At 38.5% G+C, this 104,870-nt stretch overlaps 3 protein-coding genes across 7 annotated transcripts; 1 reads left to right on the top strand and 2 right to left on the bottom strand.

Moving 5' to 3' along the window:
* Nucleotides 1-12,847: 12,847 nt before the first annotated feature.
* On the bottom strand, nt 12,848-30,065 carry LOC104593859 (RNA-binding protein 208-like). Its single transcript, XM_010253894.3, has 12 exons — nt 29,520-30,065; nt 28,358-28,419; nt 27,924-28,026; nt 24,695-24,771; nt 23,991-24,052; nt 23,794-23,881; nt 23,570-23,645; nt 21,899-21,929; nt 21,691-21,810; nt 15,208-15,293; nt 14,430-14,603; nt 12,848-13,411 (listed from the first exon to the last, which is right to left on the bottom strand). Exons 1-12 carry the CDS (start codon nt 29,628-29,630, stop codon nt 13,094-13,096), a joined length of 1,308 nt encoding a protein of 435 aa, XP_010252196.1. The 5' UTR covers nt 29,631-30,065; the 3' UTR covers nt 12,848-13,093.
* Nucleotides 30,066-45,974: 15,909 nt separating this feature from the next.
* SDG40 (SET domain group 40) lies at nt 45,975-80,729 on the bottom strand. Of its 3 annotated transcripts, XM_010253895.3 has the most exons (8): nt 80,466-80,729; nt 80,167-80,314; nt 79,884-80,015; nt 79,652-79,792; nt 62,915-63,028; nt 62,753-62,833; nt 47,890-48,039; nt 45,975-46,781 (listed from the first exon to the last, which is right to left on the bottom strand). In XM_010253895.3, exons 1-8 carry the CDS (start codon nt 80,609-80,611, stop codon nt 46,116-46,118), a joined length of 1,578 nt encoding a protein of 525 aa, XP_010252197.1. In that variant the 5' UTR covers nt 80,612-80,729; the 3' UTR covers nt 45,975-46,115. The 3 variants fall into 3 exon arrangements, with proteins under 3 accessions (XP_010252197.1, XP_019052700.1, XP_010252199.1); XM_019197155.2 differs by lacking the exon at nt 47,890-48,039 and having other exon boundaries at nt 80,466-80,728; XM_010253897.3 differs by lacking the exon at nt 47,890-48,039 and having other exon boundaries at nt 62,753-63,028.
* A 5,739-nt stretch (nt 80,730-86,468) lies between these two features.
* LOC104593861 (Pentatricopeptide repeat (PPR) superfamily protein) lies at nt 86,469-92,241 on the top strand. 3 transcript variants are annotated; one of them, XM_010253898.3, is made up of 2 exons: nt 86,469-87,871; nt 90,279-92,241. In XM_010253898.3, the coding sequence occupies exons 1-2, from the start codon at nt 87,749-87,751 to the stop codon at nt 91,434-91,436; spliced, it is 1,281 nt and encodes a 426-aa protein (XP_010252200.1). In that variant the 5' UTR covers nt 86,469-87,748; the 3' UTR covers nt 91,437-92,241. The 3 variants fall into 3 exon arrangements, with proteins under 3 accessions (XP_010252200.1, XP_010252201.1, XP_088743789.1); XM_010253899.2 differs by having other exon boundaries at nt 87,731-87,871; nt 90,276-92,241; XM_088887663.1 differs by having other exon boundaries at nt 87,733-87,871; nt 90,112-92,241.
* Nucleotides 92,242-104,870: the final 12,629 nt, after the last annotated feature.

The following is a 104,870-nucleotide window of genomic DNA, read 5'->3' as shown; positions in this document are numbered from 1 at the left end:
CTCAGATAATAAAATAGAAATAAAACCCTAAGACTCTCAAATAAACATCGTTTAATATCCTCTCCTAAAACCTTAGGCTCTCTACCTAGACACCTTATAGGTACCAACCCATATAGTCTAGGCATTGTTTGCATCATCTTCACATTACATGCACACACATTATAACACAAACTTTACATTCATAAAATGCATGATTGCATTCCATCTAAAGTTTAATTCTCTTAATAGGAAAGATGACCACACATACTAGAGATCAACTCAAAATCCAATAAGAGATTGAGGAACTCCGAAAAACAATGAACCTTCAAAGTTGATTGGATAATCTCTCATATAGGAGAAACACCACCAGATTTTATACCACCCTTTGTTTCAATGCTCACATCATCAATTCAGCCATCCTAGATGGCAATATAAAAGTTTACCTTGTTACCTTATTAGCCATCCCAACGTGAGACTAATGAATGCTGGCAATTGTAATATGTTATCCAACACCTCATTGATGATGGCCAGTACAACCTTGGGCTCGAACTTATAGACATGTTGTTGCCTAAAACACCTTTACACTAACTTTTTTTTAAAAATCATTGTACTTAGTTTTTTTACTTAATGAAAGTTTGTTTTTTTCGTGTCTTTTGTTAATCTATGTTTGTGTCCCATTGCTTACTCTCGAAAAAACAGTAAATTCAATTGAGTCCCATTTTTCCTTCTAATATATCAAGATTTAATGATCGAAACTGAACTTAACTAAGGACTTGCATCAAATCCCATGAATATGTTCTTGAGAAAAGTTAACTATTAATTGGAAATTCAAAGAAGGGGACAACCCAGGTAGCATAGACATTGAAGATACGTTCCAAGGGCAAAACCTATCAACTAAACAAAGGACTAGAAGCCATTTTTGGCTAATCGTTTCCCCTTGGTCCCTCATCATTCATTTAGACAATAGTTAATCCATTTAAGCATTTTGTCAAAGCCTTCCTTTGACAAAACCCACAAGTTTCAAATAATGTAAAGATCAAAGAGCAAAAAAACATGAAAAATAGAGAAAAAAGCAGAGAGAAACTACGTGCAAACTCACTAAAGGGCTCTAGCATTGTTATGAACCATAATTTTCCTTAAGTAACCAATAAAGACAAATCTTGACATGTATTTTCTTTCATGAATCATGCATACAATCAAGAGATGAAGGAAGGCCATATGTCAGTCATTTAATCCACTAACTAGCCTTTGAGCCTTTATGCTAACCACTTTCTTCGATCAAGCCTATAAAGGGACGGATGTCAAATGTTCAAATGCCCTTACACCAAAACACAAAAAATATGAATCAGAAGGAGAAAACTAGGGCAATAGTGTGATTTAAAAAAAGGGGGAAGAAAGAAAAAACAAGGGTAATTAAGCTAGTAAGGCTTTTTTGAGATGACACTTATTCTCTAATTTCATCTTGACCCTACTCATTCACACTCCATCATAAAGTCCTCCTAGATTAAGAAAAATGTATGACTTATGGCATTGAAAAACATGAAAATCATTTCTCAATCCCTACAACCAGAAGGAAGTAAAAAAAAGAGAAAAAATGAAGAAGGGACAAGAATATGCTAAAAGCCTTATATGTCAACTCAAGCATCTGAAACCCATATCAAAAAAGTATTTGAGCCCCACATCTTTTGATTCTAAGCCTTACCCTAAGCTGTGTTTCATCATATCTAATAAAACCTCCTCGATCGTTGAAAGATTAGAAAGATGGCCTTAGATAGACCTTATTTCATTGATAATGACAAAACCAAGTACAATGGTCAAAACCCGCATGGACACCCCTAAAGGTTAAAAGAAAAGGAAGAAAATAAAAGGCAATCCAAATATGGAAGTGCTAAACCAAGGGCAAAAGTGAAGCAAAAAGGCACATTCAAAACCAATGTTTAGAGAACTGGACCGGGCATAGAACCAAAGAAGGGAGAGGTTTATGGGTCAGAGGTTTGACTGGGTTCGAACTGTGATGATGTGGCATATACATATATATACTATGGCTCATATAAATACTATATATAATATATTTTACAACTTTTAATGTACTTAAATATGGTGGATGGATGGTAAGTTTCTTAATTTTTAAAACAAATTACTAGGGTTCAAGCCTTTTAACTTACATTTTCTTTAAAATACATGCATAATAATGTAATATGTATACAAGTAAAGAGGTGGATTAGTGGTAATTAAGTAATCTGTGAAAATAAGAGGTCTTGGTTCAATCTTGTTAACAACATTTTAAAATTTCACTTATGGACCCAAGCAATTTCATGAAACTGGGACCAATTCATCGGTTTTTTAGTTCAATTGGCCAGTCAACCAGTTTTTAGTGGATTTTAAGCAAGTCTGATTATTGGGGTATGATCGAATCAGCTAGAGTCCTGGGTCCAAATTCAACCAGCCGGTCCGATTTTCTAAACACTGCTCAAAACTTGGAACATGCATGACATTCAAGTCGTTTGCCTCATTGCAAGGAAAAGCAATACTTTCTTCTTAGCAACTCATTAGTATTCAATATTTCCTTAAATGAATTTACAGTTACCATCTAACATTTCAAGACAAATATCTCTAAAATCACTAGTGTTTCAATTGTCAACTCTCACACTCCATTAAGGATAAGCAGACCCCTTTTGAATGCAATTGTTTTGTTGGGAGTCAACCTTGGCCAATCAACTAATTCTTTCATCCAAATAAAAAACTATCCACAAGTCTTTCATCCAAATCATCTAAAATGTTTTCATATAAGTTTATTTCATCCAAATTCAAACTTATCCAAAAGTCTTTCATCCAAATCATCTAAAATGTTTTCATCAAAATTTCTTTCATCTAAAATTTCGGCATACACCTCAACCAAAGTTCTTTACATCATACATCCAAAATTCTTTCATCCAAATCCAAAATTATCAAAAAAAAAAATCGTTTTGGCAAACACCTCATCTAAAGTTCTTTGCATCACCCATCCAAAATTCTTTCATCCAAATCCAAAATTATTCAAAAATCAAATTTTCTTTCATCCAAAATTTTGACATACACCTCATCCAATGTTCCTTGCACATCCATCCAAAATTCTTTCATCAAAATCCAAAATTATGTAAAATTTTTGTATCAAGTCTTCTTTCAACCAAAATTCTCTTATATAAATTCATCAATTACTTTTATATAATTTATCTAAATCCAAAATTTTTTAATCATCCAAATTTCTTTCATCTAAAACATCCAAAAACTATACAAGTAATCAAAATACAAAAATCATTTAAATACAAAAGAATCCATTGAAATCTCTCACTTCGTGCGACTTGCCTTTAGGCACAATACAAAGTCTATCAAAATCTCTCACTATGTGCGACCCGCCTTCAAGCATAATGCAAAATCTATCAAATTCATCTGCCTTGAGCAACTCACCTTCGAGCATAATCCTAAAATCAATAAAAAAAATCAATCACTTCACATCCTAATCCAAAAAAATGCAAAAAAAAAAATCTTTCAAAAGTTTTCCATTCATGCATAATCATAAAATTCAAAAGACATCTCTAGGCATTAAATTCGATATTATTGCGTGGCATCATGTCTATAAGTGTAAAAAGCTTGATAATTTGTGACCAATCCACCTTATTTTCACACCACAACAATTTTCACTACACAATTTTCATTGTTTGATTTATCAAGGTTTCAATGCACAAGCTGCTCCCATTTAAAGGACTCTTGTTACCTATCAAAATGACAACATGTGCTATAACAATCATAGGACCTCATCAGATTTCAAAATGGTTTTCAAAAAGGTTTTGAAATCAAACACCCATGAGATTTCTTTCAACATCAACATCTATCAAAAATCAAAATCTATAAAAACCTAACAAACTTCATCAAATAACCAACCCCATCAAAGTATTTAGCCCTTCAAATCGATACATCAACCACTAATTGCAAGCATTAATCAAAAGGCAAAGTCGAACATCAATTAATGCTAGCTATGTCTCGGATGACACCACTTTGTTTTTTCGCATGATTGCTTAATAGTTGCATTTGCCTTCATAAACTTGGGATCATACTACACCTTCCAAGCAAAGGCATTGCACTATATCAAATTTGACCTTAACTAAAATTTCAGTAGTAAAATTTCCTCCTCTAACCTCTTATCCCTCATAAAAATCTTTAGGTGTTTCTAAACCCCAAAACTTGAAAACCCAATCAAACCAACCTAAAACATGCCAAAACCCAAAATTCCCTCTTTTGATGCAATTTATACAACAAATGAGAACATTGAAATCAATATCATTTTATTAGACACAACTCCTAGACTTTGGAAATTAAATCTTAGTTGCACTTCATCATGCTAATCTCCCCTTTAATGGTCATGATCTATGCAATATTCATTGTCCCAAGGATACTAAATACGCTTATCCCCTAAGTCCCACCTTGAATTCACGACGATCAACCTTGAAAATACCAAGATTCCTTTTCGATAACCCTGAATGACTAGAGCTAGAAAACCAAGATCAACCATTTCATTCTCAGATCAGAACCATCCCCCTAACTCCTTACCTTAATCCATGCCCACACACCAAATCTCAACTCAAAATTCCCTTGTTTAACTATCTGATCATCAAAGCTTTCGATTTAACATTTATGATTAAACCACCTAAAAAGTCATATCCCAAGTTTAAAATTCTAAAAATAAACCACCCATCAAATTTAGCCTTAAATTCCTTCATTTCCTTCCAAAATAAGCAACATTACATTTAGGACATTCTCATTAGTTAGTGACCCATAAGCCCAAACCTTGATTCGAACCAAATCCTTTAATCCACATTTCTAATCACAGATCCATCATTTCCATTTGATTTAGGATATTTAAAAATGCCTACCCACCAAATTTCATTCCAAAATTCCCTTGTTTGACCCTCCATTAAGCCTAGATTCAGTTTCAATAAATCTCATTGATTAAAGCTTACCAGCCATAGATATCCATCATCCAAGCATTATTTGACCGATTAGACCCTGCCGCCTTGTTTAAAGACCCAGAAAACCCTTTTATGTCAAATATCACTGTCTAATTCACTTGTTAGAACATTAAACTAGAATCATTCTATTTTGAAGCACCTGATTAAATTGTCACATCAACTATCCCAACCTGAGACCTCAAGAGGGTGGTGGATGATGTCAAACCCATGCTTGACTTGTTCAAACACTTAGACCAATAAGCTTGATAGACTTAAAAATCCCAAAATCCCAAAATACCCCCACTTAAAATCAAGAAAAGATAAAAACAACATTTATAAGTGAGTCTAATTTATATTCCATGCAACTAACAGTCCCAAATATGAGATTGCAATGACAAGTACATCCCAAACTCGCATTGGACGCACAAAACCTGCAAAAGTTAACCTCAAATCGAGAAAAATCTTTTACTGAATAAGAAAGCTTGACTGAGCACCCTTTTCCTTGAAAATCTTTGCCTTTTTCCTTAAAAAAACTTTCTTAAAGCCCAAGTTCTCTTATTAGGCGAATTTCAAATATGTCCCCCTCCCTTTCTTTAAAAATACAGACCCAAGGAAAAACAAAAGATAGAAAGCCAAAAAGCATTCCTAATCCCATAAGTGCCCATTCGTCAGAAAACCCCAAGCCTTTAAACCTGAAACTCTCAAATCCACCCCTTTGTTCTCAAATTGAATTGTTGCAACTAGAAATACTCTCCATCTCAATAGCCCATTCAAGTTTCATTCTAACTCATTACAATTGTTGAAAAATCTTTGTCAATGACACACACATGAGAGGTAAGCCTCCCACTCCCTTATTTACTTAAATCGAAATCTCTATTGTTGTTAGTTCAGTTATGGGTTGCTTGAAGTTCTGAGATCTTGGAGAGCTTGCATTCTCAACTTCTTCTTAACTGAGAAAAGAGGAAAGAATGTGAGAGTCTTAGATAAATTAATACCTAAGGCCTAATAGCATCACCTCGAAATCAATTTCAAGAGGACTTGGGAGCATTTTTCTCCAGGTTTTAGAAATTCTAGCACTCGTCTTACTAGTTTTTTGTCAGAAATTAAGCCTAAAAAACTCTCGTATTGGGTTTCGAGAGAGGGGTGCCTAACACATTCCCTCTCCCAATCCTTGTAATCCAAAATCTCTTGATTGTGTGCATTTTCCCATGGAGAATGAAGTCACTATCAAGGAAATAAGATTAAACTTTCAAAGTTGAAATGAGGGCCTATTTTCTCTAAAAAATAAGTGAAAACTCCATCGTTTTAAACCAGCCATGAGCTTCTTAGATCTTACAATAGCATACTAGCCACTAAAGTTTGGAACCATTTTGCCACAGTACTTAATGTACCTTTTATCCAATATCACTCAGCTTGGTCAAGGATGAAAGATTGGTTTCAATTCAGCTTAACTTCAAGTTCACAAGTAGCCTAGTTAATTGAAGTTACAGTTATGTTGATTATAATGGAAGTGTGGAAGGAAAGATGTAGGAAAGGAATGGAGGAAAGTGTTCGTCCTACTTCTTCTATAATACTCACTATTAATACCTGGTTAAAGGAAATTCAGTGGAAATTGCCAACCAACAACCCTTTACATTTCGATAGCTATACCCTAGAAAACTTGAATATCCCAATCATGAAGCCTAAAAGGAGAAAATGTCATTAGGTATTATGGTTACCTCTAGCAAGAGAGACAGTGAAAGTTAATGTAGATGAAGATTTAAGAGGTAATCCAGGTGAAATTGCAGGTAGTGGTGTTTCCATAAACTATATGAGAAGTTTCCTCTTTGGTTTTACACATTGTTATGGTATTTCTCAAATATGAAAGAACTTCAGCCCATTTGGCAAGCATTAAATTATGCTAAAACTCTCAATTTTAGAATTATAACGATTAAAAGTAAATTAAAGGTGGGTATAAACATACTCAATGGCAAATTTTGGGATTCATGACTCCATACATAAGGTTTCCTTTAACCCACTTTCACTCATATTCTTATGAGAAGAAAAATAGTGGCTGGCTCTTACAAATTTCAAATGCGATGAAAAAGAGAATTTTGTTTTTCAATTGAAATATGAACTTCCAAGAGTTATAAGGCTTGCAATTTTTGATGATTTACTTCAACTCCCTAGGATTAGATTGGCTTAACACGGTTTCATTTGAGTGCATGAAGTAGATAAATTTATAAGCTACATTCATGCATATAGATTTTCATAGGGGTAAGGTTTTTATGCCCCCCCCCCCCCCCAGGTTTATTTTTTGAATTTAATAAAATCCATAGTGCCCCCTTCCATCGAGAGTACAATTTGGGGTTACAAAAATAAATAAATAAATAAACAAGAAACAAGTACAAATATATGAAGTAATCTTATTAACGCTTGGGCCTAGCAACTAATGGATGGTAACACCCATCTGATAATATAGATAACCCAAAACCATAAAAAGAACTAAGATTGCATACCCTACTAAAGATAATATCATCATTGGTAACAAACTATCTTGCACTTCAAAATCCAAACTCCCAAGAAATAGATATCATGACAAGAAGTATAAAATAATGGAGGTGAGATGTTTTTTGGCTATCTCCCTTCCACGTCACAATGCCCTCATCGCCCTTTGTAAACCAAAAATCCAACCACTTATGGAGGAGTAACTTCCCCCTATGCCAGTCCTAAACAACCTCTCCTTGAAAGCCTAGAGGCTTGCCTTCATCGCATTGTACAAAGGCATCATTTCTTCTAAATGCACTTCGCATTACCCTATTATGCTAGTCCTATCATGCCACTAATGCACAAAGACAATAAAGAGGATACATCATCCACAAAAATCCCAAATTCCCCATAAGAGCCCAAGAACGTATGGGTCCTACAACACCTATGAGTCAACAAGGGCTCCATGTGTTTGAAGGGTTAGAAATTAGATTATGGATGGCTGAACCATGCTTGATGGCTAGAAGATTTCCCAAAAATTTTCTAACACAAATCGAGAATCGCTTTTTCGGTGATTTTGAAATCTAAAATTTTTGAATCAATCTTGCATTGAATCGGATCAGATTTGAAATGAAAATAAAAATTGATCATGCTTAATACAGAGTCCAAAAATCACAGATCTTAGAGTGGAAGTTAACGCCCAATATTAATCCCAAAACTGTTCTCCAACTAAAGATGGCATAGTGTGTATGAGAAGCCAATTCAGCAACATCGTTTCAACAAAACTGCTATCCAACTTGCTTGGATTGAATGGTATTTGTGAGTCTGATTTCCCTAATGTTTTTCTAGAAAAAAAAAGTGAAAAACTGATAAAGTTCAGTTCTTGCAATGGCTAGGTCATGGTAGGGTTTCTAGGAGGCAAGGGAAAAGATGAGAGAATAAGAGAGTAGAGAATTAACTAATTTAAGCTCTCCCATCTTTCTCCTTTATATAGAGCACTCTTCTAACCTAACTAAGAGTTGATCCAAATATTTGGATCAAAACTCTATCATTAATTGATAAGAATTATCCTCTTAAGAGGATAGGTGCTCCATGCCCAGTTTTGACCCAATAAGTTGTCATGTGATATCTTAACTAATCACATTAGGCCCATTATCTCTAATGGCTCACGTCCCTAAGTGTTGCATGGCCACTTTGGGCCTAAATATTGTATGGCATGGGACTCCACAAAGGTCTAACACAAGTCCATAAAGGTTTGGCCCTATCTTGAAAGAGGTTAGGCTCAATTCATTGCTTAGAACAATGAACCACTGACTCAGTCAACTCGGGTTCAGTTTGGACTCAACATTTACAACTAAATGATCATTGGATTCAACCACCCTATGAAGACCCAAGGATAATGGACTTATGTAAGATACAGTCCATTAGGTAAACAACCCTGAAATGGTTTCTTACACTTTAACCTCTCATCTCATAATCATCAAAACTCTGCCCACAGGGAAGGACCTCTCCCCTAACTACAAAATGTAGTGTCACACTCTCTGCTCGAATGGGTCCTGGGATTAAAACCTTTTGCAAACATTTTTCATAAAATAACATAATATAATAATACAAATATATTTTGCAAATCAGATTTCAAATATAGTTAAAATCCACTACCAGCAATTTAGGATTCCATCAGAGTCTAAAGTCTGATATTCACTTTCTCTAACAAAGGGGTCAATCCTATCACTATGATCACCTACCCAAGTAATTTCCCAAACTACCTCAACTTGCCCATGTATTTAACCCTTGATGGATCTCACTGGTTAGCACATCAAAGGCAGTTCAATCCAATTCCTAGTGTAGTATCATAATCAAGTCTACGATTAAGTGCAATTTTTCAATTTTGCCTATCTATCTCCAATGTCTAGGGCATAACTAGAAATTGGTCTAGGTTCAGTGCTTCTTATAAACACCCTCTAGGCTCTATCTGTGCTTGGGATCTAACCTAAGCGGCTAAGAAAAGTTACTCCAATTATTTGGTAGCACACTAGTGTCAATCTTATCAGGATAGACTCCCCAAATCTATCCAATGGCTAAGAACATTCTAAAATAACACGAGTCTCTTAAGTATCTAGTTTAAGGAATAATTCACAAAAAACATACCAATATGAACATGAAACAATAATTTACTTTATTCATTTACTAATAAATATTTATATACATCAATATTAGAGCTAAGGGCATACACTATCTAAGACCATGTACTCAACCTCTCATTTCTTAGTCATTCTCTTAAAACAATCCATAGCCAAAAGGAAACTAGCAAACCGAAGGCACTTACAAAACATACCAAGCATCACCCATCACATTGAGAGGCTCATATCGACCCACATTTTTTTACCAAGTACATAGAACCATTAATCACATTAGGAACCTCCCATCGCATGACTGATCTCACTAATTATAGGTCCTGCTCACAAAATTTCATGTTTCACATTCAACCAATGCATCACACCTTTGCTTACTAATACAATTACTTCTACGAGTAAGCACGTGGTTTAAAATAAGGAAGGTAAACCTTGAAATGACTAAACTCATTGTCAAAAACTCTTGTGTATCAATACAAATACTTCTATCAATAAACAAGGGGCTAATATAAATGTACAAATTTAGATATCACACTAACTGTGATTACTGACATGCCACAAGGCCATGTAGTCAACCATCACATAACAATAGCTACACAATGAGATAATAGCACAGTAGTTAGACCTGTTCATGGGCCGGGTAGCCCGATGGCCCAACCCGGCCTGGCCTCGGACGGGCATGTACATATTATTAGACCTGCAGACCCAAGCTCGGGCCCAATGTTCTAAGCTTGACCTAATTTTGGGCTGGGCTCAAGATTTTATATGAAAGCCCAGTCCAACAATATATAATATTAATATTTTTATTTTGTAAATCTAACCCTAATTCCAAATTTCCAATCGATACTCCCTCCCCCCAACCTTTCGATAGCTCCCTTGAGTCCCCTCATTCCTCTACCCTTCTACGCAGTCGGCGAACATCTACTGAAGCAAACCCTAGCAGCGACAACCGAAGCAAACACCTGAGTCCCCTCCTCATCTCAAACCTTCTACACAGCTGGTGGGAATGAAAACAGGGCGGGTTTGGGGCGGGGATCATATTCCCTGTCCCCAACCCCGATTATAAAAGTAACCCCTGTCCCCATCCTCGATCCCCGCCAGGGATAAAATTTATCCTCCATCCCTGATCCCCGACGGGGATGGGTTCCCCGCGGGGACCCAAATCCCCGAAATTTTTTTTAGATAATAGTATTTATTTGAAAAATAAATAAAAAATTAAATTATAAATAATTTTTAAATATGTTTTGATATATATATATATATATATATACATATACAATTGGGGTCGAGGTGGGGCAGGGACCTCAATCCCCATCCCCGACCCCAACCCCGATCAGGGTTCCTATTAATCCCCGTCCCCGCCTTACCAAAACAATCCCCATCCCCAACCCCATCGGGTCGGGGAAATCGGGTCCCCGCAGGAGATGGGGAAAATTGCCATCCTTAGCAGCTAGTGAGTATCTAATGGAGCAAACCCCAGCAACGGCGACCAGAGCAAACCCCAACAGCGGCGACCAAAGTAAACCCCTAAGTCCCCTCCTCATTCCCTCATTCCTTAACAGCGACGACTGGAGCAAACCCCAGCTCTCACATCCTCCATTACCGATATTGAGCAACTAGGATCGACGATGAGTGACTGCACCCCAAACTGATGGTAAAGCCTTTTTTGAATAGGCTTTGTTTCTGTTCTCTCCCACTACTTCCTGTAGAAGATGAAAATTAGTGGGTTTCAATCTACATCAGTCTATCAGATCAGTATCGAAGCAACAAAAACCAATATAGCCAGAGGTTTCTAGTTTGGGTTGTTAATCACTTTGCTTGCTCAATTTATTTTATTTTCGTACTTTTTCTTTGTACATGTTACAGCTAGAGTGTGATGTATCGAAGTCATTTTGATTGTTTATTCATTTTATATCTGAACTTTTTGGTTTCTTTGTACATGTTCATTTCTTTGTGAAGACTTATGAAGATTTATTTTCTGTGGTTTTACCAGTGAATAAACACGTCTTTGAGTGTGATGTACTGAAGTCATTTTGTTTATCCAAAATTACAGTTGCTGCTCATTTTATTTGATTTTAGTTAGCTTGAAATCATTTTATTTGCTGCTCATTTCGGGCTTCGGGGTTGAGCTCGGGCCTCGGGCTTTTTTGAGAGCTGGGCTCAGGCCTAAAGATTTTACATTGACACCATGTGAAAGCTCGGCCAGAGCTCGGCCTGACCCAGCCCATGAACGGGTCTAATAGTAGTGCAGTCTATAATAATTGTTTATTATCCCTATCACAGGGAAATCTCATGATAATACACAGCACTGCAAATCCTTATCGCAATCTTCATCTACCTAGTAATTAGCTACTCATCGCATAGATCATCATAACCCTAACATATCCGTTGCACATACATAATCTCCCCATCACAATCCCCTTGGCAGATCCCACATTATGGTAGCAACTCTATGGTGTCTGTATCCATATTGTAGCACGAATGTCATAGTCCCACATCGTGACTTCACCATAATTCTACATTGTTCATCGCAAATGCTATTCAACACAAGCATTCTTAGGGCCATGCTTCTCCAACGCACCCACCTAAGAATACAAAAAGGAGTAATTGCACCCATGCCCACGTGCGAACATCCAAAAAGAATGGGATCTCAAGTACCGTTCTGATCACATCAACTTTCCCTAAGCAGGAAAATTTCTCCTAGAAAATCTATAAATAGGGGATCTATGAGAGGAGAGGTCCCCTCACACGTTCATAACCAAGCCTTAAATTAGCTTTGCATCTCTTAAGGCCAATACCTCTCTATACTCCCAACCTTCTCCCTGTTCTCATATTTCCGCATTGAAAAACCCTTCTCTTACAACTTCTCAACTTACCAAAATCTCCTTCAAGACCATCTACGATCACCATTGTGCCTTTACCTGACTTAGGCTGCATTTGGCATTCCTTATTTTAAGGACTAATCTCCTTTTTTATGAAAGTTTTTAACTGCAAAAAGGAGATGAATCCTGAATGTCAAATGCAGCCCTAGTATGCCTACCCCATGAAACTCTATTTGAAATTTTAAATCACCACATTCTGGATGCTTTGGATAAATATATATAAGAATCCACCCTCGGGCTCATTTTCATTTTTTCAAGCCCAATTCCGCATATAGCGATCTAAGAAAAATAACATCCGTGATAATGTTTTAAACTTTTACTTAACCCAATGTAGTCTATCAATTGTGACACTGTCGTCCATTGGATTGGATAGAATTGGATGGTAAAGCAAACAAGAAATGGCTCAGGTAATTTTCAAGGAATCTATTTAACATTATCCGATAGAAGAAGAAATTACAAAGCGAAGAGAACCAACAAAAAGAAACAGAACCGTATACTTCTAGTATAGGTAAATCAACATCTCGTCGCATATATCCACATGTCAAAAGCAGAAATCAAATAAATATGAAAAATCTAGACACCAGTGCAACCAAACAGAAAATCCCAAAAATAACAAAAAAAAAGAGTTAACAGCATATCACCCAAAATGTCAATGGTAGTACATCAGCTGCTGACTGGATGAATTGTTAGCATAACCATCATACATGGTTTGGGATCCAACAGAGCTCAATCCCATTGAAGCCGCTGCAGCAAGGCCCTGCTGACCTGCCATTTGCATAAGAGCCTGTCCCGAGAGTCCAGATCCAGCAGTCTGGCTCATGGCAAGCTGGCGCTGGTAGGCCAACAACTCGGCTGCAGAATAGCCCTGATTCATCCCAGGAGTCGGGAGTATCTGAAAGGGAGGGACTGGAGGGGGCAGTGGATTTGAAACAGTTCCTGGAGGGGTGGGCTTACTACCCCACGAACACTGTAAACAAACAAATCCAAAAGCACGTCTTAGGCATGAACAATGCTACAGTCTACAGAAAGTATGTTTTATGATTTTACACAAGGGTCTCAATTAAAGCTGTTCCACCAATCATCATCATATTGATGCAGGTATTTGTCGAGCGAAACCTCAATAAAATACTTATATAGAATCCCAGCTATTACAAGGGCTATTTCTTGGGCAGTAGGCAGTTTGGCAATCCCTTGAGATAAAATCAATGGCCAGGAATATTAGCCAGACCTGATAGGATAACTGCACTGCAACCATCACATCTAGGCGCAAGGTTGAAATTAAATTTAAGCTTCGCAATATACTTTACCTTTGAAAAAAAAAAAAAAAACTTCGACCTAGAGGATTCCTTCCCCACTCCCACTCAAAATACGAAATAAAAAATGTCATACTGGCTCCAAATTCAATCGCATGGCAGGTACCCAAACTCCAAAGAGATTTATAAAAGGGCATGACGGAAACTTCGTAGTTAACATGACAAGGCAGTGGTTCTGTTGTTTCAGCCTTCCTCCGGGATGCACCGAGTAGTCAGTGCCAAGTTTTGAGTCAACTGATCAACTTGTTGATGCTCTAATATAAAAACGGTTTACAGCAAGGATGCTAAAATTATTGCATTGTTATGCAACTGCTGGAATAACCATATTCTTTTCATTTGTACTGATAGAACAGACGTATCCTCCCTACAAATATTTACAGTTCCAGCAGTGTGTCTTTGCTGTAGAACATTGTGGTATATTTCAATAAAGCCCACCAAAAAAGATGCCAAACTACAGTTAGGATCAACGACATTTCGTGGTAGAACAGACTTTTTTTTATTCCTGTAATCCCACACAAAAAGATCCTAATTTCATGGCACCTATGGTTAGTTTATACCATCTGACCATCATGCCCTAACCTATTGTCGTGCTTTGTATTAAATGAGGGCAACCAATGCGGTCCATGAAAGGAAAGAGGGAAAGCAAGAGTTTATCTGGTAATGATATCTTACCTTCATGGATTTTCCACATACAATCCTCCCATTAGCCATTTGAATGGCCAAAGCTGCTTCTTCATGAGTGTGGTACCTGACAAAACCAAACCCCTTTTCCCTCTGGATGCGCACCTCTTCAATAACCCCAGCTCCAAGGGCATGGAACTGACGATGAAGTTCCGCTTGTGTCACCTGGCAAGGAATGTGATTATAAGGTTCATGTGTCTTGTGATATGAGGAATTGGCGTGAAGTGCAAATAGTTGTTCAAAAAAGAAACCAGACCCTCTTGTTGGTCACCTCCTAATGAAGATGTTATCAAACTAAATATTGATGCAAGCAGCTAGAGGAATCAGAGTCCTTTTGAAGTAGGCAGTGTTTCTAGAAATAAAGGTCATGTTGCTTTTTCTTCAGGACCAGTGGGTATGGGGGACTCGATCAGGGCTGAATTTCTTATGGTCATTCAAGGGGTGCAAATAGCAAAAGATTTAAACACAGACAGTTGATTGTTGGACACTCCAAGCTAGTAGTGGGATGGCTTAGGAAGCTGAAATCTGTATTTTGGGTGACTGGATTTACAGGGATGAAATAAAAAGCTTAAATGGTTAACCAGCAGCATGACTTTTGAGGATACAAGGGGTAAGAAGTTCGGCTAATGGGATGGCTGATACTTTAGCCAAGCAAGAGGTTAATATGGATATGGGAGAAGAGAACCTATAGTGATGTTATTATCATTGAAAAATAATGCTAACATAGACATATGGGAGAAGACTAGATATTTGGTATCAGACTAAATACCTCGTGAGCAAGATTGCCAACATAGACAGTAGTATATGCTGGATTATTTTCTGGTGCCTCCTCATTGGTATTCTCTGGACCTCCATCTGCATTGTTTTTGGGGGGTGGGGGGAGATAAAAAGTAGCTCAGCACACCAAACTCGCATGAAGGTCATATTCATTCTGTTATTTGCATTGTAAGAAGTCTTAAGACACTGCTCAAGAAGATGCTCCAATCATTGTACTAAATGTTTTAAAATGTAACCGGCATATGAGTGCCACTTCTACAAGAGAAGCCTAGAGCCAGATGCCTAAGACTATTTTGAGCCCACAAATACATGCAATTGTGTCATTGATTATTGTATATAGTTGATACTTTAATTTAATCAGTGTTTTAAAAGCAGGAGGCACAATAAAAGTACAAGGGCCTTCCGGTGCCTGAGGCACAAGGCAAGGTGTGTGCCCAGATGAAGCAAGGTGCAACTTTTTGAAAAAAAATATAATAATATATGAAAAATACGGAAACCTGAACAAAAAAAAAATGTTTTAAAAATCTTATTAGCTCAAACCAAAATACGTAAGCATATAAATATAAAACAAATTCAAAGTGAAAGTGAAAGAAAAAAGATGTGGATCATGTTGAAAGTGCTTCAACCACTCAACAATTCAAGAATGTGAAATTCTTAATATATCTCCTAGTGCACAAGCACCAATGAAAAGGTAAATAAGAAGTTTTGGTCTATATAAGGGAGTTGGTTTGTGATTTTGATCGCAATTCATTCTATTTTAGAGTTTGCTATCTGATATCTTGACGGCATCAAAAAGGCTTCATGCATTCAAAAGGTCTTTGTTTTCTGCTTAGTTCATAGACGATAAGAGTGCAACAAGCAGTGCAAGGCAACACAGGCACACACCTTTTACCTATTGAATGGGGCATCACTTAGGTTCAACCACGGTGCATGCCTTGAAACATGCCTTACTTGTGCACTAAACACTGGTGCTAGTCAACCATTTGAAACTAGTTATCATCACCATGGTGAAGTAATGACTAGATTTGGCATCTCTAGTCAATTGCCAGGCACTTACTAGTTGACCAGAAAAATAAAAAAATAAAAAATAAAAGATGATGATCATCATTATCATCATTTAAGCCTCAGCTTAGCTATATGGGGTCACCTACATGAATCCTGTTTCACCATTCCATTCCATTAAGACCAGAAAAAAAAAGGTATTTCTGAACTTAAGATATTGATGCCATTGCATAAAAAGGTTTATGTTGCAAATATGCAATAGAAGAATGATATTGTACATTTAGTTTGCATTGTTTGGTTAACATAAAAAGTTAGACCACACAGGCAAGGATAGGGAGTTATGCCTTTGTTTATTCAAGAAAAGAGTGAAACCTTTGACCATTTGATGTACCGCCCCTTATTTGTGGCAATTCCATATCAATACATCACCAATCGGAGAAATTAAAAGAACCTATATACTTTTATCTTTATGTTTTTTTCTATTTAATAAATTATCAGGAATTGTATTCCAATAATCCCATCACAAGTACTTGAACAAAGTTTGAAGTATTGATACTCTTGACAATTTTTTTTTTTTTTGATCAATGATACTCTTGACAAATTGCATGTTTCATTTTTTTTATTTGACAATTTGTCAGGGGTTATCATGTGACCTCTGTTATAGGTTAAGGCCAATGAAATAGCCTAACTCCAAGGAAATAGTGTATTGATGAGGTCAAAATTTTATATGAATTGTATATATAAACGAGTTGGGATCACCAGCCAACAAAATACATTCCAACAACCTACCAACTGATCTCACAACACACATCTCATACATGGTGGGTCCAAGTATCATGATGAGATGTGTGGTGTTAGATCAAGTTGGCAGAGGGTTGGAATGTGTTTTGTTGGCAGAAGATCTCAACTCTGTATAAACAATAAAAATACATATCATGTTATTTTAAATAATTAAAGATAAAGACAAACAAAATACTTGAAGTTACAGCAGGGGGTGATAAGTCATCTGGTGTCCTCTTTGTTCTTTTCTTTTCTTTTTTTTTTTTGATAAGTAAAAATAAAAATTTTATTAAAGGGAAAAAGAAGTTACAGCAAGGGGTGATAAGTCATCACCCGAATACAAAGATCAAAATTCAGATTAGAGAGCATTCTCCACAATACATACCTGAAAATCCAGGATTACTCTGGAAGAATCAGCAACCAGTCTTTTTTTTGGTAAGTAAAAACATAAAATTTTATTAATAAGAAAAACAGATACAAGCTGTTCAGGTGTCAAGATGACACCTAACTCAAAGCAAAACATACATCAAGAGCTTCAGTTCAGACTGAACTGATTCATATTACAACTTTGAATTTCCAAGGAATTCCAAAAATTATCTGCAAAGTCTGAGGGACTAGATTGCTCAAATTCTGGAAGACACATAACCCAGCTGGTGATGAGTTTGCTAACCGAAGCCACAATCTCTTCAGTATTCCTTTCCTTCAAATAGCCTCCTATTTCTCCCCCCCCCCAACCCAACAGAACCCAGTGCAAAAAGAATGTATCTTCACCAGTCTATCACTGATCTGCCCACAACAGCAACCATCTCGTCCATGTTGCAGGCTTTATCTTCGAAGATCCTTCTGTTCCTCTCCTTCCAAATGTTCCAGCAGATTGCAAATGGGATACAACAACATAGCAACTTTACCTTCACACTCCCCCTCAGCCTGGGCCAAGTGGAGAAAATCTCTGCTGTTGAAGTTGGGTGGAAGCCTGAGACCCCAAACATAGATGTGAACACTTCCATAAGAAACTTGAGAACTTACAAGATATGAATAAGTGAGTAGCATCCTCTTCCTGCCCCTCACATAGACAGCATCTGTTAGCCATGCTAAAACCTCTAGATTTCAGATGATCAACTGTCAATACACTGTCCAAGGCTACCAGCCATGGCTACCCAAATCCTACAATACCACCATACCCCTTGACATACCCAGTGCATCCAGTTCAGACCACTCTCCTCTGTCTGACCCCCAAATCTCATTCATCATCCTTAAATCAAAATGCTCCAGCTTAGTTTCCTGTATCAGAACCACATCAGGACTATGCTTCCTTAACAGAATCCTAAACAACCATGGCTACTCGAATCCCACAATACCACCATACCCCCTGACAGACCCAGTGTCCAGCTCAAGGTTCAAAATATCGTTACGTATCGGCCAATATGTGTCATATCGGGGCCTTCCTGATATGCCCCTACAGGGGGTGTATCGGGTCAGGCCATGGTTCAGAGGGTAGTTGGGACTTAAACTGACCCCTCTGAACTGGTTTTGTAAAAATAAATAAATAAATAAATAAATAAAACATAAAAAAAGCACCAATACAGCTATCGATATTTAGAACCTTGATCCAGCTCAGACCACTCTCCTCTGTCTGACCCCCAAATCTCGTTCATCATCCTTAAATCAAAATGCTCCAGCTTAGTTTCCTGTATCAGAACCACATCAGGACTATGTTTCCTTGACAGATTCCTAACCACTTCTCTCCTCTTCCCATCTTTCAACCCCCTTACATTCCAGGATAACAGCTTCATTCCCCAGAACTCCCCCCCCCCCCCGCCCCTTGAACTAACCTTTTATTCCTCTTCCGTCAACCCCGCTTCATCCCACCCCCTCTTCCCCTGTTTCTTCAGAGTTCCCCCCAATCGCACTCTTTTCTTGTTCCTCCCTTCTAGACCTTTTGTACAGATCAATGGCCTTTCTCACCACCTCTTCTCCCATGAAAAACATACCCAATGATTTGCCTACCTCAATCTGTCTTTCTGCCAACTCTTCTATGCCCACCTTCCTCCTCCCCACTTCTGTAACCTGTCTTCCTTCCACCTCTCCGTTTTCTTCCTGAGTGTGAACTGCCTTACCCCTTGAGACCTTCAACCCTAATTCTCCCTTTCTCGCCTTGTCCTCCACATTATCTTTGGTTTTTTTCTTTCTATTATATACCTTTTCTTTCTCCTTTGCCCCTCTTTCTTTTTGTGTCAGACTTCCCATCCCCTTCGAAAGATCCCAACTTCCTTCCCCCTTCGAAATCAACCCCAGAGACACCTCTAATTGAAGGACAATTAGGGACGGAAAGTATCCCAGGGGGAGAAGAAATCTCAGCCAAAAATCTAGGAGTTATCCTTACCTCATCAGACTCCCTCGCCTCTTCCTGACTGGAACCTCCTTCAGCCCTGTTTGGAAGTCTCTCAACCCCAGCCATAGTGGATCCTTTGTCCCCAAAGGTCGTACCCCGTCCACGACTGCCATCCTGTCTCCAATTGTCTTCTCCGTTCTAACTTCTCCCACCCTGTTTGGAAGTCCCTCAACCCCGTCCACGACTGCCGTCCTGTCTCCAATTGTCTTCTCCATTCTAACTTCTTCCACCCTGTCTTCTTCAATGATTGCTTTCTCTACTGTGGTTGTTTTCTCCATTCTAGCTTTCGACAACTAACTGTCAGTTGCCACTAACTTGTCTCTGTCCACTGATTTCGAATTTGCTCCCTTCTCCACCCCGTCTAAATCTGCCCAAAGGAACTTCACCTTCCCTCCCTCCCAAACCCCAATCTTCTCATTCCCTGCATATCTTGAGATCACCCAAATCTAATCTCCCCTGTTAGTCGATTTCCTCTTCTTGGTCAAAGAAGAAGACTCAAAATTACCTTTCTTCGCAGACATAGGAGAAATTTCCAAAGATCCCCTTGAGCTTTTTACCTTCCTGCACCTTCTTTTCTTTTTAAGCTCAACCGCCAACTTGCTGAACGGTGGTCTTCGTTTCTTTTTAATTGAGAGAAGCAACCAGCTATTGCCTGTTCCTCCCTCCCTTTCTTCCCCAGTCCCTCACAAGAGCCCCCTCTATCCTTCAGGTCCACTTCCATCCCATCCACCTGTCCCTCCTCTTTCTCATCCCTAGCCACCTCGTCATCCACGTGTATCCTCTCACATAAACCTTGATATGACTCAACGTCTTCTTCCTCCCCCTCCCAACTCTTCAACTTCCTCCCTTCCTCCTGGCCTTCCTTTGCTCTCTCCCCTGAGATTCAAAGCAGTCGGTACCTTCACCAGACCATACCTCCCTTTTTCCCTGTGATTTGATTGTTGTTTCTCCACACTGTGATAAGTTTCATCAGCTCCTTCTACCATTAATCTAAGTTCGTACTACTCCCCTGCAAACTCCATCGCTAACCTCCCAGGTACATCTGCTGGGTTTTCTACTTCAACCAAAATCCTAGCAACATCTAGCTTCTCCCATATTCTACTGTGATCATCATATTTTAGGAATTTCCCGGATGTTCTAGCCACTTCTACAAAGGTAAGAACACTCCACACATGAAGTGGGATCCCCACGACACCAATCCATGTTGTGTAGCTCGCCCTTCCCCCATTAAGCTCCCCTGCTGTTGCGAACCAATTCAACCTTAAGTCCATTTCCCTTTCTTTTACTTGTTCCCTCTTTAAGACCTCTGTGAACTACCTTGAATGAAACATGAACAGCCACAGTTCCACATGCATCTTCCTCACCCCTAGCACCTTCTCTCTTCCCCACTCCAGAATCACCCAAGCTTCTAACTCCCTTTCATCCAAATCCTTTCCAATGAAATTGATTTCCTGAGTTATTGATCCAAAAAAAAAAAAAACTAGTTGACCTAACCAATGCTTTGTCATACTAGACAACTACATCATGAGAAGCAACCAACCAATTAGTGATGAAGTTAGTTTCACCCTCAATTGACCAGTCGGTTGATTAGTTGATAACTAGTCAATGCTTTGATAGCATTATTTGAAACTAAATTGGTTTATATTTTCCTTTGTAAGAACTAAGAAGATATATTGAGCAACTTCACTCAATATTATCAGACTTGGATTAGAACTAGAATAGTTTTGGTCACTGATCCACAGACCATACAGTTCAACTGTTTAGTTGAACCATCACAATTCACCCAAATGAAAATGCAAAAGATAAATAAATAAATAAACAGAAAATAGAAAATGACTCCATATTATCCTTTAAAGCCATTTCACATAAAAATAAGCATAAACAATAAATATTAGAGGTTACAACACCTATCAAAACAACAACATTTCTAAGAACCAGGCAACTTAAAAAAAAATAAAAAAAATAAAAAAATAAAAGAAGAAGAAAAAGAAAAACCATTTTGGTTGTAGGTTCTCATTTCTGGCAGTCCCAACTCTCCAGTCCAGTCTGACTCTGACAACACTTACTTCACTAACTGAGAAGACTTACATTCTTGGAGGTTGTCATGCCAACCTCTTCACAAGTATAGACTCCTGTGGCCCATGCCACAAACCTAGGTAAGACAATACATGAGACTGGAAGCCTAGAATGATGAAATAACACAAATATGGATGACTTGTAACCAATCCCAATTTATCTTAAAGTCCAAGTTATCCAGAAAATGCATGTAGTCCAGTTATAAGTAGAAGAGTTACAAAATACCTGAAGATCCATTTGTAAGTATGACCGTTGTTTGGTTATCACTGTTTTGTTTGTCTTCATCAAAGCCAGCTCCTTTAGTTGCCCAATTACATCTTATTTGCCTATTCCCAAGCCATTTCCCTGAAAGTCGGGAAATTTGACAAAACTGTCATGTGAGTTCTTTTATTTCTGAACCTTAAATGAAGTAAACAGTCATTAGATGCCTCACCAGTCAAGTCATTTATAGCACTCTGCGCATCCTGCAAAACAATCATATTGGAGAGGGTAATTAATGGCTAACATTGTCTATGTGCAAGTTTCATGTTTTCAATCATCTACAGAATAATGACGCTGATGCTAATAGACATTCTCTCTCTGTTTTCGAAGCAATTATGGTCATTTCATGGTGGTTAAATCCTTCTATTATGCTCTTATGATAGAACCAAGTTGAGCAATCAGGTATTAGAAAAGTGTGGTGTAATATGATCCCACCAAGGGTGGAAGCATTTGCTTGGTTGCTCTCTTTGAAAAACACATTGACCATGGATCATTCAAAACCTAGATGTTGTCATTTGACCAGCTTCTGTTTATGCCTAAAAGCTGGGAAGACAACACACGCCATTTGTTCATAGTGCTGTCAATGGATCGTGTTGGGTCCATTTAGGCTACACAACCAGTCCAAAGAAGACCCTGTAGGGTCTATAATGGGGACTTGGATCTTTTGACAATAAACCTATTTATTTGTTAAATTGACACATTTGGACTTAATAATATGATAATACTACAAGTATATAATAAGAAAAATAGTTCTTTCTTATGGTGAAAGAGAAAAATAAGCTGCAATCGGGACACATAAAGCAGACAGGATGCTATATAATTGAGTCAGTTCAGTTCGGGTAGTGTTCATTAGGACCTAATTTCTTGTGTTGTTTACAAGATCAAAATCCTGGATATCTAGGTCTTGAAGGGGTGGACTACAGACCTAACCTTTGGCATGTTTTGTACAAAAAGGTGGCTCTCAGACTCAAACTTCTTCCAGCCACATGAAACTTTTCTTCAAGGGCATCCGTTGGTCAAGGAAAAAAGGCAAAAATATTTTGGAGCGTAATTGCATTTTGTTGTTCTTTGAGACATTTGGAAGGAAGAGAAACAAAAAATATGGTTTTTATGGAAAGTATCAGTCTTCTAGAAGAATTATGGTTGACATTAGTTCTATGATAATGGAGTGGTTGCCGGTGCATCTTGAGTTTGAGGACACAGATACTAGATAGAAAAGCATTGGAATCCAGCTTTTGGTCTACTTTGGATATTCTTTTTTATAATAAAAGAAAATTCATTAAAAGGAAAACTAAAAATAGCTTTATTTCTATGATAGATTTTTTATTGGTAACTGGTACCATAATTTATCTGACAAAAGAATAGTCATTTTTTTGCCCATCAAAAAAAAAAAAAAGAAAAAAGCTTTCCTTGAAAAGTGATATACTTTGGATATCAATTATTAATTTTTCAGAAAGAATGAAGACAGTGTAGACTTAATATGTTTTACATTACTTGAGATTTTATTTTAGGGCAGCCCTTGCTGCCCAAGATAATGTAATATGAAATGTTTTGTAATGAGGGTTGTAATTTGTCATTTTTATGTTTTGTTGTCTTCCATGATCATGTATTAATGTCTCCACAATTTTTTTATCAATAATGTCTCCCTATCACTTACCAAGTTTTAAGAATTTTCTTTTTACGAAATTACATTTTGCTAGAAACACATAAAATGAAGAGAGAAGTTTCCTAGACCAATTTGAATCTATCTCCTTTCACCAAGCCAGGACAGGAATTTGGAGGCTTCTTCCTTAGGAGTCAGTTCTAGCTTGGGGGAAAATACTCGTATTTAAAAGAACAATACCTGTTGGTTACGAAAAGAAACAAAGCCAAACCCCCTTGATCGCCCAGTTTTGTTATCCCACATAACCCTTGCATCCCTGCAAAACAGTTTGAACAATAATCAATCAGATATGCACTCAATTGAAGAAGATCCAAAACAACGCTTAAATTGTAAAGTATCACTGCAGTAGATATTGGAGCTCAATATAATAAAACAAGGTATCTTAAAAGAAACGTGGAACTTACGAACAACTTGGATATACTGAAAAGCATGCAAATAGAGTTGCATCAGTGACCTCGGGACTTAGATCACCAACAAAAATATTGAAATGCCCTACCAACAAGGTCAGGTCAATTAAGACATAGAAGAACAAATGGACAATCCACATGAACGAAAACTGGGGGAAGAGGGAGGGAGAAAGATGTATGAAAGAACAGCAAACCTGAAGTATCCTCTCTCTGGCCACTAGCATATGCCCAGTTTACTTTAATTGCCTGGCCATAGCTGCAAATGTATTAAATAGCAAAAAGTCAAAAGAGAAATTATAAGACCAGCATTACACAAGGAGTTAAAATACGAGGTGCTAGTTTGAATCAGAAAGATGAAAGAATATAACCAATATTTTAAAAGGTGTTTTGAGGCATACTCCAGGCAAGGTGCACTCAAAACACCCTGAGGTGTATGCTTGGAAGCATGGATGCCTCTGAGATGCACACTTCAAATACTTTTTTCATGAGGTGCATGCAGTACGCTTCATTAAAGAAGAAGAAGATGAGGAGGAGGAGGAAGCTTATGCTTCCTTGCACTTCAGAGGCATATGGATCTTGTATTCTAAACTATGCATGCCTCTGCACTAAAAAACTCTGAATATAACATCCATACCTCAAATCAAAATAACCAAATTGGCAATTGAAGCATTCCAAAGACAAACATTCAATTTTTAATTTGGATTTCCATCTAGCATTGCAATGCTCAAAATAACAATTAGATAAGCATTGCTGAAAACCTAATCTCCTTAAAACCAGGTTTTAGCAGCAATCAACTGTTGTGTAGTCCTCATGAAAATTAAGAAGTGTTAGTTAGATAAACAAGTTCCAAATAGATCCCCAAGCCCATTGTGTATGATTTAAGAGAGTGCAATCTTACAGTTGTCGTCCATGCAACGTCATTATAGCAAGTGCTGCAGACCTTCGATCATGATAGTCCACAAACCCAAAAGAAGACTGAAAATAAAGAATGAAAGAATCTAAGCATCACAGGAGGTTAAAGCAAAGCAGGATCAAGTTTCAAGTCACAGACAATCGGCATTTATAGGTGAACAATTTTTTCTGTCTGCATAAAAACTAGTAAAGACAAATGCCAGATCCCAATACATCTCTAAGTTATTTTTGCAGACAACTAAAATGGAAGAAGTGGATAAAATTGAAAATTTGAAACCAAATTTTCTTATTAGAAAAACAATCTACAAAGCAATATTGTCAGACTCAACCTGACTAGACATGTTGACTGGTTAACTGGTGACAAGAGAGCTTTCCAGTTCCCAGTTGCATACAATTCCAGACACCAGAAGTATCTTTACCCTATTAAATCCCTTCTTTCCTTTTCTCTTAAATCTCCATTGGCCCGGACCTTTAGACTCCCAATAAAACAGGGGTATAACTTGGATGGGTTTCGAAATTTGGATCAGCTGCAATTAACTCAGCTTTTATTGAGTCCCCAACACCAATTGAACTCCAAGTATAATGCCACTATATTACCCTCCTCATTTTTGAAAATGCTCCCAAAACCAAAGGACCCCAGATTACCAACACTACTACCATCAAAATTCAGCTTTAAAAATCCTCTGTTTGGTTTCATCCATTTACATGCCTTGTCACCTCCCTCCTTTTCATCGAAGATGAGCCCGCTACTGCAGCCCAATTTCTCAAGATGTCATCCATAGAAAGGGTGACAAAACTCCAATGTTTTTAATCACAAAGCTGCCTTGTAGATGACACAATCAAAGATTTGCTCACGAACCTCAATTCTTTCCTGATCTTCAAAAGTTCTAGCATTCCTTCTCTCCCATAAAGTCCATATTATTCCTCCCTTGCACACCTCCATGTGATTCATCCCCTCCTTTCTGGTCAACTCAAAGTTACTGGTGAGAACAAGTTAACCACACAATTGGGAGTATTCCACCTGCACCCAACAATAGAGAAGATCCTTACCCAAATACTAAGAGAAAATGAACAAGAGATTAGTAAGTGATAGAAAGACTCACCATTAAACTTACAAGGTATAAGGTATACACCAATGGGGGAGAGATGACCCAATATGGTCTCCCTCTTTGCAGTAAATTGCAAGTGTTGATTCTTTAATGGTAAACTTCCCGATAGAGAGCTCCACCTTAGGTGGATAGGCTTACACCAAAACTCTTCAACAGGAAAAGGTTCCTGGGAAGGGGTAACCAAAGTTTTGAAAAACACATTTATCAAAAAAAGGTTTGAAAAACAAGGCACACATGAAAAGGAGAGAAGCAAAAGTGACCCAAATCCTACTATCTTCTTTCCCAAGGTCAAGGTAAATCCCATCCAATATACCCAACAAATTAGAAACTGAAGAAATTTCTGACTCTCTACCCCAAATTCCAATCAAACACTTCAGAAGAATTTAAAGGTACAACAAAATTAGCAATAGGTTAACACTTAAAAGAAGAAAGCGAGAACAAGGGAATAGATCCTAGGGGTGACTCCCCCACACACATGTCCTCCCAAAATTTAAGCTTACGCCCAGAAAATACATCATATCTTATAAGATTAGACAAACAAGGGGGGATATTGTGATTAGATTTCCAAGGAGAGGCAAGAGAAACTCTAACTAATAATCCAACATCACATTGATTTTCATTGGGCCCATGAATACTAACCACCACTTTGTGCCACAACTTTTCTTTTTCAATTGGCAACCTCCATAGTCATTTACCTAACAAAGCCACATACTTCTTGTCCACATTCCCAATCTCCAAATCGCCTTGATCTTTCCTTCTATGCACTCTTACCCACTTAATCAGATGATATCTCTTACAGCCCCCGGAGTCCCAAAGGAAATCCCTCACTAATTTTTCCACTGTCTTCAACACCGTCTATAGTATTTTAAACACCAACATGTGATAAATTGGAAGATTTGCTAACGTTATTTTAATGAGAATTACCCTTCCACCCAATGAAATATAGTTCCTCTTACATAACGCCAACCTCTTGGCAATCCTTAGCAACACTAGCTCCCAAAAACTATTAGACCAAGGATTTGCTCCTAAAGGGAGACCTAAGTAATTAATTGAACACTCGTTTGTTGGACACCCCAAGAACTGAAAATTTTTTTGATCATTCAGTATTCAGCTATGCATTAAACAGTCCTCTTACTACATTGCTCCTCCCTACTATCCAACCCTTGATCAGCTCCATTCTATTTCTATCAGCTCTAGACTCTAGAGACTAATCTACCCAATACACCAGCAATGTGGGTGAAAAGGTAATAGAAACAGTGGATCCCCTTGCCTTAAGACTCCTACAATCTCCAAACAAAATCATGAACCACGTGTTTACAATTATTGAAAAATGAAAAAACTTTTTTATGAGTAACAATAAATTTCATTAATGGATTAGAAAATTACAAGCATTACAAACAAATAAGGGAAAATATTTTTTCGTAATAAATATTTATTTATACTAATAAATAAAGTGGTGTTTAATGTACTATTTCTTAAAGGCAAAAATATATTTCTGGTACAAAAAAAGGGAAAAAGCACTGACACATCCTCGGGGTAGTGCAACCCCATAGTTCTTCTAGTCTAACTCTTTCATGCCTCTGAATGAAGTCCTTCTGGTCAAGCATTTTGTGGCCTTGATTAGCAATAAGATCATTGCCTCTCTGTACACATGCTTAACCTTCATTCTCTCCCCTTGTCTTCCAGCATCTTTTTGATGTCTTATGATATCCTTCGCATGCAATGGGAGGGGACCTTGCCTAACAGGCTGTTCTAGGTACAACTAAAATATTTTTTATCAATAACATGCAACTTCATTAAAATTATGGGAAAATATGGTAAATTACAAGCAGAGGGAGGTACAACTAAAATATTGAGAACTAATTGTACTACTAAATTCAATAACCAATAATACTGAGAACCAATAGTTGTACTATTAAATTTGAGGGGCAAATTTGTTCTCTGAGAAACCAGGATACAACTAATTGTCTTTTTTTTTTTGATCAATTACAACTAACTACTACTAATCGTCTTTTGCTTCATGCTGAAAGGTAATCAGAATATCAGAAATGTTATAAGCAAGCTAAAAATATAATCATAAAAACCTGGCAATGGTTATAAACAAACCTTTTCTTTTCTGATAAGTTTGCATCCCTCAAGTGGACCAGTACTCTGGAAAACCTCTGCAAGAAGACTCTCGGTCACATTAGGATGGATATTACCCACATACCTGAAGAATCATGACCTATCAGGATTAAAAGGTGATGACATGGAGAAGGACAACCAAATAATGAATAAAATTGAAAGTATGCCAGATTAAAATTTAGCACTCTCAATCATGCATTAATGGTAATCATGGATCGAGCTATGTGGCAGAAAAAGATTGAAACAGCTGTCCCAAAAAAATAAGCCCATTCCGCTCATAAAATCTAAAAAAGTAAACATCCCAAAAGTTCTCTAGTTAAAGTACCTAGAATAGGCTGTTAAGGGCATGAACCACCATGAAGGGAAAGTAAAAGAAAAGAAAGGAAAAGAAAAGAAAACTGTTGCATAGGACTCACACACTGCGGCATGAAGATGAATCAAATCCAGGAGGCAGATTTCCACTTGGAACCGGCTCCATCTGCAAAATGTAAAAGTAAAAAAGAAGAAAATGAAGAAGATAACCTAGAAAACCTAAGAGGATGCCCTTAAAAAGAATGAAAAGAAGGACCCACAAATATCTAATAAAAAACCCTAGCCAAGAACTCACACTCTAAAGCCAACAAATAGGAGCAACGGGAAAAAAAACTGCAGTTGGTCCATGCTAGAACAGATAAACCATACTAAAGTCATGAATGAGCAAGGATGACACAAGACAACAAATGAAAAATGAAAAGAAAGTAGGAAAATGACAAAAAATTGTAATAAATTCTTTCTACCTAATGTAAATTTGCAGTTACCAGTTAGAAAAAAGATAAGACTAAAATGTACAGAATTTGCAAACCCAGTGAGTCAAGAGAATTATGTGGTTTTAAGTTGTAACAAAGCGCACAAATACAACATATTAAAACTTCCTAATCCTTACCAATCAGTGTACCTAAAAATCAAAGTCTGGGCCCAAATTTATTGGAATTTGAGGAATTCTTTGAGATTTCAAGAGAAACTAAGGCTCGGTTTGGAAAGAATTCAAATACAAATATGTACTGTACAAATACATACAAAATATAAGATTTTGTCGTTTATACTCCTTCCAAACTGAGCCTAAGTGTCAATAATTTATATCTTTCTATTCTTCCCACTACTTTCCCATTATTATTGGTTGTCCTTACCTCCTTTCCTCCCCCAATTTTGCATTATTTTTTCCTCCATAGCTACCAAAACAAAACGTCAAATTTTGAAATTTAATAAAAGTTAACCTTTTCATTGGTTTGAATTTAGCCAAATTCCGTAAAACACAAGGGCTAACTTCAGTGTTAAATTTACACTAAGTCACGTTTTAACTAAAATAAGCTGAAGTGTGAACAAAATAAATCTTGTGAGGAAAACAAGAAGACATTTCAAGCGAAGTCACTCGGTACAAAATCATCCAAAAAGAAAAGAAGATCTAATTAGATCAAACCCCAATGAGATGGAAGTAAGAACGTGTTAACGTTCAATTAAAATGAAAACAGGTTCGCACACATAATTCAAGCAAATTAAACGAAATAAGCTCTGAGAGATAGAGAGAGAGAGAGATTAAACCTGAGACATCGCGGCGGCAGCGAGCACGGGATGGTAGAGCTGCTGCTGCTGTTGCTGCTGTTGAAGCAACGCCTGCTGCATTAGGGCTTGTTGCTTCAACCTCTGCTGCATCTTCCAAAGCCCTAAAACGCCTCCGACAGAAAAATAGAAGACAAGAAACCCTAGAAATCGTCAGCGAGACGATTTTCACGCTCCGTCTCCAGGATTTGGACAAGAATTGAGCGAAATAATGCGACGATCTAAGAAATCAAAGTGAAATGTCTCTGTCGATAATGATGAGGAGGAGGAGGAAAGATCTAAAATCGAGGTTTGGAGGTGTAACCTTGCAAACAAGTTGTTTCCTCTCTCTGACGTGATTTTCTTGGGAGAGCACAGTCGGAGAATAAAATAAACTAGATTCGTTTTTGGTTTTGTAGATATTTATAGCATGGGTCATGGGAAAATCTATGATACCGAAAACACATGGTATCGGAACAGTTTTGTCGAATCAAACACCACGCGAAATTTTGATGAAAACCACCTCATTGGCTAAGTTTTTCAGGCATATGTCTTTCAGATATCATACTCGAATTATTTTATGATTGATAATAGATAGATCCGAATATGAGACAACGAAATATTATTTGGGATGTATTTCGTATCAATACCGTTTATCCGAAAAGTAGTGCCACGTTGGAGTCATGTTGGCGTTTCCACTTTTCAGCATGGTTCAGGCGTTTTTTGAAAAAAATTGTGAAAAATGGGCATGCCTCGTAAGTTGCATTCATCCATAAGTGAGTCATTGCTCCCGATGGTTATGTGATGTAGCGCTGATGTGTGTCCTAATTGTCATCAGAACCATTATTGAAAATAATGTTGATGTACTTGTATGAAAACAGCACCACTTGGGAGCGTTTAAACTGGATTCTCTCTAACGATTTATGGAGAAGGGAATTCCGAGCCCTTTCTTATTTCTGATCACTCCCCTTTTTTGCTAGACACAACAGGTCCAAATCTTACTGGTCCTAGGCCCTTCCTTTTTGAAGCCATGTGGTGCAGCGACCCAAGCCTAGAAAATGTGTAAACAATGCGCGTGGAATATTGAAGCTAGTGGTGCTATGCTTTCATAAAAAAAAAAAAAAAAAAAAAAGAAAAGAAAAAAGAAACAAGATGGTAAAAGAGCTTAGAACTTGGAATAAAAATCATTTCGGTAACATTCTTAAAAAGAAAGAAGACTTGCTTCGTAGAATTGGGGAAGTTCAAAAGATCGCAAACAACCCTCAAGATATTCCCACGATGAATATGGAAAGAGCGTTACAGATCCAGCTTGAGAATATCCTCAAAAAGGATGAGATTTTTTGGGCCCAAAAAGCCAGAATTGATTGGATAAGTTTGGGAGATAAGAATAATAAGTTCTTCCATACCATGGTGGCTATTAGAAGAAATAAAAATAGGATTAAGAGAATAAAAATGGGTCCAAGATCAAAATGGAGTCACTTAGGTCCTTCTCAAGAAATTTGAAGATAGATTTAAAACTGAAGGGACTAGTGGGATAGATTACTTTATTGAGGGTATTAAACCTAGCTTTTCGATGGAACAAATCAATCAAATTACTAAGCAAGTTACTAAAGCCGAAATTCTTGAGGTTGTTAAGTCCATTAAGGACATGAAAGCTCTTGGCGTTGATGGCCTTAGTGCCTTATTTTCCAAAAGGTTTTGGCATATTATTAGTGAGTCAGTATGTAACGCTGTCAAAGCCTTTTTCCATTCGAGGAAAATGAATTCGAATTTTAATAAAACTTTCATAGTTTTGATCCCAAAAACAAAATATCCAGAGACGGCTAATAATTACAGGCCTATAAACTTGTGCAACGTGATTTATAAGATTATCTCAAAGATTCTGGTTAATAGGGTTAAGCCTTTTTTAGATAGTATAATATCCCTGTTTCAAAGCGCTTTTGTCCTTAACAGGCAGATCAATGATAATATCCTAATAGCCCATGAGATTATCCACTCAATGATGAAGAAAAAAATGAAGGAGTGGAATTATGGCATGTAAAATGGATATGGGAAAAGCTTATGATAGGTTGTAATGGGAATTCATTGAAAAAGTCCTTCTGAAGTTTGAATTCCCTAAAAGATGGGTGGATTGGACTATGGCTTGCATCAAGTCTGTTTCATACAAACTTCTCATTAATGGTTCCCCTTCTAGAAGTTTCACCCCAACTAGGGGGATAAGACAAGGGGACCCTCTGTCTTTATATATTTTTGTGCTATGTGCAGAAGCTCTTTCAAGAAAATTTGAATATGAAGTAGCCAAACCCAAAAGTCAAATTGGGTGTAGAATCTCAAGAAGCGGACCTTGTATCCCAATCCTTCAATTTGCTGATGATTGTATCATTTTTGCGAGGACTTCGATGCCCGCTTGTTTCTGAATTAAAGAAATTCTAGATCAGTTTGCACTGGCATCTGGCTAGTGTCCAAATTTTGACAAATTTGCCTTGGGATTTTCAAAGAACATTCCTAATAGATTGCAGAGAATCCTTTCTAGATGCATTAGAATTCTCATTGAGACAAAATAAGGTTCTTACCTGAGAGTTCCAGTGATCTCGGAAAGGGTGACTCAAAGGACCTTTGGACAATTAAGGGAAAAAATCTGCAATAAGCTTGTAGGGTGGAAGAAAAGTACTCTTCTCTTGCTGGGAGAGTCACCCTCCTCAATTCCACCATTTGCTCTAACCCAATTCATGATGACATCTTTCCATCCCTTTGGAAAATGTAAAGGAGATTAATAGACTCCAAAGTAATTTCTTATGGGCAAATAGTAATGGTAGGAAGCCTATACACCTCTGAGCTGGAGAAAGGTATGTGTCTCTAAGATATGGGGTGGTCTTGGGCTAAAAAACCTAAGATGGATGAATGAGGCAAACCTTGCTAAGCTTGGGTGGAAAGTTATCACTGAAAAGAATAACCTGTGGGTTAAAGTGGTGAAAAACAATTACCTAAGTAAAGAGGACTTTTGGAATGCCAAGGATAAAAAAGGGGATCTCTTGGGCATGGAGGAAAATCCTCGAAGCTAGAAGTTTACTCAGGAGAGGCCTCGACTAGTCAATTGGAAATGGGAGATCTATTAACTTTTGGAATGATAGATGGGTGGGGGAGGACATCCTTAAAGACGTTAGAAACGATGACACTCTTGCTAATGAAGATCTTAAAGTTAGTGACTGTATTGATCATGATAGAATGATTTGAAAGGAAGATCAAATCTGCCAAATGGTCCCAAAGCCGATTTGGAACAAGATAAAAACAATTTTCATCCCTTCGAATGCAAAAGAAGATGAAATCATTTGGAGACTCAACCCTAAGGGGAATTTCACTATAAGATTAGTGTACAAAGAAGCTTGTGTTAGGGATAATATGCAAGTGTAGAACAAAGGCTTCCTAAACACTATTTGGGGCCTCAATGTGCCCCTAAGATAAGAATCTTCATGTTCCTACTCCTTAATCATAAACTACCATCCAAAGACCTCCTTAGAAAGAGGGGTATGACCATAAGTGCGGCATGTAACTTTTGTGGAGACAACGAAAACATTGATCACATTTTCAAAAATTGCATGACTGCAAAACAAGTTTAGAGACTAGTGGGCTAGGACATTGTGAACCAAATGGACAATGAAGTTTCTATTAATAGTTGGTGGTCTAACATGATTAACAACCATGTAACTCAATTAAGTAGAGAAAAAGCAAGCATTATTCTATGATTCTTGTGGAAGAATAGAAATGAGAAAATTTTTAATAACAACATCACTCCGGTTGGGATCATTGATAAAGTTCAATCTTTCTACAACCAACTGGAGATTTGTAACAGCGCAGCAAGGGACAAGATTAATAAAAGAGTTTGGAACTTAATTTATTGGAGGAATCCAAAACCGGGGGTTATCAAAATCAATTTTGATGCTTCCCGTAATAGTGGGGGGTCATTGTGTTGTTGTGTGTATTGCCAAGAACTCCCTTGGGGAGGTCTTGAATCTGAAAGCTTGTCCTATCGGGGAGGCATTGATAAATCTTGCTGAGGTGTGGGCTACTTGGGAAGCCCTCAATATGGCTTTTAACTTCAGAGATCAATCCATTTACATTGAGGGTGACTCGCTCAACGTCATTTCCTACCTCAAGAAGACGCTTGACCCGCCATGGAGACTTCAGACTATCATTGGTGAATGCTTCAGACTGGTGGAGTTGCTAGACTGTGGTGTCTTTTTCTCTCATGCCTTTCGTGAAGGTAACCAGGCAGTTGATTGGTTGGCGAAACATGCACTCGACTTAGATGCTCATGTTAGCAATTCTCTCCCTATGCTTCGTAGGCTGCTAGAGTTCATTTGTTGGTGCAATTTATGGGGAAGAGCTACCCCCAGGCTTGTGTAGCTCACCCTTACTCTACCAAAAAAAAATGTGTTGATAGTTAAAATGTTTCGGTGCTTTTTGACCCATCAGAACCTTAAACGCATTGTGTGTTGATAGTTAAAATGTGTGTCCTAGTTGCCATCGAGTTTGCACATTTTTCTTCTTTGATGCCAAACTCTTTCCCCTCTCACTATTGTTGCAACCATCGCTTGGGGAAGTCATCACCAGATGAGGTATTCTAATATTATTTAGTTTTTACATTTTTCCTACTATTTTTCATGGAGAAATTTCTCTAATACTACCATTTTCTCATTTTTTTATGTGTTCGAAGGAGCTTACAGAGCATACTACACTTCGTCTAGTCCATTTTTCATCTTCGATCAAGAGGTTAGTACAAGTGAAAATGGTGGTGTTGTTTCATGTTGTAGAGTCCTACTGAATCCTTGATTTGTTTACCTCTGTGTTGTTTAATTTCTTGTTATTTTTTGTTCAAGGATTAGTTGCTTCTTATTTTATGTTTTGTTGTTGCAACTCTCGGCATGATTGTTATGTGTAAACTCTGTTCTTTGTAAAATTTTATATACATGGTTGGTATAAATTGAAGGGCGAGGGTTTGTTTGATGATTGCTGAAATGGATGAATTGTTTATAAGATGATTGATAATAAGACTAAGGTGGCATTTGATGAAACTTTTCAGACCTCTGAAGTCTAAAAATGTTACTTTTTAGACGCCACCCATGTTTGTGTTTGAGTTTGAAAGGATAATCTAAAATGTATTTTCAAATATGAAATTCTAAGACTGTAGCCCAATACTTAACATGCTTAAGCGCGTTTCAGACCTAGCACAAAGTTTAAAATGCCCATGAATAATTTCAAAAAGACAAGGTATGCCCCTATTTAAACCCAAAATTATCTCATCAGAGTTCTTCCTCTTGAACAATAAAGGGACATATTGCACTATACTTTTATTCCGAGGTTTCACAAAGTAGAAAAGCATCTACTGCATCTGATTTTCTTGCCATTATGTACTTTTAGTTCTCAATCCAGTTTCACAATATTCCTCATTTTTGACATTTTTCATTCCTTCAGTTCCGATTTCGAAATCTAGGGCACAAAACCAATTGATTCAATCTCTACAGCCATGAATATCTTTCGACTTGTAGGAAATAGATGCATTTTTTTAGTATCCTAGTGCTACTTCTCAAAATCTACGCTACCAAATCATGTTCAAGTGACACAAATTTCTCCATTTGGACTAGAGAAAATGTTTTCCCAAACCAAAATCCCTCAATGTTTTCTAGGGATTTTGTTAAGTTGATTCAAGTGGTAGAGTTGAATTCTTTTTCTTCTCAAATCTTGTTGTAGCAACTAGGGATTTCGTTTAAGACGTAGGAATTGTACGTGCTGGTGTTTCTGGCTTGGTACTTGGATATCTTCACTAACTTCATGCTTAGTCCAAGGTAAGAAGAACGAAAGTGACGAGAATCCAGAATCAGCTTGATTTTATATTTGGTCTTTTTGGTTTGGGTTTAACGTGTTGTATTTTGTTGTGTTGTCTCTCTTTATGGAAAAAGGATTGATGAGCAATGGTGATGGGATTCCACAATTCTTTGTCTTGATTGTTGTTAATTATTGATTATTTAATTTTTATTAATTAAATATGTTAATAGTTTTTAAGATATTAATTTGCTAATTTTTAAATATTATTTAATGGATTCGTGGAATTCATTTGTGTTTTTCAATATTATTTTATTTTTTTAATAATTCATTTTTTATTTTTAAAACTTATATGTATTAATTATTAATTATTTTAATAGTTTTTATTAATTATTTTTATTAATTTTGATTCGTATTAATTGTTAATTATTATTATTTATTCATATTTTTCAATATTATTTTGAATTTGATAAATTACTTTTATGAAATAGTGCAAATTAAACTCAAAATTACCAAATTGTCTATTCTAGGAGTAAAGTAGCAAAATCGAGGAATTTTAGATGCTAAAGGATTGATCCAACACAAACAACCTTAACTATTCAAAACCTCTAAAAAGTAGAAAAGCATTCATACTGCTTTTCAGATTTCAAACACAAATAATATCTTTTTTAACTTTTCAAATTTATCAAATGCCACCTAAGACTTTAGTTTATGGACTAATGCTTGTAAAAATTTGGCCGGCTCAATGCATGCAAAAATGCTTGAAACATATAAGTTTTTCAGATGAAATAATGAAAACTTCAAGAAGAAGATGTTTTCCCTTCTTCAATTAATTTCAGTATGAAAATGAATTGTTAGAAGAATCAAGAGAGATGGTTGGATGCTAGATGGGAAATTTTCTTTTTTCTATTGTAGTGCCACCCTCTGCATTTGGTGAATTGTGTAGCTTAGTTTTTGCTAGGACCACTAGCCTCTAACCCAAGGCTCCATGAAGCGCCAATAATTGCAAGAAAATTCCAAATACAATAAAAAAAAGGAAAATGGTAAGATTCTACAAGGCCAAAAGCAATTAACTTCCTTTGAAGTCTTTATGAGTTAGGACTTGGGAGCTTTGATTACTCTATAATTTTGCATGGATTTTGTTCACAAATGAATCAGTTTTTCTTTATTTGTAATAAGGGAGAACAAAATCTTATTGACCCCCCAACTCTTGGTTAGATGAGGCTCTTGTATTAATTATTAAATGGTTTGAAATAGTGGGAGGTAATTTTGGTGAAACATAACAGTGGGTGATGGTGGTGGGGCTCAAATCAAGTGTTGTTTATTAACCATAAGATTGCCAATGAGCTTAATTAACAAACTAAACAAATAAACATGAAAACAACAACTAATAGACACTTTGGCCCGAGGTGAGTCATGTTGGGAAGTAGCAGGTCGATCTAAACTACAAGCAGTCTTGAATTAAAAGAAAAACTGATGAAAAAATTGGAAAGAAGAAGAAGAGAAGAGAGGAAGAAAAGAAGTACACGAAGAGAGTTTCAAAAAAGAGAGAGAGTAGGTCATAGTTTCTGTCGACCCACCCTCTCTTAGTATTTATAACTATTGGCTAACTATAAAAGGGCTGAATTGCCCTAATTGCTTACATGGCAAATAGAATAAGAAATAACTAATAATAAAGCTGAAAAAAACTAATTGAAAATAACTACCAACTAACACTGTTATATCTAACAGAAATATTGCTGCCATACGAACATTGTGGGGACCACATCAATGGGGTCCACATCAGTGTTCTTTACATTATCCCAATGAGAATTACCTCTTCTCGGGGTGCAAAGAATTTCCGGTCATGACATATGATTGGAGGGTTCTCCTATGATCACAGGAAGTATGTTTGCTACGACAATAATTTTTTGAGTTAGAGTGTGACATGTGATGGCCCCCTAGAGGGTATAGTCATTGAGAAGAAAGGGGAGGAAGGGAAGGTGCCAAAGAGTAGTACGAAAGAGGGAAAAGGAGCAAGCCCCCCCAACAATGAAAAGCATGCCAAAGCGCAAAGAGGCCCCTTAAGTAGATGTTTCAACCTAAACAGATATTACCATGGTTTTGAAAATAAGACCGAACCAGATGGTCAGACCGGTTGACCCAGGAACCAATAAGGTAACTGGTTTTGTTTCAACCTAAAATTGCTTTTTGGCCAATAACTATTAATTTGGTCAGTGACCCGTTGACCTGGGCGGTTGAACCGTCAACCCATTGACCCAAACAATAGTTTTTGACCATTTTTTATTTTATTTATTTTTATATCAAAATGGGCCATCTGTTCAAACCAGATAGTTAGACTGTTCAACCCAGGAACTGATCCCTAGAATAGTTCTACTTCCGGTTGATTTTTAAAAGGGAAAATTTCTTAAACTACCCTTATGGTTTAGCTAATTGACTAACTATACCCTTACTATTTAATTAAATTATTGTCTTGCACCACCCCTATTTTTTTTACAATTGCCATCACCGTTACATTCTAACAGAAAGGATGAAAAGTTAGGTTTACCCTTCCATTAAATTCTGTCCACTTATAGACAATCGATTGTAAATTTCTAGCAAGAAGGTACAATCTTGACTGTCATAGTTGTCATAGTTAGGCTGCTACCTCCCAAATGATCAACTAGCTTTGACTCATCAATAATAACAACAAACTTCTGGTAAATGCCCTCGACCATCTTCTCCCTAAGCAAAGACCCACCTCGGCCTTTGATGAGATTGAGATGTGGGTAAACCTCATCAGCCTCATCAATCGCAAGGTTAAGAACTGGATGCTCCTTAAGGTCGGAGAGAGGAGTCCCTAACGAAATCACCTGCTCTTCGGTTTTCTTCGAGCTAGATATCCAGATAATATTCTTGAGGGAACTGTGTTTGCATTAATCAAAGTGGTGGAATGCCCCCTAAGTCAAAGGGGGAGCTTCTTGGTCTTCAAGAGATTCAATTCGGTATCTGAATTAGAAGGAGAGTGAAGAACCCGCTACTCTCCCAGCCCATCCCACAGGAAAGCCTCTTCTAGCAGGTTCATTGAGTGCCCCATAACTATAATCAAACAGGATGGCTCAAGGGGAGGTTCAGGGTGAAACCAAAGTTGGATCTATGGCAAAGCGGAGCCTCTGGAGGTATGGCGGCTTGTGTTTTGTCATCATTTCAGTCCCATTACAAAAGCTCACCAATCTGGTTCACGGCAAAACACACAACCCCAAAGTGAATTCAAAGTTGTTGAGTTCAAATGCCTTCTCAAAACCATGTTTGGCTTATTCAAATGCCTTCTTTCCATCTCATGCTAACTGTACTCAATGAGCTTTTGGGAAGATTTCAGAAGAGTAGAGTCCATTTTTACCTGGGTTGGTGTCCATTTCAGGCACAAACATCAGCCAATAAGATGGGGAGAAGGAATTAGTGGCTTGAGAAGGCTTTTTGATAGCTTTAATGAGATCTAGAGCGTTAGACTCCAACACGGCTTTCTGTGCTCCACAAGCATCTACTTCTACCACACCACGACATCCAACCTCAATAAAATCCCTACTAGTTTCTGGGATTACAAAACCATATGTTGCCTTACCAAAACCATCACAAAAAATAACCCTATCAGAGTTCCCCTTGACTTAACCATGCTCAGGTTGCCTCCATCCTTCCACTAGCAAAGCTCTTCTTGACAGGCGATTCCCCCCTTCACAAAGATGCCCTATGCAAGTCATCTATCGAATAAGGACATTGAGTCGTTCGTGGAGATAGATCAGATGGAATGGAGATGGAGGTGGAAATAGAGACGAAGGTAGAGGTAGAGCTCGGTTTGTTGTTGTTGAAAGGAAGAAGGAGGAGGAGGAGGGAGAGGGAGAGGGATGAAGGGTAATATTGGGTTTTAAAAATTATACGTCACCTGGTGTCACATGTGTATGGATTTTTATGGAACATTAACAGATGCTAATGATAGGGGTAGAGTTAGTTAATTGTTGAAAACAATAGGAATGGTTTAAGACAATACTTAAACATTAAGGGTACAGTTTGTCGATTAGCTAAACAGTAGGGGTAGTTTAAGAAATTTTCCCTTTTTAAAACCTTGGAGACGATTGACAAGATCCTAGTGGCAGGTGCTAGGGAGGAGAGGGAAGAAATCAAAGTAATTTCTTCAGATAGTGGAGAGTGTGACAAGGTGAGAGATGTTGTGGAGGTGTAGGCTAGGATATAGTGCGAGGAGTTGCCTATGACGACTAGTATGACTGCAACCAAGGTTCAAATTATCCCTCATCAATTGCCCCCCACTCCCGAGTCGACGTTATCTCGACAAAGGAAGTAGCTCATAGTCGCCTTTCTTAGTTTGGTAATTTGTTTAGCTAGTCCGCAAATCGTTCGACTCACTCGCTGTAGCCTCGCCTGTCTTTGAGCCGAGTTGGACGAGTGCGTCAAGCGATTTGTGGACCGGCTAGACAAATTACTAAACTGAGAAAGGCGACTGTGAACTACTCCCTTCACCAAGCTAACGTCGACTCGGGAGTGGGGGACAATTGATGAAGGGTAATTTGGTCCTCCGAATGACATCACGACATGTGTCATCCCTGAACAGCTAGATGAAATCTCAACACCGAATAAGCAGATCACCTCAGCAGAGTGGCTAGCAACACCTCGTCAATTGACGACCTATAGTACCTCGGCCCTGCCGGCCTAAAGGACCTTAGTGTGAGGAGCAACCTCCTTCAAGGAGCTGCCGAGCTAACCAGGGTACAAGTAGCAACCTACAAGACGTGCGCGCCGACTTATTCCTTAAACCCGTTATCAAGACCGAATTCTCTAGGGTAACAATGCTCAACCGTTAAGCCCGCCTACCCGCACCATCCGCATCAGTGTTGATTGAAGGGACCTTAGCCCTCTGTGCAGATCACGTAATTGATAGAGATATTCTCTCCAAACTTAGCGGGAGTGGCTCCCAAGGAATCTCAAACCCGTTGCAAGGGGCCTACAAGCCCTTACACCTATATAAAGGCATCACCTTCCTAAGAGAAGGTGCGTGTGATTCAGCTCTCACATACTCTGATCTTCTAGCATTCTAATTCTCTCTAAAACTTCCAACTCGTTGACTTAAGCATCAAAGTACCCACCCTAGGTAAAGCAACCAAAGCACTCTAATACCGTTTCCCTACAGGTTTCCTAGGAAACTACACAGTTTGCCATTAATTTAGCTCGGCATTCGCGCTACCTTATAGCTCAGCCTTACTTAGCTCAGAAACTGAGTCACCTTCCAACAAGGAATTCTCCAACTCGGCTTCCGAGTCATTAGCCAATAAGGAGTTGCCAAATCATGCATCATCAGTTTTTTTTTCAAAACTGGTTCAAAGGGGCCAGTTTAAGGTCCACCCACCCCCTGAACTGGTCGAAACCCTGATACACCCTTTGTATGGGCGTATCAGGAAGCTCTTGATACGATACAACCCCGATACACCCTTTGTAGGGGCATATTGGGAAGCTCCCGATATGACCCAATACGTGTTGATACATTGAACCTTGACTGCAACTATTGCTAGTGTGATTTATAATGCTAAAAGTAGATTTGTGGTGAACATCACACCATAGCTGCAATAGAAGAAAAAGACCTCCTAGTTGTGCACTATTATGGTAAGTTTTCAGTTTAGTAAACTTTATATTACTTTGCGCAATGATGGAGATTATCACTTGGTATATTTTTTGTGCAGGCTGCCATGGTCACAAACAATTTGATTCAATTGAATTAATACAAGTTGGTACAACTTTTTTTTTTATTTCTTTTAGAAAGACTACACAACGGGGGTAGCCCATCCCCCAACCAAGGTGCAAGCAAGATTCGATCCCAAGTCTTTGCTACAACCAACAAAGACCTTATCAACTAGCTGGTCGGCACTTTGCAGTTGGTGCAACTTTAACTATTGTTGAAACATTGGTATAAGATATATTAAGTGGAAACTTCTATTCTTATTACTATGATGTAAGTTGGGGTAGACCACTACATCCGTGCAAGGTTGAGGTAAGTAATGCGAGATTCTGCATTAGATTTTGTATAGCCATCTGTGATTACTAATGGTGTGGTGATGTGTAGGTACTTGATGTACAACTACTATTGGTCATAGAAATTCCTCATATAAATGTGTACTCTATCACAAGTTCATTGACTATGGAGCTAAATCAGCTTCGTGAAAGTATTAGTGACGGTGACACCTCATCACAATAGTTCCTAGCATGGTTTTGAAAATCTGACCGGACCGGATAGTTGAACTGATTGACCAGGGAACTAGTCAGGTAATTCATTCTGTTTCACCCTAAAATCGCTTTTTGGCTAAAGTCATTGATTTGATCAATGACCCGTTAACCCGGGTAGTCGAACCACTAGCCCATTGATCTGGATAATGGTTTTTGGCTATTTTTATGTGGTTTTATTTTATTTATTTTTTAAGTCATAATGGACTATCTGTTCGAACCAGACAGTCGGATCATTCAATCCGAGAATTGGTCCCATAACGATTAAGCATGTCAAAGACTATCGCGTTGAGCATGTCAAAGACTGTCACCAGTGCAATTACAGAATAAGTTTCTGTGAACATGTCCAAAACATCAACTCCTGGAGCCACGGCGACTATGCAATCAAAAGATGTTGTGACTGACTTAGTTTGGCTATTCGGGTATCAACTATGTGATCGCCACTAAAAGTGCTTCGAGTTGAAGTGCAAGTAACAAAGGGCTCATCCTTGTTGTCAACCTAAGGAAAGAGTAGGATGATTATGAAATAATCTCATTGTCTATAGATGTTGTCAACCTAATGGAGGTCCAAGGGACCTGTTGTAGGAAAAAATGCAGTCTTGAAGGCAATGTTTTAAAAACTAGACCAGACATGGAACCGTTCAGGGGACTGGCTCCTAGGTTGAATGGTCTGACCGTCTGGTTCAAACAAATGGCCCATTCTGACTTAAAAAAAATAAATAAAATAAAAACAACCAAAAACCGTTCTCTAGGTCAATAGGTCACTGATCAAATCAACGATTTTTTACCAAAAGCGGTTTTAGGGTGAAACGGAACCAATTATTATTGCTACCTTGATGCAATTTACTATTGCAAGCCCATTAAAGAATTAAGTTGGATTGAATGTGTCCGATGGATGAAGACATATGATGTGTTCAACAAGATGGATTTTAAGGTGAAGATGATGAGATGGCAGATGGTACATGTTGCTCATTATCTATGGAAGTCATCACTTTACAAAGGATCTGATTTTGAGGAGATGGACGAGGCTACCATTGCACAACAAATTGTGGAATTGGATGCTAATATTGTAACTTTAAGGCTCAGTTTGAAAGGAGTATAAATATAAATTTGTAGAGTGCAAAACCTTGTATTTTGTATTATTTTGTATGTATTTGCACAGTACATACTTATATTTCCACTCCTACCAAACTGAGCCTAAAGTTACACATAGCAAATTTACAAGTTGATGTTAAGAAACAAACCAAGGAAAGGAAAGAGATGAGGAAATGCAAAAGCGAAGAACATTCTTCAAAAGGTCACTATGATGAGAGTAGCATGACTATAAGAATATATGTATATATAATGTTTTTTTGGCAAGATGAAAGATTTAATGAATTGTAAATTGTTTTGTTATGTAAATTAAAAGGAACACTTTCTATAATTCCCTTTTTGAGTTTTGCCAGTTTTATAATCTTTTTTTTTTTCGCAAGGTAGTTTATTTTTGGATGTCCATGTATATTAAAAACAAAGGAAGCAATGTGATTTGTGACAATTAAGCATAACACCGTTATCCATATCATAACACAAGTACTACGACATCACAATAACTTTCCACTATGATTGTTTAAATAATCTTTTTTTGTTAGTATATGGGAGTGGTTACCCAGGGCTTTTGGTGTTTGGGACTTATTACTCAAGGCTTTTGTATTGCTGATTGTGCCTAGGATTGGTTACCTAGGGCTTCTGTGTTTAGAACTGGTTACTTAAGGCTTTTAATTTGTTTTTTGTGGCCATGACTAGTTATTTAGGGCTTTTGTGCCTAGGATTGGCTACCCAGAGCTTTTGATTTGCTAATTGTGCTTAAAACTGGTTACAAAGGGCTTTCGATTATTCGTTTAGGGATGGTTACCCAAGAATAAGTCGTGCCCAGGATTGGTTTCTTAAGCTTGTAGTGATTGTGATTTGGTGTCTAGGATTAGTTATCCAAGCTTTAGATAGTTGTGATGTCGGATCTTTTTTGACATGTGGATTCATTAGTATACACATAGAGATATTGTTGCACTATTTCAAAATGAAAGATTGAACTATCATTGGAGCCAAGGTTCAAAGTATCGACACGTATTGGCCCGTATCGATCGATACGTATTGTATCGAGAGCATCCCGATACGCCCCTATAGAGGGTGTGTTGGGGTTCTAACCGGTTCAGGGAGTGGAGGAGCTTTAAACCGTCCCCCTGAACCGCTTATGAAAAAAAAATAAATAAATAAAAGGACCGATACTGCCCGATACACCCCTACCGGCGTATCGATATTTAGAACCTTGATTGCAGCATAAATGCAATACATTGTAGATGAGTATTCATCCTACTGATAGAAAGGAATATAGTTGATATTATCCATTGAAAATAATACAAAAGAATTATTCATGATACATCTTAAGCCAATACCATTCAAAGTCTCATCTTTCTCATTAGTGTCATGATCCCAAAGCACATAGTATTCAGAAGGGTGCGCTTTCTTGATGAAATAAGTAGCAACTAATTAGGGATGAATGTATTGGCAGACTTTTCTTGTCGCACATGTAGTGCCATTTTTAAATCTTTATTGCCTTCTTTGAAGATTTAGATTTTGCCAACTTATTGAAATTTGAAGACATGATCTTATACTTTATTTGCTTTTGGAGACTGACCTTGAACTTCATCAAGGGCATCTCCCTATGAATTGCTTTTGCATAGGCATCTATAAGAGCTGAATCCTTTCAGCCCAAACATAGGCGTTACTTCAAGTAGGTTGACAATGAGATCTACAAGGAATAGCTCTACAAGCATAGGCATCCAGCCGCACATGGGAAACATCTCCCTATGAATTTAATGCACATGTATGGGGGATATTCCCAATGTGTGCGTAGAGTTTTTGTTTGTAGATCAGCAGGTTGTCTTATTCTTCAAGTTCAACATCATCACATTAGAGAAATGGACCCATTAAACCATGACCAAGTGAAGCTGAATTATGATGGGTGTGGCTAGGAGTGTCAATGGACCAGTTTTGGATTAGATCCGATTGGATGGAGAAACAAGACATTGAATTGGAGCAGTCCAGACTTTAATGGTCCAAATTGGATTGAATTGAACCTGATTCATCCATAATGAATTTATATTGGATTGGGTTGGATTGAGCCAATATCTGATCCATTGATAAAAGATAAGAATATAGGTGTCAATGGACCAGGTTTGAATTAGAATTAATCTAAATTAAAACAAATTGGATGAACCAGACATTGAATTGAACCGGTCCAAAATATTCATCAGATTGGATTGGACCTGGTCCATTTGTAATGAACTCACATTGGACTGGATTGAATTGGACCAGATCCAGTCCAATTGACACCCGTGTGACTTGGGTAATCTGCGCATTTCACGCGTGGAAGAAGCATTTAAGGTTATCAATGGCCTTATTATCAGGCCCTACAGAAGGGGAATCAACATGGACCGAAATTCTAGCTGCTTTTATATGGACTGAAGTTGGAAGGACATTGAAACATATACTTGGTGGCAATGTTTAAAAACCAACCCAGAAGCTGAACCGTTTTTGCCTCCGGTTTGCAGGTCAATGCTTTAACAATCCATGTCGGATGGGTCAGACTGATAACACATCATCAATATATATAGTATAAATATGAATAAATGAATAAATATATAAACATATATTATATAGAATAAATAATATATAATTACATTCTACATATATATGTTTCATTTTGCCTAGTTTATATTTTTTGTTTCAATTTTTAAATTTTTATAAATAAAAAAGTTAAAAATTGAGATATGAGGCTGAAATGGTGTTTTTGGCAAAAAAAAAAAATAGAGGCAAGGTATCCTGAAACGTGTAAATATAGAAAAATTACCCAAAATTAAAAACTTATGGCCTCCGAAAGTTTTGATATAATACATCCAACTTGTAATCCATGCCGTGGTAACGAAGTTAAACAGGCCAACGATTCAACCACCAGGCTTACACAGGTTTGACTAAGTCAATAATTTTTTGTCAAATGGTAGGTTTTAGGAAAACCTGAGGGCCAGGTGATGGTTCAAATGGTTCGACCGTCCAAGTCAACAGTAGGTTGAAAATGTAAAGGAGACTCCAAGGTGGTAGACTGGTAGTGAGTACAATGGCTAAGAAACAACACTGAGACTTCATGGCTACATAGGAATTTAACCAGGGAAATCAAGCTATTGACTAGGAAAGTGGTGATGAATATTCTTGGGTGCACAAGTCAGCTAACAGTTTGACTGACACAATGGACAAATAAAGGGCATACAGGATGAGATAGCAGTAACTAGCCCTAATTCACAGGTATTGAGCACATGTACAACCAACTAATAAACTTTCAACTTTTACAAATCTAGTAAAATATCAAACCCAATTATACAATTTATGAAGAAACATGTATAGCATAAAAACATAGAGGAAACCAAAAATGTAGCTACCCAATAACGTTATACAAAGATGCATAACATTTTAGTTATTACTATATTAGGTATTATTACTTCTATTCGGTAGCAAATTCTCAGAAGAAAGAAAATCAACAACCTCAGTGCAATAAGAAATACAATCAACCAAGATTTTCTTATACCTTAGCCTCCATTGAACTACCAATTTCCATCTTTCTATCGAGCGTATCATCTTCCTAGAGAATGTGATGTCACCACCACTTCCTCCCTTCTGCAAACCATTAGCTTCAAAGAAAGCACCAACCTCACCTCCAAAAGCCAACATCATCTGTTCATACTCCACCTCCTTGGGTAAAGGAAAATTTTGCATTTTGTCAATAATGTGTAGTAGCAAATCATCATCTTCAACTTTAGTTGGAAATTTATTCAAAAGAATTTGGCAGTTTTTTGCCATCCATCTCATGGCGGACATCTCATTTTCTGCTGACAGTTGAGATCCTGAATAAGCATAGTGTGCAACAGACTTCCGCTGGTTTGGTGGGGTTGCCCATAAACGTAATGCAGACAGTAGAGTAAAAGATGGCTTCCCATCTTGCTGGATGTAGAGTGTATCCTTAGACCATGAACTAGATGAGCAAATTTCAGCATCCAACTCAATAAACGCCTTGTCATTAGGGTTCATATCAAGAATAAACCCATAGTGTTCAAGAAGCTCCAAATTCGTGTATGTTCCATAACTTAAAAGGACCTGCAGATAAGAATGCATGAGATTACAGTTCAGCTAGTTAAGTCAACCCCCAAAAAAAACGATGATGAGGAACCTGCAAGTACAGCATTGAGTGGGACACGAGAAATGTGCAATCTTTCTAAAAAAGAAAAAAAAATCTCCAGAATCAGGCCATCAACTGAATAAATGGGAACCAAATGGCTTAAGAATTCTCAACCCATGCTGTTACTTTTCTATCTAGCCCAGCTGCATTGCTCAATCGGTTCCATTTTTATCTGATTTGTAACTGAAAAAATGCTTTCTCTGAAGAACAAAGAACTTGCAAGCTCTCTGAGCTCCAAGAATCTCAGCTCACAAATGAAGTAGCTCAATCTCAAGGGACTTAGAGAAGGATCTCCACCCCTCCAATAGCTACTTGGGAATCACCTTTTTTTATCAATAACAGAAAAACTTTCACTAATTAAGAAAAGAATTACAATGAAACACCACGGAGAGAGGTAAACTCTCTTAACTCTCTCCGAGGAGACATGAAGAAAAAACAACAAATAACATCACAGCCCAAAACAGATGATTCTTTCCCACCCCTTGCTTTGCCAAGGCATCAGCAAAAGAATTAGCACATCTTTTAACCCACTGAAGTTTAACCTTTATGCCTTGAGTTACCCATTTGAACTTCCTTCTTTAATTAATGTAATTCCACCAACCCAACTCCTCCTTTTGCAGCCAACTAATTACCAGCTTAGAGTCCCCTTAAATGATCAGTTTTCTGATGTTTAGTTCTTTTGCTTTCCGAACACCTTCCATCAAAGACATGATCTCAGTCCTCAAGGAGTCCCCTGAACTAATGGGTCCAAAAAAAGAGAGCAATAACCCTCCCCTCCTCATTCTGAAAGACACCCCCTATGCCTAATGGGCCTAGGTTTCCCTCATTAACCATCAGAGTTCAGCTTGATGAACCTAGAAGTAGGAGGGGACCAAAACGGTTTGATAACAGTCTTGGATAAAGATGAGTTAGCCATCCCCTTCCATTTCCTAAGCAGGTCATCGACGGGTATGCCTTCAAAACTACTCAAATATTTCACCCAATGGACCACTCTTATGGTAATAGTTTCAATGAGAGCCTCTTTACTTCTCTCCTTGTCTGAAAAGCTCTTTTTTCTCCCAAACCGACCAGCAAACAGCTGCTCTTGTGCACTTCCACAGAATTCTCCCCCTCATTTTCCTCCAATTGACAAAGGTAGGGTTGAACAAGCTTCAAACATTTGGTGGGGGGTTCCACCTGCATCCAAACAAAGAGAAAAATCATTCCCAAATAACAGAAAGAAAAGGACAGGAGATTAATAAGTGGTAGCAAGTCTCACCATTGGCCTTACAAAGGATACACCAATTGGGGGAAAGACAACTATTTTGTCTCTTTCTCTGAATGAGATCACAAGTATTGATTCTTTCAAGGATAACTTCCTAACAAAAACTACTAGTCCTAGGAGGAATAGGTTTGTTCCAAACCTCTTTAACAACAAAAGGCACCAAAGAAATGTATGTAGGTTGGGTCAAGGCCAAGAAAAAGGAAGCACTATAAGAAGAAGGGCACCAAAACTGACTATCAGACATTGAGGAATTCAAGAATACCCCATCCAAACTATGAAGTAAGTTGGAGACACAATTTAACTTAGCATCTCTAAGTCCCCTCCTAAGCCCCAAATTCCAAGCAAAGCCAAAACTGGAGCTAGATGGCACTAAAAAAGAAGAAACTAGCTCATCCTTGAGGTCAGACAAAATAAAAAGGGATGGGAATTGTTCTTTCAAAGGAGAGTCCCCCAACCACACATGCTCCCAAAATTTAACAAGGTTTCCAAAGTACAAGGTATTTAATGAAAGGTAAGAAAAGAGGTAAAATGTCATGGATGGATCTCCAAGGTGAAGCTCTTGTTGCTCTAGCCCATGGACCAATGTACCAACCATCAGCCGCAAGCCCATGAATGCTTATAACCCCACCTTTGCCCATAATTTGTCCTTTTCTACTGGAAGTCTCCATAACCACTTACCCAACAGAGACAAATTCCTTTTTTGGATGCTCCCTAAACCTAGACCACCAAAATTCTTTTCTACATACCACCTCCCAGCACACTCTATGATCCTTCTTCTCCTCTCCAGGCTCCCATAAGAAATCCCTTATGAGTTTTTCCAATTTTTTACTTACCACTTCTAGAATTTTAAACACCGACAAATAGTACACAGGCAAATTAGTCAATGTAAACCTAATCAAAGTAATCCTACCCCTCAAAGACAAGTAGCTTTTCTTCTAGGAGGCCAATCTTTTAGCGAATCTCTCAATCACTGGATTCCAAAAACTCATTTCTCGGATTATCACTCAGAGGTAGACCCAAATATGTCATAGGCCACTGAGATACTTCACATCCAAGAACTTCAACACTATCTAAGACCTCCCTCTGCCCTAAATTCATCCCCACCACACAACTCTTATCAAGATTGACCGTCAAATTGGACATTTTCTCAAAGAGCTGGATAACCAATTTCAGATTTCTAATCCACCTAATATCACCCCCCATCACTGAACAAAATAGTATCATTCGCAAATTACAAATGAGTGATTGGCATGCCCTCCCTACCAACTCTCCATCCCCTCACCAAATTCTAGGAATTTGGTGAGGGGATGAATTTAGTGTAAACAGATGGTCTTCCAAGAACATCTGCAATTAGTGTAAACAGGAAGGGTGAGAGAGGGTCCCCTTGCCTAATAACTCTAAGAGCAGGAAAATGATCCACAATAGTTCCATTTACCAGAATAGAGTGGTGAAATGACCTAACACACCCCTGATCCCCTGATCCACCTACACCATCTATCTCCAAATCCAAAACTTCTCATAACCACCAAAAGAAAGTCCCAATCCACCATATCATAAGCCTTCTCCAAGTCTAGCTTGCACACCAAACCTCTCCTCCCACCCTTTATTGCTTCCACACTCTCATTAGCTACTTCGGAATCACTTTTAACTAGAACATTCTCACATCCCATGAAAAGGGACAATTTGAACCCATGAAGAATACAGAGGAGATCAATTCTAACAGATCACAGGCGTCTACAAGACCAGAGTAGACCAAAATCACCACCTGACTATTATCTCTTAAGCAAGGGTCAAAGTATCGAATTATCGATACACCTTGATATAGCGGAAGGGGTGTATCGGTAGTTTGTACCACATGCATCCCTTTTTCTAGTTTTTTTTTTCAAAAATAGGGCAGGGGGTAGGTTTAAATGTTGTTTAACATTTTAAAACAACAGCTTAAGGTGTATTGGCCACTTGCCAATACGATACAATACGTCTAATACAAGGCATATCGTGTCAAAAATTTGAACCTTTCTCCTAAGATGTCTCCTCTTCTGAATAGCTGGAGATTGAAAAAAATCCATGAAAGTGAGATTTACATTATCTCCTCTTGGAGGGGACTACCTAGGTAGGAGAATCCCTACCATTCTTTCTTTCTTTCTTTTTTTTTTTTTTTGCCTGCCATAAAGGCCCTAGGTAAGTAATGTCATATTAACTTTGAACCAGCACTTAAGAACAAGAAACATAAGCAAACAAAGTCAAAGAAATCATTGAACTGGTTCTCTGCATATGGTAAACATGTAAGCTTCATGCTCACTTAAGAGTTGCACCCTTTTTTTTCCCCCACGTGAATCTCTCAATTGCCTTCTCTTGATCATTCAATTTGCTGACTGGTGTAGCTCAAACTCTCATCCTGAAAACTCTAAAAGTCCACATTAATGTACTATTTATAGGGGTGTTCTCAGAATTGCAGTATGAATTTGAGTCATGTTTTGGTTGCTGATTAAGTGCTTCAAGTAAAATTCATATGGAGGTGCATTGAGATGGCTATAGACATAATTGTTTGCCTTGCATGGTTTGTTTGGAAGCCCTTTTTTTTCAGGCCTTAGATTTCAAAAGAGAAGGGTCACAAGGGTTTTGTTGGTGTTGCTTGCGATTGTCTTTTTTGTTGTCTTCTAGTGTGGGATGACCTATTTTGAGGGTTGGTTCTTTTTCATATGTGGAAGGCATAGTTTCTCTCTTAATAAAAAATCAGAATATGATAATTTTTTTTTTTTTGTGTGTGTGTTTGTGTGGGATTGGGTAGCTAACTTCCTTGCAGTGGTTGTTTAGGCTCCCTTTAGGCTGTGAAAATTCCCATTCTTGTTCACTCAATTTTCCCTTCCTTCTTAGTTAATTACTTTTGAAAAAGAAAAGAATGGAAAGAAAAGCTACCAATCTCCCGTGCAGAGAATTATCTATAATACATGCATGACCTAAAAGTTAAATAAATTATTAATTAATGTTTTGTTTAATCTAATTAATTAATCCTCTTTATTTATTCAAATAATTTATTAATTAATATTTTGTTATTATTTAAATTTCTACAGCTGATTGGTGGGTTGCATATGTTGTTTCTGCTCCAAATTCACTAAAGATTGCAATCAGAGTTCTTAGTTTAACATGTAGTTAATCTGGATGTGAGAGAAACTGAATCATATTTGAGCATGTAATTAAAAATTGTACCTTATTATACTTGAATTTTTAACATTATATTTTATAATCCATTATATGTTTATACTTTTAGTTCTAAATTTTAAAAATCAATCTTATGTTTTATGAATTTATCATGATCCATACCAGAAAGAGGAATCGGTTGGATCAAAAGCGCTTAAATGACTGAGTCTTCATTAAGTTTAACCAGTTACTTAAGGAAAACTTTGATTCATGTATTCACTGACCCTATATCTTTGAAAGATATACATGAGAGTAATGAATGGTTATTAAGGGAGATGGAACATGAAGATGTTGGAGCCAAAATGAGCTAGTATTTTTTTGATGAATGATAATAAATTTATTAATTCAGAAGCAGATTTACAGTGAGTTCATACAACATCCCAAGGAGAGGCGCGAGCTGCAGCCCCTCCTTGAATCTTACAAGTAAACTAGGAAAGAAAAGCAAGAATCACAACTGAGCCCAAAACAATTCTTCCCTATTTACCCCTTGCTTAGCTAACACATCTGACAAAGTATTTGTTGATCTCCCAACCCACTATACAGTGACCAACATATTCCTTGTCAACCAACTAAATTTCTTCATTTCATTCTTGTAACGCCACATAGCCTCTCCAGGATTTTTCAACCAACCCACCACCACTTTGGAATCCCCCTCGATTGTTAGGTGTTGTACCCCCAGCTGGTTTGCAAATTGCACCCCTTGTACAACAGCTAAAAGTTCTGCCCTGATGGAGTCCCCAATTCCCAAGGAACCTAAGTAGAGCAACAAAATCTCTCCCTTCTCATTTCTCAAAGCACCCCCCATTCCGGATAATCCTGGATTACCCATGCTACTTCCATCAAAATTCAACTTCAGTGAGCCTTCGGATGGAGGAGACCAGCTTGTAATTGATTTGTCCTTTAGGGATGAACACCTCACTACTGCTGACCAATTTCTCCAAAGGTCATTAAAGGAGAATTGATGAAAGATTTCCAAGGTCTTCAACCAAGGTATTGCCCTATTTAACACACAGTCTTTCAATTCCTAACTACTCCTTTCATTTTCTTGAAAAATTCTAACATTCCTTTCTTCCCAAAGAGTCCAAATCAAGGCAGCACGAGTACATCTCCACATAATTCTCCCTATTTTTGTAGGCCAATAAAAGGTAGAATGGTTAAAGAGCATGTGAACTTCTGCTGGTAGACTCCAACTACTCCCAAACAACGAAAGTAGCCAAGCCCAAAGGTCAGCAGAAAAGGGACAAGATATTAATAGGTGGTAACAATCCTCACCGTGAGCTCTCTAGAGGATACACCAATTAGGAGAAATACAGAGGAAAGGTCTTCTCTTTCGTAAGTTATCTAGAGTGTTTACTTTCCCAAGGAATACTTCCCAACAAAACGCCATAATTTTTTGGGGAACTGGCCTGCACCAAATTTCTTTTGACGGAAAGGGTTGGTGAGTAGAAAGTTGAGAGATGGACTTGAAGAAAGAAGCACAAGTGAAGGTTCCATTGGGTCTAGGAGTCCATACCCTCTTATCTGGCTTGGAGGGATCCAAACAAACCTGATTAAGACAACCAAGCAAGACAGAAAGAGATTCAATTTCATCATCCCTAAGTCCTCTACGAAACCCAAAATCCCAAGTAGGATCTAAGGGTGTTCCCAAAGGTGAGACAAATTTTGAGACCACCTCTTTTTGTACAAAGAAACAAAAAATAGCGAAGGGAACAGATCCTTTAAAGGTGTGTTTCCTACCCAAATATCCTCCCAAAAATGAACAGTGTTGCCAGAACAAACTTCATACCTGATAAAATTGAGGAATTGAGGAAGGGTGCTATGAATGGCCTTCCAAGGTGCTGCTAGGTTAGCTTGCCTTGATACACTAGCATCCCATTCATTATTTGACCTCCTATGAATGCTTCCCACCACCTCATGCCACAACCTCTCTCTTTCCAATGGCCATCGCCACAACCATTTCCCTAATAGAGCTTGATTTTTTCTAGTTACCCTCCCAAGTCCCAAACCCCCCTCTTCTTTATTTCTGCACACAATTTCCCAATTAACAAGTTATCCTTTTTTTCTTGTCCCGGCTCCCATAAGATATCTCTCATCAACTTCTCCAATTTCCTAGCTTCCCTAACTGGTATCCTAAAAACAAACAAAAAATAGGTAGGTAAGTTAGCCAAGGTAGCTCTTATTAGGGTAATTCTCCCTCCTAAAGAGACATAATTCCTCTTCCATGAGGCTAATCTCTTCTCAAATTTTTCTATCACTAGGGTCCAAAATCTACTCTCCCTAAGATTTGCCCCTAAAGGAAGCCCTAAGTATGACATAGGCCAAGCAGAGGTGGAACACTCAAGACACTCTGCAATAGCCTCAACCTCCCCTACCTCCAAATTTATACCCGCTATGCAGCTCTTTTCCAAATTTATTCTCAAATTAGAAATACTTTCAAATCCTTTGATTAGCTCATTTAGGTTTGCTACCTTTTCGCTAAAACCTCCTTCACAAAAGATCATTAGGTCATCTGCAAACTGAAGGTGGGTGATGGGGACTTGGTGTCTCCCTATTCTCCAACCCCTAATGGCATCTTCACTGTCAGCCTTAGTAATGATCCTACTAATCACATCAGCTACTAAGGTAAAAAGGAAGGGTGAGAGTGGATCCCCTTGCTTAACACCCCTGCAAGCTGGAAAAAAGTCCCTCACCATACCATTTACCAGAATAGAGTAGTGACAAGTACTGATACACCCAAAAATCCAACTACACCACTTGTCCCCAAATCCACAGTTTCGCATAACCTCTAATAGAAACTCCTAGTCCACCAAATCATAGGCCTTTTCAAGATCCAATTTACAAATGAAACCTCTCTTCCTAGACCTTTTCATTTCCTCCACACACTCATTCGCAATTAAGATCTGATCTGTTATTTGTCGCCCTTGAATGAAAGCCCCCTGGGTTTCACTAATGATAGAAGGGAGGACTGTTTTGATCCTCAACGAGAGCACTTTAGCCAGAATTTTATAGATGCTTGTCACCAGACTAATAGGCCTAGAATCTTTTGGGTGGTTGGCATCATTCTTCTTAGGTATCAAGGCCAAAAAGGTGGCATTAATTCTAGGGCTTATAATGTAATTGTCTGCAAATTCCTTAAAGACCTCAACTAAATCCTCTTTCAACACCTCCCAACAGTCTTGATAAAAACCCATTGTAAAGCCATCTAGACCTAGAGCCTTGGATCTATCCATTAGAAAGACAGCTTTCTTAATCTCTTCTTCCTCGAAATCCCTTTCCAGCCACCTTGCCACTCCATCATCAATTCTTGGCCATTCCACCCCTTCCACGACTGCTCTCTCACTCAAAGGTCTTCTATAAATCGATTTGAAGTGGTCCACAAATTTTCTGGCTATGTCATCCTGGTTGGTAATCACCTCCTCTCCTATCTCTAGCTTGGTCACAAGATTCTTTCTTTGTCTCCCATTTGCCAAATCATGGAAAAATCTAGTGTTCCCATCGCCTTCCTTAATCCACTTGTGTCTAGATTTTTGTCTCCAACTGATTTCTTCCCTCAGTAACACCTCTTCCAAATCCTTTTTCAATTGTCTCCTTAACACTTTGTCCTCCTCGGTCAACCCATTTTGAGATTCCTTTACATCCAAGTTTTCTATTCGAGAGATTAGGCACAATTTTTGCTCCTCAATTCTACCAAAATGATCTCTATTCCACTCTTTTATTTTGGCACTCAACCTTTTTAATTTCTTATGAAACTTGATCCCCTTCCATCTTACTCCCCTCTCCTCCTCACCCCACCATTCCTTCACTTTTTTCACAAAATCTGGATGGGTAAGCCACATATTTTCGAATCTAAAAGGTTTGGGTCCTGTAGGAAAAAACTTAGTACCTATCTGGATAGGACAGTGATTGGAGGTGACCCCGGGTAATGCTCTAGCAACCAAGTTTTCCAAACTATTCTCCCAGGCAAAGTTAAATAAGAACCTGTCCAGCTTCGAACACAAAGGGGTTTCCTGAAGGTTGGACCAAGTGTAACTAGCTTGCAGCTGAGGTATTTCCTTCAATTCACATTCTTCAATAAAACCATTAAACTTCCTCATGCTTGTTGTAATTACCTGTTGGGGATTACTGGTTTCATCAGAGAATCTAAAATCCCCGCCCAGGCACCAAGGGCCATACCATAGCCCCTTGATTGCATATAGTTCCTCCCACATCTCATTCCTCTCTTTATAGGAATTAGGGCCATAAACATTGGTTAAGACCCATACACACCCATCCTCTACATTCTTACACATAATGGAAACTGAGAATCTACCTATCAATTCTTCCACTACTTCCACCACATCCTCCCTCCACAGTGTTATGATCTCCCCCAAGGCTCCCCAAGAAGGAGACGAGCTCCAACCTAAACCTATAGACCTCCAAAAACTCCTCACCCATCTCCCATCTAATTCCATCATTTTGGATTCTTGTAACAGCACAATATCAGGTTTTTCCCTTCAGAGTAGGTCTTTGATCACACCCTTCTCTTTCTTGCACTCCCTAACCCTCTTACATTCCAGCTAATAATTTTCATCGAGACAAAATAGCAAAAACACCCATGAAAAGGCCATAATCTCCTCATTTTAGGCCCTTCCTCCTATCCCCTCTACCACTAAATTCTAAATCTCCCTCAATGTCTGAGATTAGCCTTTCCACTTCAGATCTTTTTTCTTCTTTGTTCCTTTTTCTCCCCCTTCCTAATACAACAATCAACCTGTTTCTTTTCTCCACCCTTTCCAGCCAATGTCTGAGGAAGAATTTTACCCTGCTCACACTTATTTTGGCTACAGCATCTCTCTAAGAATCCTTCCTTTTCTTTTAGTTCCTCCATCATTGTACATATCAACTCCCAGAATCTGTCCGCCTCCCCCTTACTACTTCCTTCCATCACACTCTCTCCTCCTTCCACTATCACCCTCTCTCTTGCATCAGAACCTCTTGGATGGAAAGCTGGCATATCTGTTACAGGCATAGCACACAAGTCAGTACCTAAAAAAGAATTGACACCCATACCTGGTAGGACGAGGGTAGGACTAGAATCACTGGAATTTAGTTGTTGACAGGCGACAAATGGTTTTAAGGCCTTTCCCCTTTTTGGACAAAGTTGTGAAGTAGACATAGTGAAAGAATCACTTCCTGACGACCTACCCACTTGGAAATCCTTTCTCTGTGTTTCCGACACTGGAATACCCACATCCATCCTCACGGCCGATTCTTGTCCCTCTCCACCAACATCCTGTAATTCATTAGACTCAGGGTCAGCTCCCTCGACGAAGGGAAGAGGAGTTTTCACAGCTTTAGGACCATTTTCTTCGCCATTTCTAGTCTTCCCGCCACCTGCCTCTTCAATCTCTTCCTCTAAAAATAACAGCTCTGTATGCAAACTTTCTATTTCAAGTAAATCATTGTTGCTTTTCGAAGATAGACTTCCCAAACTTATAGTTTCATCTCTATCAGAATCGTCACTGCTATTTTGCTCACTCAACCAATCTTCAAACCCTGTTCTGTTCAAATCACTAGGCTTCAAGTATCTCGGGTTGCGCCTATCTGGTGAGAGACGGTTCGCCAGGTTGGATGGGACCCATTATAGAGAGCCTCGAGACTGAGAGTCTTGAGATTTTGCGCCTGAACTGTTCGACTGAAAGGAGGGATTCGGGTAGAAGAAGATAGACGCTTAATCTCGTCTATCAGCTCATCCCTCCTCCCAGTCACGTGCTTACTTAAAGGGTCCCTTGGCCCATCTGTCTTGTAATGGGCCTTGGGCTCAAAACTTGTAATATAAGAACCCAGCTTTAAAACCTTTACTTGAGTTGCCTTCTCCGGCCCACCAGAAAAGGGATCCACTCAACTGGGCCCATTTTCTAAGCCTTTTCCTCCCACGTGACCTCTTAACAAGTCACGCCCCCTGCTTTAATGGTCGAACCAGCAACCCTCCCTATCTGAGGTTGCTGGTTCAGCCCTCTCCCTTTAGACACTGGTATATTTTTGTCTATTTCCCCTGACACCACCTGCACAAAAGATCTGCCATTTGTCATAGCCTTTTCTTGCTTTCTACAAGTTTGACCTTCCATCTGCCCCAAAGCTTTTTGGCTTCCCAGAATTTGTTGGCCCTTTTTAGTGAAACATTCCTTCCCATTTGAATTAACCAATCTCACAAGTCCACATAATGCTTCTTCTTCCTCCTTCTCCCCTCCTACCATACGAGCCTCTTTCCATAGCCCTGCTTCAATGGAGGATGCTAGCCACACAGAGACAAAACTCCCCTCTGTTCGTACCTCTACCTTTCGTGGAATGTCTTTTGGATTCACACCACTTAGCAGGATTGCTACTGAATAATGATCACCCCAGAAAGCTCCTTTCAAGATTCCTCCACACAATACTGCTATAGACTCTGCTACTTCTTGTTTCCACAAATGAAATGGCAAGCCTATTACACGCACCACCACACCATCTTCGACAAATAAATCCTTGGAGTTGGATGTTGGATTCCATTTAAAGACTGTGAATGATCCGAAATTAGCCTGAATATTGATAGCTGATATTTCCAATTCATTCTCTACTAGATCTAGGAGGGCTTTACAGTTATCGAAGGGGGTTACTATGAAGACACTCTTCAGCTTCAACCTGGTTGCCAGTAAGTCAGCTACCCTCCTCCAATCATTAACCTTTTCCTTGGCTTGTATCACAAACTTACTATCCCACTCTTCTCTCTCTAGACCTCCCACCATTCTGCATTAGCCTTTTGTTTTTGCCATGACCACTGGCCCTTGTTCTACTCTGTTGTTGCTAAGATATGCCTTCTCCTCCCTTATGGAGGCTTTTTTATCATTTGCTACTCTTTGAGCTAAAAACTCTTTGAGCAACCAGTCAACTTCCCCCCATCCTTGGCTCTGTTTTCCTGCTGGTAGACACACCAGTTGCCTTCGTTCCTTACCAAAAAATTCAGCCAAAGCTATGAAGAAGCCTTTTCTATTCCTCTTACATTCAACAACATATCTTCTCCCTTCTAATGTACTAAAATCCTGCCAGGTTATCTGCTTACCTTTTAACAGGCTCCAGCTATGAACTCTCTTAGCTCGATCACTTCTAATCCTTCCAGCAATATTGTACCCTTTTTCGCTTCCCTTACCTTCAAGCTTACCTTCCCCTTGATTCTCATCTCTTCGAACAGGAAATTTTTTGCTTCTATCTTCAAGGATCTCCTCCACTGACCTGCCTGCACGAACTCCATTCCCTTCAAGGATCTTGAACTAGGGTTGTTCACGGGTTGATTCAGTTCTCAAACCTGAAGCATGTTGACACCCAAAATGAGTTAGTATTTGATGATGATTCTTTAACATGGGGAGATGTGGCTCTTGCTTCGGGAATTGAAGAGCCAACAATGAGTAAAAGAAATAGAGGTTCTGGTTCAGCTTCAGCTACTCATGTAAGAACAACAGCATCAGCCAATGCAAGAAAATCTAGAGGAGGTTCAAGTTCTCAACTCTGTTTGGAAGATGGAAAGCTTGAGGAAGAAGATTGGGAAGAGGCCTTTGGGGACTATAATTGTGATGATGATGAAGATGAAGTTGAACTTCCAAATGAAGAAGAATGAGAAATAAGATCATGAAGATGAAGACTAAACGGGAAAATGAGTGATGAGTGATAGCATTAGACACGACCTTATTTCATCCAACCTTGTTTTAAAGAATTGAACATCTACTCTTTTTTTGTTGTTTAGTTTAAGACTTTAAGTTGTGATTGTTTTTTTTTTGTTAATACTGATCATGATTAATGATGTGAATGTGATGTGTCATGTATGGATTTTCCGATTACCACTTACTAGATCTAGATGTAGTGATTCAGTGATTGTGGTATTGAGGCTTAATTGCTTAACACCATGGAGAGACTTGGAGAGGTAAGTTGTCTTTTAACTTCTTTTATATCCGCATTTTGTATCTTATTTATGATATTTAAATTCTTGTAATTTGTATGCAAATTGCAGAAATTAGAACTTTAGATTGCATGTCATATCTTAATTCTTAAATGCATGAACTAACCTCTAACCAATTGCACTAATAATCTAAACAAATCAATTAATTTCATTTGAAAATTTGAATTTCAAGTCTATCTTTTTTAACAAAGATGTATTGGTTTTTTGTAATTTTTAAATTTTTTATATGTTTTTTATATTTTGTATTTTTTAAAAACTCTGTTTGCCTTCTTCAAAAAGGCATGCACCTCGCTTTGTGCCTCAGGTGCATTTGGAGTCTTGCACTTTTTGTGCACCTCTCGCTCTGAAAACATTGAAACCTGCCAAGAACTTGAAGGCTCTCCCCTCCTCAACCTGCTTATCATATTTTTCTTTGTCAATAGTGCTGTCCCAATTAATAGTAAGGTGATGATCAAGTTCCTCCCACAATCCTTCCAAAGTAGCAAAATAAGTAGCAACTATCATCTCCCCTTCAGTGCTGCAATATCTTGTGTCAATCTATAGATTCCAGCATTGGTTTTGCATTGTTGTCCATAGGTTTTTAAAATCTTTTCCCAAATCTTAAATACAGTAGGGAAATGCTGGATGGTCCTAGCAAACTTTACAGTCATAGAGGCAAGTAACCAGGACATCATTGTTGCATTTTCTTTGCACCATGTGGCAATTCAGCCTCTCCTTCCTTGGGTTTCTTCACTTCTCCATCACCCCATCAGACCTTTGGAAAAAATAAATAACTTGGCTGAAATTGACCATTTCCAGAAGTTGTACTCATCTAGCAACACATTTGTAATTTGTACAATGTGGAGTGTTGGAACTCTTTTCTAGTTGATCTAGTGTCCTTAGAAGATGCTTCCCCTGAACCCTAAGACCACCTTGAGCTTAAAAAAATGTTGCTAAGCTTCTAAAAGACTGAAATGTGAAGGATTGAGGCACAAATCCAAGTCCCACACTTTCCTAGTAGTACCCAAACACACCTGAACTCTTCCTTGTATGGTTCGGCTACTGAATCCTGTTCTCACTGTCAACACTGCTATGGCTGTGCTTCACCTCCACTGGAACAAGAACTAGGACTTCTCTAAGCAGCCCTGCTTCTAGGGCTGAAGTTCAGCAGCCCTCTTCTAGTGTTTGTTTGTTTGTTTGAGGCCCCTAAATAGAAAAACAGGAAAAAAAAAAAGAGGAGAAAAAGAGAGGAAATAAGCAGGTCGAACCAGTCACAGAGTAGTTTTCAGTGCTCTGATACCATGTGTTTTAAACCTGCAAGGCTGCGATAGAGTTAGAGGGTTTTGGAGAAGAAGATAAGAGTAGAGAAAATGGAGCAGCAGAATAGAAGATTTCTACAGGTCCTAAATCTTTTAAGTCCAATAAGATGGTACAATAAAGTACAAAAGTACCCCTGATTAGTAATACTCCTAATAAAGGATATAAGGCTCAGTTTGGAAATAGTACAAATACATAAGTAATACAAAATACAAGGTTTTGCACTCTACATATTTTTATTTATACTCCTTCCAAACTGAGCCTAAAGTACTATTGGGCCCTATAACTAAAGCCCATTAGCAAAACAGCAAGGCTAAACACTTAATTAACAGGTCACATGACATCATTAAAAGTCATGTGACAGTCCCAAACGTGGGAACAGCCACTCTAACAATGATAATATTACAAAAGGAACCAAAGCAGACCCAATAACTTAAGGCCCAACAACACAGACACAACCAATAACATAAAATAAAAGGCCCACACAAGTAATCAACCATTACAATATAATTCATCATAAGAAAGTATATACCACAAAATACCAAGTTAATCCAAATGGACTTCCTGTTAACCTTTAAGCAAGAGGCTCTGTTTTGCTTCTTAAGATTCTTTCTTAAGAAAATCAGTGTGGGCCCCTTTCCCTCCCACGTCTCCCTTCCTTTAACTATCAATGGAGACTTCCTCAAGCATGTACCCTGCCCCACCGTCTCCTCTTTCTGAACCTCCACATGTTCCTTCATTATGACCTCTGCCCACCATTTCCTTCCTCACCGAAAAAGGTATCCACCGCAATACAGCTCTCGATCCCAAGTAGATGGGCCCCACCGATCGGTTCATCTCTCGAGATTTTCCTATCCTCGTCATTATTGCGAACCCTCGAACCTTGATAAACATTCTCATTAATTCCAATAATGCCCCTGTCTTCAACCTCAGGCCTTCTGTTGAGTGGTCTGTTCATCTTCCTGCAGTTTGCATTAGATGACTGAGAATAGTTGCACAACTCCTCTAGATCTTCAACCCATCTCATCAGATATGAGCCTTCTATTCCAATTCTTAAATCATAACATTCTCCAGCAAAACGAAGGACAAGAGAAGAAGGGACCAAATGAACTTCGTCGACTTCAACTAGGATACGAGTAGCAACAAGACACCTCCAGGAGATCGATCGAGAATCCATGAACCTGAATCTTCCACATGCATCCCCCACTGCTTTAAAAGTTTGGAAACACCAAGCATGTAGGGGGATTCCAAAAATATTTATCCAAATTAGACTTGTAGGGCCCAAATATCTGATTGCACCAACTACAAGATTCCATCGCCCATCCTAACCTCTGGGGATCAAACCTGGTTTTGTTCCTTCCTTAAAATATCACTCGCCTCTGCTTCACTATTGAAAGGGAATAAAAGAACCCGACATTCAACTTCCTAACCTTGAACGGCTTCCTTGGATGCCAAACAGCCTCCACCCAGTCACCAACACCCTCTACATCTGGATCAGAGTTCACAAAACGCCCAACCAAGCTCCTATTCAAGACCTTAAGTCTATCGTGAATATCCCTTGCTGGATTCACAACCACTTCCATGATATCTTAGCTTAGTCTATCCTCTACTGAATAGAGGACTGTAATACCCATGCAATCCACCTATTAACCATGCTAGATATTTTTGGCTACATCAATAACTCCATGAAAGACTTGAACAATGGAGCTGCAAAGCTTGAGGGGGCTCCAATCTTCCAAATCCACTACCTAACTGGAGTGGCTTAGGAAAGTTAATCAAAGCTCATGGAGATACAGAAATACCATGAGAAATAAGACAGTTGAAAATGGGAACTTAGTCACTAATTCATGTGTTATTATTGGTTAAACAGCCCATCAAGTGCAGCTATTCCAGACTCCCTAATTTGATGCTATGAAAAACAACAAACAGCATGAAAGAAACAGACAACCTGTAATCTATTTAAAAAAAAAAATGATTAAAAATAAGGGTAAGCAAACAAACTTTCAGTCTGACATTCTCATAAATGGAGAAAAAACCAATTCTTATCACATAGCAAAATTACACAAACTAGATTTGGAAACTTTTGTTAATTCTTTAGCAAGTTACCTGCATAGAATTGCATCAGTTAAATAAAATCTCAGAGCAATCTTATTTGCATATACCTGCTCTCCTATTTTATAGCTTTTCCTTGCATAGAAGCAATATGCAGAAATATCTTCTTCATACCCTCCATCTGTTAACCTCTGCAAATAGGCATTGAATTGCTTAGCATCAAACTTCCACAAATAGCTAAACTTCAAAGAAGATACCTCTTTCCAACTTACTAAATCTTCAGAGCAAGGCATTGCCTCTTCAGGTGCAGCATAATTAAAAAAGTCACCCACAGGGCACAAACACCCAGCATCATCCCACGGTATATGCAGTGTACGAGAAGATATCTTCAATCATGAGACAAGTTTGAAAAACATAATGTTTAAATTAACAGAACTAAAGAAAAAGAAAAAGGAAAAAAAAGAGCACAGTAAAGCTTTTATGGAAAGTGAATGCATTCTAAGATGGAAAGAAAAATTCCTGTGCTTGTAAAACAAAAGATAGTCAACCAATTAGCAGGTATGGGATCTCTTATGAACAAAACAGCTCATTAAGTGGTGATCAACCAGGCAACAAGAAACTTTCCAACCAATAATATCTTAGGTACCTCTCAAAATGTCAGAATTTAAGAAACAACGTTCTAGGCTATTGAAGTTTTTTTCTTTTCTTTTTTCTGTTATTTATTTATTTGAATTTTGAAGATACTAGCTTGCCTAATTGGTGAGACCTATGAGTGTTGGTACCACATGCCTGATTTGGAAACTTGTAAGTACATAAATTTAGACATTGCACTACCAGTGGTAAGTGACATGCCACAAGGCCATGCAGTCAACCATTGCAAAGCAATGGTGACACAATGAGATAATGACATGGTAGCACAGAACCAGAACCACAGCGCAGATATCCCACGAGTCTATATTAGTTGCTTCTTATCTTTTATCAAAAGGAAGTCTCATAATGATACATTGTGTTGTAATCTTCTTTCATCTAGTGTTTTGGAAGTCTTTTGGTGCTTTGTAGTCTGTTCCTTTGTGCTTTGTGTCTAGAAACATCTTTGTTCTCTTTTTCAGGTGCAGGTTGTCCCCTCCTAAGGATGTGGTGGGTCTTTTTGAGCCTAATTTCCTAAGGCAACCAAAGAAAATAGGACATCTTTTGTGGAAAGCAGTGAGGGCAGCTGTTGTCTGAACCATTCGGGAAGAAAGAAATGGTAGAATCTTCAATGACAAAAGCAGAACCGAAGGGGAGACTACTGAGTTAATTAAAATCAAGGCGGTGAACTGGGTAAGAACCATGGAGGCTTTCCAAAATTTCTCCTTAAATGATATATTGAGAAATTGGAAAGAGGTGGCACTCTCGGCTCAAGAAAAGGAAAGGCAATTTATGATTTGGAAACCCCTGGCCTTGTGGCAAATTATTGAGTTAATTAAAATCAAGGCACACCGCCTGGGTAAAAACTATGGAGGCTTTCCCAAACTTCTCCCTAAGGAGGCGTTCTTTTTTTGGATTCTGAGAGGGGGGAAAGTTGGTCAATGGGATTTTGGTTCCCATTGACCAAGAATCCCATGTTCTTTTTTCAGATTTATGTGGGAGCCGGGGAAAGTTTATTTTCCTGGGTATCACTTACCCGGGTAAGTGATACCCATCTCCTAGGTGGGTAAATAACTTTCCCACCTAGGGGGAAAGTTGCCAACACTTGAATGGGGAAAAATACCCTTTTTAATAATGGATTTTTATGGCTAAAATGGTCATTGCCTTATTTACATGAGACATAAAAGAACATGGGTAAATGCACTTACCCGGGTAAGTGTTTCCCAAGAAAAAATTACCCAGGTAACTGCATTTTCCCGGGTAAGTAACTTACCGAAAAGCGAACGGGGCCTAAATGATAGCATTGAGAAATTGGAAAGAGGTGGCACTCTCTGCTCAAGAAAAGGAAAGGCAAATTATGATTTGGAAATCCCCAGCTTCTAACTTCATAAAGGTCAACTTTGATGGAACCTTCATTTGCGAAGTGGGATTGGCTGGAATAGAGGGAGTCTTCAGGAGTTCAAAAGGAAGAGTGGTGGCACAAATTCAGGTCCTTTGGAGCAAGGGAATGCACTAACAACAGAAATGGGAAGCTTATTGCAGGGATTAAAACTTGCCAAACAATTTGGTTTCCACAATCTAGAAGTGGAAGGGGGTTCTCAGGTAGTCATTTCATGGACAACATGCAGCACCCAAATCCCTTGGGTTTTCCAATACAAATTCAAGGAGATTGAGAATTTAATAAGGGAGTTTAATGTGTCTTTCAAATGGGTGAAAAGAACAGAAAATGGAAGAGTTGATACTCTAGCAAAGCAAGGGGCTTTAAGACAACATTTCTTTTGGGCAATCTATAAATCCTTATATTGTTAGGGTGAATTTTACACCCATCCTTTTGTAATCTTCAAGCTTCATTAATAAAATTTCTTTTAATTGATCAAAAAAAAATCTTCCTCCATCTGGTAATCGACTACTCGTCGCATAGATCCTTCGTTGCAACCCTCAACGCACCCATTGCGTGTACATAGCTCCCCCATCACATTTTCCTTGACACATCTCACATCGTGGTAACAACTCTACAGTGCCTTATCATGCTTTGGGTCCATATTGTAGCAGGACTTCACAAGCCCACATTGCCCACCCGTCTTGAGAACACATAGTGCAACTTCTCCATAATTCCACATTGCTCATCACAAACGCTATTCAATACTTAAGCATTTTGGGTCACACTTCCCTAACATACCCACCTGAGGATCCGAAAAAGAGAGTAATTGCACCCTTGCTCACTGACTGGCCAGGTGTCTCAGATCTAACAAACTTGTAACAACATTCCCAAAGCAGGAAAGTTTCCCTCTCTTTCCTAGGAAATCTATAAATAAGGGATCTACGAGAGACGCCCCCCCTCACGCGTTCATAACCAAACCTTGTGTGATTTATGCTTCTCTGAAGACCGACTAATTTCTCTACTCTCATCCTTCTTTTTCCTGACCTCAGATCTCCAATCTAAGAAAACCACCCTCTACAACCTCTCAACTCACTAGAAACTCCTCCTATAAGGCCATCTACCATCTTTCAAGTAGACCATTGTTGTGCCTTTCCCCTAGACTTAAATTTAGAATCTCTGGATTCATTCCTAATCATGATAATGGTGTCGAGGAAAATGAAGACTCCCGAAGGAAGCTTGGCTCCGACCCCTGAAGATCTGATGGAAAGCCAGCAGTAGATTGTTATTGAACCTCAGTTTGAGTACAAAGATGGCGAAGAACTGAGACCTTGGCTGATAAGTTGTACAACCTCACTGATCGAGTCGTTAGAATAGACAGCTGACTGGATAGTATAGCCACGGGATTCCATGAGGTAGAACGTATTTACTGCCTAGAGCAGCAGCAGAATGAGATCAAGGAGATGCTCCTCCAGCTACTCCAACAACCTTAGTCCTAGAGCCTCAAACTCAGCCACCAGTGGATGTCTATCAGCCGCTTCAGTCGGCCACCCAACATCGGTACCAGGCCAAGCCAGCACCAGTTTCTCAACTTACAACACTAGAGACCCCTGATCTAGCATTCCAGAGACCAGATCCATTCAGATCTATGCTTTTTGTAAGGAACACTACCCACACCGTCATATCAAACCACCACTGATTATGACAGCAGCAGGGAGATCCGATGGCCCTTCAGAAACACCACTCAATCAAGAAGAGCTCCATGATTACATGCAAAGCCTGATTGAGGTGAGACAAGGGAAGACTCATACTACTACTGTGTTACAGAAGTCGTACACTACTCGGATCTTGCAGAAGACATATCCAATAGGGTACCACCCTCCCCAGCAATGGTGCTTCTATGATGGACAGTCCGGCAATCCCCAAGACACATCAGCAAGTTTGAAGATTCTCTAGGCCCCTTCGCACTAGATGGAGACCTCAAGGTGCGTGAATTTTCTAAGTCACTTACCAGGCCAGCTTACTCCTAGTTTATGAATCTGGCTGTAGGGAGCATTGATTCCTAGGAAGAGTTGGTAGAGAAATTTGTTGCAAAGTAGTTCACCCTTGAGCACAAGAAGACAATGGCAGACCTGAGAAATGTGGAACAGAAGTTTGAAGAGGAGCTGCTCGATTACGTACTGCAATTTAGAAAGGTGACGCATTCGGTGTTTGATGAGCATGTGACCGAGAAGGAGGCTTATGTCTCCTCCTCCTTCCTCCTTGTCTCCCTCCTCTTAAGGAGGCTTATGCCTCCTTGTGTTCGGGAGGCTTACGCCTCTTATGTTTTGAACTACACCTCACGCCTCTAGGTAGTGGAATGCCTCGGGTCACGCCTCCATGTTTTAAAACATTGATTTTAATAATTTTTTTCTTTATCTTTCAAAAAAAATAACAATCCAGTAGAAATCATTAATTAACTAAGAAACAACCTAGGAAATCATCAAAACAAAATAATAAACAAGAAAATAGCTAAATTCAAGCACGAGAATGCTTCACTTTCTTTCTTGTTCCTTCTAGATTTGTCACATGTTTCTTCATAGTTAAGTGTTGCAGCCTCTACATCAAAAAAGTACATGTGAGGGGAAAAGCATTTGTTTGGCCTTCTTTTCTACAACACATCACAAGTATTGATCGTTCCAAGGAAGACCTCCCAACAAAGGGACTGAATTTTGGGAGGGTTAGGCTTGTTCCAAATTTCTTTCACTGGGAAGTTAAACCCCCAAGGTATTTGGTCGTATTAAAAAGTTGAAGAAAGAAGCATAAATAAAAAAGCCAACCAGGGAAATTGACCACACCCTAGTGTCCTCCACACTTTGGTCAAAAAAAAACTAAATCAAATCTGGTCAAAAGAAAGATGAGGGATTCAAACTCCACTTCCCTAAGACCTCTTCTGAATCCAAAGTTCCAATTTAAACCTGAAGCAAAGAAAACCACAAACTTAGATATAAGTTCAGATTTGTAGGGAAAGGCAGACAATTCTGAGGGTAGAACTCTTATAAATAGGATCAGAAACATTGAGGAGGATCCGGCTGTGAGATGGAGAAGATAAATGGTGTTTAAAGCTAAGAAATTTGTGTTCGAGGACTGCCGAAACAACGGTCAAGCTTGTCTGAAGATTAAAGAAGAGAAAAAAGCCACTGTTTTTATGTTCAGGGATGCTGTGGTGTGGATAAAAGGTTTAGTGGATGGAGCTATCTACTCGAAGAAAGAGAATGGATGTAAGGGGCAACTGAAGATGGAAGGGAAGAGTTTTGGTGTTGAACTGAGGAATAACAAGAAGGGCTGGTACATAATGTTATCAGAGTGTTTCAGGGAAAGGAAGAGAAAGATGGTTTGTATTCCAAAAGGAAATAAACAACAAGGGTGGAGACTCTTTGTATTCCAAAAGGAAATAAACAAGGGTGGAGACTCTTTGCCAGGAGGTTACAGGAGTATCTAGTTCTGACAGAGGAGGTGAAGAATGGGGTGCAAAAGGATTTACAGGAGAAAGAAATCGAGGTTTCAGTGGGGGATGAAACGGAGAACAGTGACGTAAAGGAAAGACAATCGGCAATGGCAGAACAACCTACGATCTCCTGCTCAGTGAAGATGGAAGTGGAGAAAGGGATATGGGAGAACAGATACATACTAACTGCTGGCACGGAGGTTACAGACTGGCAGCCTACTATAGCAGATATTGCGAAGAAGATTAGGCTTCCTTTGGATGCATTGGTAGTGCCCTTCAGTGACAATAGATCGGTTCTAGATGCAGGGGGCGAGAAGATTGAGTTATCTTCTTTTCAAACACAGGTAGTGTTGATTACCATCGAAGAGTGGCTTATGTCTTGTAATGAGGAGGATGTTTCCATGGGAAGCATTAAGTTAAAGCTAGTTGGGCTGCCCTTTAACTTCTGGAGGAAGAAGAATGTGGGGAAGATAATCTCTGCAATGGGGGGCTTAATGGTGGATTGCAGCTTTAGCAACTTGCGAGCTGTGGAAATAAAGTTGTGTGTGATGAAGCCAGAAGAGGTTCCTTGGGTGGTGGCTATTTTCCAGATGGTCTATGGAGGAAAACTTGGATTCTGACAGAAGCTGAAGCGACTCTGTGGAGCCAGTGTTCGAAAGAGGAAGACGATGATGACGTGGACTCTTTGAACCCACATGGCATGCAGAAAGATGGTGGTAATAAAGATAGGAGGGGCGAGCTACTTAGGGGAAAGGAACAGTCAAGTAGCAGGGTTTTATTGGGCGGCAGCATAATTAAAGAAAATAATTCAAAAAATTTGTTTAAATTTTCAGGAGGTGGAGTCATCCTTTGCTGATGTGGTCAAAAGGGGGCCGAACCAGGGGCAAATCATGGAGGGTAAGGTACATGAACCAGACCAGAAACAGACCAGTCAGGCTAAGGGGTTGAGCCGGACGGAAGTTTCATGTGACTCACTTAAAAGTCACGTGAGCGTAAGTAAGGGGGGAAGGACTATAGACAGACATCTGGGTCTATCTTCTTCCCCAAAGAAGACCCAGTCGAAGAACAGCCTGAGTAGGCCGAACAAGCAAAATTTTAAATGGGTTTCAAGAACACCAATAGATGAGGAGGAAGACAGGACAGGTTCGCATAGCCCAAACCCCAGATATGCTAGGACACGTACAGAGGAGAGAGATCGGGAAGATGGAGGGTGAGTCGATTATGATTTGTTTGATGAAGAGGAAGTTTCTTCTTCAGTTGGGTCAGAGACTGATTCACTTGAAGAGGTGACAGAAGTGGTTTTGCTGGAAGAAGATTTGCTTGACACTAGTTTTCTCTTCGATGTTGATGTGGGCTTGGAGGAAGTCAACTCCACTCTGAAGCTGCCGAACAGTTCGGCAGACAGGAACGATACCGAGTATGGCTTGGTTGAAGGGGGAGTCCATCTGGATTTGAATAAGGAAGAAACTGTCCAAGTTCCGAACAAGGTGCAGATAACTGATAGGCTGGTATGCGGTGATCGCAGGCAGCCACGCTCCGATGACCAAATCTGGGGTGAGCAAGAGAGCCTAAGGATTATATCACAGGGTAAACCAATGGCAGGAAGTCTTCCACTTCAAACTGCTCCTGCTAAGGAGAGTCATGAACACCAAATTCCTAATATTCGAGTTGGAGCAGAAATCTTTGTTTATGTGTTGAACCAGTGTTGGAACCCTATCAAGGTATGACTGTGAATTTCAAGTTTGATACTAATTCTCCCTTGTCTGTTGTCCCTATTGCAGAATCCCAGGTTGCCATCTTGCAGCAAGCGTAGAAGGAGAGTGGGGAGGTGGGTAGGGAAAAGAGAAGCTTAAGGGAAAGAGAGGAGGAAGAGGGGGAAAGAATCTGGAAATTAATAGAAAACCTTTTGGAAGAGTTTAAAAGTAAAGAAGTGGAAGCCAGCAGATAGAGGAGTTAGGCTTAGACAAAAATGAGGATCTAAGAAAGCGTAGTGAGATCAAGGGGAAGGAAAAGGAAGACTCAATGGCTGAGCTTGTAGACCAGCTAGGTTGTAAAATAAAGGACCCGAAGGATATCAAAGTTTTTTAAAGAAAAAGGAAGGAGGTGTCTAAGGCTAGAAAGAGGAAGCTCAGTGAAGCTGAAAGATTAAGGAGAGAGGTTGAGGAGGATAAGAGATTTAGTGAGAGTAAGGGGAGAAGAAGGGGGAATAACTAGGGGGCAGAGACAAGGGTTTATAAGGAAGTGAAAATGAAATTTAGAGCTGGAACGTTAAGGGTTTGGGGGAGGAAGGAAAAGGGCTATGATCAAGGAAGTAATAAGAAGAGAAAATCCGGATGTAGTTCTCATTCAAGAATCAAAGATGATGGAGTTTGATGGTAGATGGGCTAGATCTATTTGGAAGGAAAGAGGTATTAAGTGGGCAGTGAGTTCCTTCCTGGGGGAGTTCAGGGGGAATAATAACTCTGTGCAAGGATGAGGTTATGGAGGGAGTGGAAGAGCTTATTGGAAGGTTTACTGTATCCATCAAGTTTAGGCAGTTGGTAGATGGCTTTGAGTGGGTCCTATCAAATGTCTATGGCCCAACTGGCTATAGGGAGAGAGGTGAACTTTGGGAGGAATTGGGAGATATCAGAGGACTGTGGGAGGGCCCCTGGTGCCTAGGTGGAGATTTTAATGTCATCAGATTCCCGCAAGAGACTAATAATATGAGGAGAGAAAGGATAACTAGTATGAGGAATTTCAATAGTTTCATTAATGGCTTTGAGTTAAAAGAGGTTCCTATCTTGCATGGTTGTTTCACATGGTCCAATCTACAGTTAAATCCAATCTGCTCGAAGTTGGATAGATTTTTGTTCACTACAGATTGGGAGGAGCATTGGGGGTGGTTACTTCTAGGATGTTGCCTAGAATTACTTCAGACCATTGGCCTATCACCCTAATGAGAGAGGAGGGAAGTAGAGGACCATCACCAAACAGGTTTGAGAATATGTGGCTTTCCCACCCGGGCTTTGTTGAGTTGGTCAAGTCGTGGTGGAATGGTAGTAATCCAAATGCAAATTGGGAGGGCATGAAGTTCCATTGGAAACTTAAGGAACTGAAAGGAAAGATTAAAGAGTGGAACACCCTCCAGTTTGGTAGAATTGAGGAAAGAAAACAAGGAGTGATCAGAAAAATGGAAGAGTTGGATGCTAAAGAAATGGGAGGCACATTCAAAGAGAGGGACAAGTTGGAAAGGTGGGAGCTCAAGAAACAATTAGAGGATATTCTATATCCGGAAAAGGTATGTTGGAGGCAAAAATCTAGGCATAGGTGGGTGAAAGAGGGTGACAGGAATACCAGTCTTTTCATGCAATGACCAATGGTAGAAGAAGGAAGAATCTTATCTCTAAACTAGAGGTTGGAGGGTGGTCCTTACTCAACAGGCTGAGATAGCCAATGCTTTTGTAGAGCACTTTAAGTCCATCTATGGAAGACCTTCAGACCAGAATTTTTGGTTGGAAGGTCTAGATTGGCCTAAACTTTTGGAGGAGGACAAGGTGTGGTTAGAAAGGAGGTTTGAGGTGGAAGAAATCAGGGGAGCTATATTTGCATTGGACAGATCCAAAGCACCAGGGCCGGATGGTTTTACTATGGCTTTCTATCAGGATTGTTGGGAGATTCTAAAGCAAGATATTATGAAAATGTTTGATAATTTTTTTGATAGAGGGGTGATAAATCTAGGTTTGAACTCAACATTTATTGCTTTAGTTCCAAAGAAAGATGGAGCTTGTCAACCAAAAGACTTTAGACCTATCAGTTTGGTGAATAGTTTGTATAAGATTGTGGCTAAGGTCTTGTCTCAAAGAATTAGAGAGGTACTGCCAAGCATAATCTCACAGAATCAAGGGGCCTTTGTGGGTAAGAGGCAAATTGTTGATCAAATCATAATTGCAAATGAATGTGTGGAGGAGGTGAAGAGAAGGAAGAAAGGGATTGTATACAAGCTAGATTTGGAGAAAGCCTATGATATGGTTGATTGGTCCTTCTTAATGCAAGTGATGGAGTGCTTTGGATTTGGAGTGAAATGGTGTAAATGGATCTTGGGGCGTATTGAGAGTTGTCATTATTCAATATTGGCGAATGGGACAATGGTGGGTCACTTTCCGGCTATAAGGGGAATTAGACAAGGTGACCCTCTCTCACCATTCCTTTTTACCTTGATTGCAGATGTGTTGGGGAGACAAATAGAGAGGGCATATTCCATGAACCTAGTGAAGGAATGGAGGGTTGGAAGAGATGGAATACCTATCACTCACTTACAATTTGCTGATGATACAATTTTGTTTTGCGACGAGGAGGAGGTGGGGTGGGTTAGGAACTTGAAGATGGTAGTGCAAATTTTTTAAAAAATGTCAAATTTGAAGGTGAATTTTGATAAGAGTTGTATAGTGGGGATTAACATGGAGGAGAGTGCTATGCGAGAAAGGGCTGAAATTTTGGGGTGTGAGGTTTCACAATAGCCATTGAAGTATTTGGGGTTGCCTCTTGGGGATAATTCGGGGAATAACAGTTTTTGGAGCCTGGGAGTTGACAGGTTCACCAAAAGGTTGGCTTCTTGGAAGAAGAATTATTTATCCTTGGGGGGCAAAATCACTTTGATTAAGGGCCCGTTTGGCAAGTCTTTTTGAGAAGATCTTCTTGTAGCTCTGACAGTCAAAAGACGCATTGAGCTTTTGACATAAGATCTGGGCAGCCCAAAATGGGCTTTTCGCGTCTTTTTGGCATTCAGGCTTTTGGCGGTTAGATCTTCTGTGCACCAAACAGAAATAGACCGATTTTCGGTCTTCTCGGCTTGTAAACAGTCAAAAGACCACGTGGAAAGATGTGCCCAATGCAGCCTAGTCCACTTTGTCTAGCTTGCCAATGTACTATCTATCTATTTTTAGGATCCCTAAGGGTGCAAGTAAAAGTTTAGAGAAGCTTATGACTTTGGAAAGATGATGTAGTAGAGTTAGTGGAGGAGTTAATAGGAAGATTCTCAGTTTCCATCAAATTTAAGAATGTAGAGGAAGACTTCACTTGGGTGTTAACTAGTGTCTACGATCCCAATAATTATAGAGAAAGGAATGACATGTGGAAGGAACTGTATGCAATTCAAGGTTTATGGGAAGGTCCATGGTGTTTGGGAGAGGATTTTAATGTGATATGATTTTCTGAAGAAACTAATAACTCTCAACAAACCATCACAACTAGTATGAGAAAGTTTAATAGCTTTATTGCTGATTGTGAGTTAAAGGAGATCCCATTAGTGCAAGCTCGATTTACTTGGTCTAATTTACAGGAAGTGCCCTTGTGGTCGAAGTTGGATAGATTTATCTTTGATGTTGATTGGGAGAATTATTGGGGAAACTTGGTGTCTAGAGCTTTGCATAGGGTGACCTCGGATCATTGTCCTATAAGAATAGGTGTGGAAGATTTTATCAGTGGACCTAAACCCTTTAGGTTTGAAAACATGTGGCTAACCCACCCGGATTTTGTTAATAAAGTAAAATTTTGGTAGAATGAAGAATTGAGGGGGATAAAATGGAAAGGGGTTAGATTTCACAAGAAACTACAGAGGATAAGAGCAAAAATAAAAGTTCGGAATAAGGAACATTTTGGAAGACTTGAGGAGCAAAAAGTGAATCTAATCTCTAGGATAGAAGAATTGGATGAAAGAGAGGCTCAATCTAGAATGGAGGAGAGGGAGAGAGTTCTGAGGGGATAGTTGAAGAAGGACCTAGAAGAGGTCCTACTGAGGGAAGAAATAAGCTGGAGGCAGAAATCGAGGCATAGATGGATTAAGGAAGGTGATGGGAATACTAAGTTTTTTCATGATGTAGCAAATGGGAGGAGGAGAAAAAAAATTGTGTCTAAGTTAGAGGTAGGGGGGAGGAATTCACTAACCAGGATGATATTGCTAGGAAGTTTGTTGAACATTTCAAATCAATTTACAGAAGACCCTTGGAAGAGAGGAGGGAAATCGAAGGGATTGATTGGCCAAGGTTGGAGGAAGATCAGGTTAGGTGGTTGGAAAGAAACTTTGAGGAAGAAGATATTAGGAAAGCGGTGTTTTTGATGGATAGATCCAAAGCTCCAGGACCAGATGGTTTTACAATGGCTTTTTACCAGGATTGTTTGGTGATAAAAGGTGATCTTTGTGAGGTTTTTAATGAGTTTGCAGAGAAGCATATAGTCAGTCGAGGCATTAATTCTACATTCTTGGCTCTAGTTCCAAAGAAAGCTAATGCTCTCCATCCTAAAGATTTTAGGTCAATTAGTTTGGTGACTAGTATTTATAAAATCCTGGCCAAGGTCCTGTCTTTAAGGATTAAAGAAATCCTCCCCTCCATTATTAGTCAGGCTCAAGGGGCTTTCATCCAAGGGCGTCAAACAATTGATCAGATTCTGATTGCCAATGAATGTGTGGAAGAGATGAAGAGGTCCAAACAGAGAGGCTTTGTTTGTAAGCTTGATCTGGAGAAAGCCTATGACTTGGTGGACTGGCAGTTCCTACTAGAGGTTTTGAGGAAGTGCGGGTTCAGGGAAAGATGGTGTAGTTGGATGACTAGTTGTGTTAGCTCTTGTCACTATTCCATCCTAGTAAACGGGGTGGTGAGGGATTTTTTTTTCCAGCTAGTAGGGGAATCAGACAAGGGGACCCACTTTCACCCTTCCTCTTTACCTTGGTAGCTAATGTGTTTAGTCGAATTATCACTAGGGCTGATAGGGAAGATGTGATAAGGGGTTGGAGAGAAGGCACAAACCGAATTCCAGTCACTCACCTTCAATTTGCAGATGACTTGATGATCTTCTATGAGGGAGGCTTCGGTGAGAAGGTGGAAATTTTGAAAGAATTGATTACAGTTTTTTAAGGAGTCTCTAATTTGAAAATCAATCTAGGAAAAAGCTGCATAGCCGGAGTAAATTTAGTTTTTGAGGAGGTTGAGGCGATTGCAGGCTGTCTTGAGTGCTCCATTTCCTCCTGGCCTTTGTCTTAGGGCTTCCGTTGGGAGCAAACCCTAAGGAGAGTAGGTTCTGGACCCCAATCTTGGAGAAATTAGAAAAGAGATTAGCTGTATGGAAGAAAAATTATATCTCTTTGGGTGGGAGGATCACTTTGATAAAAGCTACCCTCATGAATCTACCTACCTATTATCTCTTTGTCTTTAGGATACCATCTAGGGAAGCGAAGAAGTTGGAAAAATTGATGAGAGATTTTCTATGGGAACTGGGAGAAGGTAAAAAGGACCACTTAATTAATTGGGGGGTTGTGGGTAGAAGCAAAGAGGAGGGAGGATTAGGGCTCGGGAATGTGCTTAAAAAGAACTCATCTTTGTTAGGGAAGTGGCTGTGGAGATGGCCTTTGGAGCAGGATAGACTCTGGCACGAATAGTGAAGAGTATTCATGGATGTTCAGAGAGTGGTTGGGATGTTGGTACATCAAGGAGGGCTAACCTAACCACACCTTGGAAAGCAATTCACAAAATTCTTCCGTAGTTCCTCAGTTATGTCAGGTATGATGCTTGTTCAAGTAATTCTATTTGGTTTTGGGAGGACATTTTGGTTGGTGATCTCCTTCTGAAAGACCTTGTTCCTTCGTTGTACTCTGTTTCCTTGTATAAAAATGAGGTGATCTCAAAATTCCTTCCGTCGAATTTATTCTTACCAGCTTTGTCTTGGGATTTTGGCTTCCATAGAGGGTTAAGGGATGAGGAAATTGAGTATTTGTCTACTCTTCTGTGTCTCCTTGATAAGGTTTGGTTGGATCCCTCGAAACCTGATAAAAGGATTTGGGCCATTCACCCCAATGGGTCTTTTTCTTGTGGCTCCTTTTTCAAGTTCCTCTGCCAATCTCCCTCTCAACAGAGTTTCCCTTCCAAAGAAGTTTGGTGTAGACCGGTCCCCCCCAAGGTTATGGCTTTGTGCTGGGAAGTGTGGCATGGTAAAGTAAACACAATGGATAACCTACAAAAGAGAAGACTCATCCTTTGTATTTCACCAAACTGGTGCATTCTTTGCAGATCTCATGGTGAGGATTGTAATCATCTATTTTTATCTTGTAGTGTAACTGTAGAGCTCTGGGCTTGGCTTCTATCCTTGTTTGGGTATAGTTGGGATATGCCAGCAAAAATAAGCACAATCTTTAACCCTTCTTTCTTCTCTTGGCCCCATAAAAGAGGAAGGAAAATGTGGAGATGCTCGCAAGCAGCATTGTTATGGACAATATGGGAAGAAAGGAATGCCAAAATCTTCCAAGAAAAAGGAAAAAGCAGTCAAGCCTTAAAGGACAGAATTATGTCCAGGTCATTACATTGGTTAAAGACTCTAGAATTATTTAACCATTTCACTTTTCTTGATTATTGGAAGGATTGGAAATTGGTAGCAAGTTGTTCCTCCTACAAGGGAAGGGTAGTGACTAGCTGGGTCCCCCCTCCTCTTGGTTCTTTGAAGCTGAATTTTGATGGGAGCAGTCAGGGTAACCCAGGTCCCTCTAGGATGGGAGGTGTACTGAGGAATGAGGCTGGAGAGATTGTCTTAATCTACTCTGGCCCTTTAGGAGTTGGGAACTCTACCCGGGCAGAACTGTTAGCTGCAATACAAGGAATACTTCTTGCAAAAGAAGTGGGTGTGGAGCAGCTTCTGATTGAAGGAGACTCTAAGACAATGGTGGACTGGTTAAATAATCCGGAGGATGTCACTTGGGGCTACAAAAATGAGTTAAAAAAATTCAAATGGCTTATGTCTATAACAGTACAATGGATTGAGAGATCAGCTAATGCTTTTGTTGATGTCTTGGCAAAACAAGGGATAAATAGGGAAACATTGTTCTGGGCACAATTGTAACTATTGTTTTAATTTCAACACTCATGTTTTCTCTGTTGTAGTTTGTGTATTTGCTGTTTGGAGAGGCTGCTCCTCGTGCCTCTAAGGGGATTTTCTTGTATCTATTCATTATTTTAATGGAATTGATGTTATTTATCAAAAAAAGCTTATGAGGGACTTCTTGTGAGAGCCAGGAGAGGACAGGAAAAGACCATAGGGTGAAGTGGGAGATTGTCTCTAGAAGTAGGGAGGATGGTGGTTTGGGACTAGGAAACATTAGGAAGAGAAATGAAGCTCTTTTGGGAAAGTGGCTATGGAGATTAACAGAGGACAGAGTAAGTTGTGGGCTAAGGTGATATTAAGTATACATGGGCTTGTTGATGATGGGTGGGACTCTGGAGATCCATACATGCCATTCTCCCTTCTTTCTTGCATCACATCAGGTATGATCTTTGCTCTGGTAACCAGGTGAAGTTCTGGGAAAACCTTTGGGAGGGAGAAGTTCCATTAAAAGATAAGTTCCCATCCTTATTCTCCCTCTCTCAGTATAAAGGGGAACCTATGTCTTCCTTTCTAGTCCCTTCTGAGTCTACCTTTAGTTTTGACTAGGATTTGGGTTTTAGAAGAGGCCTTAGGGACTCATAATTTAAGGATGCTCTGGAGTTAGTTCAAATTTTGAATGGGGTGGTTTTAGACCAATCAAAAAGGGATAATAGGATTTGGCCCTTAACCCCTTCTGGTTTCCTTTCCTGTGCTTCCTTCTTTAAGTCTTTGGTGTACTCTACTAACAATAGCCTTCAAAATTTTCCAATAAAGGAGTTTGGGGTAAACTGATCCCTCCAAGGATTGGAGCTTTTTATTCGGAAGCCTTCTTGGAAAGATGTAATACCTGTGATTTACTCCAAAGGAAAAGGCCTAATAGGTGCTTGTCCCCACATTGGTGCATCTTATGCAAGGCTAATAGTGAAAGCCCCGACCACCTATTAGTTTCTTGCCCTTTCAGTTCTGATATTTGGGTTTGGTTTGTGGATTTATTTGGTTGCAGGTGGCTCCCTCCCCCAAGCATACAAGGTTTGTTTGTTGCTTCTTTCTTTAGGTGGCTGAAGAAAAGAGATAAAATCATGTGGAGATGCTTGAGAGCTGCCATCTATTGGACATTGTAGGAAGAAGGGAATCAAAGAACCTTCTCTGAGAAAGAAAGAAGAGCTTATTGAGGTCATAACAGTTAGAGTGATGCAATGGTTGAAAACTTTGGAGTTGTTTGTTGGTGTCTCTACGGGTATGCTGCTGAACAATTGGAAGGAAGTAGCCTCCTCTGTGCCGACTCAATCAATGGTGCGCCCTCTGTGGTCACCACCACCCCTGGGGTTTTTGAAGTTAAACTTCGATGGGAGTAGTGAAGGCAACCCGGGACCATCAGGTGTTGGAGGTGTAATCAGAGATGAAAGTGGGAAGGTGGTTGCATTATACTCAGGTCCCATTGGGTTGGGTGATTCTCTTAGAGATGAACTGTTTGCTTTCTTAGTAGGGCTAAGGAAAGCAAAGGAGCTAAACATCCAAAAATTGATTATTGAAGGAGACTCACAGCTAGTGTTAAATTGATTAAGGAAGGGTAATGGTTTTTGGATCTATGCTAATAAGAGAAGAGAGGTTAAGTGGCTGCTAAGGGGAGTGGAAATCCAGGTTCTATGGTGAAAAGAACTGCAAATGCCTTTGCTGATAACTTGGCAAAACAGGGGGTGGGTAGGGGCCAATTGTTTTGGGAAATTCTGTAATCTTCTTGTTGTTTTGGGGGAGAGTTAAGTCATTTTATCTCTCCCTGAAATATTGTATGTATTCTTGAATTCTTTTAATACAATTGAATTCTGTCATTGGTCAAAAAAAAAAATCAGAAACATTGAGGGATTAATATATCTTCATCCTTTCATGGTTCATCATCACCTAAGGCTTGTCCCAACCATATGGGGGAGCTACATTAATCTTATTTCGCCATTCCACTCTATTCAATGCCATATCCATCTTTAAATTATGGGTGCTTAAATCATTTCTTATAACTCCCACCCAAGTCCTTTTTGGTCCTTAACCTATCTAATTTTGAGGATTTTTCTTTCATTGATTCCTGTAATGATTCAAATGTGATATGTTGCAAGTTGAAGGGGCTAGACAAGCTAAGGGTAGAGTGAAAGGGACTTGGGTGATAGTAATAAGAAATGATTTAAGTGCCCATAATTTAATGATGGATATGACACTGAACAGAACGGAGCGGAAGAACAGGATTCATGTAGCCAACCGCATATAGTTGGGACAAGGCTTAGATGATTAAGTATGGCATTTGAGTGAACCCATGATATATATGCTGCAGATCTTTCTTTTAAATCATTTAAATGCAGTAAATCAGTGAATCTTTCATACATAAGCCATACTGTGAAGACCATGTAAGCTATGTCCATGGAGTTTTTGCTCCTTGCCTTTTTCATACAATATTTCCCTTAGTTGTCAAAATAAAAGCTACAATAGCCTATCAAGATAAATACAGCCAACAAGATCCACTGCTGATTGAACAGCCCTCACTGATAAACTGATGGACCAAATAAAAGAAACAAGACGCAAAATATTTGCATGTGTCAAAAACACAAATGTCCATTTCTTACAGAATAGTCAAAGTGGTCTCACAGTTGCAGAAGCCCAGAGCCATGATTTAAACGTTAAAAGTTGAGGTCTCAGCTCCAGTTCTTTCATGACAGGAACCGATTCTTTCCAGTCCAGTTCAGCCTTTGATCTAGCTTTCTCTGCAGCCCAGACAGCATCCTCCACCTAGATTGGCAATGAAGATCACACAGAACGTTACAACCTTTAAAAGCAATAGTTTTAAATAAATTCTAAGCTAGAAAGCACGAAACTGAACTTGCAGAGCTTGAGTCTCAAACCAAGTGAAGCTCGCTAGTATGTTGTAGCTGCGAGGAAGTTGAACTAAGTAAGGGTACCACATAGAAGCCTTTCCTTTATCTATTTCAGCTAATAAACATACGGCCAATATCTGCAGAAAAGTTTGAAAAAAAATAAATTTTCCAAAAGATATAGATTTTAAAACTCCTAAAAAGAAAGTAGCAACTTAAAAACATAATTAAGCAACTGAAAAACCTTCTAGAACTTCGAAGTTTAAGCGAAGCAATTTATTTGAGAATCACCTGAGTAGAAGAGAGATGGGAGTATCCGTTGACAGAAATGGCAAGTTTCTGATCTGTCAACAGACTTTCCCTTGTCATCAAAGCGGATTTCGGCACTCTGAGAATCAACTCTCCTTTCCTAAGTTCACGGGCAGCAGCTAAACCTCTACTGCAGAATTCTCAAAATAAGAAGAAAGTCATTTCAGTTTTCAAAAATTCGAGAAGATGATGATATAGATTTGCTTTGCTAATCTTCAAAAAAAGAATAATGCCAAAATGACTTCTTTGAGAGAAAGAAATAGGCCATAAGGACTGCTTACCCCCCTGCGTCCGGAAAGTGTGAAACGAAAAGGGAATTGCCCAAACATAATGCAGTCGTTGATTGCAAGGGATTGGTTGAGTCTGAGATTCCCAACTGCGAGGCCCACTTCAAGAAAGTTTCCAGGTTTCCAGCCTCTCCCCCCATTTCTTTCTCCTGGTCTCGCCTCGGCTTCGACTCTCACGAGTCGGAGCTTTCAACTCACTCAACTGACTCAAGTTTCAGAGACTAATGTTTCACCTAATTACTAAAACCTAAATTTTAGGCCCTGACTTTTAAAAGTATAAAAGTATGAAACATGTGATATAATGTTTATATTGCATACTTTTTGCTTTTAATTCTATACTTTTTAAAAGTACAAAAACCCCCTAAAATCATGAAATTGGCTTTTTAGGCCCGATAGACTTTTATAAAGTATTTTCATACTTGTCCTGTTTGGATAGATTTTTATAAAGTACTTTCATACTTTTGAAAGTATAAAAGTATGGAAAGTACGATATAATGTTTGTATTATATAGTTTGTGCTTCACCTTTTATACTTATTAAAAGTACAAAAAACCCCAACAGCACGAAATTGGCTTTTTATATTTAGTGCTTTTTGTGAAATATTACTTTCGTTATCGTGCGAACGGGTGACCACCCTCCAATACAACTCTCGGCCCTACCTCTGTTCGCCGCTATTGGAGTTACACCAATGTCGTCAGTCTCAGCCACCAAACCATCGAAAGCATGGACGGACGTGCTTTTACCAAATAAGAAATAGTTCTTTTGTTCCGGAAAGCATACTTTACAAAATTTTTTATCTAAACGGTTTTCGAAGCAAAAACACCAAATAAAAACATTTTTTGTACTTTATACTTTGGTACTGTTAAAAGTACAAAAGTAGAAGTCTACCCAAATAGTGCCTTATACTTTGTGCTTTTGGCGAAATAGTACTTCCATTTTTATGCAAATGGGTACGTGTGACCACTCTCTAGTACAACTCTCGGCCCTACCATTGCTCGTCGCTACAGGAATTAGACCGCCATCGCCGGTCTCAACCACCAAATCATCGGAAACCGTCACCAGATGCATGAATGGATGTGCTTTTACCAAACAAGAAATGGTTCTTTTGTTCTATAAAGCATACTTTACAAAATTTTTCACCCAAATGGTTTTCAAAGCACAAATACTAAGGTAAAAGCATTTTATGTACTATGTACTTTGATACTATTAAACTTCAAGTGAGGGTAAGAGTTGAATTTACTCAAACCGGATTAAGTGGTAATTCTGCTGCACTTCAGGTGATTGATCACTTCACTTGCTTGGCTACTCAACTTTCTAATGCATGACACTTCTAACAGGAATATTTTCTTTTGGACCATTTTACCCCTAGTTTTAAAGGATCACCATGATCTAATTCTCCTTTTCCTTTTTTTTTCTTTTTTCTCTTTTTTTTTTGTCAGATCCTTTTTTGCCGGTCCACTTAGGTCTATCCAATGCTAATTGCCAATGTATCAGGGATCGAGGACTTTTAAGTAGGACAAAACGTGGCTTTGGACAAGGGTTCTAAAACAAATGATAAAATGCTCAAGAAATTTAAACTATAATGGGTATTGGATCTTTAAATCAATTTATAGGGCTTTTCTCAAGATTATGCTCTTGCGCTCCTATTCTTTTTCTTGATTTAACATTCTCATAGCCATAGATGAAAAAGATCTTCCTGTCTTTTAATATAATGGGTTATGCACCTAGGTGATCAAGGAGGACTTTATTATAAGACGAAATGTAAATAGGTAAGGCTGAAATAAAAAAAAAAAAAAAAAAAACCGAGAAATTATGTCACTATTGGACAATATCTTATCAATTTGATCGTCATATCTGCCCTAGTTGCTCTCACTAGCTCTTCTCTTCTTTTTGTCACAATAGCTAGCTACCCCAATTTATCTTTACAACCTCCTTTCCTTTTCATCTTTTTTATTTTCTTCTCTCTCTCTCTCTCTCTTTTTTTTTTGCACTTGCCCCAATTTTTCATATTCATTTATTTCTTTATGTTTCTTCTCAATTGATTGAGGTCCACACGTAGAATTGAACATCTGACATTCGCTTCTTAGAAAGGTTTACTTGAAGGAATTTTACTATAAAGGCTCAAAGGGATAACTAGTGGAATAAGCAATAAAGAGGGTTTAACGAAAAAGGATAAAGCAAATAGCCAAAAGAGGGCCTCCCATCATTTCTATACTGAATGCATAAGACATAGGGAAGATATACATGTCAAGCACAACTCGAGTTTAACTGAATCAAGGGCATTTATGTTATTTGACAACTTCAACATCGGAAATTTTGAAGTCACCCGAATGAGAGTGATTCTTTCCGTTCCTCTCTTCTTTCCTTATTTTCTTTTCTTTTTTCTTTATTCTTTTCCAATTCCCCTGTTTTCTCTTTTCCTCTTTTTTTTTTCTTCTCCTTCTTTTTTTTTTCTAAAACCTTTTCTAGCATTTTCGAAAGAAGCATATTGAGAATTTGATTGGTTTAACAAACAAGAATGTCCAATGAATCACCTCAATGGGCTAACTAGTGGTGTTAACAGTGGCAATGAGTTTGAGGTAATAAAAACAACAGATAATGACCTACAGTCCTTTCCCTAATTAGTCAGTAAAGCACTAAGTTAATATGACACCTTCATTCTATGTTGGCTCATAAAACGTATCAAAAGGAGTGCATATCCCATCACAATGAATTCAACCTTATGACTACCCTAGTTTGAGCTATTAATGGTGGGTTTATCTATGGATGCGCTTGGAGATGGATATTGTTGTTTTAGTTTTATAGGATTTCCTTCCCCTCCTTAGACATTTCTAGCGATGAATCTTCAATTAGCAATCATCACTTCACCAAGTTATGCCTTCGAGGTTCATTTTAAGTTATGATTATAGAATACTATGCTCATACAATCCCCTGAAGGAAGTGGCGACTCTATCTCTTCCAAGGTTGGGAAATCCCTTTCTTATTAAAACTTGCTACATTATTATCAAAATGACAAAATAGAACATCTAAGTAAAACTCAAAACACTAACTTAGAAAAATTGAACTTAATATACAAATTGCAAAACGAAATGATAAAAAGATGAATCGAGTCCTTTGTTAGGTAAAAACTAATTGATTAAAAAATTAGGACATTTTTATTATTATAGAGTAGTGACAACATGCTTAGAATCTTTTGGGTTAATCTTGGGCCCATTTGGCATGTCTTTTTTGGGAAGATTTTCTAGTAACTTTGACATGCAAAAGACATATTGAGCTTTTGCATGAAGATCTGAGTAGCCCAAATCATGTTTGGCAGATGCACGTCTTTCTGCGCAAGATTAAAACGCGAAAAACACAAAAAGCTTCATTTGAAGCTTCCCAAAATTAGCTCGGAAAGACTCGCCTAATAGGCCCCTTATCTTGTTCTTATTTCTCTTACTTTTTTTTTCTCTCCCCTCTTTAGAGCATTGGATTTTCGAATAATGGACAATGTATGCATGCGATAGAATAATGGAAAAACGTAAATGTGCACGTATGCGTGTGCCATTGGTGAAGTGAATGAAATACGAGATAATGATAAAAGGAATGCGTGGCTAATGTGTGACTAGACCTATTAGGGAAGCAACCTAAGGTTGTTTAATAGGTAAGAAGGAGTCTAAAACTGGAAAAGAAGATAATTTGAATGTAAATATCATTGATCAAGAAATTCACTTGATTATGAGATTTCATTTTTATTTTATTATCCCAGTTGAACCTAAACACTATTACCCAGGCTGCTTACGTACCCCACATGAGGGATCAAACCGAGCGTAGTTCGGATTATTTACAACTTCGACTATAAACAAAAGAAAAAAGGAACACGAAACCAAATGATCAAAAATCGCGATAAGCTGTTAAGGTTGAAATATTCCACTATCGATAAGATTCTATACTACAAACTGGAGAGGAATACATTGGTCGATGGGATGCCCTAGCATTCGAAGATAATCATAGAATGTACTTGACCTAAATCATCGCGTGAAAAAATTTGAAAATGGTCCTGACCAAAGAAGAATTGCAACTCTTTAGGGTTATCTAATCTTGATGACATGATACTTTCTGAATCCAATGTCTTAACTCATTTTGGACTAGACACCATGATCTTGAAGAAACTCTTCAAACTCAAAAAGGTGGCTAACAATTTTCTCTTATTAATGCATTATTTGTTTTATTAAATTATTTGGCCAACTGAAGGGAGTGAGAAATAATTTAGGAGCTATGTGGTGGGAGGTTTTACCTAAGGCAACTAAGATGGGATACACAGAATGCAAAACTTATATAAAAACCACGTAGTGCCGATAAAGCATCGAAAAAACAACAGTAAAACCAGCTTGCCCTAGTTTAAAAACAGATAGGGTGAACACCAGGGTAAATAAAGAAATATGCATGAAGCTAGGAATGGACCAACCACCTACGAAGAGGGTAGCTACTATGAGCTAGCTATCTAATCAAAGAGTCTGAAGGATAATGATGGAAAGGTGGAAGTTTACGGAGCTGAGTATGATGGATGATGATTTATTAGGCTCTAGTTGCACTAGGATGAAAATCAACTGACTAGGAATGGTAAGGATAAGCAATTTAGGAAGGTGGCTCAATAATGCTCTTTAGTTGGAAGAGCCACTAATGCCTCTATGGTCGACTATACTGAAAGAATGCAAAATGCAGTGCGATGCAAACAAGATGGACCTCTATCACGAAAATTATAAAAATCAAGAGGATATTTCCAAAACACACGAAAAATGAGGGGAAAATGATTTTATTAATTAAACAATAATTTCAAGAAAAAACGATGGCCATTAGCAACCAGCAAGCAAGTTTCATTCAAAAACCTAAAAAAGTTTGATCTACTCCAATGCTCACAGTTTACAACCAAGAACAAGCAAAGGAATTTCATACTCTTATGATTTTATCCATTTGTATTGCCTTCATGATTTTCTCTCTTTTTTCCTTTATATTTTGTATCATTTTCCATATAAATTTTATTCTCTCATTTTTTTATTTGCTATTTTCCTTGTTTTCACCTTCCTCTTGATTTTATTATTATTATTTTAATTTTTATGATTTATGATTTTTTTTTGTTTGCTATTTTTTCTTCGTTTTTTAATCCCAACTTGCTTTTAAGTTATTATTCCTTATTTTATATGATTATTATTTTTATTTATTACTTATTATTATTATTATTATAAACTCTTAGAGATTTTCTTCTACTTTCCCATTCCTATTTTTGGATATTACCCCCTTCTTTTTTTACTTGTTCAAATTTACCCTTTTTGTATTTTTGTCATCACTTTTATCTTTATCTTTTTTTCCTTTTTTATTTTTCTTCTTTTTTTTTTACATTTTTTGTTGTTATATTTTATTTATTTTGATTGATTTTTTTCATTCATTTTGTTGACATCTAAATTCTCTTAGTTGTTCCTTGACAAAAGCTGAAATAAGCCAGCTAGGTACGCTAAGGTCATTTGGCAAGCACACATACTCTTGAATCAATTGTTAAAGAAACTGACGGAGGAAAGGCCCACAAGTTTGTAAAAGATAAAACCTTTTAGTCGCTGTTTAATTTTACTTTTAAGAAGCGTTTTTATGTATTTGATAAAAAAGTGGAAAAAAATACATTTTGTTGTTAAAAAGAATACTTCTTAAAAAAGTAATTTGAAATTGGCGTTTTTTTTCAGCAATTGTAGGAGAAATACTTCTCCAAGAACGAATCAATCCCTGATTTTTTTTAATACCCAAAATACCCCACACAATGATTTACCTCCATCTCCTCTCATTACAACACTCTCCATTCGTTTTTTGGAATCGCATAGTAACCGGGTTGGGTATTTAGTGATTAAGCGTTGAAAAATACATTTACTGATTTACTAATTACTATCGCCGGTTTCTCGGATCCGGTGCATTTGGACTCCAAGGATTTTCTCTTCGAATCCATTATATTTTTGACACGTCAATCTGTCTTAACTGGCCATCACCCGCAACCGATTGAAACCGGAGCAAACTTTTCGATAGGAGGAAGCAGTTTGAGCTGGAGGACCTACTCCGGGGGCATCGGCGGAGATGCTGGAAAAAGGAAGTCTAGGAACAGTCTACAAGGCTGTGCTGGAAGATGGGTGAACGGTTGCGGTGAAGAGGCTCAAGGACGCCAACCCATGTGCGAGGAAGGAATCCGAACAGTATATAGGAAGCTCAGACAATTTAACCTGGTTCATCTCGGAGCTTATTACTACGCCAAGGAGGAACAGCTCCTCGTCTACGATTACCTCTCCAATGGAAGCTTGCATTCTCTTATCATTCTTACAGTATTGTTATAGTCTATATTCAATGAAGCTGAGCATGGATTAACTTTTGGGTTGATTTGAATCAGCGAATCGAGGACCCGGGAGGATTCCTCTGGACTGGACGACGAGGATTAGCTTGGTGTTACCGTGTTAGGAGCTGCTCGTGGGCTTGCTCGGATTCACGAGGAGTACAGTGGGTTGAAGATACCGCACGGGAATGTGAAGTCATCGAACGTGCTGCTCGACAAGAATGGCGTAGCTTGCATCTCTGATTTCGGGTTGGCTCTGCTTCTGAGCCCAGTTCACGCCATGGCGAGATTGAGAGGGTACAGCGCGCCGGAGCAGGGGGAGACGAAGAGGCTGTGTTGACGGGGAGGCTCTCGCTGCAGTATCGCTCCCCAATTCGACCGCGGGGGGCGGAGGAGGAGCAGGGAGTTAATCTTCCCAAGTGGGTATGATCGGTGGTGAGGGACGAGTGGACGGCGGAGGTGTTCGACCCGGAGCATCTGAGGTACAAGAACATAGAGGAGGAGATGATGGCGATGCTGCACGTAGGGCTGACATGAGTGGCGGAGAAAGGGGAGAAGAGGCCGACGATGTCGGAGGTGGCGAAGATGATCGACGATGTCGGTTGCAGGTGATGGCCAGTTGAGCACAAATTGACGTGTCAATATTTTAATGGACTCGAAGAGAAAATCGCTTCGAGTCCAAACGCACTGGATCCGTTGTGCGCTTTCCGTGCGTGACCCCACTTTCCAAAGCCAGAAGCCGTTGCGTGAAAGCAAACAGGAAACAGCTACCAAACGGGCACGTCGCGGTGAGCTTGCATTTGCGCCCCACCTTGCCGTTTGTTGTTGCTAGAGTCAACATTTAAACGGATGGAGACATGGAGTAGGACATCAAAACTTGAGATAAAATCTTCTCCGCACTACCTCCCTCCGCTGAGTTCTTGGCTACTGTAATGGAGGTTTTATCCTTCCTAAGTTCTTCTCCTTCACTTTTGCTTTTCGGAAGTCTCAAACCCAAACCTTCTAGGCTTTCTCTCCGGCAAAATGACTCTTCAAATCCAGCTTCGATTAGGAAGGTATCTTTTTATTTTTATTTTTTAATTCTGCCAATTCGCTTCGTTAACTTAAATTATTTTGTTTGAACTTTCTTGAACTTCTGCTTTATTTCTTTATTTTTTTGGTTTCTTTTAATTCCTAACAGAGTCTCTACAACAAAGCTAGTTGTGACTTTTCAATTCTGTCATTTTGTAGGGAATACCCATTAATGCCTTTTATGGTATATGTGTGGAATTTATTGTGTTGTTTTCAGCTTTCACTATTGCCTTTGTTCATATCTGTTTTTGGTAGTCTCTTGAGATTTTAATTGTAGAGAATGAAAGACTAGTTTCCTTTTTGCTGAATGCATGGGGGAATTCTTACGCTTTTGTCGTCAAAGTGAAGCTCGAGGGCACTGTTTGATTCCTTAAGTTGGGTACACGAATTGATTCTGGGTTTTAGAAAACTAAAGTACAAAAAGCAAACAAGAAAGGAATAAAGAGAGAAAACGAAATCCGATGCAACAAGAATAGTAGTTAATGAGCCGACTGTTTATGAGCACTAAGAAAATAGCCTGAGTGTGTTATGTGACTTTCTCTTGAACAGAGAAGAGATACGTTCCCCCCAGCTGTAGTGCCGGAGCACCGCTCAAACAGGGATTCTAATGAAGTAGACAATAAAATACTCAATAATCCATTATCAGAAGAGATTACATAGATATAGGGCCATTGTAACCTTCAAAAAGTAAGAATTAATAATTGGTTGGTTTCAATGCAACTTAAGTTGGTTTTGAATTAGTAAAAATTAAAAAAAAATTAATTATAGAACTAATAATTGTTAGATAGTTTTGTATTAGTTTTATATTAATTTTAAATTGATAATAGTTTTTAATTTAGCTTATTTCTTTTTATTAATGAAATTATTTTTATTATATTTTTTTGATCAATAAATTTGTTTATTATATTAATAAAAATATTTTTATTACTACTACTACTACTACTACTACTAATAATAATAATAATAATACTAATAATACTAATAATACTAATAATATTTAATTTTTTTACTGTGGTTAACTAATTTTTATTATTTTCGAATGGAATATAAATGGATTATAATTTCTATGATGTTTTATTCAATGTTTTCAACTTTTTGTTGACTCAAATAGTCGAACCATTCAAACCATCACTTGACCCTATTTCTAATTTATTTTTACTCAATTTTCATTTTATTAATTTCTATTTACTGATAAGATATTTGAATGACTCTTTTTTATTTTCAAAAAATCACTAAAAAATGAAAAATTGAAGTTATCTTGAGTATTAAAAATAATATTAAACTAAAGCAATACAAAATAATAAAATAGAAAAGAAGCAAATAAAAAAAGTCATTCAAATATCTTATCAGTAAATAAAAATTAATAAAATGAAAATTGAGTAAAAATGAAGAAGTAATTGTATTGCATAATAATTATTTGAATACAAAAATAGTCATTTGAAAATAGTTGATTCGAATACAAGAAAGTACAAAAAGCTAAATTAATAAACAATAAATAAATAGTAAATGAAAAAAATAGTCATTTGAAACACGACAAAATAATCATTTAAAAATAGTAAAGGAATGAATAATAAACATTTAAATTACTATTTTCAAAATAATAAAATAGATCAGTAGCCATTTGAAAATAGGCATTCGAAATAAAACCATATTGACTGGAATAAAGTGCTGGGACTGTCCTGATATCGAATTTGTTATTGCTGATGATCCTACTACTTTCTATCTATGTGTAGCATTGGCATATACAGGTCTATCTGTCTATGATAGCCTAATTTCTTTTAGCATGGTGTTGGGATATATCCCATCTCATATAATGGGCACACCCATAATTGATAGCCTTAAAGTATTCTTCTTAAAAGACAATAACAGCCATTTTATATTCTTTTGGTCATTATTAACTAGGGTATATTTTGTCTTTTTGACATGGAATGTACCTGTTTGTCAAAAGTGAGATATGCCCAAAATCAGTGCCCTTCTATTCGTATTTCTCTATTTGCCCAAAATCAAGGGTCTCTAGAGATTTCTTGTTTAGTGACAGTTGTTTGCCTTAGTAATCTGGCCAAGCCTCTCTTGGCTTCAGTACATCCTCTCATGTCTGTTTGTTTCTTCTTTAATAAAAAGTTACCTTTGTTTCAAAAAAAAAAAAAAAACATTTCTCTATTTGACTTGCATTTTTGTGGATTTGTTTGTTTGTTTGTTTGTTTTTTTTTACCTGGGTGGCCAGGGTTCAAATCTTGGAAACGGCCTCTCTGTTTGTGCCGGGGTAAGGATGTGTACATCTGTCCCTCCCCAGACCCTACACTGGCAGGAGCCTTGTGCACTGGGCTGCCCTTTTGTGGAATTGTTTTTGACATGCTTGTTTAATTTGACTTTCTTATGCACTTCAAGTAGATTACCTGGAACTGGAAGAAGCGGGGAAACATCAGAGGAGCTGATAAATATGTGGAACTTGCCTCATTGATACATGTCTTAGGTAGAAAAAGAATGCCTCATGTAGCTGAGCAACTCTTCCTGGAGATGAAATCTGAGGGTTTCCAACCTAACCTTGCTACTTTGTCAGCTCTAATGTTATGTTATGCAGATAATGGCCTCTTGTCCCAAGCTCGATCCATCTGGGATGAAATTATAAACAGTTCATTTGTGCCTAACATTGAACTAGTTGCATATCTAATGGATGCATATCGGATGATGGGGCGTTTTGATGAAATAATGAGACTTCTAAATGAAGTTATTTCAAGGGATTTTAACATGTGTCCTCAAATTTACTCATTAGCCATCTCTTGCTTTGGAAAGGGTGGACAACTTGAATTGATGGAAGCTATGATGAAGGAAATGGTTTCAAGTGGTTATGCAGTGGATTCTGCCACTGGAAATGCCTTTATTGAATATTATAGTATTTTTGGTTCTCTAACAGATATGGAAATTGCCTATGGCCGCCTTAAAAGATCTAGAATTCTCATTGAGGAAGATGGAATTAGGGCAGTGGCATCAGCTTATATAAGGAAAAAGAGTTTTTATAAGCTAGGTGAGTTCCTAAGAGATGTTGGTCTTGCTCGGAGGAATGTGGGAAATCTTATCTGGAATCTTCTTTTGCTATCTTATGCTGGTAACTTCAAAATGAAAACCCTGCAAAGAGAATTTTTAAGAATGCTAGAGTCTGGGTTTTCTCCTGATCTAACTACATTTAACATACGAGCTCTGGCTTTCTCAAAGATGTCTTTGTTTTGGGATATCCATCTAAGTCTTGAACATATGAAACATGAAAGGGTCATCCCTGATCTTGTCACATTTGGATGCATTCTTGATGCATACTTGGACAAGAAACTTGGAAGGAACTTGGATTTTGCTTTGAATGCAATGGACATTGATGATGTTCCACAAGTTTTAACAGATCCACTAGTTTTTGAGGTTTTTGGAAAAGGAGATTTTCATTTGACCTCAGAGGCACTATTAGAGTCTAACAGATGGAGGAAATATACTTACAGGGAGCTAATCTCAATATATGTCAAGAAACAATACCGGAGTAACCAAATCTTTTGGAATTATTGACAAGTGGCATGCCTGGGTAAAATTTCTTTGTAGTTGGTTATGGACATAAATTTAAATACTGATGAAGTAAACATGGTGGTTAATTTCTTCTGCGTTTTGCTGAACAACGTGCTGCTATCAAATTGAGGAACAACTATTTGCAATGATGCAAGGGCTGTGGTTGGTGAAATCTCTCAAGTTCTTTGGTTGTGGAGGTGACTCAAAAGTGGTAGTGGGCTGGTTAAAGAAAAACAGTCTAGGGATGTGGAATTATTGAAACACTTTGAAGGAGATAAGAAAACTGGCATGAGAAGTAGAAATTGAATTCTCTTGGATTCATAGATAAGCAAACACCTTGGTGGATGCACTACCTAAACAAGGGGTAAACAGGGACCAGCTATTTGGGGATTTTCACAAAGATTGGGTTATGTGGCAAGAGTCAGCCTTAAAATGGGGGTGCCAGACGCGAAGTGGTTATAAAAGGCTTTCCACCCCCAAAGAGGATTCTAACTTAAGCTTCGGAGCCTTTACACCGGGTTCTCCCCGGAGCTTCCTCATCTCCTCCGTTTCAGGTTCCTTGCTACTCAGTTCAGAGGCAAGGTCGTTGACAGCTAAGACCGGCCGGATTGCGCATCATCATTAATCATTGCTGAATTTCTTTTGCTTTTTTGCCGGATATGTACTTTTTCTTTTTTTCTATTGCAGTTCCAAGTACACAAACTGCGATTTGTCGCATAAGGTTGATAATGTTAGAACCATGACATGGTACATAAACACTTCTATACTTTTACAACATAATGACACTTACTCTTGTTGGTTATATATTCATGCGTTGGTTTGATCCAATCCCACGGATATGTTAGAATATGTTTCTTGTTGGTCATAATTTTGCTTTTTTTTTTGTCGGTTCGGGGTAGTTTAGTCAGGCATGTATTGATCTTTATTTGTCCAAAAATATTTGTGATAGATCGGATTACCTGTGCAATGCCTTAGATAGATGGAATTTTGTTTGTTTGATTAGACCCAGCGTGGTGTTATAGCAACACATTTGTAGCGTTAGGCTCAGTCATCTGAAATCCACGGAAACAACTTATGCCAACTAGTTGGAGTTAGCTACATGAATCTCGTTCGTTCTATCATTGCACTCTTTCAAGGACTCTATCCTTCGTTAAATAGAGTTTCAGTACTTTTTTTTTTTTTTAATCATTCTTATCAATAAAATATTTGACAGTTGTTACTCAAATAAAAAAAGGACTGCTGTTGTCAAATTGTTTTTTCTTTTTATACTGCAAGCTGGTGAGATCTACCTCCAGGCTTTACATCCTTGTGGAGACAACTGAGATCTGTCCTGAGTGGTTGTTTGAAGTGAAGAGCTGCAAGTTCCCACCAAAGAATATTTCAAGAACTTTTCAATCCATCTAGAAGAAAGTAATAATCAGAAAAATAAAGAAACAACTACACTGGTGATGGAGAAGCTGCAAAATGGGGAGGCAGTTCTTTAGCAGTATAGGAATGACTTAAAAAAAATTCTTATGACTGACTAGAGAAATGGAAGTGATTTCGTTGGGTTCAAAGGGCAGCAAACAGTATGGCTGATGTATTAGCCAAACAAGGAGTGGGGTGAGAGAAAATCTTCAGGCACAATTGTAAGGAAAGATTAAATGGGGAGATAAAAGATTTTTATCTCTCCTATGTGTGTATGCAAAATTGTATATTAAATTGCTATTAATGAAATGATTGGTTATTGATAAAAAACAGATTTATTGTGTTCGGCCTGGTTGCATACATTCGGAGAAAACAGCAATCATAAGTCTCCTTTAATGATAAATAGAAAAGAAAATGAACAGGCAGAGACCTATCTCATGGCCCTGCTACACTGCTTCTATTCCTGTAGAGATAACGTTCTGTCTATTTCAACAAAGAACAGAAATATTTGAATAGAACACTTGAAGTGACCTCATATTGCAGAAGCAATATCGTCATTTGTCAGACTTAGGCCTGGTTGGATGATTGGCCCATTGGAACAAGGAATCGGTATCCAAAATGGGTATTTGATTTCCTAGTTATTGGAAATATTGACTTGGTCAAACTTTATCCCAATTACACACGTTAATAAGTGTTATGCCCTCTAGCGTTCATTGTTTTAAGCTTATTTTGATGTAAAATAACTTTAGAAGATACTCTGGAATAATTTTCTTTTCTTTTAATTTTTAATTATATATGCTTTTTGCATTTCTGTTTGAATGAGTTAAATGGTTGAACTGGATATTTGCACCATTTGACCTTTTCCCAGTCACTGAAATGCTTCTATGTCATGCACCAAAAAAAAAGAAAACCAAAAAGCTTCTATTCTATTATGGTGCAAATCTAACAACATCATTAAGAAGAAAAACAAGTGTGGACAAACTGGGGGATTAGTGTCAGGGTGGAATTGAGGAGTGAAATTGGAAAACCAAACCCAGGTTGAGCCAGCATTGTTACTTGAAAGACACATGACTGTTGGGCCTCAAGGGACACTGATAGACAACTATAAAGGTCTATCATCGTCTAGATTGGTTACAAGAACAGAAGAAGGGTGGAAAAAAACCAGTAAAAGGTGTTGTTCTTTCCTGGAGACCAAGGCCATTGACCAACTCCACTAGCCTGAAATGACCCAATCTGAAGTATAACTGCAGGGAAGATGAAGATGGTGACTTTGCTAACAGCTGGGTTAACCTGGAACAGTTTGGATGTGATGAAAATGTTGATTCAGAGTGCTTTAGCATTGGTAATATAGAAAGCTGTGGTAAAATAAAGGTATTGGATAAAGAGGTGGTAAGAATGGAATTATTATTTGAGGGGGAGCTACTTAGCTCCAGTGAAGCTAATGGCATAGCTCAAGTGGGGAGTGCCACTGAGTTTGAAGTAGAAAGAAAACCATGTACAAATCAGATTCAAATGCAGGGTGTGCATAGGGACTAGGGAGATGTAAGGCAACCTTTAATCCATCTACACCATCCATCCCCAAATTCGCACTTCCTTAGCACCTCTAACAAGAAGCTCTAATCCATTAAACCATAGGCCTTTTCCAGATTCAATATACAAAGTTTTGATTACCCAATTTTATCATCTCCTCCACACATTCATTTGCTAGTAAAATCTAATAAATTATGTCTTCCATGAACAAGAGCACCTTGAGCTTGACTGATAAGGGAGAAAAGTACCTTTTTGATCCTCAAAGACAAGACCTTAGCCAGAATCTTATAAATGCTAGTCACTAGGCTAATAAGTTTAAAATCTTTAGGATGTTTGGCCAATTTCTTCTTTGGAACCAAGGCTAGAAAAGTAGCATTAACTCCATGATTTATAACAAAATTATCCTCAAACTCTTTAAATACCTCAAACAGGTCTTCCTTAATTATATTCTAGCAATCTTGAAAGAAGGCCATAGTAAAACCATTTGGCTTTGGTGCCTTAGATCTATCCATTGAGAAAACTGTTTGTCTAATTTCCTCATCAAAATTCCTTTCCAATTAGCCTTTGTTTTCTTCAGAAAGTTTCGAACAAACTACATCTTCTAGGCTCTAGCTCCACTCTATTACCTAAAGGTTTCCTCAAGATAGATTTGAAATGAGTTACAAAACAGTTGGCTGTCTCCTCTTGGGAATCATGTACCATTCCATCTGCTTCAAGTTTAGTCACCAGGTTTTTCCTCCTTCCATTCATAGTTGTCAAGGCAATGCCTAGGCAACTAGGTGGTTTTCAAACTTCACCTTGCCCAGACGCCATGCAAAGTTTGTATAAGGCGCACACCCAGTCAGTTAGGCGCACGCCTAGACTAGATGCAAGACACATTAATACATCCCTTAATACATTGATCCTTTATTATTTTTATATTGTTTTTTACTTTTCTTTTGCTGTAAATAGTTTTTATTGGTTAGATTTTGTTATTACAATAGAACCTATCACACATTATCACTCTTTTTATTAGAAGAAGAGTTCTGTCTTTTTAGGGTTTTATTTTCATGGCAGAACTGAATAGAAGAGGGAGAGCTGTCTGGTCAGGTATGTTTCACACACAGTCCAACTCCAACTGTTGCTGCAATGCTGCATAACCAACTAGAAGTCTAAACAACTTCAAATATGCCAGGTAGTCAAATGAATCATCTTCTTCTCCTCAGTTTTCAGACCGCTTATTCTTCCTCCTACCCTCTTCGTTTTCAGCCTTTTTTTTCTTCCTTTTTGTTGGTTCTTCCTGTTTTTTTTTTGGTCTTTTCCATACATTTTTTTGCATGAATTTTTTTGGAATCAAACAGGGGCTCCGCCCCCTTTGATTTTCCTGCAAACTTTTCACCCTTTTACCTGCACTTTTGTCCTCCTCGATGGTAATCTGGAACAAGGGTTCCGCCCCCTTTTCTTCTTCATTTCTCTGAGTTTCTTCATCATTTTTTCCTCTTCACTGGTGATCTGAAACAGGGTCTCTGCCCCCCTGCTTTTCATTTTTTTTCTTTTATTTAGTGTTTCCCTAGTTTTTCTTGGTCTAAAACAGCAATGGAGCCCCTTGTTCTTTTTCTCTTTTTGGTCTAAAACAGGGCTCTGCCTCCCTGTTTTCTCCTTAAGTTCTTTTTCTTTTCTTGGTCAAGCACAGGGGCTACGCCCTCTCCAGTTCTTCTTTTAAGTCCAAATTTCTATTTCTAATATTCTGTGTTGCATGCTTTAAGCACGACTACAAGAATCATAAGTAGAAAATTTAGTTTAGAGGTTTGTAGGTTAATGTATAAAACCAATCAACTAGCTCATGAAGGGTAGAAACATGTAGGCTTACTATTTTCTGATTTCATCGCCTAGGCAAGGCCTAGGTGCCTGGGTGCCCCTTGGTCGCCTAGCCTCGCCTTGGCACCTTGAAAACTATGCTTCCATTGGTTATTTTGTGAAAGAATATTGTATTTCCATCACATTCCTTCATCCATTTGCATCTTATTTCTGCCTCCAAGAGATTTCTTCTTGCAAGAGGACTTCTTCTAAATCCCTCTTCAACTTCCATCTCAATTCTCTTTCCTGTACATTCATGATTCTTTGGGACCCCTTCACATCCAATTCCTTTATCTGGAGTATCAAAGTTGATTTTAGTTCTTTTCTCCCAAATTGGTCCCTATTCCATTCTTTTAATTTTGACCTCAAGCTTTTATTAGACTGGGATTAGTTTTTGGACTAGATGTACCCTGACTCTCCTCTATCAAATCTGCCAATTTTACCGCTTCCTTGGGCAATGTAGGATTCTGAGAGGGCTCCTTCTGGACAACTTCTACCAGACTTGAGGCTTTGTTTTCCTTAGGCAACGTAGTTTTTAGACTGGATGTACCCTGTACTACACTGCCAAGGCTAAATGTGTTATCAGTTTTAGAGTCTGAACAATTTCCCTCCTCTGTCAAACAACCCTCCTCAAAAGTTTCAGTTTCTGTGTTTTGCAGTCTCTAAATCTTTGGAGCACATTGCTGAACATTCGAAGGAGGTTTCTTATACTTGGCATTGCGTAGTTCTGGGGAGCAAACTTGTTTGCCTTTGCTTGGAACCCAAGACCAAGTCGAGCTCACCACTGTTTTACTGTTACCTGGAGTCGACCTATATTTCTTGTTTGATGGGGACAATGATGGACCATTATTAGCGGCTTAGTATCCATCGTCAGCCCAACTCCCTTGGTCACGTGCCTTATTCAACTTTCTTCTCACCCGCGTGACTACTTAAGGGGTCATGTGTTCCGCCCCTGTTCATCAAATCAACCTGACTTGAGTAAAAATCCTGGCCCAAAACATGGTTTTCTCCCAACCCTTGCACCTTTCTTGTAATATTTTGAACTCCCTTCGCATACTTGCTCTCATTAACTCCTCCTGTCACCGCCTGAGCATAGGAACTGCCACACATCTTCCTGCTCTGTCCAAAGTTGTTTCCCAAGCTGCTAAAGTTATCTCCTTGCCCCTCATCTTTCTTGGTCTCCATGTCTGACTTAGCCACGTTTTTGTTAAAATTCTTGCCTTGCACCCCACGTAAGCTTACCTTCTCCATCTCTTCATCTTCCACCCTACGACCTTCCTTCCACAACTGCACTTCAATGGAGGTAGCCAGCCATACAAGGTAAGAGAGGCCATCTGCTACTACTACCTCTATCCGTCTTGGATTATCACTAGGCTTTACTCAACTTAGCTTTAGAGCTACAGAGTGGAGATCACAGACAAAGACTTCATCTAATGTGGCATCATAGATAAAAGCTATTGATTGTAGCACACCTTCCTTCTAGAGGTGGAACGGTAGATCAAGCAACCAAATAGTGACATTATCCTCAATCTCGATGTTCTTAGTATTTGAAAGGGGACACCATTTCAAAACTGTAGATGCACCTATGATGTAGTAGGTCTGGAATAAACTATCACAAGACAGAAGAGAGAGGAAGAGAAAAACAGAGAAAATTTCAGAAAATTCCAAATTTGATTCTTCAGCTCCAGCATTATTCTCCCCTGGTTAAAAAAAAACTTGTCCTCGAGTTTTGAAGAACTTGAGGATGAAAAGTTGATATACCTTGATGACAAAAGTAGTAGCAATTCCCATAGCTGCTTTAACACACTTGGACTGTAGAGGTCACACACATAGCTATAAATGGATCTTGAAAGCAATGTATGTCTGAAATACTGCCTTCCATAATCTTCATTGTTAAATCATCAATACATTAACTTCTTGAACACTTACATCATCAATCGGCCTATCTTGTAGTGAATCTTCTCCTTGCTTATCACTATGAATTTCATATCCAAAATCTCAACTGCAGCATTTGGAACTTTTCCATCTACCCTTGGTTCTTCAGCAGGCTCTTGAACTTCTGCCATTATTGATGTTAGTAATGACTTACTTCCTTACTAACATCTACTACAACCAACACATTTGCATCTTGCACTTGAATTTCTTCAAATTGCTACACTTCTATCTCTTCTTGATCATTAACCTCAAGCTGACCATGGGTGTTGGAAGTTCCTTCTTCAACAATTCCTCTCTTTTCTTGGCTCACACCCTTTTGATCTTCAATGTTTACAATTTCTGTAGGTTGAAATTCTTCATTCACAACTTTAGCTCTAGGATGGGCATCAACATGCAAGATATCATCTTCTTTATCTTCAACTTTGTACCTTCTTCTCATTGGTTTCAAATTCTCTGATGTAACCAGCTGCTTCTTCTCTATCTTGAGAGCCAATTCAAAGGCATGATCTAAGTCCTAAATGTGAATTGTAGACAATTCATTTTTGGTATCATCCCTTAGTCCATTCGTGAAACGAACTAATTTGTGCCTTTTACTTTCTGTAATATCACATCTAATATATAATTCATCAAATTTATGCATATATTGAACTACAGATAGCATAGTGTACTTTTCTTGCAAACACCTCTTCATCTCTGCCCATGCGGTAATAGGATATTCACCTTTATTTTCTAGTCGTTGCTCAAGAGTTCTCCACCATACTTTAGCATGACCCTTGAGCTTCATGCGTGTAAATCTAAATCTTTGTTTTTCAGATATATCATGCCAATCGAAATATTCTTCTAGTTTAGCAATCCAATCAATGCTTGCCATTCTTCATCTCCCTTGAAATTAAGCACTTCCCTTTCTCTTCTAACATTCTTGAAAACCTTACTCCTATAGCCAACATTACTAGATCAAATCAATCATAGACCATTCATATGGTTCAAAAACCCTATTATCATTGGTTCTAGACCCATGAGATTGTTTAAATGATAGTCTAGGCCTATAGAGCATGGTGACTAATCATTAGTTTTGATACCAGAACTGATGCAGTAGGGCTGGAACAAACTATCACAGGACATAAAGAGAGAGAAATCCCAAGGAATCACTCCAATGAATCCTAGAATCACTATATGGTTTGTAGGAATCACTCCATATAGCAAACTTGCAAGAGAGCTCTGAAGAAATCTTCATTCATTCATTCATTAGCTTCAAAAGGAAGAGAATACATCTATTTATAGAGCGACTTGTGTGGCTTGGAATACTGTTCACCATAATTACAAAAAAGCCACTCATTGTCTTGTGACTTGTGCATCAAGAAACATAATAACTTTCTACCTACTAATGCAAATATACTGAAAATCGAAAGACAAGCCCTATTAAACTAGAGGAACAAGACGTTATAGCCCAGGCCCACATGGGACTAGTTAAAATGACAAAAATACCCATACTTTCCAAATATTCAAAAATACAGAAAATTTTGGAAAATTCCAAATTTGATTCTTCAGCTCCTGCATTAACCTACCTCCAGTTGAAAATTTAGTGCCATAATTTCTACTTCAACTTCACCCAATTCAAGTAAGGCCTTGCAACTATCATAAGGTGTGATGTCAATCGGGTTTTTCAGTTTTAACTCTCTCGGAATCACCTGTGCGATTCCTTTTCAATCTTTTGGTTGTGCTGGTGTTTCAGCCATATACTTCCTCCCCACTCCTCCTTTCCACCAGTTGCTAACAGTTTATGGTTTCTTCTTCCCTTTTCCACAATTACCAAGCTCTTCTTAGTGACTTCTTCCTTTCCAAGGCTCCTATCCACGTCTTTGCCCCTGCTGAAGACTGTTTGTTTCATTTTTAACCGAAGAAAAAAGTCACACAACTCAATAGCTTCCTTCCAGCCTTGACCCTTTCTACCTTCAGGGAAGTACACTATCTGCTTCTTTCTTTTACCAAAATGTTCCTGTAGTGCTATGTAAAAACCTTTGGCATTCTTTTTGCATCCCACCACATCCCTTTTTCTTTCTTTTAAGCCAAGCTCCTTGTAGTTTACTTGCTTACCTTTAGAGCTTGCTCCCATCATAAACTTCTTTAGCCATTCAATCACTTCGTATCCTTCTAGCAAAACCATAGCTTTCTTAGCCTCTCTAGTATTCAGGCTCGACAACCTTTTATTCTCATTTCTTCAAAGATGAAGTCCTTAGCTTCAATCTTCAGAATTTTCTTCCATTTTGAAGCTTCCACAAACCTCTTTATCATTTTGTAGATTATGGTTTATTATTCTAGTCCTATCAATCTCTGTACCTGTGTTCTTGTGCTATTAACTCTTCTTTGAGTCTTGTTGTAGCTAAACCTGCAGGTCAGACTGGCTCCCACTTGGGTACAGCAAAAATTAGCAATATGTTGGAGGGGAAGGAGGTGATAGGTAGAGGTGGGGGGGGGGGGGGGGGTTAATGAGGAGAGGAAAGAATATGAAAGCTTGTGATGAGATTATTCCAAGAGCCAGTCGAACAAGAGTTCAAGGAAAACTCAGTTGGAATATTGGAGGGTGACACTCTAGTTCCCGAGAGGCATTTGGAGGAAGTGGGAAACAAAAGGTAGTAGAAATGGATGAGAGAGTAGAATATGAAAGGTAGAGGTGAGGAGGGGGAGGTTATTGAGGGGAAAGAATATGAGAGCTTGCGATGAAATTATTCCAAGAGCAAGTAGAACAAGAGTTCAAGGAAAATTCAGTTGGGATATTGGAGGGTGACACTCTAGTTCCCGAGAGGCATTTGGAGGAAGTGGGAAATAAAAGGTAGTAGAAATGGATAAGAGAGTGATGGGAAAGAGTTGAAGAGCAAAATGCTAAACCATGAAGATTAAAAGTCTTTCTTCATTCTCTTCTTCTCTTATTTTCTCATTTGTTTTTTCCTGTGACTACTTGCTTTTCTGTGCTGGGAACTTTATTTCACCACCCATACATTCAACATTGTAAGATCCCTAGACAGTATGAACAAACAGTAAAGGGAGACTCGCTTCTTTTATTGCTTGAAAAATAACTGTTTCTACAATGCTTTGATATCTGAGAGACTTCACACTTAAAATTTGGCATATTAACCGACTAAAACAAAGAGGGAAATAGCGACTTCAAAGAAACCAAAACTAGATGACCAAGTCGGATATGCCGCACCATTATTTGATCAATAGATTGAAGAAACATTATGACCAAAATGACCAAAATGACTCATGCTAAGAGATGATGAAGGTCTAGCATCTAGAAGATAAATACCATCCACCTCACGGTTATTCCCAATCATCCTCTTGGAAGCAATGTCCTGAAACACACAATGATTAGGGTAAAAAGTTACTGAATATTGTAAAGCTTTGGTGATACTTCTAATTGATAATGAAGTTGTATTAAGATTAGGAACATGCAAGTTAATAGATAAACTTAAAAGAATCAGTAACCCTAACATTGCCCTTTCTAGAGATAGGAGCAAGGGACCCATCAATAGTAGAAGCTTTATCCCTCCTTGAAGACAAAGAATAAGCATGAAACAGAATGCTAGTCATGTGGTCTGATGTACCTGAATTTATGATTTAATAAATGGGCTTACTGGTAGTGACAACATAAGCAGATTAAGCAGATGCCTTAGTACTTGAGGCAGTGGAAGATGTGGCTGTAGCTGGATGTACATGCAGGACTAGAACTGGCTCTATAGTAGTAGAGATTGTATTTGTACTTTTCTTCTTCCCACCTCCCCTCCTGAATCTTGTTGGCATCAACTACGGGTGCAATTTCCAACGGTTATCTCGTGTATGTTTAGGTTTCTTATGGTAGTCACATATACTGTCCTTAGTGTCATAATTGCTGCCTTATTCTGAGGTGCCTTAGTTTTAGATATAGGATGATCTGCATCATAACTTTCCTCCTACTCTCCTCATTGCGAACAAGAGAATAAGCTTGAGAGAGGGAGGTGCCCTTAGTGAAAATGTACTAGTGAGTGATATCATACTCATACTCAAAGCTAAGACTAGCCAAAACTCAAAGACTTTGTTTCTTTCAATAAACTTATCTACCTCAGCATACTATTACACTCGGAGAGTGTAAGGTAGAAAAATATAGGAATATGGCATATCTCCATGATTCAGGTTGTAAATCCACATCTTCAACTCATAAACTCTCTCAATATCAAGGGATTTAAATTATGTTTTTGCTACATTATTCCGGCCTTAGCAATTTCCCCCATATGTAGTTTCTTCTAATATGCGGCTCAGTGTTATAAAAGCACAAGGCGCAAAAAAAGCGCAAGGGCCAATTTGCGCTTGAGGCGCAAGGTGAGGCATGCACCTTTTTAAGCAAGGGCACGAAATTACAAAAAAGCTAAAAAATAAAAAAAGTTAGAAAATTAAAAAAAGCCAAAAAATTTAAAAAATGCAAAAAATATTAAACATAATGTTAATAAAAAAATATAAACTTAAATTTTAAAATAAATGTTTTAAAAACCTATTATCTAAAGTTAAAATACACCCACAATATCTTTTTCTCTTTAATTGAATTACTTCAAGTAGCTAATGTCATGTAAAACATATTGCATTCTTGATTCTATAAGTCACTTTTGTATCATGCCCCTCGAGGCAAGTCCGAACAAGTCTATGTTAGGGTCTGAAATTCTTATTTCTCACATAAAAAATAATGATTTATAGCTTTCATTGCCTTTTAAGAATATAGCTTATTGCAATGAATGAATGAACAAGATTAGCAAATAGGGGGTTCTCAGAGCATAGTATTAATCGACATTAGCAAATAGGGGGTTCTCATATAGTACTGTTGTTAGACAGTTTTGTATGCCCTTAGTTTCAATCCGATTTGATGTACTTTTGTTATTTAGTGGAAATAAATAAAGTGCATGTTTGATTAATGTTGTTTGGTTTAATTCTGTGTAAGACTCTAAAACTGGATACTTATAGAGACTCGTGTTAGTTTTAAATGTTCACAGCCATTGGATAAGTTTGGGGAGATTTATCCTGTCAAGGCTGATACTGGTGTGCCACCAAGTGTTGGGATGGCCTGTCTCAGCCACCAGGATAAAACCCAAGGCACATGCAGCATGAGATTACTTGAATCCTTGAACCGGACCAGATTTCCAGTATTGCCCTGGACCTTGGAGACAGATGGGCAAAACAGGAAAGTTACACCTGACCCCTAGACTCGATTATGACATTTCACTAGGTGTCGGATTGGGCTGTCTTTGATATGCCAATCAGTGAGATCCTTAGATGGGGGTCAAAACCTGGGTATGTTGGGACAGTCTGAGAATTCATCTGAGTGGGTGATCATAGTGACGGGATCAGTCCCTTATGATCAGGAAAGACACTCTCTCTGATGGAAACCAAACTGCTGGCAGTTGATTTCAATCGTTGGAATTTCGTTTTGCAAAATTAATATATTTATGTATATATATGTACGGTTTCAAAAATGTTTGCAAATGGTTTTAATTCCCGGGATCCATGTGAGTGGAGAGTGCGGCACTGTTCCTTGTAGCCGAGGGAGAGGTCCTCTCTTGTCGGGTAGTGTTTGATCATTAAGGGCTGAGAGGTTAAGTGTAAGACCATTTAGGATAGTACCTGATGGGCTAATCTTGCACCTGCCCACAGTCCTTGGGATTTTATAAGATGGCTTGGCCCAGTGACCACTTAATGTAAGTGTTGGGCCCATAGGGTCCATATGATGGGCTCAGGGGTTTACTGAGTTTTTCAGTGAATTCGGCTGGGCCTTGTATTAAAGGCTAGGCCGAACCCATGTGGCTAGTGTGTAGATCAATGCTTGGGTCCCACGCCATACAAAGAAGCCCAACTGGGCAACAGATTGGAAAGTAATTAAACACTAAACACTTAATGGGCCAAAAGTCAATTTCGAGGTGGGCTGATATGATCACCCATATGGGGCGAATCTGAGATTAATGTTAGCAAAAGGATAGAGCCTTTAACCTTATCCACTCTAAGAGACCAAATTCAAATTAGATTTGAATCTGGTAACTTCCTGATAAGATTAGGAGTAAACAAACTTAATCTGCAGATAGGATTAAGATTATCCCCTATCCAAATACTGATTTGGATTTGGATAACTCATAATTAGGAGTTTTCTTAATCAAGAAGAAAAGAGGAAAAACAAGTGTGTGTGGAATCATATCCGATTTTGAACCACTTTTTGGTACAGAAGGGATACCTTCTGCGAATTGAGATTAGATCTCAATTGTACTCCAGAGAGAAGAGAAGCAAGTTCAGCCATCTTCGTCCCAGGAGTTCTCTTCTAGCCGCCACCATTCCCTTTTGCAAGATTCGATCTTTGCAGCAAAACGAAGTCAAGAAATCAGTTATTGACATCAGTCTTGCAAGAAAGACTGAAAAGACTCAGTGTTTAGTGTTTCTAGAGGGTTCTTGCGAAGGATCCAGTGTGTAGGACGCACCCTGCTGGTTCTGTTCCATCCACAGCTGTGTTATTTTCAGCAGGAACGGATCTTGGTGTATTCTTTGGGCGTGAACACCAACTTTGGGAGATACTACTTCTCCAGATCAGGTATATTCCTCCCTTTTACCTTTTGGTTCAGATCTGGTTCGATTATGGTTCAAGTAAAATCCTTGAATATGGTTTTCTAAATTTAGGGAATACGATTCCCAGTTGAAAGAAGGTAGGAAATTTTTGAAATTCGC

This window comes from Nelumbo nucifera, chromosome 5 (assembly GCF_055504915.1).
Source record: "Nelumbo nucifera cultivar China Antique chromosome 5, China Antique-T2T, whole genome shotgun sequence".
NCBI classification, from domain to species: Eukaryota; Viridiplantae; Streptophyta; class Magnoliopsida; order Proteales; family Nelumbonaceae; genus Nelumbo; species Nelumbo nucifera.
Note: the sequence above shows the minus strand (reverse complement) of the source record. Positions and strands in the feature narration are given on the sequence as shown.

Bases quoted from the DNA above. Each gene is read 5' to 3' on its own strand.
- LOC104593859 (XM_010253894.3), bottom strand. From the start codon at position 29,630: ATGCAGCAGAGGTTGAAGCAACAAGCCCTAATGCAGCAGGCGTTGCTT. The intron at 24,772-27,923 runs GTTTGTTTATAA...CTTTATTTTCAG, and splicing joins AACTTATCAGAAAAGAAAAG to TCTTCTTTTGGGTTTGTGGA. The intron at 23,882-23,990 runs GTTTGCTGTTCT...CCTTGTTGGTAG, and splicing joins CCAGAGAGAGGATACTTCAG to GGCATTTCAATATTTTTGTT.
- SDG40 (XM_010253895.3), bottom strand. From the start codon at position 80,611: ATGGGGGGAGAGGCTGGAAACCTGGAAACTTTCTTGAAGTGGGCCTCG. The intron at 48,040-62,752 runs GTATATGCAAAT...GTTTGGATGCAG, and splicing joins GCTATAAAATAGGAGAGCAG to GTGGAACCCCCCACCAAATG. The intron at 46,782-47,889 runs GTAAAGAGGCTC...TCTTATCTGCAG, and splicing joins CTTTTCAGACAAGGAGAGAA to GTCCTTTTAAGTTATGGAAC.
- LOC104593861 (XM_010253898.3), top strand. From the start codon at position 87,749: ATGGAGGTTTTATCCTTCCTAAGTTCTTCTCCTTCACTTTTGCTTTTC. The intron at 87,872-90,278 runs GTATCTTTTTAT...CACTTCAAGTAG, and splicing joins ATCCAGCTTCGATTAGGAAG to ATTACCTGGAACTGGAAGAA.